The following is a 144,179-nucleotide window of genomic DNA, read 5'->3' as shown; positions in this document are numbered from 1 at the left end:
AGTTGTGTTTTTTCACAGGCATGGTCACACGAATATCTGTGTTTTTTAAGGAGCAAGTCTGATGAAGGACAAAAAAGTCTCCTTTTAATTTTATCGCAGTCTAGAATATTAAAATATTAGTGAGGTATTATAGAGATTTTTGTATTTTTTTCTACGAGAAGAGTAAGTTGAAGCCTCTCGGTGTTAAGGCCAAAGTATAGTCCTATTTTTACGCATACGCGAGGGTCCGCATACAGTGCAAGTGACACAATTTTCATCAGCTTTTTCAATCCCTGCGTAAATTGTACGCGTAGGTCGCGCCTGCAGGAGAATCCATTATGTAGCCCACGAGATGCATTGCATTTTGTCGCAATGTGCATACATCTAACATCTGTCTACACGTACAAGTCAAATAAACTATACTTTGCAAGGCTGTGTGTTCAATTGGGCGCGAACACATAGAAAACAGACTATAGTCCTGGCTTTAGTGTGCACAAAAAATGCTAAATTGAGTATGCTCCACCCACAGCCTGCAGGATGCTCCACTGCCATAAAGCAAGTTTTTGTAGTTTTCACCCGAACTACAGGACCGCGACCCGACGGTTGGAAACTTCTTTAGTGCGCTTTTGGCCGATAGAGGGCTGCAAAGCGAACGTGAAAGTGCCGTTCACCCTGTTTCGAGTGGATGAACGACTGAAACTTTTTTGGAAACGTTATTTTAAGGTAAAAAAAAAACTCTTTGGTGTTGCTTTAACTTAAGAAATTATGACGCAGTTTTCATCATCAGAAGAGTGTGCGCATACTGTGCCTCCAAGACAATGTATTATTTTGGCTACGAGATGCATTGCTTTTGTCCCAATGCTTATGCGTCAAACGTCCGTGTACATGTACAAGTCAAATAGACTATACTTTGCAAGACTATACATTGTGCGTTCGACCATGCACGTACGTTCATGTACACATAAAAAACAGGCTGGCCCTAGGGTACACAAAAATATTAGGTTGTTGGCGATTTTACCAAGGGGCAACCTTCCGATCTCTCTGATGAAGCCAATATGTAAGTGACTTAAACTGCAATTCATCGACTGTCCACTAGACCCTGCCTCCAAAAGTAAGTCAATTCCCATAGACCGCCATGTTAAAAGGCACAACTTTACAGCAGAAAATGATGTGTTTACAGCCTGGTACAAAAAGTGTTTTTGCTCTATTTAGCTAATTTTCCCCTTTATGACAACTGTGTGCGGAGTGATTTTTTTGTAACTTATCTGTTTAAATTATATTAAGCCTTAAAGTTCTGCATTATTAGGGGCGTGGCCACTTGAGTGACAGGTAAACTGCCACTGCTGTCACTAGAGTTGAGTTAGGTGGGCGTGGTTTCACGTCCCGCCTCTTTACGCATTTTTGGTTATCGGCGAGTGATGTGTGGTGACGCGCGGCCAAGATGGCGACGGCAGGCAAGGCCTACTATTGGCTTCTAAAAAGCTCATCACAAACCTATTGGTGATGTCACGAACACTACGTCCAATTTTTTTTTTTTTTACGTGTTTGTATAACTTTAACTTAACAAATTAAGTTAAATACTTTCAATGTGTTTATAAGTTATGTCAACTCTATGCTAGTAAAAAACTTCAAATAGTAGATTATTCCTATTGATTTTGTATTTTATTTATTTTATTATTGTTATTTACCTACCGCTACCTCTCTACAATTAACTGCAAGTTGTATCCTGTGTATAACTGTGTATGTGACGGATACATTGAATTAAACATATGAAAGCTGATTCATAATGTTTGTTTTGTTTGTTCATATTTATTTTCTTTATAATGTTTATTCATTATCCATCGCTGTTGACTAATTTTATTTGCTAAGGATCAAACCCAGACCCATCAAACAAACATGTCATGAGCTGTGACATTTCATTTAATTACCCATAATTCCCTCTGACAGCCCTGACCTGACAGACACAATCATTTTCATGACCAGCTCTCCTATACTTCCAAAGGACCCCACAAATTGAGACAAGTGAGGCTCATTTCCTAAAGGAGGGCTGTGGAATGCTGAACAGGTATGTCGTGACCTCTGACCCCGTGTTTATACTCCCATTAAGATTGACCCCGTGTACACCCCTGCTCTTCAGCAGCCTTTCCCACATCACCCCAGGCTTTGATGTCCACTCATGTTTTTTCCCATAGTTTTCCCTCCCTCCGATCGGGATCTGGGAGGCAGAGAGAGGGGGTCGTGCACACTTAAAGACAACTCTGGAATGCGGTCTGAAGTTTCAAACTAACGCCCAAGTCGTCTTTATCATCCGGGGCTAATAAAAGAGTGAGCACAGTTCGTGTCAGATGAGCCTGGGCACCGGTCGGCTGTCACTCTCTCCTCTGCTGAGCAGGCAGCCACAGACGTCAGTGCTGTCGTACTCTCGTACAGCTTTATATTACATAGACCCCTGCTGCGTCTCTATTTCAGGGCTACTCTCGCTCTTACCAAAGGCCGGTCCATAATCAGCACTAAAGTGCATATAGAGAAGGTGACTCATTATAGTGGGTACCAGCGGTTTAACAACCTCCATTAAATCAGCCCGAGCGAGTCCCTATGGGGGCTACCGGTGAATTGTAAGAAGATAATGTGTGCAGCTTAATGCACATATGGAAAAATGTACAGTTTTCGTACGTGCATAAAAGTCTTTGTGGCTTGTTGATGTTTTTTATGATGTCAAAAAGCTTTTTGGTTCTCTGTCATTTGTGTTTTGTGTGTTTTCTACACAGTCGTCTTACATCAAATAAAGAACATTCTGTGAAATATAACCTTGATATCTTTAAAGGTGTCAACGAATGCATTGAAATAATATTTTTTATTTTTATCTAATATCTAAATGGAAAGTATGTGGCTTTATTAAGTGCAAAAATGATCCAGAGACAGTTTTACATGTCCATTTACAACCCTACGATTTGTCTTTAGACTGAGTGGTCTATTATTACCTTATTTGAAAGGGTCATGAATAATAATGTTGAGCTCTGCTCTGATTGGCTGTTTCTCCTTCAGTAGCTCTGTGTGTGTGTATACAGATTTAATGTTTAAGTCTGTATCAGATGAAGATACAGATTTTGAAGGGGGTCGCACACCGGCCGCGCAGCCCAGCGTCGCGCCGGGTCGCGTCTAGGACAACTAGGAGGTATCGTAAACCGGAAGTCCATATTAAATAGCGCGAGCTTCGTCAGATAGCATCTACTTCAAAATGCAAAATATACGTTAGCAGCCAATGTTAACCGTTAATGATTTGGGACAAATATAATGTTATTTAATGTTTAACTATGTGAGTGGCGCTCTGTTGCGCGACAAGGATTTAAGGCAACTTCGTAGCAAAGTCGTAGCTGTGCTGCGTGGTCAGGCACCACCTGTTGGTGCCGGTGTGCATATACTTATATAAAACAATGTTTTAAATTTTTTTTAGAGCGGCGCTGCGCGTTCGGTGTGCGATCCCCTTGAGGAATAATCAATTGTTTGGAGATTGTTAATGGACGTTTCTGAGTGGTAAGTTTGTGGGGTTTTTTTCAGTATGGACCTGCAAAACGTAACTTTAACGTCAATAGTAGAACTTCAGCCTAAACGCTAGGATATAGCATTAACTAGCATATAGCGCTAACTCAGAGGTCAAAACTTTGTTTTAGCATTGTAACCATAGATATGTATAATGAAGGCTAGATGTCTCGCCTGCGCTGCTGGCCAATTGAGTGGAACGTCTGCATTTGGCGTAGCCTGGCTCCGCCCTCCTACGTGCTTCCGCTTAATTTTCATTTCGCTTCAGCAGTACGTCTGGGACTGCTCTGTAGAGTTTCGTTTTCTCCTGCAAAAATCTGCAGGACCAATCAGCGAACAGATGGGGGTGGCTAAGAACGATGACGTTGAGGTCGTGTGTCAGTTTGAGTTGTAGTTCAGTAATGGCAGTGGAGAAAGACGTGAGAAAAGCTATTCGGTCCGTTGTTGCAAAACTGCCGAATATACAGAAGTTAAAGCCGGAGCAAGAACCAGGTTTGCTAAGTTTTGTTTGTCTGATTATTCTGACTTGTTGTTTCCGGACGGTTTCGGTGCATGATATACGTCACGACCACACGTTAGCGATTGGCTTTGGCAGATCCTGAGTGACTTTGGGCAGATCCAATAGTTTTAAACTTCAACAATGGACCCTCCTTAATGGAAGTAATGCTTTGCAATGGAGCGTGGCCAGACTCTCTGTACAAATGAAATTAATGTACGAGAGTCTGGTTGGACCAGGCTACATTTGGCGGCCATCTTACCACAGAATGCTCGCTCACTCGTAGCATTGTGTTTTAATGGTGCATGTACTTTTAAATGACCATAACCTGCTTATTTTTCTACCAATTTTCAAACGGTTTGCTTTGTTATAAACGTCAAAAATTTACCTATGACACTGCATACTTATACTAAAACAAATAATTATTTTTTATCAGGGATGTATCGGGTATCGGCCTCGATACCACATTTTCTAAAGTACTCGTACTCGTTAAAAGTCCCCCGATACCAGGGATCGATACCACGGTCTGAGAAATGTCTATGTTTGAGCGGCGTGTAAGGGGTTAATGCCTCTTGTGTTGTCCAAAGACGCAGAGTTTACAACAAACTGGAAAACAAGTCCCTTGTTTTTTTGTTAAATTATATGACTAAAGCTGTTACCTGTAAATTTAAATCACGTTTTTTATTAAGTACTCGGTATCGGCAAGTACTGAAATGCAAGTACTCATACTCGTATTCCAAAAAAGTGGTATCGGTGCATCCCTAATTTTCATAAAACATGTTAATGCATCCAGAATTATAGCCACGTTAATAAAATTTGTAAGAAACCAAACCATTTGAAAATCGGTAGAAACTTGAGCAAGTTATGGTCATTTAAATGTAAATGCATCATTAAAACTCAATGCTAGGAGTGAGCGAGCTGCCTGTGGTAAGATGGCCGCCAGGTGATGATGTTAGAGACTCAGCCATAACACATCTAGCCTTTATACATATCTATGATTGTAACAAAATTGTACTTAAAGGAGTAGTCCACTTTAAAGATTGGGCGCCCATTGACTTGCCATAGTATTTTTTTCCTACTGTGAAAAGTCAATGGGCCCCATCTTTAATGGGTGTTCATCTGGACTGTAACGTCACAGTTGGTGTTACGTTAAGATTGTTCTGTTTTCCAGCCGTCTTTTGCATGAACAAGGTTTACATAAGGAGGAGGAAACAATTGTGTTTAGAGCTCACGATATGTTGTTACTATGTACACAACTCTTATTATTAATCTATGACTATGTAAATACATTTTTATATTCTACAGCACCTTTAATATTGACTGACTAAAATCATGTCAAAGATTAAAAATCCATGTAACATCAGTTATTAAAATCAAACTCGTTAAAACTTCAACCAAGACTTTGCATTTAAACCTCCACATATTTCAGTATGGTTAAAAACTTTGTCTAAAAACTAGATTTTTCATGATTTGGTTGACATTTGGATGGAATTGCTCACATGTGATTTAAGTTAGCCTACTTTCTGAATTGTTTCTGAACATGTTTTCTTCTCTCCAACTTGAATAGAGTTCTGAGTCATCAAAATGGAAAGCAAACGTTAACCCAAACAAAAACAGGATTCTGGTTAAAAAAAGAACCACACAGGCACAAAAGCCAAAAACTGCCGCTTACTGTATGAATCACTCATATTAATGACTCACTGGATAACTTCAGAATAGAAATCAAGCATGCTGCTTAATGCACATTACAAACTGTATACTTCAAGTATGCAAAACAAAGCACATTATGTATATATATAAATATTTCAAATAATAGTGCTGTCATGTGACCTCATAAATTGCTTTAGCTATCATCAGAACTGTGATGTTACTTGTGGTTCTTTTATTTTACTGAGCATGAAGGACATTTCGATCACATTGCATTGTGGGATAAAATACCCAGCATATTTTTGCAGGTTTATCTGAGTACATAAAGAACACAAAGTAATGGTTATGTTCTATTCTTAGAAATGGCTTTGATAACAGTGAACTCATTATTTTGGGAACAATGAAACGAGCAATGCAATGCATTACAATATCAGAATGATATAGATGATGTATATGTTTACACGAGACTTTACGTTGTTTTTGTTTATGTTTCGATCTACAACTAAAGGGCGTGGAAAACGCGCAGGACAGGGAGAGCAAGTGCCATGAGACAATAATCTGCGCGGGAAAAATAGGAGAAGAGAGGTGGAGGGGGGTGGATCTGAAACTCTTTTATCTCCAGTTTCCCACATCCTGCTGCCGAGTTTCAAACCGGCCACCCAATTTGAAAGAATGCCCGGAATGCTCCTCATTTCCATAGCGACCCGCATTGTTCTCTATCTAAATAAAAGCTGCTGCCCGCCAATAGGGTAGAAAAACTTTGCGCGCTAATTTAAGATTAATGAGGTAATGCGGTGCACGCGGTTCATACTTTTGTATAGACCTACTTCACATGACTGAAACAAAGAATAGAGTTGCCCGGTGGTTGGATGACGCATGCGCAGTGCATCGTGAGGGAATAGTTGCTTTAACTCTGCAGAAGAACTATTTGAGTTTATCACCTCTCTATTTTTAACGGTATAAAGTTATTTTTGTGCATTAATAAAGTTATTAATGTAAACATTTTAGTTGAGGAAACAAGACAGAAAAGTACACATTTTATGCATAAACCATCATTTGAAATGCACATGTAGTCTCAAGTTTATGAGAATAAATAAATCAGCTACGTGTTATAAAGCATTTGTTTGAAAAGATTGCATTCATCAATTAAAATCTATTTCGTACCCATCGTCTTATTTCTAATAACTATGCTTGAAATGTGCGGTTGCTTTTGTGAAAACCGATCAAAGATGTGAATCGTGCTGTCTCTCTACGCTCTCAAAAAACTTGACTATTTGGCGCGTTTTGATTCCCGCCACGTCGTCTGGCTCTGCTACGTTTTCTTTATTTTCATATTTGATTGACCTTTTTCTGCAGAGGCAGGCGCATTAGTCATTGGTTGGTTTTTGTTTATGGGCGGGACCGTTACTGACGTACACCGCGCGGCCCCTCCTTTTTACTACTGGTATATAATCGTTCTCGCCCCTCCTTCATGATTTAGAAAGCCGGGTGTTTGCCTCCGTCGCGTTTCACTCGAGTAAATATTTAATTTAAATCGACCTAAACCGTTTGTTATTATATTCCAAACTGGAATAGTCTTCGCGCGGTCGTTTGAGGTCCGTCTCGGAATTCAAAGCTCATCGGGTTTCGATGAGAAAGGATTTCTACTGCCGACCTCTCAACGTGGATCCCTGACACAGACCTTCCCTGTATCTATTTACACACGACGGATTTCGACCCCCAACCATTGGAATAATCTTCACGAACTCACATTTGGGATTATAGCAAGATGCTTCTGTCTAAACTGAACACGTTTGCCCACATTTCCACCGTGGATATGCCGGCGAAAATCCAGCTTCAAGGTTAGAGGACGTTTTACTCGTGTGTGTCTGTGTGTGTGCCCGCGCGCGCGCGTGTGTGTGTGTGTTATGGTCTCGCGCTCGCTCGCGTCAGCAGGACTGCTGGGAATTTGTGCGTCAGATCTTCAAAATTGTATACAATTCAACGTGCTGTATTTATTCTAATGCATTTTTCGTCTCTTTTTAACTACAGTTAAGGAGAAAGAGCCTTTTGAGAAGGTTTATCAGGTCGGCTCTGTCCTGGGAAGCGGGGGTTTCGGGACAGTGTACACGGGTTTGAGGGTCGCCGATGGCGCGCCGGTAGGTTTTTTTTTCTTCATCTAATTTGCATGAATTCTTCCGAAATGACCTTATGGTTTATCTCTTTCACAATCAGGCATTTGCATGTTACCTATATTTTACACGAATAACAATAACGCATCCGTTCAGTGTTTAATAATGCTTTATTTACCATTTCTAGGTTGCCATTAAACACGTTGCAAAAGATCGCGTGACCGAATGGGGAGAACTGGTGAGTAATCGAATCGATTTTCTATTTCACAAATCGTGTTTTAAAATGCAATACGTTGTTTTCTAACCGAGCACATTCACCGTTTCAGCCCAATGGCGCACGCGTCCCTATGGAGATCGTCCTGTTGAAGAAAGTCGGTACCGGAGTCCGTGGTGTTATCAAGATGCTGGACTGGTACGAGCGACCGGACAGTTTCATTATCGTTATGGAAAGACCGGAGGCCGTCAAGGACCTGTTTGATTTCATCACGGAGAAGGGCGCGTTACCGGAGGAGCTGGCCAGGAATTTTTTCCGCCAGGTTCTGGAAGCGGTGCGTCACTGCCACGCCAACGGCGTCGTGCACCGCGACATCAAAGACGAGAACATTTTGATCGATCTGCGGACCGGTGATCTGAAGCTGATCGACTTTGGATCGGGGGCATTGCTCAAAGACACCGTTTACACCGATTTTGACGGTAAGGGACGTTTGTGTGACCTTGACGTTTGGGTTTGCACGGTTGGGGAAACCTTTAAAAAAAAATAACAACAGTGCGTTAAACGCGTCTGTTTGGGAGTCATTGGGGCAGAATATATTTTTTCTATCCATTTCTTGTATGTTTAATGTGACACTTTATTAAAAATGTCTGATTAATAATCACGTTTTTAAACAAACCTATCAAAGATATCCAAGATTGATTGGCTTCTAAATGTAATAAAATCTTTTATTTGATCGTTTTATGCTCACTCGTAAATAAAATAAACCCCTCAAACGCCTGCATGTTGTAGCATTAATTCAATGAGATGTGGTTTTGTCGCCCCCGCCGGTGGGAAATTGAAGTGCTACAACTCAAAGTTTGTAAACACAAGTCACATGGCAACCGGTTTCCACACATGCGCGCGCCCTCTGTCACGCTCCTGAGCGCATGACCGCGCCCTGGTGCTGTAGTAATGATGTTCAAACACAACACACCTTTTCTGCCGCTCCCTTTTTACAACTCTGTTTATTTTTAAAGTCATTTCAGGCTAAAAGGTTAAATGCAGGATTTACTTCACTGCTTTAGTTTTGAGTTGAGCAGTTATTTATATTCCTTTTTTTTATGTTTTCAGGTACTCGTGTTTACAGCCCACCAGAGTGGATTAAATTTCATCGCTACCACGGTAGATCTGCCACTGTGTGGTCTCTGGGCATTCTTCTGTACGACATGGTCTGTGGGGACATCCCATTTGAGCAAGATGAGGAGATTGTACGCGGTCAGGTGCTGTTCAGGCGGAGAGTCTCCACAGGTAAGGCGGCATCCGCAAATCACGTGACATCCGCTTTCAAGGATTTTTATACGTTTATTGCCGTGCTATAACCTCATATCCTGTCGTGCCTACAGAGTGCCAGCAGCTTATCAAGTGGTGTTTGGCCCTCCGCCCTGCAGATCGTCCCTCTTTCGAGGACATCATCAACCACTCGTGGATGCAGAACACGGCGCCGTCTACAGACGGCACAGAGATCAGACTACACAGCATCAGCCACGAACATCAACCTGCTGCTTTCACCGCCGTCACCGTGTGCAAATGACTGAATCTAAATGCGCACACAAGAGACTTTACATTACAATAGTAAGCCACCAGAAGAGCTCTGGATCGTGCAGTGCAAAAACAACACGTTTTACTTTTGTTTTGAGCATTGCTGCTGGTTGGGTGGTGACCGTTCTAGGCTAGGCCATGAATGGATGAGGCCCACCTGGGTCTTGTCTCCTGCTAACCTGTGGCTCGGGGTCCCAAATATCTAGCTTGTTGGAACCAAATGACACCGCTGCAGTCAGACTCGGGTAGATTGAGATGCCCGTCTTGACCGGTGTAGAGAGAAGCTCCGAACACCTGAAGCAGGGCGGACCAAGATGGGTCGCTCTTGCGGGCTAAGTGCGGGGCGGCTACAGGAGCAGATCAGCCGAGCGTAATAATTTTAGTGCCTTCTGTGCAAGATCAAGGGTTTATTTATTTTTTTGTGGAAATACTTGAATTGAGTAATAGCCACTGTAACACTCTACTCCTTAACCAGATGTCTTTTTATTACCTACTTGCTTCCACTTTACTTGCTTCGTGCGGGTAACTGTTGGTCTTACTCTCTGAGTAACCAAAGCGACCTCACGAAACCTCTGCAGAATGAAAAGTCTTACCTCACTTTATCAATTAACCCTCTCGGTTTCATTTCTTGTTCCGGGTAATCCTCAACAACTACCACTTATTGTCACAGATGCACAAAGCAATGCAACTCTTAACTTCATTTTTTTCTGGTTATATTGTAAATATGTAATAACTTGGTCAGTTGACTATTCCTAAACGAGGCTTGTATGTAAATGATATTTATTTGAGTGTCTTAAAATAAGAGATGGAAGTGGAATTATTTATTTATTTATGAAAACTTTGTTTTTTGCTGAATTTTTCTCATTCCACCACCGAAGGGCCCACGGATTATTTAAATGTATTTTTATCATATTTAAAGCCTTTTTTTGTTATTTTGAGAAAGATCTGTGTATATATTGTAAATAATCCTCGAAAGCACTTCTGTTTCTCAATGCACGGAGTACTGAACGTCTACTGATGGTAAACGACGCCGGTGTACTGCTGGTGTCGTCGTGTTTGTCACCTCATGTAAACTGTCTGCTGTGTTTATGTTGGAGGAAATTACCTCATGAATGTTTGAGGAACCGAGTGGATTAGTTTTCCTTCACTATTAGCAGGCATGACTGCAACCTGGATTTTGTCTGTTTGGTTTAGCAATGTAAATTCTTTAGAAAGATATTTTTTTACACAATTGTCAATAAATATTTTTTTAACATTCACTGTGGTGTTCTTGTTATGATTCAATGGTTGGTTGAAGGGTTAAACAGACAATAAACAGATGTCATTAGAGAATTAGACGGATTGTATCCGTATTAGTAAGTGGATGTAATTACGTTTAATAATCACCTTATCGTTTTATCTTGATAGTGTATCTTTAATCTGGGGTTATTTAGATCTCTTGGTGCTGGACTTCTGAACCAGGCATGTCTGATAACTACTCATAACAGCATTACTTTATCGGCATTATTGTCGACAACATCAAATAGCTGTAATAGCTTCGTAAAACTGCAAGCAAAAGTTTCAGAGTGTTGGATATCTGATTATTTCTCTGTGGATAATAATACTACTCTTTCCAATATGTTCCCTTATGGTAATATGCACTCTTTGGGTGCAAAGCTGTACTTTTTGAAAGGATACCACCCCAGGGATTTTAATGTAGTTCTTAACCGGGAATTTGATTATTAAAAATAAATAGAATTGTATAAATTAAGTAAAAGGCGTATAAATATTAATCTGAATGTGTATGCTTAACTGAAGAATAGGTCTCTGTGGAACAAAAAGGGGCGTTTCCCAATTTTGGGGCTTTTTCAAACTGGGATTAGGCGTTTTTAACCATCCAATCAAAAAAGTATGGAAGCCCTGAAAAGCCGTGCATCATTTTTTTTAACACCTATTTCATAAATAATGTTTTAAGTAAGGCATGTTTGTTAGAACTAGTTATATTTCCTAGGTAAACTAGAGCCAGAGTCCTGGTTTAAGATAATCTCTGTCCAGGAAACCACCCCTTTAAAGTTTTTCACTGAAGTGTCTGGAGGTGAAAATATAACAAAATATGGCAGTTTACATTTATTGTAATAACAAAATAATGCAATAAAGTATATATGTTATACATATGAAGTTTATTGGACTAAGATCGGGAGGAGCATGGTCATGTAATCCAACCAACTCTCATCTGGGATGTGTCTCAATCAGCTCCCTTGTTCAGTAGTCAGGGCACTGATCGGGGAGTTGGCCATTTAAAGGGCTGTGTCAATTGCAAAATCCTTCCAGTGCACTGGAACGTTCGTTCCCTAAAAATTCCCACAATGCAACGCAAAAACCAGTGTGCATCGATGGTCCCCATGTTTCCTGACCGGAAATCACGTGACCTTTTCTGAAGCTCGCCAACCGAAAATCATGTGATCCAACTCAATAAACTTAATAAAATGTGACAGAACTTTTATAAAGACATCACCCATATAAACACACACCTCTACACAGTAAGGGACCACAAAGTACTCAATATTTAAAATAATAATATTTCTTTAAAATGTAATTATATTCCTCAAATTTTATGCACGGATATGTAAGAGAATAATGACAGTGTTTTTCACAATGTACTGTTTAAAATTAAGTCAGAGAGATGTTGGTTTTGCCGTTGTTGATGAGTAACAACTGTGAGTGATCACAACGCGCGTAAGCAGCCACGTGACAGAAAAATAAGTGAACAGTGTCCCAATGTCAAGTGAGCTAGGGTCCTTACCAGTGCCTGAACCTGTGTACACGATATACTGATTCACGACCTCGGGAATCAGGAAACGAATTGAGACACATGGCTAGTTTCATTTATTTCAATTAAAGAGGGGCAGTACTCTGGGTTCGGGATAAAATTTTGAGCTCTCCCTATCGATTAAATGTTAATGCGGACAAGTAAAAAAATTATCAAAAAAATAAAATGTTTTTTACCAACAACGGCCACTAGGTGTCAACGGTTTTCTGCTTACTCTTATCACAAATTAATAAATTACTGTCACTGCATTATTAATACTGTTAAAATGTTTTGAAAAATAGAAACTACATTCTTAAGGGCTCGTTGTAGTTGTGCGGAGGTCCTACGGCGTAGCCTCGACAGCGTAGGTTCCGAGTTGGTTTTCATTTATACTTTTGTGTCGTCATCTGCGTCGACGTGCAAACACACGCGCAAGTCCACTGGTAGGCAGTATCTACGCGTGTAACCACAGTAGCAGTGCGACCGTCAAAGAAGAAGAAGCTTGGCAATTTAACCCACAAACGAAGAAGAAACAGCAACTTGTTGTGTATGTTTTGAGAAGACCAGCAATGATGAAAGTAAATAAACAGCGAGTTTTGTTGCAGTTTGAGTTAAATCACTCCTCAACTTGGCTCATCTTTGTGTTCACCGTTGCATACGGAAATACCTATGACGCAGTTTTTTTACCTGACGGGAGGGGTTCTGGTGGACCAATCACAGAGCTTGCAGTCCGCGTAGAACTGACGCGCTGTTAAAAATTTTTGTGAGGTGCACGTCAGGCTACGCAGAGCTTAGCTACGGCGTAGAACCTACGCACAACTATAAATCAGGCTTAACCTATGGCGTAGCTACGGTGTAAAGGTTACGCACGACTATAAATCAGGCTTTATGCTACCTACACACCAAAAGTGAACCATTGCATTCCTTGCTCTATATTACTGGCGAGATTTATCTTTGCGCAATGTCAATTTTTTTTGCTTAAGTTTAATATTCTAGCGCGAAGATGCGTTTGAGGCAAATAGTGCGTGTTTTCACGGCAATCTTGCTACCCAATTCATGTCATTCACGTCTATTTGCATCTTTGCATTGACTTTGTTTGTATCTACTCACGCAAATTGTTGAATTCACGTTTGGTGTGTTTGCGCCATTAGACCTTTCCAACGATATATAGTTTGTCGTGATAGATTAAAATCGACATGCAAAATATTAAAGTAAACTCTGGTGTTCCGCTCATGGGACAGCGCCAGTTACTGTTGTAGGCAAAAATATACTGCCCATACATATTAGTTTCTTTCATTACAAAGTACAAACTAAAAAAGTAGATGAGGTCAAAAAGACTGAATAGAAGTTAAAGAGGCCGATAAAAGCTCAGAATAGATCTACAATAATCTTGAAAGTCGTCTCAGGGTGAAACCTCAAGAAGCTGCTTGATAAAATGCCATGAATAATATTTAGCAAATTATGGTTTTGACTACACTTCAGATGCTAATATACAGTTTTGATTTATTTTGGATACTTACATCATAATTCCCATTTGGTAAGGTTATTATTATATCCCAAATTGAGGAAAAATATAAATAAATAATGAGTCCCAGACGTTTGATCGATGGTGCACATCTCATAGGTCAGTTTTAAAAGGTTTATACTTTATTGTTACGTCTCTGTGGAGAAAAAAATCAGTTTTTATGCTTTACAAAACTGATTTGTTATAATTGTTAGTCCTCTGATGTACCGATTGACCCAGGACATGGCATCAGCATGGGGCGTCCTGACCTGATCCTCTACCGGGCCCAAAATGCTTGCCCTCTCTATAAGGACAAACACAATGCAGGCGGCAGGGAACGTTCCTGTTAAGCCATCCATTAATCCTCTCACAAAACCTTCCCAGCGTTTATTTTCTAAATGAATTACAGTGCTCATATGACCCGAGGTGCTCCGTATCAGAGGGTGATTATTCCTTTGGATCCGACTGACATTCACAGTGGTTTGTAACTAAGCCTGAGTTGTTGTTTTTTTTAGTTCGAAACAGAAAGTGATTCATTTACACATCCGCAAAACCTTTGAATTAATTACCAAGCGTGTGTGGTTAAGGATTTTCAATTGTTCTCAGTAATACCTAAGCAAACGTTTGATGCTATTATTGTTCACAATAAGATCAGGAACGTGTTTTTAGAAAGTAAATAGGATCAATTTCGTTTTTTTTAATGTCAAAAATAGTCAAAAACAGGCAGTACCCTTTCAAAAGTTCCTAATATATAAGTTCAGGTATACATATTGGAGTGTATTGCTTGCGAAAAGCTTTGGCCTTGTTGTTAAACTCCTGACAACCTTCTGACGGTGGCAAAGGAAAACTCTTTATTTGGAAGTTTGATGAATGGAAAAGCCATCAATGGACTTATATGTAAGCTTAAGCCATGCAAATGGTTTTAAAATGAGAGTCAAATAAATGGTGAATATTTGCATGTGTGGAATATCTGTGCGATTCTCTCCGGCAATAGAGAACATTTGACTGCTGAATCACACTCGTCCTGTTGCGTAAGCACCACAAAACAGTACAAGCACGCGCAAGTTTCCAAACGTCTGTTTACAAACGCAAGCAAAATGTTGAAACTGTAAACAGATACACACAGAAAGCATCTTGTGCTACTGTTAGTTTATGTACATGATGGGATATGGGTGATGTCGACATGGCCACTGCACGAGTTTATGGTTGACCTCTGGTTTACTATTTATAGCATTGCTTGAACTGTACTATACAACCTTTGTCCTATTATTGAATGATACAACATTTTTTTGCAGTAAACATAATAATTATTTTTTTTTTACATTTTTTTAATTAAGTTTTTATTATAAAAAGTATAAATTTTTCCATTCATAGATGGCATTGAATAGACATACAACTAAAAGTAGCCTACATCCTCGTTATTTTAGTTTTAAAAAGGACAAACGCAGATGTTAAATTAATCCAGAAAATGTCAACAATCAATCAAACCAGCCCATCAAATTGGGATGAAACAACCAAGCATAGACTAAATCACAACCAAAATTAACCCAGCATTATTTTGTGTGTAATTTTAGCAGTCAATATTTTGTTTGTTTGCACATTTATGCATTTGGTAGACACTTCGAGCTTTATCTTTTATCAGTGTGTGTTTTTCCTGGAACTCAAACCCATGACCTTTGAGCTGTTAATGCACTGCTCCTGATTTTCATATCATTAAACATCAACCACTCTCTAAAAATGGCCGTGTTATTTTTAAGCCATGTTGGGTAAATATTGGAAAGAACACACAGGTGTAAATTGACCCAATGCTGCGTTGTTTTAACCCAACTTCTGGGTTATTATACCCCATGGTTGCATAACAACAACCCAACATTGGGTCATTTTTAACCCAGCACGTGTTCTGTCCAATATTTACCCATTATGGGTTAAAAACAACCCAAAATTTTTTTTAACTAGCATTCGTATTCAGTCTATACTTTGTCATGCTGAAATCCCATATTGGGACAGTGCGTACGTACTCATCAACCATTAAAAACAAGGGTGACCATATATGCTATTTTCCCGGATGCGTCCTGGCCAGGATTTTGGGTGCGTCTTCCGAAAGTCGTATTTGTCGGCCGCATACGTCATAGATGATTATTATTATTATTAAAGAAAAGCAACCGTTACATTTTAAGGTAAGAATGAAACTACGATTGTATGTCTTATGTTTTTAACTAAATGGCGTATGCGGTCAACAAATACGACTTCCGGAAGACGCACCAAAATCCTGGCCAGGCCGCGTCCGGGAAGAATGGCACGTATGGTCACCCTAGTTAAAACAGTTTACAGTATAGTATGAATATGGATAGTATGAATGAATTTGGACGTACTACATCACATGACATATATCATCATAACAAGTTAGTTGTTAACTTGAATGACTTTAAACTAGCAAAATTAAACCACAAGGGACAGCTGTTTAATGTATTTGCATTTTAATAGAGCCGCGTTACCGCTTTTTGACATTTTTGAATAAAACAACGCATCTACTGCTTCTTTTTGTTGGAGAACTCCTCTCATGGGGATCACGGGATAGCAAAGTGTGCATCGAATGGATACTTTGGGATCTTTGCCAGAAGTAGTAGGTCATCCGGGTACTTGGAATACTTGGAATTCGGATATATACCAGCCTCGCCTACTGCTTTTTGCCCCCTATATAGTATGGAAGTAGGCGTGTTCGGATGCAGCTTTGGACTCAACACTGCTTTTATCAGACGTGTGTGTGATCAGACATGATTTCATGTACATAAATATGCGGTAAAGTAAAGCAGTAAATTGGAGTCCAAAGTACCCTCACAATTGACTGCTTTAATTCAACTGACCCTGAATTTCCCTCTGCTTGGGTTAAGAGTGCTAGTTGCTATTCTGTTCACTCGCTGTCTTTTTCTAGCCTTTGTTTCACACTGCTGGGAAATAGTAAAGCTGGCTCAATGTGTTCTCACCTCCCTCTTAAAGAACCGGATCTGTTGAGTAATCTTCCCACACGCACACACATGCGCGCGCGCGCACACACACACACACACACACACACACACGTGCACACACACACTGGCAGCCTGAACATAATTGAGACACTCTTGCAAAGCAAACCGAGAGTGAGAATCTTAATGAAAGTGCAGTTATATATTGAAACAGGTTCTCAGTCTCGGTGGCAACTGCAGGTGTGTCTGTTTGCTACACCTGTATCATTTAAGTCCCATTGATTCAGAGTCTCTGGCACACACGGGCACAACAATTTGGCAAGGTCACTATGGCCTAACTTTGATGAAACCTTTATTTTTGTTTTAGGTGCACATGTTTCTGCATGTGATCGTGTCCTATGTCACATGTTTAGCTGTCACACATTATAAAATAACTTATATTTTAACCTTTAGTCCTATCTCAATCTATGTTCTCCTCATTTGCATTTCCTTTAACATCTTAATTTCAATTTCCAAACATTCAGTCTCTAATTTTATTTCCAAATCTCTTGATGTTGCCTTAACATTAGTGTGTATATGTTATATTGCAAAAGCCGCTAAAAGCCACCTCCGTCATAAATTATAATTATATTACCTGAATGCTCTCGGCACTTGTTTATCAAATACTTTCGCTTAAAATCCACTTAATCCCGGCCTCAGGTCATTTAGAAATACTGCTTTAATCCATTAAACACTATGTAGATTTTTCTGCAAAGTCCTAGAAGTGCACAGAAGACAAATGTGAAATGACAAACTTGAGTAAATACTTGGACCTTAATTCAACCCTAATGTGGCAATCACATTCATTCATTCAATTCAGTTTTATTTATATAGCGCTTTTCACAATTGTTTCATTGTTCGAAAGCAGCTTCACATTAATAAAAAGAAGAGAATAAAGTAATAATCTAATGTGAGTGGAGTAATAATGTAATGTGTATGTAACGTATATGTAACATATGTGTAACGTATATGTAGCATATGTGATGTAACGTAATTGTAAGTTAAGCTAATGGAAAAGTCCCTAGGAGAAAAAACCCTCGAGATTCTATAAAATATGTACTATATATTAAGTATATTATAAAAATGTTTGTGAACCAAAATATTTAATAATATATAAAAAAGTATTTGAAAAAATATTTATTAAGAAATAAAAATGTAGAAATAAAGTGAAGCACTCAGTGATCGCTCTTCAGACATTCACGCGGAAATTTTGCGTCATGGAAGGGGCTTCTGCGACTCCCTTAGCTTTCTGTAATCACGTCACTACTAGAGCAAGCTCCTGATTGGTTAAAGCGGCACATTTTTCTGCCAAAGTTCCAATTTTTTCACGTCTACGCCACGCTAAACGCCTCATTCGTGCCACGAGACCTCCAGCCGTGCGTCAACGCGTCTTTACATTGAATTAGCATTGAAACCACTCGCGCTTGACGCTATTACCGTGGCTGTTCTGAAAGCAGCATTATGCTATGTGCACACCAAACGTGGGGCATCGCTTTACTCTCTCTTAATTACTCTCGGGATTTAACTTCATGTCATGCGAATTTTTCACTCGAGTTGAATATTTTCAACTTGGTGACGCATTTGAGGTGAATGGCGCGTGTTTTCGCAGCAAACGCGCCGCCAATATCACTTCATTCGCATTGCCCCACACGAGGCGTCTGATCGCGTCTTTGCATTGACTTTGTATGTAATCTACTTGAACAAATCGTTGAACTCGCGTCTGGTGTGAACCCACAGTTAGACTTAAGGGCTCATTATAGTTGTGCGTAGGTCCTAAGGCGTAGCCAAAACAGCGTCGGTTTTCATTTATACTTTTGCGTCATTGTCCGCGTCGACGTGCAAACACACATGCAGACCGCTGGTAGGCAGTATCCACGCGTGTAACCACAGTAGCAGTGCGACCGTCAATGAAGAAGCAGCTTTGCAAGTTTAACCCACAAATTAAGAAGAAACAGCAACTTGTTGTGTATGTTTTATGAAAACCAGCAATGATGGAAATAAATAAACAGAGACTAATGTTGCAGTTTGAGTTAAATCACTCCTTAACTTGGTTCATCTTTGTTTTCACCATTGCAAATGGAAATTCCTATGACACAGTTTTTTTACCTGACGGAGGTGTTCTGGTGGACCAATCACAGCGCTTGCGGTCCGCGTAGAACTGCCGCGCTGTTAAAAATTTTGCGAGGTGCACGTCGGGCTACGCAGAGGCTATGGATAACCTACCTCCACTATAAGACCTTACGCACGACTATAAATTGGACTTTAGTGTCCTAGGGTTCGAGGACGAGACAGGGATCAAGAAGCAAAATCCTATTAGTGGCCGCTCACATGTAATGCAAGTGTCATACAGTATAGTGGATGAATGTCTGCTTGGTTCCAGACAAGCTATTGCGGGATAAGTATATTTATATGCAAATGTCTTTAGTTTAGACTTAAAGTGATCGACTGTGTCTGATTCTAAAACGTGTTTTGGCAAATCGTTCCAGAGCTTAGGGGCTAAGTAGGAAAATGATCGGCCAGATTTAGACACTTTTGATATTCTAGGAATAATTAAGTGACCAGAGGTTTGCGATTCAAGATTGCCTTTCAAGTTAAATTACTGAACCTAAATGTAAGAGTCTAATAAAAAAATGCATTTACAATTTTGCATCTCATATGTATATTTGAACCCACTGGAATCATTATGATTACTTGCATGATGCATGTATGTGTTTTGGGGAGATTTGTCATGTTGTTTTGAAAACTTGAAGGCAATTTAATATAAAATGATTTGTGTTCAGCTGAAGAAAGGAAGTCATGTCTGGGATGGTAAATTATGAGAGACTTTTGGGTGAACTATACCTTTAAACACATTAGCATGCATGTGTGCGTTTGAATGAAGTGTGAGTTCAGCGTTTGCTTCCAGATCTTTCTTCCTGTGTTTCCAAGCGTCTTCGGAGCTGCTCGGCCTGGAATGTGTTGCTATAGGAGTCTGTCCTTACCTGTTAAATCTTTTCTCCCAGGCCCATGCGAACGGGTTCTCCAGCTCCCCGGCATTCTTTTCTCTGTGACTCACTTAACTTTTAGCACATGAAGGGCAGAGCTCTGATCACAGATCAGTTATTGAGGCTAAAGGTCATAGTTAGAAAGCAAACAGAGTTTTGTGAGGGCAGAGGGCGTGCCAGCCTCTGCAACATTCCCGTCTATCTGCGCCAACGTAATCAAAGGAATCGATATGCCGACCTGCCACGGCAAACACATAGCTGTTGACGAAGCCCTTGTGATTCATGCTTCAGTAAATAGCTATGTGGCGGCAGTCAAGTTTGGACAAATATGAGGGATGGGACGAGCTTGAGTGTTTTTCAGGCGGTTCCGTGTGTCCTCTTCCCAAACCGAATTACTCATTAGAGATTGAGTGACTTGAGAACTCAACTGGAGTCAGTTCCCATGGTGGTGGAGAGATGGGCTTGTGGTGGGTGGGATCGGTGTAAACTGAAGATATGCTCATGAATGCAGTTGGTGGTGCACTGTGTTAGGTAGTGGGTTTGATTCCCGGGGAATGCGCATACTGATAAATAAACTGTAAGTTAAAGCATCTGTCAAATGCATAAATGCAAATGCGTTATTAGTAGGTTTGTGAGACATAATGGCGGTGTTGGTCACACATAGTGTTAAATGTGACCCAATGTGTGTAAACCTAGCTAAAATCAATGCATATTTCAACATTAATTTGACGTTGATGCAAAGAGTGAGACGTTGAAACAACGTCACGATATCAACATTGCATGATTCAATTTGCAAAATCATAAGGTAATTCAACGTTGATTCAACCTTGTCCTTGACATTGATTCAATGGTGAATGCCGACTGGGATCTTATCATTAGATTATGAGACTTTAACCTGGATTTCAGAGACAGGATCACACATTTCAACAGCTCATCCAGTGTTTGTACTTTACTACAGAAGAGGTAACTAGGAGGTGTGCTTTAACATTTATAAACTATTGGGATCGGTTTGGTGAATGTGGTTTTAAAAATGGCCCAACAGTGAAAGTTTGAAGATTTCAAAAGGTTCAGCAGAGTTTTCATAACAATGAGAGTTTACAAACAAGAACGGTTGTCTTCACACATCTGTTGTAAGACCTGGAACATACCATGCCTTCCAATCAGCCCCTCCTATAGCAGCCTTCCCGTAAACCCAAGCATTACTTCCTCATTCTCCAGCCCATTCACATACAGACAAGTGAATACTTGCACTTTCTTCCTCTTTTCTCAGCTCGTGTATGATAGGTGGCCTTTTCTACACAAATTATACCTTAAATTAACAGGACAAACAAAATACACTATGCACGACTTTTCATAGAAGACGGGTTTCAATTCGGCTTTATGATGCATGAACGCTTTTTCACTGTTGTGGGTACAAACATGACACAAATATTTCATGGAAAGACTTTTCATGGTTTTTTTTGTGGTGAAAACTGGTGCATGGATTTTATTGACAGGTAATTGAGTTCACATGACCGACAGTTTGGACACAACAAAAATACAGGTTTCATATCGGAGTTAAAAGAGCGTTGGGTTAGCAGTGCAAAGGTCATGAGTTTAATCTACATGGAGCACACATAAGGAAATATGAATAATATACCTCCAATGCACCATAAGTCATTTTGGTGCGGTAAATGCATGCAGTCATTGCATTAAATCGTTAATTTTTTCGTTAATGTTGCAAGGTTTTAAAACATGCTCATAATTAACATGATAATCTTATTTAATTAGAAACTGTATCTATTTGACGTATAAATTTGTACGATGTGAATCATACAACCGTGTATGAATATCCATAAAAGCATGAAACTGCACATCTAACCCCATAGTCACCCAAAGCAGGCCGTAGATACTCATACAATGACATAATCTGAATTCGTATGAATTTGCAAAATTGTCACGAGTTTGTGTCGAAACTACCGCTGTGTTTATTCTACAGGACACCTGCTTGAACTTCCTACGTGCACTAAAATCACAGGTGGGTTTAAAGTAATGGCACGAAACGGCTCAGAAAATTGAAACCAGTTCTGAGAAAGGGTCTAAGATTATTTGTTTGCAGTTACCACAATGTCAGTCACATGCATGTGGCAACCGAGCGTACTTTCTAGGTTCATCGTACATGTAGGCCGTGTGGGTTTTCCGGATGACAAAATGCTTGTATAAACACTTGGTTCTGAGCGGCACGTGATGAACTGTCATGAACTTTAACATACCACTGATTTTGTAAGTGATAAAAAGGCCACATTTCCCTTACTGGCATTATGTAGCAGAGGACACGCTGGTGAGGAGGATTTCCTGTTCATCTTTATTGGCAGAATTTCAGCCTCTGGTGTTTCAACATCAGAGGAAACATGAGGAAAGTGATACGTAATATCATCTAAAAACATGAAACACGTGGACAATCGTAATCTTATTAAAGAGCACAATAAAATATAATTGGCCATTAAAGGAAACCGTGAGGACCTTTGGTCACGATGATAGTCCTTTCACATGAGATCTGAACTTTAGCCTTCTTAAAACTTAATCGTGAACACTAAGTCATCAGATCTCCTTGTACTGTTCATGTGATGACAGGGTGTGTTTTTATGATGCCTGACAGATTGTACATCTGCCCCGTGTTTCACCATAACCCACAACAATGCCATACAAGTTTAGTCGACATTATTTGCAGATTGCAGCAGTCTGAAACCACAAAAGTCTGAGGTAACAATGTACCTTTGATCTGTCTCTGTGGAAAGAACAAAAACAAAAACAACACAATATAGCTCTGAAGACATCTTTCAAACATGGTAAGGAGCGTCACATTTCCGGCTAACGTCAGAGGTATTCAGGCCAATCACAACGTGCAGATTAGCTGGACAATAAATGACACAGAACTTTTCAGATCAATGAGCTTTGTACAAAATCAATACGTTTCAGGAAGATATCTGGAGCTACAAAAAATTTGTTTTTTAACCATAAATCACGCAAACACATTGTATTATACTAAATACACACAAAATAAAGGTTTTTTTACAATAAAATAGGTGCACTTAAAAAGAAAACATCCCATTAACATACAGACTGATAAAAATATCAGTCAGGTGTCAATTCTGTCTGAAATGTTTATATCATGTACATTATTATTATACAATAAATTTATATTAAATTAACTTTTTGAACTTTCAAAGCTAGCATATGACAGGAAGTGCAAGATATACATTTAATAAAAACAAATTTTATAGGTGATCTCAACTGCAAAATCCTTCTTAAACATTTGCTTGCAAAAAATACTGGCTGTATAGACGGTTTCAGCAGTAACAACATAAACAAGCGGCTGTCGTGGTACCCACGTAACTTCCGGTAAACTCTGCTAAGAATAAATAACAACAAACTTCTTTAAACATAGTTTATTTATATAACAGGCAAAAAACAACACATAGATTACAAAACATTTGTTATTTTCGAGGAGTCATTTGTTCAAGAGATCAGTTTAGCAACTAGTCAGACCATGAAAAAAAAACGAAACTGGAAGTAGCGTGCGTCCGATGAAACTGTCTATATTCATTTACCAAATGTCAGATTTTGTAAAACCACTCAGGTAAAAATATATTATAAAGTAATTTATTACACATCATCACATGCAATATTTAGTTTTTTATTTACTGTTTATTTTAATGTACGCATATTTACCTCAATAAGCAACTATTTTCAAAAATGTATAAAAATAAAACGATCATGCATGTTGATTAATACAAAGTAGTGACATCATCAGTGACCCAATGTGACCCAAATTAGGCCAGGGTTCTTCATAGTGCCTCGAAATACTAATTCACAAACTATAGGGACCTCAAATAAGTGGCTCACTGCCAACATCTACTCTGAATTATATTCTCCTCATTAAACATTTGCACAACATTTCCTGTTTTGTTAGACAACATGTCTGTTTTGAATAGCCATGAATGGAGAAAGATGCTTTTTGTCGCTGTATTTATCTCCAGCAGGAGCTTTACCAGCGTGAAGATCACCTTTATTACTGGAGTCTTTGTCTCAAGAGAAAAATCTGATGCTTTGCATTATGGTCTGCATTTAATCTCTTTACTGTCTATAGAGAGGTAACAACTTTTGTTTTTTGGTCATGTGAAACTTTACTTTCATTGGACTGTTCAAAATACAGAAGAGGTCAAGGAAGATGCCTCAGTTATTTCCTCAGTTCCTCCTCTCTTCCAGTCAATGTACTGCGGCTGTGACCTACTTCCTTCCTTCTGTGACCCACATTCTTCACTTTCATACTGACCTACCGCTTACATCCGCCGGCGGTGCCAGGATCAACTCGGCTTCTTGTATAACTCTCAGCCTGTGAAGAGTATAAGTCCTAAGTCTCTCTCTCTCTCTCTCTCTCTCTCTCTCTCTCTCTCTCTCTCTCTCTCTCTCTCTCTCTCTCTCATACACACTGTGGGTGGTTTAGAGAGAGAGACATATAGAGCTATTGAGTTCATGCTCCTTATGTATGTCTATATGACTGCATCAGATACTGAGAACAAGACATCAGTCAATAAGAGAAAAAAGATAGTTCAGATATTTTCATTAAGGTTGTACAATATCTTACAGTTCTTGATGTGTTGAGATGGGATGTTGTATTCTTCATATGCCAGTTCTTCTCACTGAGACACAGGAATTGTGTTAAAATACATTAAGAATTTGATTTACTGTAGTCTGCATTGATTTTCTACTGTTATTAGTATGAGTTTGGAAAGTAAAGTTAAAGTCCTGTTTTATTTTTTTAAACATCACTGAGATATTACAAGCTTTGATCTAAAGAGACTGCAGACTGTGTATTTTTAAGGTATATACACTCACCTAAAGGATTATTAGGAACACCATACTAATGCTGTGATTGCCCCTTTTCACCTTCAGAACTGCCTTAATTCTACGTGGCATTGATTCAACAAGGTGCTGAAAGCATTCTTTAAAAATGTTGGCCCATATTGATAGGATAGCATCTTGCAGTTGATGGAGATTTGTGGGATGCACATCCAGGGCACGAAGCTCCCGGTCCACCACATCCCAAAGATGCTCTATTGGGTTGAGATCTGGTGACTGTGGGGGCCATTTTACTACAGTGAACTTATTGTCATGTTCAAGAAACCAATTTGAAATGATTCGAGCTTTGTGACACGATGCATTATCCTGCTGGAAGTAGCCATCAGAGGATGGGTACATGGTGGTCATAAAGGGATGGACATGGTCAGAAACAATGCTCAGGTAGGCCGTGGCATTTAAAAGATGCCCAATTGGCACTAAGGGGACTAAATTGTGCCAAGAAAACATCCCCCACACCATTACACCACCACCAGCAGCCTGCACAGTGGTAACAAGGCATAATGGATCCATGTTCTTATTCTGTTTACGCCAAATTCTGACTCTACCATCTGAATGTCTCAACAGAAATCGAGACTCATCAGACCAGGCAACATTTTTCCAGTCTTCAACTGTCCAATTTTGGTGAGCTCGTGCAAATTGTAGCCTCTTTTTCCTATTTGTAGTGGAGAGGAGTGGTACCCGGTGGGGTCTTCTGCTGTTGTAGCCCATCCGGCTGAAGGTTGTGCGTGTTGTGGCTTCACAAATGCTTTGCTGCATACCTCAGTTGTAACGAGTGGTTATTTTAGTTAAAGTTGCTCTTCTATCAGTTTGAATCAGTCGGCTCATTCTCCTCTGACCTCTAGCATCAACAAGGCATTTTCACCCACAGGACTGCCGCATACTGGATGTTTTTCCCTTTTCACACCATTCTTTGTAAACCCTAGAAATGGTTGTGCGTGAAAATCCCAGTAACTGAGCAGATTGTGAAATACTCAGATCGGCCCGTCTGGCAACAACAACCATGCCACGCTCAAAATGGCTTAAATCACATTTCTTTCCCATTCTGACATTCAGTTTGGAGTTCAGGAGATTGTCTTGACCAGGACCACACTCCTAAATGCATTGAAGCAACTGCCATGTGATTGGTTGAACCGTTGTTCCTAATAATATTTTAGGTGAGTGTGTGTATCTATTAATTGATCTGTATTTCTAATATGTTAACATTTGTCTCATTTGCGTCTATTTTAATTATATCACACGTTTGATTATTCATTTAAACACAACCGAGAACTCAATGAAGTCTCACAATCTCTAAGCATTATCTCTGAATGGGCTTTAATGAGTGTAGTTTTTCCCTTTGGAGTAACATGACATTCAGTGTTGTTGTAGCCAGCTATTATCTTTCCAGCAGGTTGCTGACCAGATACAGAAACCTGACCGGTGCATGTACTCGATAACCCCTATACACAAAAACACACACACACACACACTTAACAAAAGCCCACAAACAAAAGGAATTACTAGGAAAAAAAGCAGCATTCCAGAGATGCCAGGCCTTCCTGAAGGACGCAGGCACTGTGACCTTTCATCTGTTTCTTTCATCTCTCTTGTGTGTGTGTGTGTGTGTGTGTGTGTGTGTGTGTGTGTGTGTGTGTGTGTGTGTGTGTGTGTGTGTGTGTGTGTGTGTGTGTGTGTGTGTGTGTGTGTGTGTGTGTGTGTAAGGGGGGAGTTTGGTAATGAAAGGCGACTCTTCAAGCGGGAGGGTCTCTAACACAAACACAGGAGCGTGAACTCATTCACACCCGAAACACCCATTCCCATCAACACTATTGACACAAACATGATAAAAACCTCAAAAGTTTCCATATCAGCTCTCAAGTATGTCGTAAATGGAAAAATTTGCTGATTATTGAAGGTCAACATCACATTAGTGCCAATATGCAATAAACTTTGATAAACTCATTGTGAGAAGTGTAGTGTTACAATATGAATGTCAAGGTATCTCTTCTCTATTGAAGGCATTTGTAGAAAAGAATAGCGAAGCTTTGAGTCAACAAGTTCCTAGAATCACAGGTGCTTTATTTCCAGAGTCTTTTCACGGGAATCATTATTTCCAATTTTCCACTTAGAATGTTTAGCTTACATAACTACTGACCTGGGCAATTTCATACATGTCCAGTTATTGTTATTTTTATGCTGTTTAAAGCTTTTTGTTTGCATTCTTATCATATAAACTTTGGTTAACATTGCATGCATCACTTATCTATTTTCAATATGTTGTTAAATAAATGTAACATTACTTTTGTTGTGTATAAAACATATAAATGCAATTATAAAGATAAGGCTCTGTCACAAATATAAAGAATAATCCATTTTGTTCAGCAGGACATTAGGGTTAAAAATAATGAATATTTAAGCTGTAGTGGTTAGTTTTACATACCAACAGTTGCAGGGTTTATCGGAAGAGTTTTTTATTTTTTGTAAATGTCCCTCCATCTCACGAAGAGGTCCCTGCATTTATTGGTGGATACTGCCATCTAGTGTTTAGATTGAGAAATAACATGCAGTAAAAAATGGCTCTCATCAACTGTATAACAATGTGTTGATAAAATATAAAAGTAAAAAAAATAATTTAAGCTTCTTTAAGGCATTTATTTTTTATTTATTTTTATTAAAGATGATCTAGCAATGTCTGCAATAAACTGACTTTCTGATAGCGAAGACACTGATATATAAATAAACTGATAAATAACACAATTCATTACAAAATCCTTCAGAAATGCACACCACAAGTTATAAACTAATATAAACAATCTGACATAAAATTTGATATTCATGTTTATATTTACTTCATGTTTATATTTAATATGAACCGTATAATTTTGAGTTTTTATACATTTTTACACTTCTACAGTACTGCAACACATTTTATAAATAATTTTCACTTTGCTCTGCTATATCTAGTGATACATTTAATGTGCATTATGAAAAAAAACAATCATAATCTTTATAATCTTTAATCGTTATAATTTTCTTTTAAAAAATTATCTGGCCAAAAAAAATGTTTTAAATATTTGTAGAGAGTGAAGCTTAAATAAAAATATATTTTTGAATTTGAAAATGCATTTAGTTTTAACCTTTATATATTAACATATATTTCACAGTATATAATTTTACAAGCCATACAGCAAAAAATATATTTTTCCTGGCCAAAATATGAAAGTTTTCATAAAATGTATAAAGTATAAGTATAAAATATGTAAGTATGTATAAAATATAAAATTATAAGTATATTTTTGCAGATGAAAATATTTTTATTTGAACCTTTTTAAACCTGTTATGTTTACAGATTTTTAACACACAACGTTTTTCTTCTAATGCAATGTAAATATAAATGCTTTAAAATTTATGTATTTTTAAAATATATTTAAAAATATGCAAATATTGCCAAAAATATATTGGTGAAAAATAAAAAAAATTGTAAACATATTTCAAAATATATTTCAGCACCTGTATTTTTTGTCACTTCATGTATATTTTTAAAATATATATTTGAAACTAATTTTATTTCCGTATAGATTCTTTCTTTCTTTCTTTTTTCTTTCTTTCTTTCTTGACTAACACCGAGTTATCACAATCTAATCGTATTAACCGCTGTGGTTAACTGTTTAACCCGTCAGTTTAACTGAAAACTGCTCATGAATAAACTCAGGAAATACTCACGCAACCTGTCTGTACTAAATTACGCGACCCGTTCAATAAAGCTCAAATCCCATTGGTCCGCTTCTGTACACCTGTTCATCTCAGCCAATCACAGCGCGACCTCGAGCACCTCCAAGATGGCGGCGTCCATCCAGAACAGCTGTCAGCTCATTTTATGTTGACAAAACGCGAGCAATAACTCATCGAAACAAAGTAAAACACTCGACGAAACGAATAACAGAGTTTTGGCCACTGGACATGTCGGCTACAGGCGGGTTGCCAGGTTTCATAGCGGTTTAAGAGAGACGGTAATCGTCGGTTCTTCTGCTATGGCCACCGACAACAGGATTCATTTCTGGAGAAGAAACGCAAAGGTTCCCGGAAGGTGACTTTAATCATCTTAATCCTCTTTAAAGTAGCTTAACGACATTGTTTTATACTTCAGATGATAATTATAGATTTTATTTTCAGCTCCGACAGCTTGCTTTGTTTACTGAACCTTAAAAAATCTTGTGAGCTGCCTGCCTAGACAGCATTTTTTGATTCTCCAAAGTGAGATTATTTAGGACATAACAGTTATTGTGTCATTAATCTGTAGCTATATGATCACAGAGTTATGGCTTGCTGATGTCAGCCTTTACTACGTTTACCATGGTAACCATAACACTCATCCAAACGAGTTGTTTTTGTTAAAGTGAAACTAACCAAGTTTTGACAGTGTTTACTATAATAAATGTGAATAAGAGAAACACTGTTGCATGTCTTTGCATTTGTAGTTTACAGATATGATTGTAACTCTCAGAGCTGACCTGTAGGTTTGGCTTTATCTGGGTGTCAGTGAAGGAATTTTTGTTTTGACTGGACAGAGTTTGTTGACTTTTATGAGAATCACTTCATTTGATTCTCTTTATGAATGAGATGAGGTCTTGCATCAAAGCACAAGTGATGACTACACAGTTTGACTTTGACTTGTGGCCGTTGCATAATCTTCCAAAAGAGGAACTTGCATGCAAAAATGATATTCATGATGGTATTCATGGTGCATTATCTTTACTTTTGAAGTTCAACTTTTGATTTTAAACATTTATTGGTAAATTATGAAATAAACTAAGATTAATAAATACTGTAGAAGTAGGGTTCATTGTTAGTTCGTGTTAACTAATGCATTAACTAATCTTTAATTGCCGAAAAAAGCCCAAATGGAAAGAAACAAGTGGGGAATTTTGGAAATTATTCATAGAAATTACACAGGAATTAGGGATGCATAATGATTAATCGTGATTGATCTATAGCAAAATAAAAGTTTTTGTTTATATCATATATGTGTGTGTGAACTGTGTATAATAACTTTGTATAGATAATTGCACACACATGCATGTATATATTTAAGAAATGTTAACATGTGTATATACATTTGTATATTTATGTATATTTATATTATATATACATTTCTTAAAATTATACATGCATGTGTGCACATTTATATATACATAATTATTACACACAGTTCATACACATATATGATGTAAACAAAAACTTTTATTCTGCTATAGATTAATCGTGATTAATCGTTATGCATTCCTAACAGGAATATTTGGGAATTGTGGCACACACACGGATGAGACAGATGTCAAGAACCTAATGTATGTGTGTGATACTGTTTGTATAAATTACCCAAAATGTACAAATAATTTCCTTTAATTTCCTAAGTTTCCAACTTGGAATATTTCCTGAGCTTTACAATCCTATATAAGAAACCCTGACCGTCTTTAGGCAAAACAGTAAAACATGAGATAAAAATCAGATGAAAGCATTAAGAGAATATGACATGTTAAGAATAATAAACTATTAAGTGCCCTTACATTTCACAAAATACATGATCTGCATTATCACCAAGATTCCTACATTAAGATATATTATAGGAGCATTGCTCAACCAATGAGTTACCATAAAGTTACCGAAATGTCATTGACAATAGCTTCTGCTAAGTTTATTAACTTGACCTTGACTAGATCATCTTCTTGTGTCATCTGTGGGTACAAGATATGATGAAGGATTGATTTATGCACTCAAGGTTGTGTAGATGTGTGCAACTACAAGATGAAGATTTTTAGAAAAGAAACTGTAGTATTGTCAGTTTTATATTGGATGTACCAGTTTTCTTGAGGCGTGTGGTTCTTAAGATATGCAAAATAAATAATGACACAAGTGTTTGTTTGTTTAATGTAGGAAGAAGAGATTAAGTCCCACACACTGCAGAAGCTTCCAAAATCCTATAAATCTATTTAAACTGTAAATATTTGGTCTCATGATAAATACATTAAACTTAGAAAAATAAATAATTTGGTTTGGTGATTGTTACTTCACAATCAGCTTTACTGTAATGTAGATCCCATGATGATGTCTTTGGCCGTATTCTAAACCGAGCACAATGATAGTGCTTATGGGAGAAAACAGATGGAAATCCCCTTAGAGATGAAGAGAAAGATTAGCAGGCCGAGCAGAAGCGTCTCTTATTGTTTGGGCGTGGTTGATGATTTGAATAGCTTATTTAGGGTGGATCCGTTTCAGTGGCATGAGTTGATAAGGGGTGTGGCCACCTTTCCTCTACTTATCTTAGTCAACAGAATAGGACGAAATTGAGACCTAATGCATGTTTTCAGTGTGACTTTCTTAAGGGAAGTTTTTGATTTCATTGTGATTTTACATTGTGAAAAGCCATGGTTGTACTCGTGTAGAGGATATGCCATACTGCGACAACACCTTTCTTTTATCTTTTTTGGGCGACTCATGTCCCGGGAGGCTCACAGGATAGTGTGAAGTCTCCCATCGAATGCACACTTCAGCCGGAAGGTCATCCGGATACTTTTTCAACTACTATAAATTCAGACATGCTATTCGCCTTGCCCACTATATAGTACAGAAGTAGGTGATTTTGGACGCAGCGTGCTCCTCTGTTATTCAGATCTGCTCTTTGCTCACCCAATATTTCATCAGGCTGCTGCTTGCATGCATATCTGGAAGTAATTTCCCTTTTTAATTCAACCTAGCTCTGTTAAATTCAGCAAGCTGTGTTTTAAATGCATCATGCTTTCTTTTTGCCAATTATCTCGGCGCTCCATTTGCACACAATGCATTTACTAGTGTAATAGTTTCAGCTGTTATCAACAGAAGAAACGGCCAAACTGTTAATTTTCCCTTCAATGACACGACCGTACGCATTGCCCTGTGTTACCTTGAGGATTCTGCTTAGCACTGCAATGTTTAAACTTATCCCACCATTGTGCAGGAAATTGTACGATAACTCACAGTAGCCTCTTATGTTGTAGGTTTATTAATCTGTTTGTCTTGTAGTAATACGGGGAACCAACAGTTCCTTGGGATTTAATTCGAGATGTATTTTATGCTGTCACTGCTCAAGAATTGCTGTAAACTCTGTTGGACCTCTTTGCTTTCCCTGTGTTTCTGATAAGAGCTGGGTGACATTGAATAACCACAATATACTTTATCTTAAAATGTTTTAGTGGGATAAAATTAAGCAGCGGTATGCGTGTCGCACATGTCAATGAATTTAATGAGCTTTTTTATTTGTCATTAGATCAATTTCACGACCCATGTTTGTCTCGTGATTTGCAATTATGAAACATTTTATGAGACGTGCAGGTAACCCTTTGCAATAAGTTTACATCCATATAGACTAGTAAAGGCATTAGCTAACATTAACTATAAGCAGTATTTATAAAATGTATTAATCATTAGTTAATACCCCGGCAATAGTTCATTGTTAATGTAAATGCATTGTGCATGTAGATTAACTAACTTTTGTAAAAAAAAAGTTTTAAAATTAACTTATGTTTAAAAAGCAACCCTATTAAAGTGTGTATGTAACTATGATACAAGTAATTTTTGTAATCCAAGAATAAAAAAGATCTGCACTAGAGCTGCAATTATCGACTATTTTTTCAACCGATTAATCTATCGATTATTTTTTCGATTAATCGAATAGTCTAATGATTTTTTTATACATATAATTCCCCAACAAATAATAAATGTAACATCTGCCATTAACGCTAACATTTTATTTAAGCATTTTCTTAATTAAACAAACACACAAACCAAAATTTTCAACATGAAAAATAAAGTGGCAGTGCCACTTTAAAAGAGGCATTATTCACCTTAAACAATAAAATAGGCATATATTAATATTTTAAACATTAGTTTATGATTAGTACATGCATTAACTCAGCATTAGTTCAGACTGAAGTAAAAATAAGTTCATTGTGATTCATGAACCCTTATATAAGATGTAATGGTTATATTATTACTGTTAATATTATTACTATTAGTAGTACTGCATTCTCATTTAACTTTAACATTTAACTTTTCTTAAGTTCCAGGTAAAAAACAAGTTCAGTTAGTATGATCTTCTAATATTTTATAAACAGCGTTTACGCCGCTGTTACTTTAAATAAACGCATGTCAGGAATACCTTACAAGACGAGCTTCTGTAATATCTGCGCACATATTCGCAAAAAAGACGTTCATTGGGAACTCCGCACTGCCAGCTGGCTTTCAGTGCACGCGGGCACATGCCTATCAGTTCTCAATGTGACAGTAACTTATTATTTCATAACTTCTTAATATAAAAACATGTCCTGCTCTTTATTTACTGTTTCAACATACTGCCCAGAAGCGATGCAATGTCACGTCTGTCAGGCGTCTCGCAGCTCGTATTAAACGAAGATGTAAACGCAGCTGTATTAAGCACAATATGTATTGATTCTATTGTTTATAGAGTAAGTATAAAAACTTACTGTAATAGTTCAAATTCTTACGCTGACGTCTCGTCATTTTGAGGTCGGAGAGCTCCAGGTTTTCTTCTTTTAAGATGATCATACACAGGTGTTGCGCTGCTGTGGTATGCCATTTCAGTTTTACACAGTATGTGTTTTAACGTTATTTGGTCTCTGCTTAAAGTATTCCCACACTTTTGATCGCGTTCTGTCTGTTTGGTATAACACTTGTATCACCCGGTCGGAGCTGAAGCCGCCTTCATTTCAAAATGTAAACAGTGCGACGCATCGACGCATTTCCGGCAAATCGACGTAATTACGTAATCGACGTAATCGACTACGTCGACGCGTCGTTCCAGCCCTAATCTGCACACATTGAAGACCTCCCACAAAGCTCAATGTGAACTTCACTGCTGCACCTTTTTGCATTTTTATGCACTTTTATGTATATTTGGCCTTTGTATAATAAATGAATACAGGCTTTGTGACCGGTCTTGAATGTGTATGGTCTGCATTTGTGCACAAGATGTTACGGTAGATGTTTGGTATATGCAAACTTCTTTATTTTATTTATTCTTTTATAGTTTTTTTACCAAATGACATTTGCAATATATAATTATTTTTTAAAACAAATTAAATTAATACATTTTTAAAAAGGATGTGATAAATGTCAGGTAGTGGCCAAGAAACTCCTTCAATACAATTCAAAGAATAAATTGCTGATTTACTTTTTTCCAGTGTTGGGTAAGTTACTCAGAAACAAAGTATTTTATTACTTATTACTAATAATTTTAAATAACTTTTTAGTAAATGATACAAGGATAGGCATGAAACTGTTCTTTTAATTCATTCAAATAAATAATATAAAACTACTTTATTTTTGTGGTTACACTTTTTAAATACCAATTCTTACTATTAACTAACTATTAACTACTTTTGCTCAAAATACTTCTTATTATTGCTTATCAATACTAGTTGTAAACTTTAAGTATTAGTAGCAATTTGCTAGGATTATGGCTGTAGAATAAAGTCTTTGCAGAATAGAGCATTAAAGGCGGGGTGCATGAGTTTAGAAAAACACTTTGGAAAAGAGAGTTGGGCCGAGTACACACTTGTAGCCAATCAGCAGTAAGGGGCGTGTTTACTAACCAACATCATTGCCTAGGTTGCACTGTAAAAAAATTCCGTAGAAATTTCAATGTTATTGCAGCTGGGTTGCCGGTAATTTACCGTAGATTTACATTTATGTTATTTACTGGCAAGAGTTTGTTCAAAGTTAAATAAATTTTAAATATTAACAAGTCTTTATCTTTACAGAATAAAACTATACAATAACAGCCTCATGCAAAGCATTCTGGGAATCAGAAATCATCATCAACGTTTTTCTGTTTTTTGCTTCAGATTTTGTTTCCCAGAATGTTTTGCTTGATGCTGTTTTTTTAGTTTTACTCTGTAAAGACAAATACTTGTAAATGTTTAATGTTCATTTAACTTTGAACAAACTCTTGCCAGTAAATAACATAAATGTAAATCTACGGTAAATTACCGGCAACCCAGCTGCAATTTCTACGGAATTTTTTTACAGTGTGCATATGTGTGGGGCGGGTCTGTCAAAAGAAGGTCCAGATTCTATTGGGGTAGGGGTGAGTTTGTTTACGTGATTTCAAATATCAACATTGGCTTTCAGAGATCATGCACCCCGCCTTTAATATTATATTACTACTAATAAACAGCCAATATCCCAGTAATATCAATTCTACTAACCAGTTAATAGTATTTAAGTGTGTAGAATAGATAAAAAACAAGCATTGGAATGTTAGACTTTAAATGTTGATGTTAAATTTACTATTGTATTAGGTAAAAGGATCTAAATTACTTAGTAACTAGTTACACCCAACACTGTTTTCACCTAATTTATATAATAGTCATAATTAGGATACAGTATTTGACTGGTACACATTTATGTTGCCCAGCTCTGTGTTATTTGATCTCTTTATACCCCGTAAGCTTTTCTTCCTCTCAGTTTACAGCCGGTATATGGAGCACAGCACCCTCCTCTGGATCCACGAAGACACCGTCAGTAAGTCCTGTAACTGTAATGTCAAGAATTCCTGCGGTTCCTTCCAACAAACGTGTTTTGTGTGCAACATTTGCATCTTTTTCAACTTTTAAATTCTATTTTGGTTCAATGTTTATCTATTTTGACTTTTTTTAACAGTCATGAGCTATTTGTCATTTGGTTTATTATGTGAAATATATCTGCTTTCAAATGTTTTTGTGTTTGCACTTTTCAGATTTAGGGGCAGTGTTCCAGATAGGGTTTATTCTAGTCCCAGACTAAAATGCATGTTAGAGCTGCCTTAGTTTAATCTTGCCCTGATGTATCCTAACATATATATTAGTGCCATTGTTTTGTCTCAATATACTTACCAGTGTTGTTGTTTTTTGTAAGGTATGTTTGTAAAAAGTACTTTTCTAACATAGGCTTAGTCCTGGATTAATCTAAACCCTGTCTGGGAAGGTGCCCCATAAAGTTGATCTGTATTGGATTTTTTTTTTTTTTGTTATATTCATGCACTGTATGTCATTCTGTTTATTCTGTGTAATATATCTGCTTTCAAATGTGTTTATTTGTGTTTGCACTTTTTCAGATTTACCCCGGGTTTCACAGTCAAGGCTTAACCCATAATGCACAGTTGATGCACAATTGAAAAACACAATTGAAACATCCAGAATAGGAAGTTGTGAACCAAATAATTATACAACCCCCTTGACTAATTCTAAATAATTTACATCAAAAGGTAGCCTACAAGATATCAGCAAAACATAGATGTCTTTTAAATTAGTCATAGAGATTCCCTATGCTGATCTTAGGTCAGCAGCTACAGTATACAATCACTATATTTGGGTTGTAATTGATTTGTTAAAGGTAACATGTATGATTTTATTAAACTATATATATACAAAAAAGTTATATCCAGTGTTATCAGGTTAGCATAATGAGGCGAGTGTCATGGCTATGCATACTTTAATCCTTTATACGATTTTCGTCTTCTATCAGTTTTTCTTGGCCAGGTCACCTGATGTCTTTGACCTTTATTCCCATCTATAATGTTTTTGGTATTATTAAGTTCTCCCGCTCTCTCTATGATCATCTCTCTGAGATGTGTTAAGATGTGTTCAACTTTATGCGGGTCTGCGTAGACCCATCGGTAGATTAACTGAGCGCATGGTGACATTAAACAATTGACGGGTCGTGCAAATGAGCTGTAAAACCCCGGTCGTGCATTCCGTTCTTGGCACAGGTGCCCTGTGCTGCGCAAAATGCCTCCCTTGGCAGCTGCCCATGTCGCCCATGCCTAAATTCACCACTGCACAGTTGTGGGCTCGCAATCTAGTCATCTTGTAACATGAAATAACAACTAGAAGAAATTCCAGATTTGTCTCAAAAACTTGGCCGCAGTCTGGAGCCCTTGGTGCCCGCCATTGACTGGTGCCCCAGGGCACTTGCCCAATCTTGTCTATGGATAATCCGGCCCTGGGTTTAAGGCTAGTCCTAGACTAACACATGTTTAAGCTGTCTCAAGTGAATACTGTAACTTGCACGGACAGATCTTAAAATATTCCAGTGCCATTGATTTGTCTCTTAATTAAACTAAGGCCCAGTCCTGGCTTAAGCTAAGCCTTGTCTGTGAAACCAGGATATAAAGGTTACTGTTTTGTCTTTTATTTATTTATTTTATTTTTGTTATAGTCATGAACTGTATGTCAATCTGTTTATTCTGTGCAATGCATCTGCTTTCAAAAGTTGTTTATTTGTGTTTGCACTTTTTCAGATTTAAAGACCCTCCTAAAGCCAGCAGTATAAACACCAAATCCAAAAAGGCGTCGACATTCCATGAATTTGCACGGAGTACCAATGATGCGTGGGACATTGATGATGAAGAGGATGATGGTGTATTCAGTCTCAAACAGACCTCATCCTCACCCGTCCAATCACGGTCCATGCCTCAAACTCCCAGCCTCAAATTCTCCAAAGCCCTGGAGGACACAGAGCCACAGCTCCACCTACCAGAGAGGCAGGAGCCAATCAGCACAGAGCCTGATCTAGATCAACTAGACGTTGAGAGCGGTTCAACCAATGGCAGGGTGGTGAAGTCCTGTAGTGAAGTCCAGCTAAACGTTAATGCAGGTGTGCCAGTTTAAGCTATCATTTTATAAGTTTAACATGTATGCAAATTCATAAAGTTTGTTTTTAAATGTGTTTAAATGAGAGTTGGCTGTAATTTAAAATACAAAATGTTCAATATTTGTATCTTTTTGTGTTGTTTTTTATGCCAATACAGCACGCAATACCCTGCATAAACAGCAGTCACTTCCTGTACGGCCCATCATACCGTTGGTTGCCCGCATTTCGGACCAAAACGCCTCAGGAGCTCCACCCATGACAGTGAGAGAGAAAACTCGATTGGATAAATTTAAACAGCTGCTTGCAAGTCCTAACACAGACCTGGGTAAGTGAAATAATGCTAGTGAATTTGTTCTAGTATTAAAAGTAGGGCTGCAATTAACAATTATTTTCATAAGCGATTAATCGGGCGATTATTTTTCGAATAGTCGACTAATCGGATAAAACATAAATATTACTCAATTATTCATTTTTTGCTTATTATAGCTAAATAAGGCACTAAATTTGTGTATTTTATGTGTAGAAGTATAGTTTTAAAAGTGAAACAGTTTTCTGGGCAACGCTGGCTTGCACAGTGAGAAGAAGCAGCGCTTAATAAAAGTGCAGCTTGCATTGTATGAATAATCAGCGGCTGACTTTAATTACAAGCGCACAGTTTGCACTGTATAAAGCAGACGTGTGTCCGCGCTGTCTGACGGTGGTGCGTGAACATGTGACGTCACAACTAACCGATAATGAAATGAGTTTTTATCGATTTTATCAAGTATGGTTGCAGCCTTAAATAAAAGATAATTAAACAATGAGTGAGACAAACTGGAAACTAATTTGTTTTGACTGGTGATTTTAACTGAGAGGTACGCGGTAATACAAATGTAGAAACCCAAAATTCAGCTGGGGACATAAATCAGCAAATTTAATATGACGCAGAAGCTTCTGCAAACTGGTGTGTATACAAACAAGTAAGTAGTTAAACTTGGGTAATTTCACCCACTTTCTGCCTTACGGGAAAACTACTAAATGAACATTACATCACCTTATTAGTATTCATGAGCCAAGCTATAGAGGACTAGCATTTGTCTCTTCCAATTTTCAGGTTGTTTCTAATCCCCTGATTGATTTTAAGATATTAAAGTCCTTCATTTGTTGTACCATTTCAAAAGCACCCCCTCCTGTTTCCTCGCCTCTAGCCGAATCGCTTTGCCAGGTAGGATGGTGTTTGATGGCAGGACGGATGAGTCTCGTCCGTGGTGTTAACCCAGTCTTCCTGAATTCACGCTGAGAAGCCCTTCTGTTCGCTCTGCGCTCCAACCGATCGTGTCTTCGAGCGCACACCTGCGATAACAAGTTCTGCGTGTGTTTTTGCTCATTTGTGCAACGGATACCATGAGGATCGTATCAAAGAAACTCACTCATCCTCCATTCATAACAAAGTTTCAACCTCCGCACGCTCCGAGCATCCTGACTGACAGGCCCAAATCACCAGGGAATGAAGCTCATCCGTCATTGGAGAAAAATAATGCTTATGCACCGCTTTCACTGCATCTTATGAAAAATGTGCTTGTGATATAGTTGGAGGGGGTTCCTCGTGCAGAATCCGGGGTTCATAATGGCTTCTCAGATCTTTCATCATTTCGCTATCGTATTACGCCTGGCAGGTGTCCAATACCATTAGTATTTCAGGAGAGGTTTGATATCACAATGTTGTCAGATGTTTCTAAGCGAGACTTTGCATTTTCGTAGATGCTGTTTTTACGCCATTGACCTACAGAGCTGGGTGGGAGATCAAAATGACAAAATCCTCAAAGTCATGTAGACTTCACCACCTGTACAGGTTCTTAAATAATCCACCTGCAGTGTGATGTTGTCCTTATAACAACCACACAGTCAAAACAAATGTTAGAGAGACAGAAAATGTGTCTCCAATTTATTTTCTCATCTGTCTTTCCCTGCTATGTATTGCAAGATTTTTTTGTCTTCACTGACAACATCCCAAACCACTGCTCGATCTTGTGTACTCTATAGCTATCATTTTAATAATCAATGTACCAGGCATAATTGTCTTATTGGAGTTACCGTAGATCAAAGCTGTGAAAGTTTGATTGTGTTTGTTTATTATTAAAAAAATAATTGTTTATTGACTACAGGGGTGGAATTGTAAATGAGAGTTTGGCCTGTCCTCCGATGTTTATTTGAAGTATATCTTCCATCTTCTATCACGGCCGTCGGATGAATTGTTGATGCTTTTATCTGTTAATCTAATTTACACCCTGATTGATTGAATAAATGTGTTATGTCTGTACTGTCGATGCTTCAGTAATTCATGTTTGGCTGTTTTTTATTTATTCGCACAGAGGAGTTACGAAAGCATAGTTGGTCGGGAATCCCACGTGAAGTTCGGCCAATCACCTGGAGACTGTTGTCGGTAAGTAGCGACCGGTACTTACATTTTTATATTTATCATTTAAATTCAAGCAGATCAAGGCATGAAAACAGATCATAGCTGTGAGATAAAGGGAGAACAAATATCAAATATTAAACTCACGTTGCAGTTTTCAGGCTCTGGTTATAATAAAGGGCTGCACAATATATCATGTCAGCATCAACATAGCCACATCACTGAACATGCAAGTATTAAAAAAAAAAAAAAAAAAAAAAAAAACTATTTTGGACCCTTTGCCAGTGGAACGCTATCTTAAAAAAAAAAAAAGGTTTCAGACTGCAGATGGAATCACAGATGTCTCAGTGAACTATACAAATAAAGTGTTTTTTATAGTCATTTAGTGAAGTCATGCAGTAATCCTCACAGAAAAACAAAACATTGCCATGTTAGTTCCCCCCAATATTGTGCAGTTCTTATAATTCTTGCTAGTACATTTTGTGTCATGATTGTCAAATGTTGGCATAATTTGTGTATTAATGTGTAAATAGGACATCTCATCATGATACAATACGATATGGATTCTACGGTGTTTACCGATACAAAAAACAAAGGTGTAATATGGTTTAGATTAGATTAATATTTAGACAGTATCTGACAGCAGACAGAGATCTTTTTGCTGCTACCATCGCTTTGTTGTTGCATCTTAAATGATGCACAGGCAGACAGTATTGTCAATTTAAAGAAAATCACATTTTGGCAGAAACGTGTAGATTGTACCGAGCCTCTAAGGTGACATTGGATTAAAAAAATCTATAGTTTAGTTTCATGTGCTCAAGTGAAACTTTCATGTGCTTACGTGAAACTTTCATGTGCAGAATATTTTTCAAGTTTAGTTGAAAAACTTTTGTGTGAAACTATCGCGTTCTCGCGTGAAACTATCGCGCACGCACGTGAAACTTTCGCGTGAAACTATCACGCGCGCACGTGATAGTTTCAGGTGAGCACGTGATAGTTTCACGTGCTCGTGCGATAGCTTCACGTGAGCACGCGAAACTAAACTTAAAAAAAATTTTGCACATGAAGGTTTTTGTGTGAGCACATGAAAGTTTCACGCGAGCACATGAAAGTTTCACGCGAGCACATGAAAGTTTCACGCGAGCACATGAAAGTTTCACGCGAGCACATGAAAGTTTCACGCGAGCACATGAAAGTTTCACGCGAGCACATGAAAGTTTCACGCGAGCACATGAAACTAAACTTTATTTAATTTTTGCTCCATGTCCCCTAAGGGGCTCCGTAAGTATGCCATAAGGAGAGTTATTTTTGTTCCAAAATGCGATAAACGCCATTAAAAATATTGATACCACCAAAATCAGTATTGTATCTGGTCAGAATTAACATGTAAATTCTTAATTTTACGCAAATCCGATATCCGCTATGTTATGTCATCTTTTCTCCCTTTTTTCCAAAACGCGATAAGCGCTACTCCTCCTTCTCCTATGACAAAGTAAGTGTTTTGATTAATGCCATTCATGTTTTTTTTTATCAGTGTATACCACTAGTCATGAATATAACATGGCAAAGTTGAATGCACATTTATATATTGATTCAATAGATTTATAGCATTTTGAAATAAAAAAAACTTGCATTGTGCTGAAAAAATAATCAGTTTTTATAATAAATCTTTGAAAATAAAATTATGTTATTATACCCTAAAGATGCTATGTGAAAGTTTGTAAAAGAAAGTAGTGGTTTTCATCTTGTCACTTTCTTGGTATAGAAAACATGTTTTTACCCAAATTAGTCAAAATGGATTTACTGCGTTTGGGAACCAAACTCTTTATATGATATTTTACTTTTGGCATTGATGCATTGTATTGTTAGAAACTGAACGATGCATCGATCCATATCGATGTTTTGTTACACCCCTATTCGATAATCCGTTAGAACTGGTGCTGTCCCATGAGCGGGACACCTGAGTTTACGTCAATATCTTACATGTCAATTTTACTCCATCACATCAAACTATATATCATTAGAAAGGTCTAAGAAGATTTTTGAAATGTAGTTTTCATATTTCAAAACCTTTTAGCAGTGATAATAATGCAGTGACAGTAATTTATTAATTTGTGACAAGAGTATGCAGAAAACCATTGACACCTATGGGCCGTTGTTGGTAAAACCACTAAAAGTGTAACACAAACCTCATTTTATAATATAAACTTTATTGTATAATTATTAAAAAAAATGTAAAGTGCTATAACAACATTTTTAATATTTTTGTGTCTTCTTTAAAACTAAACCAAGATTATGCTTCTAGACCAACAAAATATTGATTATTAAAAAGTTAATGTTAAGGTGTACATTGCTTTTCCACCTCCCCCCTAATCAAAAAGGGCACACCAGTTACTTTTGCTGGCTGTTTACTGTAAGCATACATCACAAGACATCTGCTATAACTTTGTTTTCATTCTGCATTGAATATCAGAGGTTATAAAACTTGTGTAGCGTTCTCATTTTAATGTGCATTATTGATTTGTATTGCATTATTTCCCTTGGTGAGCAATTTATGTCAGCAGCATCACAGGAGGACTCGAGCGAGTCGCCGTGTTATGACTTCTTGTGCGAGGATGCTCGGCAAACCCTTTACAAGCCTCATTTGACTTTCTGGCACATGCTTACACAGTCAATAACACGCACCTCTAGGCTAAGCTGTATAAGCAGATCCCCACCTCAGCCCGGCTCTTTCAAGCTTCTCCTGCTTTATGTGATGTTTGTTAAGGATTAGACAGAGTAATTACAATTGTTGTAAGGTTACCGGGGTAAATCCACAGTGCTACAAACAATGCTAAAGTGCCGAACAGAAGATTTTCACATGCAGACTGGTGTTACAAAGTGCATAATTTTTGGGGGAATAACATGGTCTTCATAGACCTGCATTATTTTCATGTTATGTCACTGCAGTGATGTGCAAAACCGCATGTTTGCGTTTGCATATGACGCATTCTTGTATTCAGTATCCTGATATAAACTGGACAAAGATGCAAATGCAATGCAAAAATGTATTTAACATATAATGTGGTACAGAATGGAAACTCGTTTTAAGATCATTTCCGGTCACAGTGGAAAATTTAATAGCATTATATTAGTTTGAAGGGCCGCCGATGGGGGATCCAAATGAGCGTATGGACGTATGCGTTTATTACTCGCCTGAAGCACAGACATGTGCCGAATAGAGATTCAGATTCTGAATGTACATTATTATTTATGTATTTCAAGTGGTTGGCAACTGTGTGTGCTCATTAAAATGAGTTAAAAAACAATAGGGGGGAAGATGCTTTAAAAACCGTTTTTAAGAAACATGAGGGAGAGTCCTGACAACCATCTAACTGACAGCTTCAACGCCCCCATGTCTGCTCTACAAATATTTTCTTGTCTTCAGAGACGCGTCGGTAGCTGCTAACTATGCGCTTGCACAATTGCATCCTGACTGTGTGTTAGTTTACAAGCAACATGATTAGAAGTTGTTTCTGCCAGACTTGTGGATTTATTCTTGGCATATGAAGTGTAGTTTACTCTATATTCGGTCTTCTCCACTTTATTTCTTGGTGCTCCTTGCTGCTTTTCAAATTAAGAGTTAGGGATTTGAACAAACCGCTAAACAAAAGTGTTAAAATGTGTTTGTGCTACAAAGAGCTCAGATGCAAAACCCCCTAAGTGTATACCTTGTAATGCACTGCAAGGCGCTTTGGATAAAAACATCTGCCAAATGCATACGTGTAATGTAAATGTAAAAGCTACACTGAAAAAACGAACTTTTTGGTGTAGTAATATTTATTAGATTAACTCTCATAATTTCTACATAATAATATTAACATTTATTGAGAACTAGATTTTCCTAAGTAAAATGATGATAAATACACAATTAATTCATGTAAAAAATGAACTGTGTAGGAATAGTAAGTCTTATTAGATATTTTCTTATATTATTTAACTGTTTTATAGTCACTGCACATAGTCCTAAAATAATTAAGTACATTTTAATCAAAAACTTTAGCAGATTCAAGTAAAAAATCTTTACTTACATTTATTTGCACATGTTGTAAGGAATACCCACAATTCTTTGCGCCTGAATATTTTTATTTTTTAAGCTTTATCACAGAATAAGAACTGATAAGAACTTTAACTACTTAAATATTTGTTAGCAAAATGTCATAAAGGTTTAAGCCCTTATATTATTGATGTTGTTTTGTTGTTCAGTGTTTCTTTACATGAAGCCTGTTCAGAACATTGTATTGTAATTCTCTCCACAGTGCTGATAATGCATGTCAGAAACACAGTTTGTGTGCGTTTCTGTTCAGAATCCTGTTTATTCAATGACTGACTTGTTGTCAGTCATGAATTTTGTGTTATAATGCCATTTATAACACTAAAAATAACTAGGTCCATAGAAATATGTAAATAAAAAAACAAACAGAAAATACGATTTATTTAATATTATTAGGACAGCAATGCTTCAATTTAAAAAAAAAAAAAACCTAATAGACTTTACCTAAACAATTAAAATAAATCTAACTTCTAAATAAAATAATTAAGTAACATTTAATTAATTATTTAACATATGTTTTATCATGCAATTTTAAGTACATTTTGTTTGATTTTAGTAGGTAAGTTTTACTTATAAAAAAGCAGTAAATTTTACTTAAAAAAAGTTCGTGCAAATTGTTACGAGGATTTTTTTAAGTAAATTTTACAAGTTGTTTTTTTCAGTGTAGGTCAATTTCCTAATATATTCAGTAAACCTCCTTTAACCAGAGAAAGAACAATTGTACCATGACATGAGCATTAAAGGGGACATATCATGAAAATCTGACTTTTTTCATGTTTAAGTGTTATAATTGGGTCCCCAGTGGTTCTGTCAATCTAGAAAATGTGAAAAATGTCAACCCAGTAACTTAGTTTTAGTAAACCATTCTCTGCAAGCATGTGAAAAAAAAATAGGTAATTGAATTTTGGCTCCCCTTGTAATGTCAGAAGAGGATCTTATTATAATAATACCGCCCCTTAATCTACACTATCCAACCACGTCACTGAAATTTAGTGCAGCGATCAGATCATTTGCATTTTAAAGGACACACCCCAAAACTGCACATTTAAGCTAACACCTACACAGAGGCAATTTTAATGTTATAATAAATTATCTATGTGGTATTTTGAGCTAAAACTTTACATATGTACTCTGGAGACACCAAAGATTTATTTGACATCTTAAAAAGTCCTGTGAAATGTCCCCTGTAAATAAGCATTATTTATGAGGCTCTTATATTTAGCTTCAGGAATGTAACTTGTTATTTCATTAATAAAAAGTTAGTAGTGTGTAATTGAAAATACTTATTTTCACAAATGTCTCTTTAGTCGTTTCATTAACACATTTGACTGTATTTTGCTGCAAAAGCCTCTAAGTACAAAAATCTTGCCTTTTTGAAAAAGTCTCCAGTCACTCTTAATGTCCTTACTGAAAGAAGATATAAGACTTTAAATGTAGTGATCCTGTGTAGCTCAGTGGTACACTCAAAAAAATATTTAGGCCTAATTCATAAGATTTATGTATTTTGATTACATGTAACATTTCCATCCATTTGGATTACATACTTCTAATCTAAAAAAAACAAATAAACTTTATATGATAGATATTTTTTAGATATATGTAAATGAAACCAGTAAAATTTATGTAATAGTTTTACTTAATCCAATGTGTTTTAAATGCATTTAAAAAATGGATTATGTATTATTTATTAATAAACCCAATTCACTTAAAATGCATTACATTTAAGTATCTTACTAATAAACCATTTATACATTTATATGTTCCTCCTCCATTCACACTAAATCACAATATGCTATAACAAAAAAACACAAAAAAGAAGAAGAGCCAGACCACTTGGTTTTGCATTCAATCAATTTATTTAATACTTCAAGGCATTACTCATAAGGCAGCAAAAAAGAGCAGCTAACAACTAGCATGACAGCCATGGCTTATACACCTCGTATTGTGTGCAAAAATAAATAAATAAGTGTGTTTCAGACATTTCAGCCACAATCAACCTCATTCCACAAATAAGTGCAAACATTTTGAGCAAACAGGCTGCAGAAATACAAAAAACCCTGTAAAACTTGAGGTAGACATAAATCAGTGACAACAACATTACTTTAACATTTTCAGAAATCTGTGACATGATGTAATAATAATAATTTAGAATGATTGGGTGGTAAGAAAAAAAAATGGCACATGGCTTAGTGTTTTGAGTGGCTGTGTGCCATTAACAATTTTCATGCATCTTTAATTACATGTTAGATATACATCAATTACATTTTTCAAAAAATTTTAAACTTTTAAAATTGTTAAAGCAATATTCCAATTTAATAAAACAAAAATCCCAATAATTTTCTAACCCCATATGTTTATGTTTTTCTTTGTTCAGTCAAGAAGAAATAAAGTTTGAGTTAAAGATTCCAGGATTTTTCTCAATTTAAGACTTTATTCGACCTCAAGTTTACAGTTTCAATGCAGATTTAAAAGAGCTCTAAATTATCCCAAATAAGGGTCTTATCTAGCTAAACGATTGTCATTTTCAAAAATAAAAATAAAAGAGGACTTTTAAATCACAACGTTTTGCACTAGCTGTGTGACACACTAGCATGACATAACTGAAACTACCGTTCCAGTGTTTACAAGCGAGGAGAAAGAAGAGCGTTCAGATGTTGTTGTTGTATGCGAAATGATACTAATTAATGTCTTTGGGTCCGTTTATTATTTAAAATGGTCCACAAATGTGCGTTTCACATTTGTGATGTGTAAACATTTATTACGTAGTACACAATGTCGCACTGTGTGTCACATGGATAATGCAAGACAAGTTGTTGTTTTAAAAGTTTTCTTGCCAAAAATGATAATCTTTTGGATAGATAAAACCCTTATGCCTCGGTTGGGATTGTTTAGAGCCCTTTAAAGCTGCTTTGAAACTTAACTGTTGAGGTCCAATAAGGTCTATTAAATTAAGAAAAATCCTGGAATGTTTTTCTCAAAAAACATAATTTCTTCTCGACTGAACAAAAAAAGACAAACATCTTGGATGACAGACAGTAAATTATCAGTATTTTTGTTTAATGAAAGTGCAATATACCTTTAATGTTAAAAAGTTCACTTGTAAATGTACAAAAATGTACCCACTTTGAGGGGGATGCATCAGCGTGTCTGTCAGGTATTCACTGAAGCATCTTTCAGTGATTGCTCGGTTGTATCAAGTCCAGTTCCATTAGGATTTTTTGAAAGGTCAAAGGTGCACCTGAGGTTCTTCTGGTAGTTCAGTTTAAGTGCATAAATGAGTCCAAAAAGTAATTGCACACCCATGTGTGACACCAAGTAGGTTTTGCAAAACTTCCACTGTCTGTGCAATCCCCAACTCACCAATTTCACAATTCTGGAGAAGAACAACAAAAAAATCAGTCCCAATAGCAGGCAAAGTGAAATTTTCAAAAATGTGCAGGCAAATTGTTTTACAAACTCTGATATTTAAAATATGTAGACTGATTCAAATGTTTAAAATAATAGAACATTAGTCACAAAACCATCAAGAGACCTGAAAACAGATAATCACCTTGTTTAAACATCTAGTTATCCAGAAGATATTTATATACACACACATACCCATACACATACATATAAACAGATAGATATAAAAATAGAGTAGGTTGACATACACTTACCACATATTCTTTAATGTGTCTCTCCATGCCTTCTTTGAGGTAGATACAGATGTCTTCAACTAGAACAAGACAAAAAAACACAATATTTAATGATTTTCTTTAACAATATTTTATGTAGATAATAGTTTTTATAGAGACAGATAAAGATTTTGTGAGACGAAGAGTATGTATTTTTCTGTTTCAGAAATATTGTGTCCCAGCATGTGTGTACACTACCGGTGAAATGTTTGGAATGAAGTCTCTTATGATTATCATGACTGCATTTATTGGAAAAAAAAACACCTGTTTCCAATATTGACAATAAATCATCATATTAAAATGATTTCTAAATGATCATGTGACACTGCAATGATGAAAATCCAGCTTTGCATCAGAAATCAATATCTTTGTAGCATAACTTACATACCCTCTCTAGCAGGTTGTCCCACCATATAGACGATGAAATGATGCTGTATCTGTAAAATAAAGTTTTAGTTAGACACACACAATGCACTCAACAACATAGTATAATTGTAACATTCTTTTGTTCATAAAGTCACAGAGATTATAAGATTATTTTATTCTGATAAGTCTCCAGTAGCCTATGACTTTATTTATTTCTTAGGTTTCAAACATTAAACCACAAAAAATAACCAATAAAAGCAACAGACACTGCAGGGTAACTTACATCCAACAGACCATCTGTGTAGTGAGGTGTATTTTACTCTGAAACATGCAACGCGTCACACATGTAATTAAACAACAGACAATTATATTTTAGATAATCACATCAAACTTGTTAACTTTACTCACCTACAATTTGGCGATCGTAAACTAGTGAGATGACGATCCAGTCCAATGCAAAATGGCGAGTGTGTGTGAATAGACGTCATTTCCGCTTCTGCTAAAGTCAGTTTCCTGACACTTGTATGTAAATCAATCTCATAGAATTTATCCGGTTTGTTTCACGGCTAGATTTATTTAATTCATATTCATACATTTTAACTGATTAAATCTAATAGTTTTTAAATTGAACAGATTTATATATATTCTAATAAATCGGATTTCATATATTTTTTAAAAATCGAGTATTTAAATAAAATCTAAATGATCCAAATACTTAAAAGTAAATATTGCCAGGAATCGTTTTTTTGAGTGTGGATAATTTTATTAGTTGTGCAAAAGGTCATGGGTTCGAACTCCGGGAACACACGTCACATACTGATAAAAAATGTATACCTTGTAATGCACTTTAAGTCACTTTGGATAAAAGCGTCTGCCAAATGCATAAATGTAAAAATTCGGTCAATTTCCTAATATATTCAGGAAATCTCCTTTAACCAGAAAAAAAATCTTCTAATTCTTCTTTCATGGATTTCGTGCTGAAAAATCGTTTAAAGGTGCTGTGCGAGATTTTAGCGGCCTCTAGCAGTGAAATTGCCGATTACCACCATTGGCTCAGTTAACGGCTCAGAAGCTACAGTAGCCGCCACAGGACACAACATGTAGTTTCTGGGTACAAAGCGAAAGTTGAATGGCCTGAGCATCGTATTAAGCAGTGTTAGGGAAAGTTACTTTTAAAAGTAATGCATTACAATATTAAGTTACTCCCAAAAAAAGTAAGTAATTGCGTTAGTTAGTTACTTTTCATGGAAAGTAATGCTGATGTTACTTTTTAGTTACTTTCGCGTTACTTTTTCTTTGCTGAGGCTTGATCTCTTTCAGGGCTTGCAGGTGTTTTGAAAAGTTCTGCATTCAGAAATTGCATATTTCATCACAAAAATGTCGAGCTCTGGCCTGCCATCTCAGTTTTTGACTCAACTGTTCCCACACAGGCGTGCATAATGTGACTATGTTTAGTTTAATTCAGTACATAATTTTTTTTAAATCGAATTAATTAAACAAAAAAAGTAACTTTCATTACTTTTTTGAAAAAGTAACTCAAATATTAAAGGGACACTTCACCCATTTGCGTTAAGCTTTGTATAGTTAGAAACCCAGTCATGTTTTTGAATGGCCGTGCATCATTCCCTCTGTTTACCCCTGAGACAGGAGAAATACGGATTTCAGTGTTGCACTTCCTTCTTTCAATGATGTAAAAATCATCATTTTGCATCATTGAAAGAAGGAAGTCCAATATCTTTGTAGAGGGGGTGAGACTACAAACACTCCTTTTCTCTGTCAAATAGGCACTAAATTCTACATTTATGTTACATTTCGACTACAAATATGATCCACTTTTAATAAGGATTAATGTTTTCACGGGTGAAATGCTCCTTTAAGGTGTACATTTAAAAAGTAATTTGTTACTTTACTCATTACTTCAGAAAAGTAATATTATGCACTTTACTTGTAATGCGTTACCCCAACACTAGTATTAAGCAGGTTTGAAGCGAAAGCATTTGCTCATTATCATTATCTCATTTTTGACGGAGGAGGTGTTTAGCTGCTTTTGCATCTGAGCTCTTCATAAATCTCTATGTATGTATTTAGTTGCGAGTAATGTGAAATGTGGACTTTATTATGAGAGAGCATCTATAAATGTAATTGTAGATTTATGGTGTCTTGTTAGAAGCTTTTTAATTAAATGAGTACCACAACAAAAGGCAAAGAAAACATTATCCTCATGTTTATCTTGAAACATTATGCAATGTGAACATTACTTTGACACAATCACCACAGATTATTGTTAATTGTAATGTAGAAGGCATTTGTGTAGTTAATTTAAATTAATAAGCATTGTGAGAAGCACTATACAACTAAAAGTGAACAGAATCCTATGTGGTCATGTTTTGATTCATGCACTAAAGCAACGGATAAAAAGCATATAATGCAATACAGAAAGTCATTGTATTGAAATTACCCACTTTATATATTACAAAGAGCCTTTCTTTTATCCACCAGTTCCTGCGTGCTATTGAAGAGAATTTACATACGACTTTAATATCTTTGGCTTGCATTATTTATACGTTTCGGTTACAGGGCAAGATCTCCATTTGAAAGATGTGGAGACAGTGGGAATACAAAATTTCTCTTTTAAAGACTTGGGATTCCCATCTTATTTCTTCTCTCTCTCTGTTATTTTTTTCAGGGCTACCTTCCAGCCAATAAGGAACGAAGGGATCTTGTTCTTCAAAGGAAGAGAGAGGAGTATTTTGGCTTTATTGAGCAGTATTACCACTCCAGAACAGATGAAAACCACAGAGACACATATCGACAGGTAATGCTTAACACAGCCTTTTACTGATTGACAACATGCCTATGTTTTAATGAACATCTGATTTGTGTGGTGTAACAAAATGGCAGTTTTCAAGGTTGTCAGGGAAAATCAAGGTTAAGCGATTACTGTGCTTCATTTCAATTCTGTCTTGTGTTATAAATCTTGCGCATCATCATATGCAGGATTCCCCACTGAAAATTTGTTAGTTAAGGTGGTAGGGTTTGGCGGGTGGGCGGAGCTGGGGGCGTGGCAATCAAAGGCTTTTGTGCAGCGAAATTTGTTATTATTTTTTTTGGACGACCTAGTTAAAGTGGTAGGGTTTCACAGCTTAGGCGAACTGCAAAGTGTTGTGAGAAACCCTGATATGTGCAGATTAATAAATCGATGAAGTGTGTGATGCTGATGCGATGTCAATGTGACAAGCTTAACGTGGTTTTGTTTAACTCTTTCCCCGCCATTAACGAGTTAACTTGTCAATTCAGAGAAAACGCTTTCCTGCCAATGCCGAGTTTTTTTGGCAATCCGTATTTCCGCTGTTATCCACCAGATGGCGCTCTTACCCAACGTATACAACCTAGAAGCAACCGTCACGTAAAAGATTTCAATTCAATTTTATTTATATAGCGCTTTTCACAATTGTTAATTGTTGCAAAGCAGCTTTACATGAGTAGATGTAGAGTAGAACACTGAGAATCAATACATAGTATAAGAAGTAGAATATAGCAGCTAAGGATAAACCGTGTAAGCGAGCGTATTAATAATGTAACGTATACAGTAAAGTGCTAAGTTAAGCCAAAGTTGGCTGACTCTCCCTGGGACTAAAAAACCCCCTAGGAGAAAACCCAATGGGAAAAAATCCTAGAAGGACAAAAAACCCTAGGGAGAAATTAATATATATATATATATATATATATATATATATATATATATATATATATATATATATATATATATATATATATATATATATAGACACGGTAGGGATAGGAAGCGGGTAAGCGGATTAAACTGGTTCAGCCGGTGGTCGTTGGTCGCGCATCGGCTGGGCATCACTTTGAAGGACAGCCAGTAGATCAGTGGTGCGATGACCTCCACAGCAACATGAACTGGGTTTGTTGGTCTCATTGTCTTTGGGGTCGAGGACGAGACAGGGAGACAAAAACAGAATTCTATTAGCGTAGTGGCCGTTCGCATGTAATGCAAGTGTCATACATTATAGTGGTTTAATTCAGCTCGGTTCCAGACAGGCTAACTATTGCGGCAAGAGTAAATTACCCATATGAGGTATGTGTGCTTTGTTCTAGACAAACTACTGCGGGAAACTCTGTGTATGTTTTGATCATTGCTCTAAATCAGTTTTTTTATCAGAAGTCTTTCACAAAAACGCAATTATTTCAGCTTTTTGCTCAAAATTTTTTATTTTTAAAGAAACCTACCCATGTTTAAGAGGTGATAAAAAGAGAACAAATGAAGCTAGGATAAAAATGTTTTGATATATAGGGGCCTATTTTAACGATCTAAGCGCATTGTCTAAAGCGCACAGCGCAACGTCTAAATGGGCGTGTCCGAATCCACTTTTGCTAATTTAACGACGGGAAAAATGGTTTTTGCGCCAAGCGCATGGTCGAAAAGGGTTGGTCCCTTTTTTTTAATGAGTAATGGGAGTATTTTGGGCATAACGTGCAATTAACCAATGAGAGTCTCAGCTCTCATCCCCTTTAAAAGCCAGTTGTGCTTGCGCTATGTCTAATCCCTATTTAGATGACGGACTTTGTAAACTAAAAAGATAAGCGGAGGAAGAAGATCCCCAGTTTAAGATTAATGTTAAATGATTGTGTTGTTTTTCACTTGTATTGAAATTAATTTTTTTTATCAAAACATTTAAAACCCGTTTTCTTTTAGTCATGGAAGTAGAAAAGCAGGCTTTTAATTGCTTTAAATGTATGGCTATCCAATATCATCCAAAAATTATTTACAAGTATGTAAGAAAAGGTTTGTACTCTAAAAATACTTTATTTGTAACAAACAGGAGATAAAGAATTTACAAACGGCTCTCCGCACGTTTCAGCACTTGGAAAGCGTCCTGAGTTTTTTTAAGCATTACTTAAAAATGTTTCTCATCTCATCATATACAATAAATCCGTGAGGTCGCAAAAAAAACATTTAAAAGTAGTTGCATTTGTTTAAAGCAAAGCATTTATTTACTTACCAGGCTGCAGGTGAAGCAGCTCTTTGTGCCTTCTTACATCTCATAATTAGTCCTCATTTATGTCCAAGAGACTCAATAATAATCTTTTACATTTAATCCTTTAATCTTTCATATTTAAAAGCGTTTTTGTGCTGCTTGCGCATTCATATTTGTGATAAGCAAACCTGCGTATTCGTCCCGTTTATAGGTGCATATTACTAATGCGCTCTTTAAATAACATAAAACACTATTGCGCCATTGACTTTAGACTTTAGAGCAGGTTTTAGTTGATCAATGGCGTAGTCTATTTTAGTTGCCTCAAAATAGCAATGCGCCAACAATGCGCCTGAACACACCTCGTTTTCAGACCAGAACGCCCATGGGCGCAAAAGGGGGCGCAAATGCATTTGCTATTTAAGCAACGTGCCGCTAAACGTGAAAATTATCATGGCGGAGGGTGGAAACGAGCAAAAGACACTTGCGCCGCGCATTGCGCTGCATTGCTCTGCATTGCGCCGGGTGTAAAATAGAGCCCATTGTATGTTTATATATTTAAAGAAGAACATTTTCTAAAAGGCATTAAACTTTTTTGAAAATAAAAAAATGTTAATGCTTGCAACTTTTTTTAAACGCGTTTTTTTTTTAAAAAAAGGGTTAAATTCATGCATGTTGTCTTTAAAGTAGATAAGTATTTATGGTAAAAAAATGTGTTGAATAATTGTGATCTCAGTATTTGCCATAACAATCATAATTATGATTTTCCTACTTTTTGAGCAGCCCTACTTTTAAGGATTATGTTTATTTATGTATGCTTAACTAGTAAACTGGTAAATCGTGGTTAGCTGAAAACTTAATTTGGATTGCTTATTTTACATGTTAGTGGTCTTGTTTTGTGTAGTTAATGGTTATTTGTCCAGAATAAGTTTAATTGGTAATAGCTAAAACTCACACACCCCAGGCAAATATGAGTCACCACATAAACAATTGCTGCCGAACCGAAGCAAGTCTATAGATTTGTGTTCAATGATTCCTGGTTAGCTGTAGTTACAAGTAATATTTATCACCTGCTTTCAATTAATTAGATGTAATTTCTAAAGGCTAAAGGCAAATAGTGGATATCCTGCTGTCTTGCAGAAATATAGCTGGATACACACTATTGATCCTAGAAGAGAGGTTTAGTGGAAAAACAAGCTGTTAATATGCAGCTAGATTTAAACCCAGTACATTTGAACTGGTGAAATATTACCTCAATGGATTATTGATAATGATTGCTTCGACTGGCAATGCAAGTTTGTATTTAAATTTAAGACTTTATGATTTAAGAGTTTGCTTTATAGCCCTTGCTGGTGTCTTTTAGGGAACTTAACCATGCACCCCTCACCAAAACTCTATGAAAGACGCGTCAGCAAATCTGTTTGTGGATGAAAGAGATAAGTGGGGTTTTCACAGAGATTATTGGATTGGGACACTTTGGGGCGGTTTCCCAGACAGTGCTTTAGGGCCATTCACACTTTAATGATAACCATAAAATTAACTATAATGATAACTATATTGGCATTCACACCACCGGATGATAACAATAACTTTTTTTATTCGCTTGCGTAGCAGAGTACTTGTGCAAATAATTTACCTTCAATGGCATTATAATATTGCCTGTTTCATTTAATAATAAAAAACATTTGTGATCATTTTCATGTCATTTAAATGAATAAATATGCTGTTCTTTTATAGCCGCATTTACAGCGGCTATAACCAGCAGATGTCCTCAATATTCTGCATTTTACATATATCTCTAAACAGCTTAATCTGGTTTGTGTAATCTAATTTGTTGCCTTTTGGTGTAGTAGAATAAAACCATTACGTAGTGAATTTCACTGAAACTGCAACAGCGCTGGACACCTGAAGTAATTTTATGTTATGGACCTCAGCAATGAGCTTTTCCACAATCGTAATAGATTAATCTTTAAACTGTGTAGTTATAGTTATTGGTATCATCCAAAATTGTGAATGGCACTTTATCCTAGTCTTAAACTAAAATGCATGTTTGAGCTGCCTTAATTTACAAGCATCTTGCACTGACAAATCTTAATGTATATCAGTGCCATTGTTAGGAATGTTTGTAAAAACTACTTGCATATCCTAAAATATAACTTAGGTCCTGGATTCATCTAAATGAGCAACTGCAAATGTAGGACCCAAAATTATTCAGACACTTTGACCTCACCAGGTTTTGCTTAAGTGTTTTTTCTTAAAAGCATTGCTTGGTAATTGGTTGAACTAAATTGGTATTATTTATTTGTCTTTTAGGGGTGTAACGGTACGCAAAAATCACAGTTCGGTGCGTACCTCGGTTTTGAAGCCACGGTTCGGTTCATTTTCGGTACAGTACGGGGAAGAATGCATACATTAAACTGCAGGTTGTTTATTACTATAAACTTTTTTTTAACAATTTCTTTACACTTTTTAAAACACTTTTTATTAAAATATAATAAATAAAATATATATAAAATAAAAAGATTAAAATACTGCTGCAAAGTTCTTCACTAAATAACATACTTTTTTACATTATTTTATAACAGTAGGTAACTCTTTTCTTAACCTTCTCTTAAACTTTTTCTACTAAAACCTTGCACTAAACTAACAAATTAAATTCCTGAATACATTTATGAACTATTAGCCTACATTTTTGCACCAAATGCTTTGATTTATTTTGGATTATGTTATATGTTTGAGAGAAGACTTGCGCTGAACGCGGAGACTTCTGCCACTTAATACGTTCGTGTGGAAACATGAAAAATTGACCGCACACAAAACATTGCATTCGGCCATTCAATGCACATGTGCACCGTGCCGAAAGCCCTGTAGCGAAAACAGTCCGGTATGAATACACGTACCGTTACACCCCTAGTGTCTTTACATTTAAAAGCTGACAGGTATTGAACCTGCGGTAATTTATTTGTGAGACAGATAGCCAAAACCAGTGAAAATAGTTAAACTCTGAGTTCTTTTCATATTTTATTACCATTATCTAAATTATTGTGAATTAACGGCGATAATGAAAGAAATGTTGAAGGTGCTTGAATAAATTATATTAGTACTTCACCTTGAATGTGTTTAAGACATATTATAGTATCCTTTTCAGGGCTGGGTTGTTTAATGTATAGAGTGGTTTTATGATTATATAAAAAAATATATAATTGATGTATTTTTATATGAAAACATTTATGAGCCTGTCTGTCAAATCCATGCTAAAGCTTCATAATCTGAATATTAGATGAGGAGCATCAAAGTTGATTTCAATCTTTATCATGATCTTACTCCGTCAGTATTAAAGATATCATCATTATATTTTCCCAGAATGCTCTTTACATTATGTAGGATGATTTAGAAATAAATGACTTTAATCGGGGTTTCACAGGCAGGGTCACATGCATTATTAAAATAACATTATTTTCATAATTCAGGGATGCTTTGTGTTTTTAAAACACCATTCGCAGGTTTTGTTAGACTGTCAGCACACTAAATCCCTATTTAAAGATGTTAGAAAACAAGTGGATGTTCATTGAATTGGAGATGCAAAGTGGAGATGAACCTCGTAAAGTGCGACATTTGCAAGATTACAAAGATTATGTCTCGAAATGCATCCCCTTTAAAGCACTATAATCATCAAAGCACTGCCTTCACAACATTCCCCACCTTCAACTGCACGTAAGACAATTACTGTCGGATTTCAATAGGCCGACTCTGAGAAATATTCTCATTTTTATGCATTTCTGTCAGGTTTTCGTGGTTTCGCACAATAAACAGTTTAACCTGTTGTTGAATGTCAGTGGCGCTGTTGAAAGACTGCACTTACCATTCCTGTATCTTTAAGAAACACTATAATCAGTTTCTGCTAAACATTACCCCCGAATCAGCCCAATTATATAAAGACCTGAAGGTTTTGCTTTTAGCAGATAATAATAATAATGTATAATTTTGCATACTTTTTTCTTCATCACTAGGATATTCAATGTGTAGCAGCTCGAGGTAAGATGTCTTACCCTTAAAGGCACAACGATGATAATTCATAAGTAAACAGTTCTGGGATTAGAAGTACTAGAGAGACTATGTGATAAAACGGATTGTAAATGTCGCTTGTGCCGATAAGATAGATATTACACTTCTAAAAATCCTTATTCAATCACTACCTTTATGTTTTACTATAAAAATCTCTATCTCAACATCCTTAAACAAGATGCCTTCACCTGAGAGGCACAGATATTAAGCCTTCTTTAAAAGCACTTTTCAGAGAACGTATATTGAATTTATGTGTTTTATTCTCATCTCTTTGGCACATAGTTTTGTTTTACACGTTTTAATCAGCAAAACTCGCCTGTGCACTTGTGCTTGTCAGGTATATGTATTATTTTAAAGCAGAGTTAGATGAACAATAATAAAGATACTGATTAAGAAAATCTTTTAAATGTGAACTGTGCACAGCTTCTTGTTTTTGTTTACATTCTGCATATACATACACACACACCACCCAGTGTAATTCATGCGCGTGGTACTGTACAGTACTTTATCATCAGACCTATTCTGACAGTTGACAGGATTTCTATAGGCCAATGGCCCGTTATACAACCAAACATGACCAGCAGGGCCTGTCAGTATCCCATTTATCTTGCCAGGCCAACATATGTTAGTCAGAATCAGAAATCTCACAGAGTCAAAGTGTGTGTTTGTATATACATACACTCACCTAAAGGATTATTAGGAACACCATACTAATACTGTGTTTGAGCCCCATACGCCTTCAGAACTGCATTAATTCTACGTGGCATTGATTCAACAAGGTGCTGAAAGCATTCTTTAGGAATGTTGGCCCATATTGATAGGATAACATCTTGCAGTGGATGGAGATTTGTAGGGGTGACCCTGAATAGTCGAAGATTCGATGCATCGATAGGAGAAGCCTGATTCGACTACCAATCTCACAGTCAAATCGTCGCAAAATGTGTTATAAAATGAGGATCATTCAATTTTGGCCGTATATGGGTGCACACATTTTCTGATTTCACATATAACAGCTTTTTCCTAATATATTAATATACAGCATGTTATGATAATGCTATGCAAATAAAATCTGAAGTAGCTTTCAATAAATATTTTTAAAATGCGTTAATAAACCCAACAACCCCTGTGACAGGGCTACACGTCCATAAGATGTTCCTACGTTAATAAACCATGGCCTCTTTGTTTCTACATTTAAAAGACAAAGCTGGCAATTCTGTCTATACTTTCATTCTTTAATAATTTCTTTATTTTATTTATAAATCACTCTGGGTTATCTGATTTAACTATTTGGCTTGTGTTTTGTTACGGTGCACTTGGGGCATTTTGCACATTTGTTCTGCACTTTGTTACTTCTTATTTTATTAAAAATTGTATTTATTAAAAAACGTAAATTCGGTAACACTTTAGTATAAGGACCAATTCTCACTTTTAACTAGTGTCTTATTAGCTTACATATTAGCGGTTTATTAGTGCTTATAAAGGACATATTAATGCCTTGTTCTGCATGACCATATTTTACATCCCTTAACCCAATCCAATACCTAAACCTAACGTCTACAACAACTACCTTATTAGCTATTAATTAGCACTAAATTGGGAGTTTACTAAGGCAAGTGTCATAATTAATAATCAATAAGTGTTCCCCATACTAAAGTGTTACCGTAAATTCTGATCTAATTTAAATCTGTACATTTTGGATTGCTTTTCATTGTATAGATGTTGCGCTATTTCCTGCTGGCCATGCTTGCGCATGCAATTTAGCCGAACGGGCTAGGTGCTCTGCGTCTCATATTAAAACAGGGTGCTAATCAAAAGTTAAACTACAAAACAGGTAAGCTGTTTCTTTAAATTTTGATGATGAAACAGAAAATGTCCACTGTAAAAAAATATGCTGGAAATCCTCGTCATTGGCAGGGGAGCGTTTCTCTTAATTGACGAGATATCTTGTCAATGGCGGGGAAAGAGTTAACAGCATCATTAAGCTAGGGCCGTTGTTGTTATTGTTTAGCGACCCTAGTGTTAAAAATTACATATTGTTCCTTTAAATAAAATTCATATTTTAAAATTACATGATTCACAAAAGAGTTTTAGCGTAGTGAGCGTTGGTAGCCATAGGTACGCAGTGACTTTTGTGAATTGCTTGAGACTAAGATGCCGTCGGTTTCGGAAGCCAATTATTATTATTATTCATAAAGTTTAAAATACGGAGATTTTTCTTACAAAATTGCATTGCTTACTCGCTAAAGACCTTTATTAACCCCTTAGAGATGGGTGGATGTTGCTGTGCAGGATGGATGCACTTTTTTGGGCTTTAATGTCATTATACGCTTGGACAAAAGCAAGGACATTTACTAAATAACTCCAAATGTATTCATCTGAAAGATGGACATATGTTTCTCGGATTGCTTGAGGGTAAATAAATCATTTTAAGATTTGGCTGCAGTCTCACTTTAAGGATGAAAATTCTACTTTAATGCCAATTGCATTGTCTTTTCACTTTATTTTTTAAACAAAAAGCTTTTGATTTCCACTTCTGAATAGTTTTTGATTCCCCAAGGACAGATGTCACTGAAGGACACCGCACCCCACTAAACAGAAAAATCCCTACGTCATCCCGAGACAGTGAAGGTTATAGCTGGCAGAAAGCTACAGATAGCTGTTGTAACACAACCAGAATTGTGAGTTGAGATCAATATGCTTATGGGCTGTAAAACTCAGGTTAATGGTGCAGGACTGGTAGTCGATTGCTATTCCCTGCTTCCTCTCCTCTCAGGGCCCGTCGGCTCCCAGCCTTTCATTTCATCTACTGCGGTACAAATCGGACACAGACCTTTAAAAGGATTTATATGGTGGTACGTAGCTGTTGGACTGGCCCCTGGCTGTCTGGAGAGAAACATTAAGTGACCTTTTAGTGTGGTCACAGTCAGGAGAGGGCAGAGAACGGCGGTGAATACAAGTGTACTGCACTTCATTGGCCGTCCAGTGACCCGCATTACTGCAGAGCCATTTTTAAATAATATGTCACAAGAGGAAATAGTGACGGTAGGGAGAATACGAAGAACAAGGACACGGCGTTGCACGTTTTCATCATTCAGGTTTTACGAATTACTCGTTACGTACCGGATCGATACGGCGTGCAGTTTGGGCCCTCGTGCTTTCTTCCATTTACTGGAAGGAAAAAGGCACGTGTAACTCAATTTAGTGCTTTGGGGGTTATTGATTTACTTTCTTATTTTCACCCGGGTCACCCGTGTTTCTGGCACACCGAGTCGGTAAGCAGTTTGTGTGGATGTGTGTTGGAGCTTACGCGTGTGTCCCTGTGTGTGTTTCCACAGATTCACACCGATATCCCGAGGACAAACCCTTTGATTCCTTTGTTCCAGCAATCTCTTGTGCAGGAGGTGAGTGATAATCTTCTTCTGCATCAACACCTGAATCTCACGACCGCCTGTATCAGACGCCCACAAGCGGCACACAAAAGGCCTGATCTCAGGCAACAAGCAGCACACATCTAATGCCTTCACAAAGCTGAGAGGAGAGTTTGCTGTTGTTGATAGATTTTTCATTTGTGTCAGTCAACACCTATCGCTCTAATTCAGCTTTGTGTCACCGCATGCTTACCAGCAGGGGGTGCTGTGGGGGTTTTAACATGCAGAGAAGTGAAAAATGCTTGTAACCAAGTAGGGTTGGGCAAAATTTTAAGTGTTTAAACTGAGCTGGAGTTTGTCTTATTGAAATTCAAATCAGAAGGACAGAAATAGGAATTTAATTAATCTAGAAGATAAACACAGTCGGAAAATAGATTAGTTATGCTTTTTTTGACAAAAAGTATATAGTAAAAGAATTTTGACTCAAAAAAAAGAAAAAAAAAAATGAAGAATACACACATCAAATTATATTTCTCTAAAGTCGGGGATATGCTGTACTACTTTCAGATTGCTTATAAAGGTTGTTTATTCATGACCTATATGATTATTTCCTGTCAGTTTAAGTTTGGTTTAGTAGTGGTGTTTAAAAATCCTAGTTTGAAAATATATGAGCCAACCATTGTCAGTCCTTAATGGGAATATTTTACAAGAGGACTTTTTTAAGATGTAAAATAACTCTTTGGTGTCCCCAGACTACATATGTGAAGTTTTAGCTCAACATACCCCACAGATAATTTATAATAATATGTTTAAATTTCCACTTTGTACTGTATGTGTGTGCCGTTTTTGTGTGTCCTTTAAAATGCAAATGGCTTATTCTCACAAAATCCAGGTGTCCAGCATCAGATCTTTTTTAAAAGCCCTTGAAGCCATTATTTTTTTTTTGCACATATAAGATTAAGGTCTGAATTTACTATAATCATTATTTTTAGAGTATTTAAAAAATATTTCTTATAGAATTATTTAAATTATTTTAGATTATCATTATAAAACATTATCATTACCGCAACATGATATTACATTAAATATATGCATTTACAAACTCTTGTTTCGGTAATGAGAACTAAAAAGTTGCCTAGGTACTATGACAAACAAAATTTTAACTTTTATCTGCAGAGAAAAAATAAGAACTGCTTACCTGGTAGCCATCTTGAGTGTCACAGTCAATTATGTCATTTTTTTGTTGTTGAATATGTTAGTTCCTTGAGGGCTTAAACAATGATTTAAAATTGTTGTGGAGGATGAGAAAATTTTTCTTGGACACATTTATATTCCTTATTATTGTCTCCACATTTATCAAATGATCACCAAATACCACATGTTTCTTTACTGGAAATGTTTATAGTATTACATGCACTGAAGCTTTTTATTTTTTTAATTATAAATATTTCCATGTCAAAGAACCCAAATTCAGTCATGGACACATTACGGTAATGAATATTTTCCCCTTAAATGTGAAAAAACAACAAAATTGGTTTGCATGATGTCATGTGCAAAATTGTACATGAAAAGATGTTTGTATCTGTATGCATTTACTTTTATTATCAAAATGTTTCATGACACCTCATAAGTCTAATTTCGCGAGAATCACCCAAATGAGCTGTTGAAATGCAAACACTGATCGCTATAATTGTGGTTTGTTGAGATTGAAACTCAATTGTGCTGTGAATTATTTTTTCTCTCTCTTTCTCTCTGAACTAAATGGCAGTGCCATGGTTGGATAATGCAGATTAAGGGGCGATATTATTATAATAAGATCCCGTTATGACATCACAAGGGGAGCCAAATTTCAATGACTTATTTTTTACATGCTTACAGAGAATGGTTTACCAAAACTAAGTTACTGGGTTGATCTTTTTCACATTTTCTAGGTTGATAGAAGCACTGGGGACCCAATCATAGCACTTAAACATGGAAAAAGTCAGATTTTTATTATATGTCCCCTTTAAAAGTTTTTTTAAATACTTAACATTTAGCTCTAGTTATTTTTTTTTTTGGAAAAAATTGAGTGAGTGGGGGGCCTTCAAATATTGTTGTGGGCAACTAGGGGGCCTTGAAGTGAAAGAGGTTGGGAACCACTGCTTTAATCCAAAATGAATCACATCGTTCAATCTATACATTTTTTATCAGTACATTTGCTCCCTGGGGATCGAAGCCGTGACCTTTGCAATGCTAACGCAATGCTCTTCACCAGAAAGGTTTCAGCTCATTGTTAAGTGCGTCCCCGGCGATGTACAATATTTAATTTGAATTTTACTTGAATAAATTAAATTTACATTTAGGATTTAGGAGATGCTTTTATCCAAAGCAAAGGAAACAATAAAGCATTTTGTCATGGGGATTAATTCACATTCAACTTAAATTTAGAAATTGAGTTTGAATTAATAGACATTCTCAGTTCTGTTTCGAATGACACACAACCCTGGAAAGTGACTGGATTTAAAGATACAGATATACCATGTGATTGAATGGGCCTGTGGCTGTAAATTAAGCAAAAATGAGCTATAAAAGCCTTAATGATAATCACAGTCCATTTGAGAAATGAATCATTTTGTGTCATTGAAGGGGATTGCTTGTTTTTCAGGTGTTTGAAAGGATTCTGTTCATCTGGGCCATCCGTCACCCGGCGAGCGGATACGTGCAAGGCATTAATGACCTGGTTACACCTTTTTTTGTGGTTTTCCTTTCTGAATTTGTAGGTGAGTATGTGCCTTGTAGTTTATTGCTTTAAACACGACTCGGTAGGCCCACTTGATACTGATTGTTTGCTTGGCTAATAGATGCATTGGTGTCTGTCATCTGTCAATGTCTGAGATGTTTTGACAGACAGGCACTTGACTGACAGACAGGAGTGGAAAACGGTTATATGGATGTAAACAAACTGACAATATTCTGTCAGGTGAAATTAACCTTTAGGAAAATATGCCAGATGCACAAATACAGAATATTAATTATATTTTAAAAAGAAGCTGTAAAGACCTGACGGAGAGGTGTGGAGAAAAAGACAAAGAAGAAGTGAGGAGGTCAGCAAATGAAAGAGAGAAAGAGAAGGAAAGACAGACACGGAAAGAAAACCGAGATGGTTGACAAACACACAATGAAAGATAGACAGAAAAGAAGGCAGCTGGGAGATTAAACAGAGACGGAGGAAAAATAGACAGCTATGAGAGACAGACAGATGAGCAGAGAGAAGGAAAGATAGACAAGAAGAAAGTGATGAAACTATATACAGGGAGAGAAGGAGAGCTGGATAAGACACATAGAGATAGACTGAAGAGATAGATGCAAAAAGACAGATAGACAGATGGATGAAAGACCGACAGAGGCAATCAGAAGGAAAGATTGACAGAGAGAAAGACAGAGAGGAATGATAGGCAAACCAATAAAACGATATACACAAAGAAAGAGACAGTTGAAAGAAACGGATGTGAAGGCAGACAGACAGAAGGAAAGATAGACAGACAGACAGACAGACGAAAAGAGGAGAAGATAGGCAAAGAGAAATGTAAATATATACAGTACAGGGAGGAAAAGTCAGATGTGTAGAATGGGATTACAAACGGAAAGATAGACACAAAAAGAGAGACAGACAAAGGGATGAAAGAGAGACGGTGATGGACCGAAGGAAAGATCGACAGGGATGGAAAGAAAAGACAGCTGGAAGAGACAGACATACAGGCAGACAGACAGAAGGAATGATGGACAGATAGGGAGGAAGACAAAAAGAGAGGAAAGATAGGAAGACAAATAAAAAGATATACAAGGAGGAAAAGTCAGATAGTAGAAAGGGATGACAGACAGGGCAGATAGAAGAAAAGATAGACACGGAGAGAAAGACAGTTGAGTAGAAAGGGATGACAAATGGTGGCAGAAAAGAGAGACGAAAGTCAAACATACGGAGACAGAAGGAAAGATTGACCGTGAGAAAGACAGTTGGAAGAGAGACAAATAGAGAGGGATGACAGAGGCATAGAGGGAAAGATATACATGTAAAGAAAGACAGATGGGTAGAAAGGGCAGACAGATGGAAAGATAGACAGGGAGAGAAAGACAGATGAGTGGCAGACAGAAGTAAGATAGACACAAAAGAGAGAGACAGAGACAGGGACGAAAGACAGACAGAAGGAAAGATTGAAAGAGAGAGAAAGACAGATGACAGAGAAACAGAGAGGGATGGCAGACAAGACACAAAGAGAACGACAGTTGGGAGAGATAAGACGGACAGAAAGAAGGAAAGATAGACAGTGAGAGAATAAGGAAAGAGAAGAATGACAGGCAGATAGATGAAACGATATGAGTTAAAAGAGACGATAAATGAGGGATGATAAATGCATAGAGGAAAATATATACAAGGATGGAAAACTGTTGGAGGGAGAGAGACCGAAAGAGTGATATAGGGTAGTGAGAGAGAGAGAGAGACAGAAAATAGTCTTTCTTCATCTCCTCATTGTTATTCTCTCTCTTCACCAGCGCTCTGCCCCTCCCTTCTGTATTTATTTCCTGTCGTCTCATCTGAAGGTTAATTACTTATGGATAGTTAAGGATTACAGAAGAACAACAGCAGGCTCATTGATCTCACCGCCGTGCTGCTACTGCAATGACACCAGGACATACCCACAGATTACCTGGATCACCAATCGATTTCTCTTTTTCTCCCTCCTTCGCTCGCACGCCCGCACTTCTTTCTCTCTTTTCATCATCCCTCTTTTCTTCACAAAGCTCATTTACTGAAAAGCTGATTTTTCATACCAAAGCCTTTCTGTTTCTAATTTATTTGTGAATGCGTGCGTGTTTGGGATTCGCCGTGCGGCTCATTCAATGCCGCAGGATGAATGAGCCGCATTGATCCTCTGGATTTGAGTGTTTACAGAAGCATGGAAGGGTGCCGAGCTCACGGCGGGGGGCTCGACCCGTCAATCGATGCGTCTGAACGAACCTCATGATCCCAACACGCTGTTGACGGGAGATAAAAGAGAGAGGTTGACACCCGCGAGGCGCCCTCCCCGCTCCGTCGTGCGACGAGCACCTAAGGGCCAAGAAGCGGCTAGTGGCAGGCGTTAACGGCTTCAAAGTCACAGGTTTTCACTCCGCCCACTGCCGTTTCTTTCGGACGGCACGCCTCGGTGGTTTTCTAGGGCTCCTCTGCTCGCTTTTTGGTTTTCAGCAGAGGCCGTCCTCAGAGAGAGAAGGTGCAGATATGTTTTGGCTCTTCACACTTAGCTCGATATCAGCGAGTAGTGCTTTAAAGACAGTGTTGGGAACGTTACTTTAAAAAAGTAATTAGTTATAGTTACTAATTACTTCTCAAAAATAGTAACTGAGTTAGTAACTGCGTTACATTATTATAAAAGTAATTAATTACCAGGAAAAGTAATTACTGCGTTACTTAAAAAAATCTAATATTTCAAATAACTTGAATACCCCTTACAAATTAAATATGTTAAATGACTAAAATGAATACTAAAGAGAAATCACAAATTTTTTGGCAGCATGTGACGATTTGAGGTGCTTTATTAGATCAGAATTACTTGCCACAGACGTGGAGAGAGTTTTTCTTCATGGGCATAAGTTGCACATTACACAAACATTATTGCCTTTCACCTCAACAATGGAAAAGTAGTGCTTTATACTTCGTGTTTGCGATCGCTACCTTTGCGCTTGTTGTACTTGCCATCACCCTGTCGCCGGTGTTTTCGGAGTGATTGATGCGCGATGACCGGGCTGTCTGTCAGTGCTTTGAGATGGGGCACAATCAGCAGCAGCACCGCTGCTCGTTGAGAAGAGAAAACGACGCGTATTTTCATGTCAGTCTACAAATGTCTCCAACCACGTCAGAAAAGATAGCTAGATTTGTCCTATAAAGTCGCTAAAGTGATAGAAAGTTGCTAAATCTAGCGACAAAGTGACAAAGTTGCTCAGACTTTTTTACACTGCTCGCTCGCTCAGACTCAGTCGGACTGTGCGAGTGGGCGTGCCTGTTTGTGAACTCTGCCTTTGGTTGGCTAACGTTGGAGACTAAGCCAATCACCATCAGCTATGTGGTTCTCCCACCCCCTCTAACACACAGACACACCAATCAGCATCAGTTATGTTTCTCCCAACACACACACACGAGAAAATCAGTGTTTGGCTGAGAGAGTGAGCATACGCGGGTGAAAATCACTACAGTTAGATCAATTTTAGTAACGCGCAGCATTTTAATGTCAGTAACGATAACGGCGTTATAACGGGGGAAACAGTAATTTATTTGATTACTCGTTACTGAAAAAAATAACGCAGTTACTAACGCCAATTACTTATAACGCCGTTATTCCCATCACTGTTTAAAGAGTAGCCAGCAGGTAGGAGAGTCACAGCGCCCTTCGGTTTAAAGTGTTGGTATTGATGCACCAAAGGATTTGAAGTGGAGAGAGAGACCGGGCGAGAGAGTGAGAGGAGATTCTCAAAGGGTAAATCATCACATTTACCCTGACAGCAAAAAGGACAGCGGGGAAATCTGCTCTGTAAAGCATCAATGCCCTCTCTCTCTATATATATTTCTTGCTTTCTCACGTACATTGATTTTTATTATGGTAGGGGATGTGTGATATTCTCACCTTTTTATTACCTTTCTTGTTTATGGGCCGTTATTTGCGCAGTTAGGTTGGAGTTTTAGTGTTAGATTAATAGTTTTTCTGAGACAAGTTTGTTGTAAGTTTGATGGTGTTTTTGATTGCGAGCATTGAGCCACAAGTCAAATCTTACTGTTTGTGTCACGGTTAGGGGGTAAAATCAGTAACGCATAGCTTCTTATTTCTTTCTTTACAGCAGCAGAATAAAAGACATCAATGTTCAGTAGATGACTGAATTTATTTATAATCACAACGGATTCATTTTTAACCCAGTAACTTTAGGCTAGGGCTAGTCAACTGGTGGGCTACTGGCCAAATGCGTCTCTCCAATCATCTTTATTCAGCCCGCCGGTCACTTTGTCTGATTTTAAATCAGCATGGTTTAGAGCTGTGACGATGCATTGCATTTCCCATTAAAAAGACCCCTCTGAAATCGATTCTGAATCGCAAGACTTTGATTCTGCGTTTCATGCACAGCTTGTGCGTGTACTACAGGTCTTTGATCAGTAGGAAGTCCTTATCAATCTAAAATCGTTTACAACGTGCATTTAAAAAAGCAACACTCGTCAAACACAATCATTCAAAATATTCTTTATATCATGAAAATACCTGAAACTATTTAAAGAACAGCAATATAAATATATTTTTATAAACATTCCCTGGAATAGTGTTTGTAATGGTTCTTCTTCTGTGGCACAAAGGAAGTTTCTGCATGAGAGCGCCCTCTGGTTTTTGGATGTGGCGGCATTTCACCGTAATTCATTTAAATTTATTCATTCAGAAAACGCGCAGTTGCACGACTTATCGTTCCACCCTTCTAGTAGTTCCTTTTAAAGTCGCTTTCTACTGTACACAACTAATGACGGCTGATAAACCAGAAGCAGAGTCAGAAAGAGGGCTGCGTGGGCTGCCAAACATCTTTGTGTGTAACTTTTGGATCCAGTTTGAGCTTTGGAATGCCATAAAAATATAAACTTGTGCGACTACACCACATGTCACATGCCGGCCGTATTTCACTGTTTCAATTGAAACACAGTGTGCATGGTGAAATGTATCAAATCTTTTTTGTTTAACACTTCAATCCTTTAAAAATGATTGATTACACTGTTCATCATGTCTATTGTAGTAAAACGTATTTATTTTTTAGGGGCATCTTGTGTTGATCAATCATATAATTTTCCTTGGCTACTCAGTAGGTGTAGGTCGTAGGATAATTTGATCGCAGGCTATTTTTGATCACAGGACCTTGGCAACGGCCACCTTTGAATCTTTCTCACTTTACGACGAAGAACCACCGTTTAGGAGCTACGATCATAGTAATCAACACGAATTCAAAAGTTTAATCATAGGGATTCATATTGTGTACTTTATTCAAAGTCTTTAAAAGTCAAACTATAACTTTGTGTGAGAAAATGTCTGAAACATTTAAATGCTTGAGTGAATCCCCTAAATGATCGTTCCATGTCTGTGCGGATCAAGACTCGCTCCTGAAAATGTGACGATTGACACAAAGCAATGGTCTGCCATCTCGCGTGTTTATCACTCAAAGCTTTGACCAAAATAATATTACAGCGTTATGTTTTTCAATAAGTCTCTTCGTCTTGGCGTTGTGTATTGTACGCTCCACAGAGCGCCGTCTTGCAGTGTTGCCAGGTCCTCGTCTTTTTGTACTTGCATACCCGTTATGGCACTTAACCGTTTATGGCTTTTGGCTCATGAAGCGATCAGGTTTTTGGTGTTATTAAAGAGAGAAGCTGCCAGTCCCAATATTTTGATCTTTGAGGTAAAGCATTTGGATTTAATTTAATTTATTATTGGATTTTTCTTGGTCGCTGTATTTCGCCACTTTTTTTCAGAAGAGAGACCTGTCATGTCCATGATGCACGTTTAAATACTTCATCAACAACTAGTCGTTCAGTTGGGTTATGTACACAGAGTTTCTGTAAATGCGGTTGGAACTAGTTAATTTGTTTGGAGAATGCGGTTGTCAGTCCTGTAAATGACTGAAGTGTGTGTGTGTGTGTGTGTGTGTGTGTGTGTGTGTGTGTGTGTGTGTGTACAGAACAGGATTAAGCATTAAAAGGTGAAGTGACAACTAAATTTATATGTAGTGTGTACGAGGCCTTAGAAATCATGCCAAGTGCGAAGTTCTGGTAGGTAGCCACACCAAAATGACTCCTTTACCTAACCGGTGAGAAAACAAAGCGACAAAGCTTCTTTTTATGGCACAAACAGGATTTCCCTGCATACTATAAAGCCGCTTTACACAGCAGCCCAGTGAATGATGTGGAAATGTGGAAGACTAAATGGATCAGGAATGTCTCGGGCGCTGTGGCCAGTGACATATGGCACAACCCGTGACCGGCAGGGCACCGCACGCTTCATTTGTGGTCAAAGAGGGCTATTTACTTCGCTTTACCAGTTTTTCTTTCTGCCAATCCTTCCTGTCTTTCTCAATCTGTTTTTTTTACTTGAATCCTACCCTGGCTCTTACCCGGCACACTTCAGCTGTTCATCTTGCTGCAATGCAGAGGTTTCCTGACAGTTTCCTTTCGGAGAGTTTGAACGGAGAGGTGCTCGACCGATCCAAGTTCACCAAACACCAGTGAAGCATAAGAACCATTCATTTTTTATTTGTTAATTGCGCCATGTTTATTTTTATTATTCTCTTTTAATGTGTCTAAATTTGTGTCAACAATATAAAGCCTCTATTTCACAATTGTGATTATCATTCTGCAAATATATTTCACATTATTATTGTATTTGCATACTATACATATTAATGTAGTATGCAAAATGATTAGTGCTTTCCAAATTGTAGTACATAAAAAATAAGATGACATGGGCGTAGGGTTCGCAAACGCCTGGTGGTTCTTGCCGGGGGTTCATGAGCTAATGAAAAATAAATATATTACCATGTAAAATACTACTAATGTAAACTTTAAATCATATGACAAATGTTTTAACCTGCAAATGTGCTATTCAGTGTTAAAGGAACAGTATGTAAGAAATGTATATCAATTCATCATAAAATGGCCCTGATATGTCACTAGACATTAAGAAATCATTTTCATTTCAAATACTTATATCACCGACAACAGTGGTCCGGCCAGGATATTGTCATTTAAAAAGTTACAGCCCTCAACTGATGTTTATGTTGTCATTTTGTGTATTGGCCACCAGTTGTGTGATTGCAGTACCAGTTTTAGCCACAAGTTTTGTGATTGCAATACCAGTTTTGGCCACAATCCTACATACTGTTCCTTTAAATAAGTTACTTAAAGGACAAGTTCGGTATTTTAGACTTAAAGCCCTGTTTTCAGATTGTTTATGGTGAAATAGAACGGTTTTGACTGAAATTTCGACATTTGCGGGTGCCCTGAGAATTTTTGCGTGTTTGTGTTTCAGCTCAGACCTCTACAATGGGTTTAATGGTGCACTGGAACAATCCTTCCTAAAATGCATTAAACTTTTGTTTACAAAGACGTGAAACTCACCGAGTGGTCAGGGGTGTTCACTGATATGCTCACACAAAAATCGCTGCAAAAGATCCTTTCCAACAGCTGTTTTAGCATTCGTTGTTAACTTGTGGACCTATTTCCCCAAACGCCTCACACCCGTACATTCTTCCGCTTAGAGCTTGAATAATAAACACTCCAGCCCAGGTGGTGGCGCTAATCCGCCTTTGCCAATTGCAAGAATAGAAACAAAGTTCCTGGCGCGGAGTAATACCGTACCTCACAGGACATCTAATACAAGTCCATGGAGTTGGCAAAAACTTCGATAAAACCTGTTGGAATGCGTCTTTTGCAGCGATTTTTGTGTGAGCATACCAGTGAACACCCCTGACCACTCGGTGAGTTTCACGTCTTTGTAAACAAAAGTTTAATGCATTTTAGGAAGGATTGTTCCAGTGCACCATTAAACCCATTGTAGAGGTCTGAGCTGAAACACAAACAAGCGAAAATTCTCAGGGCAGCCGAAAATGTCGAAATTAGAGGACTTCACGGAGCAGCCGCGGCCCATATGGTTCCGGGTTTGTATTTGAAATGGTCAGTCGGGTCCGGGTCAGTTATATTTAATTACTCCGGGTCCCGAGTCTGATTAATATTGTGTGTAAAACCTGAGTCGAACGGAGAGTGGCCGTGAGCGCTACCGCGCTAAAGCTGGCTCTTTTCTATTATTATTAATAAACCATATATTTTCTAAAACCTATTGCAATGAACGAGCAAACGCTCAAGCTGACTCAAGATTTACAAAAAGCAAAGATGTAATGTAAAGTCCCCTGTCACTGGGACAGCAAGTAGACTTTTGAGTCTGAAATAATGAGTGGATTTAGCTTTTTTTTATCGGCAAGAGAGAAATAGAAAGAGAGGCACTTTTCCTGCTAACTGCTCTATCTAATAGAAATAATAACCATTATAACACCAGTCACATTTATAATCTATAGACCTGCACTGTCTATCATTATTATACTATATTATTGTATTTAATAGAGTTTGATAAAAGGGGTCATCTAATTGCTTCATAACAGTTTTTATTTTTGCATAAAGACATAAAGTAATATCAAACTACATTTCATTTGTTGTGTTTATTTTCTTTAAAATTGTATATCTACTACAATCAGTCACATAGGAAAAAGTAAACTACATTTACATACTGTGAATCGTTTTTGAATCGAAAATCGATTCTGAATCGAATCTTGAGCCTAAAAATCGGAATCGAATCGAAACGTGAAATTTTCTGAATCGTGCACCCCTACTATTTAGTATATGATGCAAAGAAACGTCTTGAATAAATCATATTAAGTACATAAATTATTCTGGTCATACTTTTTAAGGATCAATTCTCACTATTAATTAACTATTAACTTCTCTTCGTCAATAGTCCTAATTACTGCATATTAATACTTAGTAAAGTAGTTGTTAAGTTTAAGTATTGGTAGGGATTAAGGATGTAGAATAAGGTTTTGCAGAATTAGACATTAATGTGTGCATTTTAATTATTCATCAGCCAATTTTTAACTCTTATGCTACCTACACACCAAACTCGAGGCATCGCGTTACTTGCTCTAGATTATTTGCGGGATTTAACTTCGTGTCATGCAAATTTTTGCTTAAGTTGAATATTTTCAACTTGGGCAAAGACGCGTTTGAGACGAATAGCGCATGTTTTTGAGGTAAACGCACCGTCCATATCGCGTCAATCGCATTGCCCCACGCGAGGACACGTCTGATTGCATCTTTGCATCTATTGACCTTATAATCGAATCGCGTAAATCGTTGAACTGGCATCTGGTGTAAACCCACAGTAACCCTTGCAAAAAAATAATTAAATTATGTTAACTAATAACTAAGTAACTAGTTAAACCTCACACTAGTGCTGTTAAATTATTGAAATATTTACTTAAAAACCCAGGGAGTACTTCGAGGAAATAATTTTGTTCAAGAGGATTCGGCTGACGAAAAAGTTGGAAAACCCTTGACATTTTTATGCTTTTTAAAAAACGTTATCAAGCGTAAACCCTCTGTGTGTTTTTAAATGCACAAACCTAAACATTTACATTTTAACACTTGCATGCCCGTTGTTACTACCAGCATCACATGCATGACTTTCATTTTAAAGTATTGAATTTAGGATGCACCCTAAATCTGACTTTAAATGACATCTCAGATTGGGAGCTTTAGTTGAATATCTGCAGTTGATCTCGTACATGTTTTCTTTATTGTAGCTTCAACCTTGCATCTGACCTTCTGCTTATCTTCAGTTCAAGCTCTCATGTTCTGCAATAACAGTCGCGTGATTGACTGAATTGCTTTGGCCGTGTGCAGGCTGAATGCAAACCGCCCCGAGCTCTCTCTCTTTTTCGCTTTACTCAATGCTTCTTCAATATAGCTCCTTGTCTCCCCCCAAACCTCCATCCTTATTACGAAAAGAGGGAGAGAGAGATTGAGAGAGTGAGCTGTACATTAGTCGCGCTGTGTCTTTTTCTGCCAGGTCTGGCTCTCTGGGGCATAATATGTGTATCAGCGTCATTTAGCACATAGTCTTTAAAGAGTGGAGAAAGGTCATAGCCGCGAGGGGAAAGCCTGCGGAGGGAGACGGGACCGGGGGACGGAGCTGATGAATGTGTTGAATAAAGAATGCAGTTTGCTGGCTAATGATCTAATGGCTTCGTGTTGCCTGTGCATTAGATGTGCGTCCATATAGCATTGCCTGCAAGAAAATACAACTGCTGAGTGCACAAGCACCATGTGATACCGTAACGGGTCTCAGTTCATTTCGAATTGGATATGACAAATGTAATAAGTTGCGCTTTGGTGAGCGAGTCGGATTCAGTTCTCAGTTTTAATCCTGTATGTGTTGGTTTTGATATGATGGTGAGTAACCGTGTATTGTTTTCTGTACATGCTCTTTTCACAGAGGAGGATGTCGAAAATTTTGAAATGGCGAGCTTACCCCTGGATACGCAGAGAAACATCGAGGCCGACAGCTTTTGGTGCATGAGTAAATTGCTGGATGGGATTCAGGTGTGTGTCCGTCTTTAACCACAGTGTCCGAAAACATCCTGTACACAAAGAAGCCAAAGATTTTCTTTTTATTAATAATAGACGTATACTTTATTCACTACTGCATCCCACAATCCTGTGTTTGGTGAAAAGAATAAAAATCAATTCAATAGCTGTCCAAGCTGTGGTTTTCTAGCTACTGTAAAATAACCTCAGTATTTGTGTGGTTATCTTGAATTTGTCCCAGATCATTTAATATGACACTATAAGCATTGTGGCCCTGAAACCAGTTACATTTATACCAGTGGGCTCTAATATAATGCCCGCGGGCACCGGTGGGCTCCAACAGGTTGCCCGCACGGAGTCTGTGAGTTGCCAAAGCACATTCTATTAATAGCCTCAATTTTAATATTTATTTATTGCATTTTTTATATTAGCTTGGCTTCTTTTATGTGTTTTTTTATTAACAAGTAAAATAAAATAAAATCAAGTAGAACAAAAACATTCTGAAAAATGTATCGGTCCAGATTGTTTCATTCATTGTGGGAGCCCTTGTTCACAAAAAGGTTGCAGAGCGCTGCTTTATACAATAATGATGCCACAATAAGAAAAGCCATTATCTCGCTTTATATCATTTTAGTCAACGTAAAAACCTGGCCGTGGTTATTATGTCATTTTACACAAAACGAAGTGCCTTTATTCTGTTAAAACCCTGGAGAATAAGACGCTTGCCTACTGTGGGAAAAAAATAAAGCTGAAGTTTAAACTAGGGGGATGCATATGTTTAGTCGGCGTTCCCTTGAGAAAGACCCCCTGTTAGATTGAGACGAGCGTGTCGAGGCATTCATCTGCAGGCAAGGGAAAGGTCAGGTGCCGGCCTGCATCAGGTCGTCCCGTGGGCCGTGCTGTGTCGCTCTCATTGGCTGAGCAGAAGGGCAGAACGCATGTATGGATCAGAACACAGAATTTGTCTTCCCGTGCGGTCGTCCCCCTGGGCAAAAACACAAATTGCAGCGCACAACCAGTGGCCCTTAAAGACTCACAATGGAAAAGAGACAAAATTAAACATTATTATGAAATTGCCATGAATGTGCCTCCGGTAATACAGCTGGTATTAGTTTACCAAATCTCAAGTGGCCAAAAGGTTGTGCATTACACGTGTGTGTGCCTTTCATCTATCTACATAACATACATACACAAATATATCAACTATGGATGCATCAATGTATCGGCCTATTATCGGTATCGGCAGATACAAGCAAAAAAATTCCACTGTAGGGCTTATAATAGATTACATATGGTGTGCAATGGCGGATGATCATGTATTTTTTGTTTCAAGGGCTCCTTTTTACCCATTTTTTACTCATTCATTTTTAAAAGGAGTTTATTTTTTGTTAGTTTGTTGTTGTAAATATTCCAATTGGGACAGTGATTATGCCATTTTCAAAGAGTTCAATTAAAACGTTTATGTTATATATTTTGGTTGCATTTCTAAGTTATTAAAAATGTAACTGCAACTAGGCACGTACTGTAATATAAAAATATCGAGAAATTAACCGAATTGAATCGTAATTGCATCGAAGAAGTTATGATGTATCGGCAAATATTGCATCGCTGGCGGAGAAAACCAATATTGTTTGATTTACTCCCTTATTTTGTATTGTGCATCCCTAATATAGACACACATAAATGTTTCAACGACGTTTTGTCTTCTTGCACTCTGTATGCTTCTCGCAACCCAGCAACTTCATAAAATCACTCTTGCGTAACTCTATCTGCAACACTTTACACGTGGAGGTCAAAGCAGCATGTTAAAGTGCTTGTTGAGCAGAACATTAAAGTCCTGATGCCAGTCACGTATCAGGGAATTAAAGACTGACTGAAGAATTGTTTTGTGTGCTGCTGAATATCACCTTTGTTTTTCTCAATCAGGACAACTACACCTTCGCCCAGCCTGGGATTCAGATTAAAGTGAAGGCGCTGGAGGAGCTCGTCAGCAGAATAGATGGTGAGAAAGATCACGTGTCCTTCATTACTGTCTATAATAGCGTTTTTCCATTGCATAGTACCCCACGGTTTGGTTTAGGTCGGGTCGGTTCAGCTTACTTTTGAGGGCTTTCCACTGGGTGCAGTATGTAGTACCTGATACTTTTTTTAGGTCGGGGTTCCAAGAGACTCAAGCTGATACCAAAACGTAATGCGAAAACACTGTAGATCACTGATTGGTTTGAGAGAATCGTCACTACCGGCGTCATCGCTATAATGTACAAAATTTGCTTTACCTTCATGGCAGCTTGCGCTGTCTCAAATAAACCTGTTGTCATCTGTGCTCTGCTATAAGTTCCCAAACTCCCGTTAGCGATGATAAACATCCACAAGTTGAGAATCAGGAACACCATAAAAGTTTTTCCAGACTTTGTTGACTTTGTGGCAGTTTGTGGTGGCACATTCGCGACCCGCACGTTTACAATGGCCCTGTCCCAAATGGCACATGGACTTGTGGTCCACACTTTGATGACATCATGTAGTGCAGACTTTAGGGACCCTTCATGCGAGTCCACGTGGGTGCATCGAAGTTGTATTGTGGGACAGACTCGAGCGTCACGCCAGAAATAGGAAGAGAAGTTGCCCGTCAATGTGAACTCCTCCTTTCTGTCATCTGATTGGTCCGATTGCTCTTTCGCAAGGACTTCTGGGTTGGTAAAGTGCGTGAAGCCTGCTGCAGTGTGGGCTTCGCTGAAGGCCGCATCAAGGGGGCAAAAGTGAGGAGCTCACTTCAAAACATCAAAATGACAGATGGGACACCCTACAGACTCGTAGACTAAGTGAGCACGCGCATTTTAAGGCCACGAGACCAAAAGTCCACATAAAGTGCACCATTTTGGACAGGGCCAACTTTAATGCAACTTAAATGCAGGGCTCTGAACCGATTCAAGGAACGAAAACGAAAACCGGAAACGAACGAAATTTTAACAGGAACAAAAACGAAAACTAAAACGAAATCAATTTTAATCGTTCTGAACAGAAACGTTTATTTAAAATGACCATTAACCGGTTAATAACGTTATTTTATCGTTTTCTTTAATATTGTACTTATCAGTGACCAATCATGATTTGAACAGTACAACATGTGACTTTGACGCATCAAGCGAGAGTGACTTTGACAGACACATAGCGTGAGTGAAATGCCCGCGCAGCAGTCATCGAGTCTCCGGCCCGATAGCATTTGTCTTAAACAACCACAAAGCTACCCATCAAAAGTTCAGAGGTATGTTTAAGTTAAAACTTGCTTGGAAATATGAAGATGCAAACTGTAACTCAAAAAACCCAGGGGACTTATACCACTGTCAATAACTTTTTAGATGGGTCGCCACCAAGAAATTCCTTTTCGTTATTATTCGTTAGTCTTAACAAGTCTGTCTGCAATATTGAAGGATGTGGGGGAGAAGTACAGTAGCCGGGAATCACTGAGGTAACTTACAGAGGCACATTTAACACAAACATCCAGCAGAGTATGCTGCGGTTTCAACCAGTAAAAGACATGGTTGAAAACGGGTCGTTTTTTTCAGCTGTTTATACTTAAAATGAATGCAGGTATTTCTTTTGTGGTTTTAACAATTAATGAAATGTTGAAGTTTAGTTATATCATGTGTTATGTTATTATTTTTGTGTGAAAATTAGTCTGTATGCATGTATTTGTTAAAGTATAGCCTGAATTAAAATAACGTTATTAACCGGTATTTTTTCTAAGTAAACCGTTTTCGGAAAGTAAATGTTCAATGAGGAACGTAAAAACGGAAACGTTAAAATATCGATTCTGCTCGGAGTGAAACGATTGATAATTTTTTTCGTTTTTAAGCCCTGCTTAAATGAGCCTCAGCGGAGCGCAGTCGACTGACGCCACGGGTGTTTGTACAAAAACTGTCATGTGAGACAGAGGTAAAGATAAACGCGATGTGCAAACATTTATTTGTGGTGGGCAATTTTAATTTTGTGGCGGACTGAGAAATAAATGAATGTATGGGAATGTACATCGACGCTCTCACTTGTATGATGTCACAGCAGTAGACAGCGCAAATATAACGACACGCCTGTAATCCCTCCCACTGCAAAGTGACACTAAACTAGATGGAAAAGCAAACCAAGCCAAAGTGAGGTGAGCTGACCCGACCTGACCCAAACCAAACCGTGGGGTACTATGCAATGGAAAAGCACCATAAATCACACTTGTACCCAAAATAAATGTTACTGCATGCATGAACATTCTTCAAAAATGTATTTATTTATATATATTATTTGATATAATAAATGATTTAGTAACATGTGTGGAAGAAAAGTTGACGATTTTAAATGTGGGGTGAAATGTTTTGATTTGAAATGCTTGGTGCTGGCATGGTAGGTTTAAAACACGTCAAAACTGATAAAGCCCATAGCAAAGTTTGGGGTCCCTTAAATGATCCTGTTTAATTTTAACTTTGCACTGAAAAAAAGCTTGTCAGAACTATAAATAGAAAGATGTAACATACATACTGTATGAGGAAGATTTTTTATCGCAATTTTTTTATCGCCATTTTTGGCCGTTTCTGTTTCCTGGAATCACACGTTTCCGTCCTCCTGTTTTTTCGTGAGAGTGTTAATGCCATCTGTACGTCTCTTCCCTTGTTCTGAGTGTTTGGTGTGATAAGCTGAACAGCCCACACTGAGCCTCTCGGTAAAAGCCGCCGAGCGCCTCTTTTCCATCCATCAGCATCCGCAAACAACATGATCCCACAGTCTCAACAGGGAGTGCAGGAGAGAAATCAATTCCCCATAAGCCCCTGCGATTAGGGTGTGAAGGCGAATGGAAGAGAGTGGACAGGGAAGAAGAATGTGGCTGGAGCCCTGGGGAAACAAATTTGTTTCAGAGGGCAAGATAGTGATAGATATATACTAGTGAGGGCCATCACAAAAACAAGTTCCCTCCTGATGTCATTTTTCATTTTAGTTTGCTTTTAAAAACAGATAATTAACTTACGGCTTGATAAAACGAGGGTACTACTAGTCATGTATGCTTAACATGATGGTTTTGATGTTAACCATTTGCCTTACCTGTCATTAGCCTCTTTCACACAGTCATTTTGGTAAATTTGGTACTTTACCAGTAAATACAAAAATGTGCTGTTCACATACACAGTGACTTTTTATCTTTTTACCAGTAAGATATCATTCACACATCAGTATCAAAATACCAATGAGTAGTGATGGGGACGAGACCGCCTATGCCGAGTCCGAGTCAAGACAGAGTCTTTGAAGGGTTAAGACCAAGTCAAGACCGAGTCTGTTGATTTAAATACAGTCGAGTCCGAGTCAAGACCGAGTCTTTGAGGAAGCAAGTCTGAGTCGAGACCAAGTCCTGTAGGAGTTGAGACCAAGTCAAGACCAAGACCATAAAAACATGTCAGTTATCATATTAATGATTTAATATCACCCCAGTTAATAATCAACAGTTAGGCCTACAGACTAAGCTAGATTGGGAATTGTTTAGAGAGCAGTCTTAACGTCTTAATATGGACTATGCTTTTACTATCATTAAAAAAATCCCTACCACATGCATCATCTTCTGCCTATTTTTCTAGAGCTAAATAAACATTTCATTGCATTGCACCATGGGATGTCATTTTCAAATAATGCCTGTCAACATTGTATTTATTATTATTGTTTTTTTATATCAGGGGTGGGGAACCCTGGTCCTGGAGGGCCACTGAACCAGGGTTCCCCACTCCTGTTTTATATGAACATAAAAAAATGCGCTGGTCTCGAGGACTCGGTCTGAAATAACGAGTCCTTCTCCTCCACTGTGGTCCGAGACTGAGTCAAGTCTTTAAAGGAACAAATCCGAGACGAGTCAGAGAAAGCAGAAATCGTTTTGAGTACAAGACCGGACTCGAGTACTACATCACTACCGATGAGAAAGCAGAAGTTTTTCCCATGCCGCGAACATTGAGTTGCATTTGAAAACAATGGTGGGTTATGACTTCATATCCACGGTCCGTATTTTGTTGTTTGCATTTCGTTGACAAATGCTGACAGTCGCGCAGTTGCTTGTCACCAAACAACATAGCATAAAGTGACTTCAAGCGTAACTGAACTGGGAAAGAGACACAACCTGAGTCTTTAACAGCAGTAATGTTTACACATAGCCTTCACAACGGCTGTGCGAAGGACGTGGCAATTCGGCAAATAGATAGCAAATTGTTTTAAACGGGTGGGCTCGACTTCAAGCAGCGTGCGTGTGGAAACCTCTGTAAACAGTTCGCAGGTAAACGCTTCATCTGTATTAAAACATTATGATTGCCCCGAAGCTGTCAGCGTGTTCTCACATCGTGCGTTCTAATGCCGGTAATCCTTATTCTCCATTCACACATAGCGCTTATCAGGAAATACTAGTAACCTTTACAACCTCTGTTATGTTGCGTTTAAACCAGCCACGGTAGTGGGCGACAAAAACGCGCCATTTGCGCGTAGTTGGGCGCTTGAACATTTGAGTTCACCCGCTTCATTTGCACATGAAAGACGCGCGTCAAATTCTAGTCATTCGAGAAATTCACGCGGAAACATCAGTCATGACAGGGCCTTCTGCGACTTTGCGGAGACTCCGCCACTCCACTCGCTTCCTGTAATCACGTTACTACTACAGCAAGGTCCTAATTGGTTAACGCGGCTCGGAAATCTGCCGAAATTCAGATTTTTCAACTCCATCCACGCTGCAGGATAATAATCCGCATGTAATTGCGTCTTTGCATTGACTTTACATGTAAATCCACCGCGCTTGCCACCTCTACCGCGGCTGTTGTAAACATAGCATAACTGATAAATTGGCAGCACTGAAAGGTTCTGTTAACACATGACCTGTTAACTGCAATTTACCATTAATTAACCAGTAAAGCCTGTATGTGTGAAAGGGACTATTGTCATTTATCACACATAAGTATATTTAGCTCTTAATGTGCTTGCCTTGTATGTGCATATTTTGAAGAGATATACTTTTGTGCAAAGTTTTCAAAATCTAGTGCCAATTTTATTTGTGCCAGTTTGATGCTTTATTAATAATAATGCATCATTTGACCCGTACACACCACAGAATTACAGAACTGACAACCGCAATTAAATGTGGGAAACAAGATTCACTCCCGAAAATGCTTGACAGAGGTAACCACAGCAACGTTCTCCATTTACTGCTTTGACCAAAATAATATTACAGCCCGTTGTCAGGTATTCAAGTCTCAATTTATTTATAAAGCACGATTAAAAACAACTCCATTTGACCAATGTGCTGAACAATGATATAATGAAAAACACACACATATACAAACAACAGACAACAAACATCATCACAAGTCATAGGCCTTTGTAAAAAAGTTTTTTTTAAGATTTAAAAATATGTAATGTTGGTGATGTTCTTATATGAAGCGGTAACGTGTTCCAAAGTTTAGGTGCGGCTATGGCAAAAGCTCGATCACCCCTAGATTTTAATTTGGACTTTGGAACAGTTAACAGATTCTGGTTGGCAGACCGAAGAGTTCTTTCTGGACGATATTCACACAACAGATCCGAGAGGTAGAGAGGAGCGAGTCCATTTAACGATTTAAAAACGAACAAAAGCACTTTAAATTCAATTCTACACTGTACCGGAATCCAATGTAAGGACATTAGCACAGGAGAAATATATTCGTATTTACGAACACCGTATTTACCTAGAATGCAGTTGTCAATCTTGTAAATTACTGAAGTGTGTGTGTGTACCAATGTTGGGAATGTTACTTTAAAAAAGTAATTATAGTTAATAGTTACTTTTCACAAATGCTAACCGAGTTAGTTACTGAGTTACATTATTATAAAAGTAACTAATTACCAGTGAAAGTAACTATTGTGTTACTTATTTTTTTTTTATATGTCAAATAACTTGGATGCCCCCAATACTAAATCTGTTAAATAAATGAAAAGGACACTAAAGAGAAACCACACATTTTGTGGCAGCATCTGACGATGTGAGGTGCTTCATTAGATCAGAATTACAGACATGGAGAGACACTTTCTTCATGGGCATAAATTGCACGTTACAGAAACATTCTTGCCTTTCACCTCAACGAGGGAAAAGTAATGCTGCTTATACTTCCAGTTTGCAAAATGCTACCTTTGAGCTCGTTGTACTTGCCATCGCTCTATCATTGCGGGTGTGTGTGACTCGGAGGGACACGATTACCGGACTGCCTGTGAGTGCCTTAAAACGGGGATAGGGCCAAAAGCACCAGCACCCACAGCTCGATGAGAAGAGAGAACGATACATGATTTCACATCAGTCTCCAAAAGTCTCCAACCATGCCAGAAAAGGTCGCTAGATTTGTCCTTGTTACTTAAAAAAAAAGTCGCTAAAGGGGTCTGGAAAGTTGCTAAATCAAGTTGGCATCACTGCTTGGACTGGCATGTGCATTGTGTGTACAAACACCACTCTGCCTCTGGTGGACTAACAATGGAAATTAAGCCAATCATCATAAGTTATGTAAAGCACACTATAGAATTTTTATTTATTTATAACGCCGTTATTCCCATCACTGGTGTATACAGAACAGGATTAAGCATTAAAATGTAAAGTGACACTTGAATTGAAGCCAATATGCATAAAGGAAATGGTAGTAAATTTGCATACATTTAATTTGAGTTTTCAACATCTTAATCCCAAGTCTCTCGGCTTTAATGACTCATTATTTTTCTTTAAAAAATTCTGGATGGTATGTTTGTATTCAGGGATTTAAATGTTCTAAGAAAAGGACACTATGTACATTAGTCTTGATGTAAATTATTTAAGTGCAGAATTATTTTGTATTTTAATGTTATTTATTGGCATGGGATTTGGTACGACCTGACTTTTATTTATTGTAATTATTTTTTTAGAGAGACTTTGAATTTCCAATAACATTAAATGTGCACATCGTCAGAATAATCTATAATGATGCAAACTTTATGTAATATTGCAAAGATAATTCATTATTAAAATGTTTTTAAATGGAGGTCCAAATGTACTTTTAGATAGCTGTCACTTTTTTCCAATAATATACATCAAGAGCCAAAGGCACCGGCATTCTTATTCTGTTCAAAGGCAGAACAAGAGCTTATCAGAAATCCCTCTATCAATGAACTCCCAACTTTCTCTCTCTCTCTCTCTCTCTCTCTCTCTCTCTCTCTCTCTCTCGATTCAGGAATGTAATTACACACATGTTGGGGTCTATAATGTTAATTCAGTGAAACAGGTGTGGAGAGAATTCAACAATAGCTTAAGGGGTTTTAGTTCTGGGCCAGAGTGCTTTTTTGAACAATGTGGGTCATGCATGGGTTACAGTAGTCTATTCCCAGTACTGCACTTTGTAGTAAGGACCACCGGTGGCGATAATCCTCCCTGCTTTCTTATCTGTGCCCACAGAGGATGTCCACACGCATTTTCAGAAGTGTGAAGTGGAGTATCTGCAGTTTGCTTTCCGCTGGATGAATAATCTACTGATGAGGGAACTGCCCTTACGATGTACCATCAGACTGTGGGACACCTACCAGGTACTTCTGCGTCATACAGTCACAGTTGTTTAAGAAATGCCTTGCTTGTCATTAACCAGAATTATTCAAAGCAACTTGAAGTATCCTGGGGTTAGTTAAGTGTCAAGGACACAAATGTGATGCAGCCCAGCTGTTAAAGGGTATAAACACATGTATGGTTTAATAGATTAACACTAGGATTGACTATATAAATGTGAAATGTGAAAAATCTTAAAGGATTAGTCCATTTAAAAAAAAAAAAATCAGATAATTTACTCACCACCATGTCATCCAAAATGTTGATGTGTTTCTTTGTTCAGTCGAGAGGAAATTATGTTTTTTGAGGAAAACATTCCAGGAGTTTTCTCATTTTAATGGACTTTAATGGAACCCAACACTTAACACTTAACTCAACCCTTAACAGTTTTTTTGAATGCAGTTTCAAAGGACTATAAACGATCCCAAACGAGGCATAAAGGTCTTATCTAGCGAAAGATTTTTTGACAAGAAAAATAAAAAATATTCACTTTTAAACCACAACTTCTCGTCTATATCCGGTCTTGTGATGCGCCAGCGCGACCTCACGCAAAACGTCATCACGTCAAGAGGTCACGGATGATGTATGCTAAACTACGCCCCAGTGTTTCAAGTGTGGAGAAAGAAGACCGTTCAGACGTTGTTGTATGTCGAATAGGGATGGGTATCGTTAAGGTTTTAACGGTATTACTACTCTTACCGATACTGCTTAACGGTCCGGTACTTTAACGGTATAATTATCGGTATTTTGGCCAATGTTAACATTTGATCATGAACCTATGTTCACATGATTAAGTTAATTATGTGTCTGCATTTCATCATTACAAATTAATTTCTGGATATCATTTCTAAATAATATAAATATATTTATTAATGCACCAGCGTGAAAGCTGCAGAAAAAATACTCTAAATAGGATATTTATCTGTAGGCTATTTTGTAAACTAACTTGAAGTGCTGAGCATTTAGCCAAATAAATGTTTACATACTGATTTTTCTTTATTTAGGATTTTAAAACAAGTAGAAAATATGTTGAATGCATAACGTCATTTCTCCCAAAAGAAATCAACAGAATTTTAACGTAAGGTAAGCAAACCAATTAGGGAGATGGTACATTTATATTAAATGAGGTGAACAACGTTGATTCAACATGATGTTAGCATACAGTACATGCCTGACAGGCGCGGTGGGCGCGTGCAGCAGGTGACGCAAATTATAGTTCTTCCGAGGTTTAGACCGTCTCATTTCAGTTCTCTTCGCCGACTTCTGAGGCTGCCACCTTGAAAGACCAAGTGCTCGGTAAGGTCGCATGCTTAGAAGGTCGCAGCCCTTGAATTGGGACACAGCTTCTTTCTGCACGTAATGCACTTCTGAAAGATGCTTTGACAGATTGCTTGTGTTTCCGCCCTTACATGCAAACATCTTGTTGAACTTACCTGTATGACAATGAGCGTTGTCTGCATCAACTCTTGTGAAGTATAACCACACTTTTGAACGTTTTCCTCTATCCGCCATCGTCTCTTTGAATTAAGCGGGAGTTGTGTGCTGTTATGCATGTGCATGCGGCCGTGCGCCACGCTCGTTGATGTGTATGTGTGTGTGACAGACAGCTTCCGCGGCGCGCATGAGAGATCTCTCTCATCTCACAGACAAACATCTTGATTTTATCGCAAATTAGAAATGTTTGGTGAGATAAAATGTGCACGAAAACATTATTAAGCAAGAATACATAGTACATTTATTTTAAATTTTTCTCCAGGACCGAAAGCAGAACCGATAGCGTCAGAGCTTACTGATACTACGGTCTTTCATAATTTAGCCCTGGGGCCAGTTTAATACCGGGTAAAGACCTTTATGCCTCATTTGGGATCGTTTAGAGTCCTTTTAAACTGTCAAGTGTTGAGTTCTATTAAAGTCCATTAAAATGAGAAAAATCTTGGAATATTTTCGTCAAAAAACATAATTTCTTCACGACTGAACAAAGAAAGACATCAACATTGGTGGTGAGTAAATTATCTGGATTTTTTAAATGAATATGGACTAATCCTTTAAGAGTAATCGTAGTGCATAAACAAGCGTGTAGCCCAACAGACGCTATACACCAACGTCCGCATTTGTCCACAACACTGTTGTCATGTGTGGTTTTACGTCAGTAAAGGCGGTAACAAAGGTTCACATGGATATTAATGTCATTGACAGGCGACTGCACTGCCCCGTGTCGCTGTTTAGAATGGCAATTTTCTCATAATTTACAAGTAAATTTGAAAACATTACACTGTAAAAAAATAAATTGTTGGCTCAATGAATTATTTTTTAGTAACTAGTTCCACAGAAATTTTACGTTCACTCAATTTCTGTCTCCAAAGTGTTACCTGAATTGATGTTTTTTAGTTGGCCCAAATTTGACTCAAATATAAAAAAGTATGTTGGCTCAATTAGCTTTATAGTTCATTCAACTAAAATGTTTTAATCAGTTGAATCTTTAAAAACTTACAGCAAAGACTCTGTCAATTAAAATTTAAGTATTCACTCAATGTTTTATGTGTTACTTCAATTAATATTTATTATTTGGGATTTTTTTAATAACATTTTTAAATTATTTATCAAATAATTTATGCTGGTGTTGTAAACAAAATAATTAACTTCAGTCACATAAAAACAAAAGCTTTTTATTCACTTATCATACAGACTGAACATACAGAATTAAGTCTTCTTTAAATAGAGGGCATAAAACAGTCCAAAAAGCCTCCAAAGTCAGTCAGAACATCTCCAGGGCCATTTAGGAGACTTTCCTCAGCCAGTCCAAGCGGAGACTGTCTCGCTATGTATCCTTCTGGTCTGCCCCTCACATCATCTCCGCTCTGGTTTGATAAACAGAGGAATATAAACACACACACATACATAAATAACATGTTTAATAAAATAAAGTTTGACTGTGAAAGACTTTATTCCCTAAATAACGTTAATGTTAGGCCAAATTTCCCTCAGACATCACACATAATTAAACACTATTGGGCGGTTTTCTCGGACAGGGCTTTTCACTGACTAAAATAACTTACTGACATCTCTTAACATATGAGTGCTATTGTTTTGTCTCAAAATGCACGCCAGTATTGTATTATAAGGTTTGTTTGTAAAAATGTCCCAATTATAATAAAGACCGAGTTCTAAACTTTGTCCGGTAAACCAACCCTATATCACGGCTTTTTATCTTAACTAAAATAGCTATACTTTACTTCGGTCACGTAACATAACACACTTCTAATGTATCTTTACAAAAATATAATTACAAAAACGTCGAGTATTTGCGTCTTTGCCAATTAATATATTCTAAAATTATCATTTAATTACAAACACTTACCTGACGTGAACTTCAGGAAACGGCTGACTTGTGTCCTCCCTTGTGTGAATCAGTAAGTGATTCCAGCTGTTGCGTGCGGATTGATCTCAGATGAAATGACCTGTGATCCAGATCCTTCCGAGTTAAAACATTTTAAATTCAAAATACACAGACGCACGCGCATACATACATGCACACGCGCGAGCACGCGCGCGCGCGCACACACGCACGCACACGGGTACACACACGGGTATATTTAGAAGTTTTAAGATTGTTATGATATTGGGACTATTTCTCCACTCGCACCTTCAGCTCTGAAGTTCAAAATCGCAGGCAGTACGCAGCCCAGTTATAACAAATGTGGAAGATATGAAATATCATTCAACAGCGATATCATTTAAGTGCAATCCTAAAATATGATTTAAAACATACCGGTAAACCTTTTATTATTAAGTATAAGAAATTAAAATGAATTAAATCGCATGTTTAAACGCCACAGAGATATCAGAGCCAGCAGTCGGTTTCTGATGGGCTTGCCGAGGCGAGGCTGCGCTGGGCGGGGTGTGAGCGCTTAAGTGTCTGTGATTTTCTGGAGCTCATCTGGAGCTCTTCTCCGTCCGAAAGTGTCCGAGCACATTTTTAAATAGACGCTATCTATATTAACCGACCGCATATTTAAACTTAAAGCACATACATTCACGCCTGAACAACTCTTAAAATTACATTTTGTTACCAAATAACAGTAATATTGTGAGCATTTTGTTGTCAGGAAACATAGGTGTCATAAGTCCACATATTAACCTGATTTGTCTTAATTAGTTCAGTCAACACTAGCCATTCTGAATGTTGACTGAATTTGGAAATAACCATTCATTTAATGTTTTAAACACAGATTTATCTAGACTTAAAATAATATGTCTACTCAACTAAGCCCAAACAAGAAAATTGGTTTAACTTATATATTTTTGCCCTTCCAACATTTCATTAATTGGATTTTTTACAGTGTACAGATATTGTAAGTAATCAGTGTATTACTGAAAATATATAACACTGGCCTAGCGGTTTTTGGATATTTTACTGCAAATATCTTACAAATTGCACCTTTAAGCCCTCTATAAATTCATGAGCTAACATGACATCCAAATGAATTCTGAATTCGAGTGATTTTGCAGATTAAATTCAGTAAATCATCTGAATGATGGTCTGCAGAGTCTCCACAATACATCCAGCTCGCCAAGAAAACTCAATATGTCCCCTTTAAGGTCGCTTAAGGGAAAACAGCCGTCGTCAGCGGCCAAGACGAACGGCATGCTGACTCATAACAAACACAGGAAAATTTTGCCCATGTTAATGTTCCCCGACCATTACCATTTCTTCTCTTGTCACCTGACAACCAAACCCCTTTATCCAACAAAGCCTAACTTGTGGGAAGAGATACGCGTCAAAACGTTGAGTGAGACAGATGTAGCGACAGATATAAAGGACAAAGAAAGACCAAGGAGAGTTATCAAAGCAAGCGTAAGACATTGAAAGGACACGCACACAATACAGATGAAATCAGATCAGCGGAAGATCCACAGGAAAGAAACGCTTCAAAAGAATATACAACCAGTTCAGATCACACCGTGCCATTTTATCACAGAAAAAGTATGATTAGCATGTAGTCTTAAAGGATGTGTTACCCACACGCTTAAACAAACATTATCTCCTGTAAATAAAAGTGACATGGAGGTGACTAAGGGTTAAAGGAGTAGGATCAATAATCAATGAGGAATTGATTTTTGTATTCAATAATCAATAACACTTACTAGAACATTGTATATCGTACACTATTGTGTATCTGAACACATTGTTAAATATTTTATTAACCTCTTATGCATTAACCCTACTTTTGAAACCCCCCCAAAAATGTCATAGCCAAACTAAAATAGATACAGTTAATGAAGCATTTGTTCAAAAAAAGTTGGTCTCATTTGAAAGCAGACACTTGGTTGTTTATTGTAAAGACTTTCAGAATTATTGAATTATTGTTTTGTGATACTAAAATAGTTATGAAATGCTTAAAAATACATTTCTAATAACTATAATTGAAACTGACCTTAAATGAATCTAGAAATTCACATCAGATAAAGTCACAGGTCTGACCATAATCTTTTCAAATCTGAAGATGAAACCTCTAAAACTATGAATTTCATGAAAATGTACCATTTGAAAATGACCTATGTTAGCAGATGCATCAAAACACGACAAATAGTGGGATTATAACCATCTTTTTGCTCAAAACTCACTTTATAACAAAAGTCGAGTGTTTTAAAATTACCATATGTGAGCTGATGTGGATTTGGATTGCTATAGGATACTATTATTTTTATGGTATTTTTAACAGTGCAATAGGCTATGCTGATAAGCATTGCATTATATAAGGAATAATTGATGACGGGCCGCTGAATTAAATCAGAATTTATAAAATATAAAATAAATATCTAAAATAAATATACTGTATTGGTTATTAAAATACCCGACATGACTGGAAGAACACAGATACACTATATATAATCCCAATCATGTTTATTGTCTACATGTTTTATCCGTCAAAACATCTTTATTTGCATGTTTTTGGTAGCAGGGTTGCTATGCACTTATAAGGTTGTTCCTGATGAAACAGATTCAATCTTTTCTTCGTGTGTCAATGCTGAACCGTCTCTGCACGAGTGTGCCCTCACGCTTCATGTATGAATGAACAGACTAGTGAAAATGTCAGTTTAGCATCCTCAGTGGTTCATATCAACACGTTTGAAATAAAATAGTCTGGATTGTATTAATTTTGATAATCTTTTATTTGTTTATTTTTTGTATTGTTCATCGTTTATGTTACTATCTGAATCATATTGAAAGGTCTGAACAAAAGACGTTTACCACATACAGCCAACTGGGTGCATTTATAACTTTAATCTATTGTTTCAAATCATTTTATGATCTTATAATTGAAGACTTGTTTATTATGTTTATCTAGCTGTAGCGTTAATAGAACGGGTTTTAAATGTAACCTGCTCACTGAAAAAAGTGAGTTGTTTTGATTCGTATCCTTTCAAAAATCTTATGCTATTATATCGATCACAAGATAAGTGTGTAGACTGTAATCAGTGCGTCTTCCCGTGGACGATATAATGCACATCAAGAGCTATTGTACTGTAATATAACATAGCACAACATTCAATGGTGTCATGTCAAAATTGTCATTTTCAGACATTTACTAATCCAGTACTGGAGTTTGGTACTGTACAGTGTAGCTATCATCATTTTACATCATAACCTCACAATAAGATTTGTGCTGTCAATACTTATGTGAAAAATCATTTTAGATTGTAAGTTTGAACACTTAATTCTGCGCTGTTTTAACACACCATCATATTGGACTAATCCTGTAACATCTGTGACTAACAATTTAGTTTTGAACATTACAAGAAACCTTACATAATGAAATAAAACAATGTCGTCTAATGCCACATTTATAAGACTTGATTACTTTTCCTTATTCGTAAACATGATTTCTCGTTCTTGTGTGATTGATGGCCATCAGCGGTTGAGTTAAAGACAACAAATCCCATAATTCCATGCTTCTTCAGAGCGTCATTAATCTACGTCAATGTTATTGTTTTGATCGTGCGCCCTCTATCGCTGTGGATTATACAAACTGCACCTTTAAAACTGAAGCCACTACTGAATTATGATTTTTTTTTTTTATTGTATTAATATACATTAGCAGCTTTACAACTTTACTGTAAAGTTGAGTTGCAAAACAAATGTAATTTGTAGTGTTCTCAGTATTTACTTGCATTGTCTAAAATTGCCTACTTCCATATTATATAGCAGACGAAAATCAGTATGTGGGGTGAGTAGCATGTCTGAATTTAACAAACAATAGGTGAACAGTACCCGAATGACCTAATACTTTCAGCAAGATTGACACTGTACTATCCCGTGAGCCACTGGCAGTGTTTCCGCAGGGTCTTACAAAGTCTTACATTTAAAAATCTAATTTTTACACTAATTTTATTTAAGCCAGGTAAAAATAAAGCCTTTAAATTATAATATGTTTTTAAAAATTATATAATATTATATTAAATGTAAACATCAAATCAATCACATGACTTAATGATTTAATGAATTTTGTATAAATCACAGAACACAGAACATTTTAGTGGTTTTAAAACCTTGACTCTTTAAAACCTCAATATACCTTGAAACCCGTAACCGGCATCGTACTATGGCTTTAAATGTATGTTTACTGCCGCCAGCTAATATAATTAGTTTTGTGATTTAGAAAATTTTGTGATTTCAGTTAAATAAAAGGCTTTTTTTCTATTCATATTTCTTCATTGTGTATTTCTTAAACCTTTGTCCTTAACTTTCTGCCTTTTAATAACAGCAAAGTGTAAAAATCTGGTCTAGTCTTATTCTCGTAAACCCAATCTCGTGTCTCATTTCATCTTGCGGTGTAAGTGCCTCTTCACACCATTGCAAAATACATTTTGTTTTTTGTCATGAAAGATAAAAGGTCTTAAAAACACATGGACGTATGCACACTGGACTATAAAATTGGACTTTGTTGTTGTGATATTGGTCTTAAATTTGACTTAATGAAACCTGTAGAAACCCTGCCCTGGGAGAGGGGTCACCCAAATAAGAAGGGCGGGCGTTGTCATATTCAAACATTTCAAATAGCGGTAACGTGGCTCTATTCAAATCTAAATACATAACCTTTGGGTCAAAGTTGGTCTTCCAAGTTAACGTCTTACTAATTGTTATGATTATTTGTTATATGTTTGGCATATGTAGTATAAATTACATTTATACAATCCATATTCATACTACTGTATATTAAACTGTTTTACGGGTTACTTCATCTAATTCAGTACGTACTGTCACAATATGTGATTTCAGATGCATTGTTAGTATTCTCAGTATGTCTTCATTTCTTCAAATGAAATAATTTGGTTGTGACAAGATGATGATCGGTGTTATCCAGCGTGATTGTTTCCGAGCATCTCTTGTGCATCAGTCGTGTTTTATTGGAGTGTGTTTTTGTATTAATTTCTTAAATGAAATCTTTATTTCCAGGTTTAAATTGGGTTTTGCAATGTGGACTTTTGAGCAGCACTGTACGTGTCATGACCTTTTCAGTTTGCATCATCTCGGCTCGCCCTGACAGCTACGCCTGTATTGAGAGAGGTTAACAGACATCTTCCCAGTGCTGGTACAACTTCACAACCACAGAGCTTCTCAGGCTGTTCCTTAATCTCGGTTCCTAGTTTTTAAGGTTTTTATTTCCCGAGGTGTTTCACAGCAGGTTCAGGTCGAGCAGAAACTGCTGCGTTTGTCCACCTCGCTGAGGTGGAGGAGAACAGGGTGTGAATGAGGCCAGCTTAGCACTGAGGGAGAAACTATGCCGTGTGACGTGTTCGTTTGAAGGTTAAACTGCACGGTTTGGCTCGTAACCTGACCTTCTTTCTAACCTGCTCATTTCTGGATGTGAAAGTCGTTTCCAAGAGCTATTACGTTTTGATGACAAGTTGTGAAAATAGCATGCACAAGGGCCTTAATTTTCGTATTAAACTTCTATTGTTAAGCTGACGCTTTGGGTTTTTCAATACCTCGGACTATTATTGTTCTGATTAATTGTTAATGAAGGCAGTCATTAGAGAAATCCGGCGGCCACACGAGTTGCAGGTCCTTGTGAGAGGCGGGGTGAAGAGACCAGAGGAACACAATGAGATGATGGTTTTGTCCACTCATATGAGGCTAAAGGCAAAGAAAAGAATCTTGATTTCTGATGAAGCGCTTTTATCTGGTCCCCGCTGTAATTGCACGTTTGGCACAAAGACTCGACCCTCAAGATCAATTAGAGCCGAACAAAGAGCTCCGGCCAGAGAGAGAGAGAGAGAGAGTGAATGAAATGAAGAAAGAGAGCGAGGGAGAGCAGTGAAAACAAAAAGGAAAGTCATGTTAATGTCTGGCCGATGTTCATAAGCATCTGCATTTCACGTCCTCTCCATTAGTGAGATGGGCTTCAGTGAGAGGTGAGGGGGGAAACGCTCGGCTCTGAATAACTTCATCGCCTCAAGGACTTCATCACAAACACATCATCTGCTTTTCTTGTTTGCTCTTTTCTTAATCCAGTGCTTTTTTCTCTTGCTTGGTCTCTTATTTTTACTGTTGCAAAAATGGTATCAGATGTAAATGAGATTGTACTGTATAGTAAACATTTGCTAATGGGATTTATACGGTTTTGTGCTTAAAATAATAGCTTAGTTTTGTTGTTATAATAAGATTTATTATGGTAATGATCATTTTGATTTGCTCGTGTTCCTGTTTAGATCAGTGGTAGAGCATTGCGTTAACAGCACAAAAGGTCATGGGTTCGATCCCAGGAGCACACATACTGATAAAATGTATAATTTGTAATGCACCGCAAGTCCTTTGGATATAAGCGTCTGCCAAATGCATAAATGTAAATGTTGATTTGGGTAAATATTAAAGTACAATAATATCATTGAAAGTAAACCTTTTCAGCGTTACTAAAAATATAACAAATATTTAAAATACAATTAAGCCCATTTCTTGCTTTGCATTATAGTAATAAAACATATTTGACCGTGGACCACAAAACCAGTCATAAGTCGCACGGGTATATTTTTAGCAATAGCTAACAATACATTGCATGGGTCAAAATTATCTTTTATTTCCTAAGAAATTATTTCCTACTGTAAATAAATATATAAAACATCTATTTATCATTAGTAATATGTGTTGATAAGGACTTCATTTGGACAACTTCAAAGCTGATTTTATCAATATTTAGAAATTCCAGATTTTCAAATAGTTGTATCTTGGCCAAATATTATCCTATCCTAACCAACCATATATCAAAGGAAAGCTTATTTATTTAGCTTCTGGATGATGTATAGAAATTGATTGTTGTCCAGGGTCACACATGTCAGTCCCTCCAGAAAACGCGATTATGCGATTGCATGATTTATTTTAACACATTATCAGCCAAAGTCCGCATATTTATGCGGGGGACTCATTTTTTCAAATACGCCGCACTTTGGCAGCATAAATTGCATATTTACACACGCAAAATATGCAGGGCATGCATGATTTCATAATCCCCGCATTTTCATAGCAAAAATCACATATATCTAGCAGAAAGTTGAAAAAGTTGAATTTACTTCACACAAGCACAGCCATATCCCCTGTTGCCATGGGAACGTTATGAAGTGACGTGATTATGTGATGTGAACATCATTGAAAAGCTGCAAACAGTTTATGCAAGTTCCTGCAGATTTTGCAATATGGCTGTGACGATTAATCGTGCAAATGTGCGTTTTCTCAATTTACACAATTTGAATGAATTACGGTGAAGTCTTGTGTAAAAACGCCATTTGTGCCACTGAAGAAGTAGCATTACAAACTCTATTCCAGGAAATGTTTATTAGAATATTTACATCGCTGTTCTTCAAATAGTTTTAGGTATTTTCATGAAAATAAAAATATTTTGAATGATTGTGTTTTGACATTGCTTTTTAAAATTCACATTATAAATGACTCAAACTCATAGTGATTTTAGATTGATAAGGACTTACTGACCAAATGCCGTAGTACACACACAAGCTGTGCATGAAACACAGAATCGGAGCCTTGTGATTCAGAATCGATTTCAGGCAGGTTTTTAGGGAACGTGTTGTATCGTCACAGCCCTATTTTGCAAGTTCCCGCAATTTCATTGCATAAAACTGCATAAATATCCTGCATATTCCATCACATTTTTTTTTAGAAAACGTGCCGCAAGATCAAGGATTTTTGCCCACAACAATCACAAAAAAACTCAGCGTTTTTCTGGAGGGACTGGCATATGTATCATGTTTGATTGTCTTTTAGTCAATTTACATCTGCTTAATTGTTCTGAAATATCACAAAGAAACGTTAAGCTACTGTAGTATTAAAAGGCTGTACAATATATGTCTGATGGTGTCTATTAGAGATGTAATGATTACCGGTTTAATGGTTAAACGGGATAAAAATGTCCAACGGTTAGTATTAAAGCGTCATTTTTTTAATTACGCTCGAAAACCCCTGTCCAGCATCAACCAATATAACACGAATCAAACACATTCATTCACGTCTGCTCTCATGTGTTTGTGATGACAGTGCTTCACTGACTCAATTTAAATCCTAAAAATCTTTACATTTAGGGAAATCTAGTTGTATTGACACATGTTTACTTAATATTTCTTTAGACAGATTCATCTTTTCTATTCGTTTTCCATTAAATGATGTGATCTGATAAGTTCATGAACTAGGTGAACGTTTATCTCACGACTTTAAATGTGCACTGTGTTCTAGAAATTGTTTACAAAACCATGATAATATTGATAACCGTGGTGATTTTGGCCATTATAACCGTGATGTACAATTTTCATGCGGTTTTATCTCTAGTGTCTATAATGAACCCAACACATGGCTTGCTCAAGGTCATTCTGACATCCCAGTCTGTTGTTCTACACATCCATAGTGTTATCACAGTATGTTGTCTAAAAACCCATCTCTCTTTTTATGTTCACACTTTTCACCTCTTTAGCTGTAGGCGATTCAAGACCCCTATTTCATCTCAGCCCACCTGAAACCTGTCGACAGCACTCAAAAAAATCTGTGATTATTGCTAAAAATGGGTCATGTTAAAATCTGAGGCTTCTTCACTGTGAATCCATTCCTTTATTTTAAGTTATTTACATTAAGAGTTCTTCTTCCCTCCAGTCAATGGTGTGATGGCCATTTACATCACAATTACCCAGAGCTGCAGTGTTTGCTTTGGTCTGCACATACAGAAGCTCACTTCTCAAAATTCCCAAAATTTGAGAAGCGTCTGAGCCCCAAAGACTAAAATTGCCAACCAGTTCTTACTCTGTGGCAAAATTTAACATCTGTTCCCTCTCTCTCTTTTTTTCATCTGCTCTTTTCCATTGTTTCCATTTCTTTGCTCACTGTGTTCCTTTTATTTCCCCGTCTCTTCCTTCATTTTCCTCTCTTTTTCCCTATCTCCCTATTTCCCTTCTTTTTTTTCCTGTCATTTTCTTAACTTTTCCTCCACCTTTGTTTTCCCTTTCATTTTTATTTCCCTCTTCTTCATACCTTTTCTGTTGTGTCCTCTTTACACACTTCCTTGTTTTCCTTTTTCCCATCTTTTCTTTTATCATGTACATCTCTTTTCCCTTTTGTGTTTTCCTTACTTTTCCTCCTCTCTTTCTACGTGTTTCCTTTTCTTTCCCCCACTGCTGCTGTTCCCCCATTTTTCTCTTCTTTCTATCTTCTCCCTTGTTTCCCTCTCTTTGCCCACTCTTAAACTTTCACTTATCCCTCTTTTCCTTCATTTCCCATTCTCTTTCTTTGTTTTCTTCTTCTCTTGTCCCTCATTTGCCTCTCTTTTCCCACTCTCCCACCCTTGTTATTTCTCCCCTTTTTTCTTCCTCTCTTCCCCCTGGTTTCCATTTATTTTCCCCTTGTTGTTTTCATTTCTATTCTCCCTTGTTTCCCTCTCTTTTTCTTTATCTTGTACCTCTCTTTTCTCCATTTTTTGTCTCTCTCTTCCTTTTCCTCCTCTCTTTCTCCTTCTTTCCTTATCTTTTCCCCACTTTTGTTTCCCCATCCTCTTCCTACTGTCTCGCTCATTTCGCTCTCTTTTCCTTTCATTTCCCCCACTCTTCCTTCATTTCTCCTTCTCTTTCTTTCCCCCCTCTTTTTCCTCTCTCATTACCCTGCTTGTTTTACTCTCTTCTGCCCCTCTTTCTATTTCCTCTATCCTTTTTCAACTCTTCTTTCTTTCCTGACAGTTCTTTACTTTTCCTCCACTGTTACCTTTTGTTTTCCCTTTCATTTACACATCTTTCTTTTACTTCTGTTCTCCCATTGTTTCTCTCTCATGTCCCTTTTCTTTTTCCACTGTTCCTCTTGACATTTCCCCCCTTTTTTCCTCCACTCATCTTCATTTCCCCTCTCTTCTTTCATCATGTAAATCTCTTTTCTCCCTATCTTCTCGTTTTTGCTTCCCTCCCTTTTCCTCCTCTCTTCCTGCTTGTTTCCTTCTTGTTTCCCTATTTCCCCCCACTGTTTCCCATTTCCCTCTCTCTTTCCCCCTATTCTCTTCCTGGTTTCCATCTCTTATCTCCCTATCTTTTTTCTTCCTGCTTGTTTCCTTCTTGTTTCCTTTTTCCCCCCACTGTTTCCCCATTTCCCTCTCCTTCCTACATTTTCCCTCGTTTTCCTCTCTTTCCCCCTATCTTCTTCCTCGTTTCCATCTCTTTTCTCCCTCTCTTCTTTCATCATGTAAATCTCTTTTCTCCCTATCTTCTAGTTTTTGCTTCCCTCCCTTTTCCTGCTCTTATCCTGCTTGTTTCCTTATTTTCCTCCACTGTTTTCCCATTTCCCTCTCCTTTCTACCTTTCCCTCATTTTCATCTCTTCCCCCTCTCTTCTTCCTCATTTCCCTCTCTTTTCCGCTTTTCTCCCCTTAATTTTCCTCTCTTTTCCATTCTATTTCTATTTCTGCTTCTCTTCCTTTCATTTTCCTCTATTTTCCTCCGCTTCCCTTGTTTCACTCTGTGTTTCCCCATCTTACCCCGTTTTCATCTCTTTCCCCCTCTCTTCTTCCTCGTTTCCTTTTTTTTTCCGGTTCTCTTCCCCCTCATTTTCCTCTTTTCTCTTCTCTTTCTGCTTCAGTAGGAGCGGCAGAAACCAAGTAAACAAAGCTATTTATAACCACTCACTGCCTCTCAAGTGACTAAATGTACCACACTGTACACAACACAAGTAAGAGAGAGTTTCAAGAGAAGTGAAGAGGACGCATACAGAGCGGAGAGACAGAATGGGTGGTGTCTTATTTAGACACAATGGGAATTACTAACCTGACCTAATTCCCAATCCTATAAATTACAGAGATGGTAAAACTACATTAGGAGCTCCCAGTGTAGGCATTCGGCTCTGAGCTAGCTGAATAATTTAACGAATAATACGTGTCGCTTTAAAACCCTTATTACTCATGATGGAAGTAAACAATTTTGTTTATTTCTGGCTATTAGCATTGGCAATTGTCGGAGCCGTGCAGAGGTAGCAAATTACATTTACCGTAGTTTCATTGCTTCCTAAACTACTAAACTTCAGGTACTTTAAATTCATAAAAGTTCAAGTTGGAGCAGCATAAGGGCTAAATAATGATGAACGTTTGGGAGATGAACTTTTTAAGCTCAGGGTTATTTATTACATGCTTGCTGGTTTAAACGCTGCGGGGGGAAGTGATCAGCAGTTTTGCTCCTTAGCAAGGCACTTTACCCCAGGTTACTCCAAGGGTTTTTGCTTCACGGCAAACTTAAGTTTTGGTTAAAAGCATCTGCTACATGTCTGCCTACTTTCCTAAATATTCGACTCTGTTCTGTCTAATTTTGATTTGTAGGCGGAGTCAGAGGGCTTCTCTCATTTCCACCTCTACGTCTGCGCAGCTTTCCTCATCAAATGGCGGAAGGAGATCCTCTCCATGATGGACTTTCAGGTATAGACACATCCCCATGCGCTTTGCTCATTTATCATACGATAAATAAATGCGTGTTTGTGTTACATGTGACCGCCTGTGTGCTGGACGCTTCCCACACATGCACGCATCACTGAAAAGTGGCCCGGCCGTCACTTTCCCCCACGACCATCGGAATAATTGGTCCTCCAGTGGACGCGGCTCTGCTGTAACTAAATTTCACAGGCCAGCGCATTCACCACACCTCAGCGGCCATGAAATGAGAACGTACTGTTGTACAGCCCCTTCCCTCTCTCTCCCCCACGCTTTCTCCGGCTCGACACTCATTTATAATTTGCTTAGGTGTCAGGTTGTGCAGGGAAGGGTTTGATGGACAGTTGTTTGAGCACAAGCGTTTATACAGGGCCTGTCGATGTACATAATTAATTGTGATTTATCTCATGGGTTCCCATTGCTTAACCGGTAAAGCATAGTGAGATCTTTACTTAGGTCATGAAAAAAACACATATTGGAAAATGTACAGTCCATGCAAAAGTCTTAGGCCACCATTAGATTAGCTGTTTTAGCAATTGTATAGTAGTGTATTTATTAAAATACAACCAAAAAATACAGCAAATTAGTATGCAGTTTAATAAAAACAGAATAAAATTAAAAGCTAGTGATAAGTATTTAGTGTGATTTTCTCCTCTTACACTTGAGCAATAGCAAGAACACACAGGATCTCTTAAACCTAAATGAAATGATGTCTAAATCTAATTAAATGACTTCAGTCTCCTCAAAAGAGTTTTTAAGATGTGTTTAATGCTAAAAGAGGTCAACACTTAATACTGACTTTTACCAGAGGAACCCATTCTTAATTTTTTACATTTTATAATAGAGACAGGACACTACACTACAAACAATTATACCAATGAAATAGACAGCATTTGCACAAACACTATTGTTTTTTCTTCTTTCATTTTACTTCTTCCAAGAACAGAAACTGTAGAGCATTTTCATCACCATAATGTTTGATTCCTTTTCTTTTTTTTTCTTGTTGTTTGTTCTAAACTGTGTTTGCAATGGTAGACCGGCTACTTTTCTTCACCTATCCTAATGTTTTAATGTACTGTAAATGTCACCAAATCAGTGCTGCCCTGACGGCCTGGTAGAGTAAAAATTTGTATAAGAAATCATTTGTATTGCGTATAGTGTCAAATGTAGTCGCGATGATTATACTTTAAAGCTGCGCTGATTCATGGGCATGTGAGTCGGACACAGAAAAAAGTATACCATGGCCTTTAGATACTAAATTTTTAAATAGTTGTATCTCGGCCGAATTTGTCCTATCCTAACAAACCATACATCAATTAAAAACTTATTTGTTTAGCTTGCAGGTAATGTATAAACATCAATTTAAAAAAATTAGCCTTATGACTGGTTTTGTGGTCCACGGACGCAAATAACATTTAAAGCGTTGCTAAAAGAACGTGCACTTGTTGACCACTTTAAATAGGGCTGTGCAAAAATATCGATACAGCTAACTATTGTGATAATTTTTCCATGATAGTGTATCGACTTTCAATCTCAACTATCGATATTTTAAAACCCATCAAATAACCCTGTGTAAGTCAAACAACCTGTCCAGTTGTCTGTTATAAACACCCATTCGGCCAGTGTAATATGACATCCTTTATATCTCAAGAGTCTTTAGTTTAATCAGATTTATAAAAGAAAGATTAGCTTTACCGAATCTTTCCAATAACGTACGAATAAATGAAGAAGGAGGAGTTATACCGCAGGAGGAGCAAATACGAGTCATGCAACACTATACAACACTGTTTAAACTTATGATTCACTACATGTTCGTGTCATTTATATAATATGCACGCGACTATTTGCAACATAAGACAGAAGTCTTACTGCATGCAACTCATGACCCGGTTGGGAAAATCCACCGCATCAAACACACACGCAAAACTCCACTGCTACCCCAGATAATAAACTATATCCATTGTTTTCATAAGGCTGGATTTCTTCTCCTTACTTCCAAAAACACACTTCATCTTTCGTGCCATTGTTGACTTTTGAAATTAAACAAAGCTGAGTGGCGTGATAAGAAGTTTGCAAGCTCTAGCGTCTCCTGCTGATTGACGGGTGGGCGAGGTTTTCCGGAAGTGCCCATATAAAGAAGTGATACGTATAGAAAACCCCTGAAACGTCAGTTGGACCTGTAATCGAAAAAAACTTTCCCGAACTTGTACGAACCCTGGCGAAGTGCATTCGGCACAGAAATGTTCTGTAACACGCCCAACTGCTTTTTTGACACTTTGCCTACGTTTAGCATTAGGAAACAACTCTATAACTGTGTTAATAAGTCAGAATGCTTGAAATACCATTGAACCCCACCTTTAAAAAAAAAAGTAAAAAAAAAAAATCAGCTCATTTTTTTTATTTTTAATAAAAAAAAGAAAAAGAAATGCAATGCATCACAACATGCAATGTATTGCTTTGTATCGTGATACATTGTATCACGCCCCATGTATTGTGATATATATCTTATCATGAGGCCCTTGCTAATACCCAGCTTGTATTTTAAACAATAAACTGACAGAAAGACATTTATTAGTATAATTCCACACACAACAAAGTGGGAACACTCCTCTTTCTCCACACTTATAAACACTGGAGCGGTAGTTTGGCATATGTCACGTGTGACCTTTTGATGCGATTACGTAATACATAAGGTCATGCTGGCACATCACATGGCTAGTGCAAGACCAGAAGTTGTGGTTTAAAAGTAAATACTTTGGTGATGAATGACAATCATTTCGCTAGATAAGACCCTTATGCCTCGGTTAGGATATTTTTAGAGCCCTTTGAAGCTGCACTTTTAATCTCTATGGAGAAAATCCTGGTTTTCCTCAAAAAACATAATTTCTTCTCGACTGAAAAAACCCACATTTTGGATGACATGGGGAGGTGAGTAAATTATCTGTATTTTTATATGAAAGTATAATATTCTTTTAAAAATGTATTTCTTTTTGAAAGGCATTTGACTTAAATTCCCTCACCAGAGAACTGTGATTGGGAGTAAAGCTGGTTAGGATAGATTTGGTATTTTAGATTTATCACAGCTGTAGGTGGCAACCACACAGTAGTGCCAATCACGAATCGCATTATCCTAACACTGTAATCATGGCATGATTACAAGAACAGAAGCGAAAAATGAAATGTGTTTCAAAGAAAAGATAATAACCAGGAAAAACTATACTTCAGAGGCGGTCGACGGCAACCTGCAGCTTCACAGAAATGGTTAGGCTAAAAGCCACTAAATGAACGTCCAGTTTTTTCTTCGTTTTGAGAAATGTGTTTTTTTTTTGTCTTTTCAGAGCTTGCTAATGCTCCTGCAGAACCTTCCCACAATACACTGGGGCAATGAGGAGGTGGGGTTGCTTCTGGCTGAGGCCTACAGACTCAAATACATGTTTGCTGACGCACCAAGCCACTACAAGAGATGAGAATCCAACGCCGGACAGCACAAAAACCCAGACAATGATCTGTCCTAACAATGGCATCTGTCCAGTCGCCACTTTAATCTGACACATGGAGCGGAGATAGAGCTCAACAATTTTGTCCCATGACGTCAAATGTGTGTCGTCTGTTACGATTGACGATCAAGGATAAAATCGAGTAAATAACCACAATCATTGGATATTTTGGAAAAACTACAATTTCTGTGGCTGACAGATTCATTTGCCTGCGGATTATTTATTAAGATTACTGACAAAAAGATACCAAGCGTCAGACTAAAGTGGAAAGATGTGGCGTTTTTTAAAAGCAGCTGGACTTTGCTTTTTCCCACATCTTCCTTCATTTATTATTTCTCCTGATGTGGAGAAACAAGATCACCTTCCAGTGCCCTCATGTTTTGTGTTATTACACCATAATGTGATCCTCTTGGCCTCTTTTGCTCATTGCGACATTGATTGTACCACAGGCAGGTACATGGGTCGATTCCCGTCTGTAATCACTCGCAGACGCTATTATTGAAGATCGGCAATACACGAAACTATGGCAGCCTCCAAGAGCCATTTTTCAAGAGACGCAGTCGAGCATTACATTTGGACCAATTTGACGAATCGATTGGCAACTGACTGAGCGATGTGTTTCGTTTTTATGTTTATTAGACTTTAAAGGCTGTGAATTTTAACAATGTAAAATTGACAGCCCAGTTCGTTCTTAAGTGGCATTGTATGCATATGATCCTCTTGCACAAAGATCGTGGTACTTTTTTTAGGTGGATGACTACTGAGGTAATGTTTTAACACAAACAGCTGAATCAAACTGATCTGGTTTGTGGGTGATTATATAATTGAAGGTTCATTTGGTCTCCAAAGTCATTTTATTAAGCTTTTTCAAATGGTTACATTTCTAATTATGTTAATAATTTGGTACTCTTTAGCTGCGTTTCCATAAGTTTTGCAAATTAAAAATGCACCCAATTGAAAATTATTTGCAATTTTGCATAAACTCCCATATATCGCTAAAAGTTTTTAAGCTTGGGTGAAGTGCTTTGCAGGCAATTCAAAAAAGAAATACATTGCAAAACTGCATTTTTTTCCATATTTACAGGGGACTTGTGATGTCCGTAAAAGTCACATGATCATTCTGTAAATATGGCGTGTGTATTTGATTGGAGGACGAGGCAGAAAAGTTCTTTTCGACTGCAATTATTTTTGGTTGACATTTTGGGAATAGCACTTAAGTCTTTCTTTTTTCTCTCTCTTACCCATAATGGGTAAATATTTGATAGACCACACCACTGGGTTAAAATTGACCCAGTGCTGGGTTGTTTTATGAGTGCTGGGCAAAGATTAATCGCGATTTATCGCATACAAAATTAAAGTGATTTTTTACATAATATATGTGTGTACTGTGTGTAATTATTATGTTTATTTAACCACACAGACTAACATATATTCATTTCAGAATTTTTTTTTTTTTTTTACATTTATATATCATATAGAATATATAAAAATATAAATAAATATACAAATGTAAATGTTTCTTAAATACATACATGAATGTGTGTGTATTTATATATACATAATAATTACACACAGCACACACTCATATATTATGCAAAAAAAAAATACTTTTTTTGTATGCGATTAATCGCGATTAATCTTTTCCCAGCACTAGTTTTAACCCAACTGCTGGGTTATTATACCCCATGGTTGCATAACAACAACCCAACATTGGAAATATGATATTGTTACGGCCTTTTTTAATCCATGACGATGCGTACCAAATTTTTAAAATAATTAAAAGAATAAATAATGACTTTGACACCAAATGTACCTGTGATTATATAATCCCCCTTATATGAATGATTGAGTATAATATGAAGTGATATTAGACCAACAGAACAATATTATCTAGTGAAAACCGAAGGGTTTTTGTTGTTTTTACTCTAGGCACTGAGCGGTGTGGTACTTTACCGTGTTTTTCAGGTATCTTTTAACCAAACTCTGAGCAGCTGGTCTTGGCCCAATCCCAAATCATAATCTTAAGTACTGTTAGTGAAAGAGTAAATCTAGCCTCGGATCGTCACGAACCATTGGCACATTCATTCAGTCTCCCAGGGCAACAGATTTATGCAGATGTTTATGCTAATAAGATGCAGATGATTTGATTATCTTTGAACCCACATCTCACCTCTTGCTACATTTATTAACTCCAGCGATTAATTGTTAAAGTCGAATCTTCAATTACGCCATTCTTCCTTTTCACAGTTAAAGTGTAATCTTTATAAATCAGTGCATATTTTCTTTTTAAAAAATGATCGTCTCGAATAACGTTGCAATCACCGTGGACCAAAACCTTGCATGGATAATCTAAGTAATAAATGAATGATGCGTCTTCTGCTCTAATTATTAAAGCGAATGAATTGTATTGATTAGAAAGAGGTTTCGGACCGGTTGAAGTGATGCTGAACGCTCGGCGCCGTGAAGGATTTAGCGAGTTTGCTGATGTGAAACACTTGAATAATGTAGATTTGTCAGCTCGCTGTACCCTTTTCATCTGTCAGTGATATTTGAAACCACCCGCACTATACGGTCTCGCTGTTACAATCTGTTTTCCATGAAGCATTTACGCTGTATTTGACGTGAACTAGAATGTATTTTTGTGTCTTAAGCTTGATGTTGCCTACTGAGAGGATAATTAGTTTTCTCCTCACTCCTTTAAAGTGCGCTAATGAAAAAGCGACTTATTTTAGAAGGTCGAAACACTGACCCTGGCCAAGAGATGGGGTAGTAATTATTCATGAAAGGGTCGTATTTTACCACCCCGTCACGTGTGGAGTGAAGCGAGGTGCAGGTTAAGTTACGGCTTTAATTTAGAGTCAATATATATTAACCATTCTGGACATTTTTTATTTGTTGAATGTTATGTAATGGCTGGATCAAAGCACATCTGGATGTGTTATATCTGTTGCCCATGTCTGCGTGTCAACATGCATTCAAGATGTTGTTTTAAAATGGCTTTCCTTTTAAGCTGATGAAGTTTAATCATGCTCAGTAATAATGCACCCAACTACTAATACGGTAAATAATCCAATTTAATGTTCAACTAAGATTTCCTCTTTAAATAGTCCTATAAAGAAGTGTTATCACTGTGATGTGTCGGGATGTTCTCATGGGTGTATTTAATCTTTACCCTTCATGTTCTGGAGTGCTGTCGCTTTAGTTTTCTCGTTCAGGTCCGACTCCATTCTGGTATATAAAACCCACTTTTAACGATCTTTTTAATTGCCAATACAGAAAATCAAGTCCCGCTTATACATTTTCTTTCCTATCAATGTGAAGTTTCACGCAAGCTTTCCTAAAATTGAGTTTTATGTTGACTTATTTATTAATATTAAAGGGATAGTTGTAGGGTTGCAAAATCCTGGGAATTTTTAAGGCTGGACACTTTCCATGGGAATTAACGGGAATATATGGGAATTAATGGAAAGAAACATATAACAGGTACTTAAATATAGTTTTAGTCCCATGCACACAACACACTGCTTACTGAAGGGACATTGAGGCCACACCCCCTGCGTGTACTTAAGGCCACACCCCCTGCATGCACTTACATTCATCCATAACATCCACAGATCATTTATTCAATCCTTCAAACAAAATAATGTCAAAATGTCCATCTTTGCATGTATTCGCGTAAATGTTTTTAAAACTTCCTTGTGCTGTTTGTAAGCTAGTGTGTAACAACATTATATCATTGTAAAGACAAATACACTGAGTGAAAAAACATTTAGGTGAGATCATTAAAGATGTACCCAGAAGCTACCCATAAAACCACATTCCTCTCATAATGTTTTTGAAAGAAGTCTCTTATGCTCAAGCCTCCATTTATTTGATCAAAATGAAAAAATTCAGGCTTGATGGGCATAAGTATCAGGAAATTTGTATTACCTTGCATGCATGTCTGCTTATGACCAAACTAAATCTTCATTTATGTTTGTATATCATATAGTTTATATAAATGTCCTTTAAGTTTCCAATTTGGAATATTTCCTAAATTCCCCAGATTAACTCTTTCCCCGCCAGCGTTTTTTTTTTTTTTCACGTAACAAACGCTGTTTCTGCATTTCTGATGTTAATCTGGAGTACCTATAGAGTACTATGACATCCTTTATATCTCCAAGGAGTCTTTAGTTTAATCAGATTTATAAAAGAAAGATTAGCTTTACCGAATCTTTCCGATAACGTACGAAAAAATGAAGAAGGAGGAGTGATGAGCGAGTACGAGTTATGCAACACTATACAACAGTGTTTTAACTTATGATTCACTACATGTTCGTGTCATTTATATAATATGCACGCGACTATTTCCAACATAAGACAGAAGTCTTACTTACCACGTGCAACTCGTGACCCGGTTGGGAAAATCCACCGCATCAAACACACACGCAAAACTCCGCCGCTACCCCAGATAATAAACTATATCCATCGTTTTCATAAGGCTGGATTTCTTCTCCTTACTTCCAAAAACACACTTCATCTTTCGTGCCATTGTTGACTTTTGAAATTAAACAAAGCTGAGTGGCGTGATAAGATGTTTGCAAGGTCTAGCTTCTCCTGCTGATTGACGGGTGGGCGGGGTTTTCCGGGGGAAGTGCCCATATAAAGAAGTGATACGTATAGAAAACCCCTAAACCGTCAGTTGGACCTGTAATCGAAAAACACTTTCCGAAACTCGTACGAACCCTGGCGAAGTGCATTCGGCACAGAAATACTCTGTAACACGTCCAACTGCTTTTTTGACACTTTGCCTTCGTTTGGCATGAGGAAACAACTCTATAACTGTGTTAATAAGTCAGAATGCATAAAAATACCATTGAACCCCACCTTAAATGCCTTCCAGAAAATGTTCTTCTTTAAATATATAAACATATGCAATATATCAAATGAAATAACAGACCCTCTGCTTTCAAAAAAAAAAAGTTCTCTATTTATCACCTCTTAAATATGGGTAGGTTTCTTCAAAAACACAAAATTTTGATTAAAAAGCTTGCGATAATTCCGACTTTTGATAGCGATCAGATTCAGAGCGATCTTTAAAACATACACAGAGTTCTTTCTCTTTCACGTGAGGTGTTACTTCCGCGTTGTATAAGTTGCCACCTGGTGGATAATAGCGGTATTGGAGAAAGTCGTAAATTCTCGTCATTGGCAGGGAAGCGTTTTCTCTTAATTGAGGAGATAACTCGTCAATGGCGGGGAAAGAGTTAAGTTCCCATAGAAAGTTTCTGGAAACGTTCTGCTCGTTTGCAACCCTTGATATTTGTAATGACCAATTTTTAATTTGGGGGTGAACTATCCCTTTAATAGTAAAGATAGAGTCTGTATTATATTTTTTGCCTTTTCCTGCGTGTGCATTTATACAGTGCATTGTTTTCATGAGCACATTCATTTACATTTTTATTGGTTATATACAGTTTGTGCTTATGGTATAGAAAATGTAATATTTTCATCCTCTGCGAGAAGCCAAATCTTATTCATATTATTCATAAATACACATCATTTGTTTTTGCTTATTTGGTTTACAGACAGACACGTCTGTGGTTTGTGAACTTGATACTGTATTTTATGTGTGTTTTTTTTTGCGTTTTTTTTTTTTAAGAATCAAAAAAACAACGTGCCCTGTCGTTACGACAGCATGTCTATTTATAGACGTGTCCTCTGTGTCTTAAGTTATTTGTCTTCCTACTGTGATTTGTCCTGGGATTTCCTGTTTTTCCTCTCTCCATTTTTGCCTTCCAGCTTGACATTATTACTTCTTTCATTTATCCATTTCATCCATAAGGTTTGTGTGTGGATGATACGCTTCCTTTCTTTTTCTTTTTGAATTTTGAAAATGTACTCCCATAATTCTAGGATCAAATATTTGCCTTTGGTCTGCAAATAGAAAGAGTGCATCTCCCTGTATTACTCATTCTCTTGTGCCGTGTTTCATCAGAATAATATTTTCGGGCAGGGGTGCTGTTTTATGATAATGCAGACGTGTAGCGTGAATGAACAGTGCTGTGCTTTATTCAGCTCATAGCGTTTTGATTGTGTTCACAGTTTGCAATGCAAATAAGTCTCTGTAACAGCTTCACGGTGCGTCCCGACACCACATCCCTGCTTTTTTCTGTTGTTTTTCTTTCTGCGAAAAATGCCAAAATCCTCTAGTCATTACGGTGGATTCTGCTTAATGAGTGATTTTGTAGTCCACACTGCTTGTAGCCTTAACTGAGAAAGGAAATATTAGTTTTCTGCTGTATATTTGATTTTTAAATTCTATTAAACAGTTGGTACTCTGTTTAACTTTTTTCTTGTGTGTATGTATTAAGACTTGGGCATTTGGGGAAAACAAATCAAAATCTTACCACCTCAAATATGATATAATGATTAACCGAATGCTCTTGGCACATATTATACGTTCATCAAACACTTTAAATCTGCTTAATCCCGGCCTCAGGCCTTTCAGAAAAGCTTTATTGGCAGAATCTGCTAAACGCTCGGTTGATTTTTCAGCAAACTCCTCAAAGTGCACTGAAGATCGAATGTGAAACGACCGTGGATCACATTAAAACTTGGGTACCTTGTGAGTACTTGGACCTGAATACAACCCGTATAATGTGGCAGTCCAGCCTGGTCTCACTGGTAAAACATAGTTTAAAAGAGCACCTATTATCCCATTCATGATTTTACATTTTCTTAGATGTGTAAGTGTTTATTCGTACATGTTGATGATATGCAAAAGGTACAAACCCCAAAGTAAACAAGTTATCTTTTCCAGGATTATAGACAACAGTTTACTTACTCTGCATGTTGACGTGGTACAATGCTCATTATCTGGCCAATCAGAAGACACTGCGCTTTTCAGAACGATGAGCTTTGTACAAAATCAATGCGTTTCAGATAGGCAGGGAATAGAGGAGCAACAATAATGTACAGTATTTGGAAAATAATGTATTTTTTTTGGAACCATAAACCATGTGAACACATTGTATTAAACCAAATACACAAAATAACATTGTTTTTTAGCAATGAAATATGTGCTCATTAATACGTAACTTTCAAAAACACAAAACATACTTTTATGAACGTTTAAATAGATACTGAAGCGTACAATGTAGACGTATTTGCAACATTTAATCATAGCATTATTACGTTTTTACAGCTACAAAACGTAAAACATTTACAAATCATTCATATCATAAAGATTGCTGTATAATTTACCTTTAATCAATATAAACAATAATGTTACCACCCAAACCCTTTTTATACAAACATTTACAAAATACTTAATGTATTATTTTATCTTATGCAACCTAATGGACAGAAAACTTTTGTAACAATAAACCTAAACCTACCCAAAACTGTTTATTAAAATCATGTACTGTTAGAAATGAAAAGCTTAACAGACAGACAGAAGTGTAATCACAATAATTTATTTAGTGCAAAATTTCAAAAGCAGTTCAAAAGTATTTAAAAGGATGATGTGCTGCAGTCGCTGTCCTCTCTGGAGGTTATGAAGTACAGAGAAATATTAAAGTTGATAATCCACCAGAATGTTAATCCAGCTTCTCTCACATTTCAAATTTCAAAAGTATATCGACTTAAAGACGGCAATGTTGCAAATCTGTGACATTCAATGGAAGAGCCAATGAGTGTTTGATATCACTGCCATAAAGCAACGTGTCGTGAAGCTTTTTGAGGTGCAATATTTGAATTCAAAATCATAGCGAAACGAACTCGAGATATTTGACGTTTACGGTTGCTGGGATCAAGATCGCTGGTTAGATCAGTTTTTTTCGCAAATGTATAATTTTTTAAGATGTGGATTACAGCGAATGAATAAAATTAACATATTTTACATAATAAGCTTGCATGCACTTAGAGGGTTTTGCAGTGAAGGACAGTCAAATTAGTTAAATACCAATGAAATAACTAAAGTGATATTTGTGAAAATAAGGCATTTCATTTACAGACTAATAACCTTTTCATTGCCATTAAAGTGAAATAATTAATTAACCTAAACATAAGGGTCTGATTTACAAGAAATCATGTCAGACGCAATTCAGAAAGTTTTGCATCTAAACTCCTCCTATGTTTCATAAGGTCAATCAAACCTGAATTCAGATACTTCGTAGAAGCCATCCAATGACCCTGATGAGAAAAACAAATGAATAAAGTAGGAGTGAATAAGGGTTAGATGTAAATTTAGGAGGCAGATCATTAGCGCAGTGTAAAGAAACTAGAAAGTCTTCACTATTATAGAAAAACAAATGTTTGTGTGTGAAGAATGAGCGTGTCCTCTGGATGATTCCAGGCGGCTGACGTTCAGAAGCGCCCTGTGGAAATGTCAGCTGTAATTAGCGCTTGTTAAGCAAATGGCAGGGTTAATAACCTCATCGGCTCGCTGCCCACAGCCACAGTCTGTTGACTGTTGAGTGACTGCGACCAAACCAGCATTAAACATTTAGCATTCAGTTTGACCCATCCGGCCTAGGTGTTGTTGACGGACACTCCTGGAATAACGGCATGTCATATCAGCTAACTGTAAAGTTACGCTTTGGCGTTATTTTTATCCATCCGGTCATCCGTTGGGTGAAAAAACCAAAAGGGCGATTTCAGTGATGCCCTAATACTGGGTGACAAGTAGTCTGCGTAGAGACAACTATGCAGGTCCAGTCAACTGAAAGAGAGAGTACGTGCAGTACAGTAGAGGTTAGGACACTGACAACTGACAGGAAAAGTGTTTTGGGCCTCCAGGACGCTGGGAGATGACGCAGAAAGGTTTTAAATGAGTCATTCTGAATTAGGAGAAATGGTTGGCCTTTGGATGTCAAAGCTGAAGGCTTGTGTGTGTGTGCGCTCTGAACATAACATAAAGGTAACTGCACGCAGGAAATCGACAACAATGACAGAATAACACAAATAGATACGGTTATGGTGGCGTGAGAGTGAGCACTTAACCCTCTTAACCGTGGGAAAATCACTGCCATGTGTGGCTTAATGCGTTTATGAAACGGCCGTATGTAAGTGTTTAATGTATTATTGCATGTGACTCTGTCTGTGAAATTCAGGCTAAAGTCTTGTAATCTAATGATGAGATCTCAACCTTACTAAGATATCAAGATTATATTTTCATATAATGTTCTTTACATGATACGTAAATCAGAATAAAATGACTTTAGCTTGGTTTTCACATATTATTAATAACCACAATAAACAACTCTTTCAACAGGTATCATTTTTATATCAACAGGTGTTTAAGGTTGCCAAGCAACAAAACAATAAAGGATCAGCTGCTCACAGGTGCACACATCCAGACAGCATCCCACTTGCTTACTTTTGGGACTGCAGGTGCCAGCCAAGTCCCTGCTAACCCCTGTTAATATGAGTGCTAAAGCTAATGGAGAACTCCCTCCAGGTATATTTAAACCCTGTGCTTACAACTATAATGCAAAACTCCTGAGCCCATATTCATGAAAAATCTTAGTGCAAAGAGTTGCTTCTAATGACAAAATTCTAAGAAAATTCTTGGAAATGTGGGTGTTTATATCTTAGTAAAGAAATTGTAATTCAGAAAGCATCTTAACCCTTAAAAGAGTTCTTAAGGTCCAAAATTGTAAGGAGTATCGACGAGGACTTTTAAGAGGCGTACTGTAAGAGTTTCTTTAACAGCGGGGAAAGTGAATAAAATGCAAAGGAGGAGACAAATATGTTGCACACAATGCCTGACAGTGAGTTAATAAGATGCCATTCATTCAATCATGCAGGAATCATGTAACCGATATTATTAGAGAAAAGCTATGCTATCTCAGACACTGCACAGAAATGCAATAGCGGCAGAAAGAGAAGTCATCACTACAGTAACATATTCAGAAACTGGAAAAATGCAACAGAGATGATTTGGGTCTTTAACAGCCTTCCAGAAATTGTTGTTCTTTAAATATGTAAACATACAATTTATCAAATAACAAAACAGACCTTAAAAAAAGTGTCTTCCTACCTTCATTTGATCTCTTTTATCACCTCTTAAATATGGGTAGGTTTCTTCAAAAAAAACGTTCTTGGCAGTTGCTTCAATGCATTTAGGGGTGTGGTCCTGGTCAAGACAATCTCGTGAACTCCAAACTGAATGTCAGAATGGGAAAGAAAGGTGATTTAAGCAATTTTGAGGTTGCGTTGTTGGTGCTGGATGGGCCGGTCTGAGTATTTCACAATCTGCTCAGTTACTGGGATTTTCACAAACAACCATTTCTAGGGTTTACAAAGAATGGTGTGAAAATGCCTTGTTGATGCTAGAGGTCAGAGGAGAATGGGCCGACTGATTCAAGCTGATAGAAGAGCAACTTTGACTGAAATAACCACTCGTTACAACCGAGGTATGCAGCAAAGCATTTGTGAAGCCACAACACGCACAACCTTGAGGCGGATTGGCTACAACAGCAGAAGACCCCCCGGGTACCACTCATCTCCACTACAAATAGGAAAAAGAGGCTACAATTTGCACCTGCTCACCAAAATTGGACAGTTGAAGACTGGAAAAATGTTACCTGGTCTGATGAGTCTTGATTTCTGTTGAGACATTCAGATGGTAGAGTCAGATTTTGGCGTAAACAGAATGAGAACATGGATCCATCATGCCTTGTTACCACTGTGCAGGCTGCTGGTGGTGGTGTAATGGTGTGGGGGATGTTTTCTTGGGCATCGTTTAAATGCCACAGCCTACCTGAGCATTGTTTCTGACCATGTCCATCCCTTTATGACCACCGTGTACCCATCCTCTGATGTCTACCTCCAGCAGGATAATGCAGCATGTCACAAAGCTCGAATCATTTCAAATTGGTTTATTGAACATGACAGTGAGTTCACTGTACTAAAATGGCCCCCAGAGTCACCAGATCTCAACCCAATAGAGCATCTTTGGGATGTTCATCCTACAAATCACCATCAACTGCAAGATGCTATCCTATCAATAATGGGCCAACATATACATTTATATATATATATATATATATATATATATATATACTTTAACTATGCTGTTACTAAATGATGGTTTATAATTGCCCCTTTACTTAAAAGTGCTCTTTTTTTCTTTCTTGGACAACCAACCTACATAGCAACGTTGTCAGCCCCGCCTCTTCACTGAGCTCAAAGTTTGTTTTTTTTTTGCTCAAAATGGCTCTCAGATTAGTCCTGAATTGCTCTTAAGCTAAGACTATAAAGTTTAAAATCTAAATTAGGAGTTCATTGAGACGATTCTCAGAAACTTTAAGAATATGGACCCTGGTCATTTGGGTACTGTTTATATCAATGCCATCCCATAGAGACTAACTTTTAACCTTATTTTGTCAGGAACCATATCATGTTTGTACAGTACATTTATGTGTTTGGCAGATACTTTTATCCAAAGCAACCTTTGTGCTCCTAATGCAATGCTTGACCAATTTAGCAATTTGTATCTTTTAATATTTTTGCATTTTGTTTTTATACAAAAGCTAATAAGGCACTGAATGAAGACAACATTGTGAACATTATTATGATTGCAGGCACTCCATGTCCAACATTGCCCTTTAGCTCTGACTGCACAAACAATACAACATGACAGCTGATATCTGTTTACCAGAATCTGCAGACTTCTGCACTGATTTGGGACAAAATGTTTTATTGGTAGTTCATATAGGCCTATAGTTAAAAGAAAATGAAATGTACTAAATGAAATCTAAATAAGTTGTAGTTAAATCAAATCTTTAAATCTTTCCAAATACTGCAGAAATCTGCAAGCACAGCTTCTATGTACATGGCCCTGTCTATTGCTCTGTTTTACATTGTTTTTTGTGTACCAGTAATGCATTCTGCATCTCTTATGCTTGCTTTGCTAATTCTAGCCCCAAGCCTCCTATTGCTGTCATTCTCCATCTCTGTCTTTCCAGCTGGTTTGCTCCGCAATCCTGTTTGCAGGTGGAGCGTTGTGATCTGTCTAAATATTACCTCTCCAGCAAGCACAAGCTCCACGCTTCCTCGACCAACACTGGAGCTCTCATCCATCAGACGCGATGGAGGAACTGGAGACATGGAACGACTCTTCTATGCACATATTTATCAGCAGGAGGCCTCTTCATGGACCCATCTACAGCTGAAATATTGATCATGGGGGGGTGTGGTAAGTACTCAAGAACAGGAACCCAAAAGCCCATGACAGCATCCAGGTCATTGCCGTAATGAAGGAGGTGACTGATATTGTGTGATTAGGTGTAGCCAGAGGCTTTTTTACAGTCTCACGTGTGCTAAAACGTTGGGAAAAGGAGTGTGCCGGGGGCGAGAAAGAAAAAGAGAAGGTGCACCTACTTCCAGATCCTTTACTTTGAACGAGAGTGCCATTATTCTGGGAAGCTGATTCAGGAATTCAATAATAGATGGAGTGCTCACTCACCTCCTTTCTCTCTCTCTCTGTGGAAGAGTAAAAGCTAAAAGTAAAAGGTCATTGATGGTTCTCTACACTCTCTCTATATCCTCATTTCCTTGCTGTTCCCATCTTGTTGCTAATCAGTGAGTGACAGTTCAACCCACGCTTTCTCTCTTTCGCTGTCTCTCTCCACCTGTGTGTCTCTCTTTCTCTCCACCTGTGTTTCTCTCTTATCAGCAGATGGATTGATAATGGTGTGGTTGTTGCCTTTGAGTAGTCGTTGAACATGGCTGAAAGAACAGGGACATTAAGACACATTAGAGAATAAATGTCCTGTGTTCTTTACGTAACCTGTTCATAAGGTCTAAAAGTCAAAGTCTGGCGTTTCACATGGATGGAAGCTAATGTGCAGGAGAAAAGGTAATGTTGCATGCTGGGAAATGAGCAATATTAAGTGTATTATCAAGCGACAAATGAATTTACGCATTCGCCTGTATATTTGTCTTTGTTTTTCAGAGTTATGTTCAGTTTTAGTTGTACATAACAAGCCCACAAAAGGCACTATATGGATATAATTACATGGTTTTGATTCCCAAAGAACAAAAACTGAACTTTAATGCATTTTAAATGTGCATACATTTCATTATTCCATTATTATTCTGCAAGCATTGTATGGATTTATCTGTTTTTTTTTTACAGGATCTTTCCATTGTTTTCTCGCAGATGGACTGTGATTTTTCACACTTATCTCCTCCTACACAGCTCTCATATTTTAGCATCAGCATATGTTGCACACACCTCCAAAGATGTGAGAGTTTGCACATAATAGCCAAGCAACTTCTTAAAGAAACAACAACAACAAAGTTTGGCAGATATTTCGTTGAAGTGTAAAAATGAGCATGTTGTTCTCATTTGCGTCGCCGTTTGCATGGCACATTCAGGTCTGACGACAATGGCATGACATGTGTCTTGATGTCTCCTGTTTCAATGTGCACAAGTGTTAGCAAAAGTTTTTAGTAAATAACTAGATGTAACTAACTGTTTGTTTTTCACACAGATGTTTTATATTTTTTCTTTACTATTCTTCAAGGCTTTGAACCGGTTCACGTAACGAAAACAGAAACTTTTGATATTTTGCAAGGAACAGAAACAAAACCAGAAACTTAAAAAAAAAAATGTTCCGGAACAGAATCGTTTATTTCAAATAATGGTAACCGGTTAATACCGTTATTTTTTTTTCATTCTTTGACAAGATTTCTGTCTTATATGACTTGTGAAGTTCACTTCCGGTCATCATTGACTCATCGAAGAAATGAGAAGCTTGCCACCAGCAAGTAGTCTACTCAAGCCCAAATCTCTAATGCTCAATCATAAGAGGGAAATATTGTAGGCTACCATGTATCTCAAGATGTTTGTTTTTTACTAATTAGTTGTGTAACGGATCGCAGTTGATCCGTGATCCGTTCAGATCATGACCCAATGGTTCGGCTCGCATGCGATTAGCGGCTTAATATGCAAATTGAAACAGAGTTAAAGTTGATAATTTGCACATGTTTCAAAGGCTTTCAAATGTTAACACTTTATTGATTTTAAATAATCGAACCATAAAAATGCGCTAAAGTGAGCAATTTTCTGTATGCACAGACGCACATGCCATTGAATGTGTCCGGACCAACTCCAATCAAACGTGATTATCCCTATGCCCTTCAAAGATCAGAAGTCTTGATGTATAAACTTCAGAGAGAGTTGCGCTACTGTGTCTCATACTGTAGTCCATTAAAATACATTTGGTGAATAAAGCACTGAAAAACAACGTAATTTACACTTTATGTGGAGCGACTGTTTATGCTGCATCTTCTTCCCAAAGCGCCGTTGGGAATTCGTCCTCGTCTGTGTGTGTGCGCGTGTTTAAGTGCACTCAAAAGTGCACACACGGAGAGACACGTTTCAAAAAGCAAGCAAACAATCTTTCTGTTCTTGACAGGACAAATACAAACTAAATGATCTCGAAATACCACAGTAATAATCAAATAATAAAAACATTTGTTTAAGTTGTTTGCCCATGAACGACATGGCAAAAATTGTCCTTGTCTTAATTCATGAATAATGCTGAAACAAATGTAGGCATGTCAGAATTACAGTTATGCCGCTTACATACTGTTGCCTTTTTTAATGTTCGATTTCAAGATAGAGATATGAGGAAAATTATGTAGACTAATAATTTAAGTTTAATGTCCTAATGATCAGCCTATTTATTTGTATGTCCCACAGCTGACATGGAACGTTATTAACTGGTTCGGGAACTTAATTTTTTTGTTCTAACCGGTTCAGGAACGCCAATTTTAGGGTTGAACTGGAAACGTTAAAATACTGTTTCTGTTCGGAACGAACCAATTGGGAAAAAATCTGGTTCAAAGCCCTGCTATTCGTTAACAGCCATAGTGTAACAACAAAAACTAACTTTATAATAATTGCATTGCTTACATGTTAATAAAGATGCTACAGAAGATTCAAAAAAGTTTTGGACCTTTCAGTCAAAGGTTCACCATTTTTATAGTCTGTAAAACCTTTTCCCGCTACATTTGTGAAACCGTAAGTTTCACTGTACTGTTAAAGGTCTTTTTGCAATCGCACAGTTTAATATGGTTCTTCCACTGCTTATCTATAAGCTACCCATAAATAACATAAAGACAGAGTTTTCATTTTTGTATAAACTTTATTAACATTTTAACATCATCTATTTGCATTCATACATATTTCAAATGAATAAGATTGCAGATTAATCAGCTGTTAGCATGTTTACATCTGTTTAGATTAGGGCCGGGACTCGATTAAAAAATTAATCTAATTAATTAGAGGCTTTGCAATTAATTAATCGAAATTAATAATATATAAATATTTGACCTGAGAACATTGAGAAGTTGTTTTTTCACATGGATTTTTAGTATACCATGAATAATGACTGAATACATAAGCTTAAACAACAAAATATTGTTTATTTTTGTTCAACCAAGTCGTACCCGGAGTCGGGCTAACGTCCACGCTAGCTGCTATATGTTTTGCATTGAGATGATACTTGAGGCTCGATGTGCTGCGGGTGATATGTGAATTCCTTGTTGCATAGCTTACACACAACCACGCTCTTATCGACGCTTCCATCCGTTCTTTTTTTTTTTTTTTATTCCCATCCACGGGGTCAACAAAAGCGATCTCATCAGCTTCTTCGTTCATGTTCACTGTGGTTTGTTGTTGTCTGAAGTCATGAACGCTAGTTGGTGCTCCAGTATAATCGGTCCGCCGAAACTCATCCAATGAGAAATGTTCCGCGGTGCAAAAATAAGTGTGATTAAAATGCGTTAAAAATGTTTAACAATGCGTTATTTTTTTGTGTAATTAATTAATCTTAATTAACGCATTAAAGTCCCGGCCCTAGTTTAGATATCATAGTTTATGACGGGTGCTAAACATGCTTTATGATGTAAGTAATGCGTTTTAAACAGGCTGTTGGGTATGGGAAGAAAATGTCTTTGATTTTGCATTTGGAAAGCTGCGTGTGTATGCAGTCTTGTGCATTTCTTATAATTTCTTTCTTCTCTCTTTATTTATAAGCCGAGACTAGACTGACTCACTTGAGTTTCAAAGTGGTGTGTTTCAAATATTCTCCATTTCTCCTTCAGAAACCCTTAAACTGTTGATAAATGGTTTGAAGACAGAAGTATTGAAAGGATGAAACTGGAGCGCTGTGTGTGCGTGCGTGTGTTGATCTGTCAGGTGTGTTGGTATACTATAAATGATGTGACAGGTAAGAGAGGTGTTGGAGTGTTTGTGAGGTGGATGAGTCTGTCACGCTGATTGATTTTCTTTCTTTGAACAGCGCAGGCGTCAACGGGGAGCCCAAACAAGTGGCCATCTCATTCTCAGCCATCTGCGCTCTGAAGATGCCATTCAGCAGCCACAAGCGTTCTTCAAACCCTCTTTGAAGAACCATTAGGAAAGGTTGTGGAGGTGATATCTCTGTTTTTAAAGGGACAGCTTACACAAAAGTTAACCCATGAATTCTGTCATTTTCTCAACATTGTGTTATTCCAAACCTATATTACTATTATTCCCATATTTGTGACCCTGCCTTTGAAAACCCACCTAAAGCCTTTTTTTTGTGATTTGTGTTTAAAAAAAGCCTTAATATCTTTTTACATTGACTGAGTAAGGTCAAATCAATGATTGATATCAAAGTTATGAGACTTACAGAGATTTACAGACAGGGTCACATTTGTTCTGTGGAGCACAAAAGGTGAATTGTTTGAAGCTGCTTTTTATATGTATTGAAAGCGAATGGGGACTGGGCTGTCAAGCTCCAAAAATTCACAAAAGTTAAAAAGGTCAATATTTTTACTGCACTACATTACAAGTTTTCTGAAGCCATGCAACTTTTTACACCGTTTCATCCAATCTGAAATAGACTACAAAAGTCAAATGAATCTCTTTTATGAAGTGTTTTGTTATTTTGGAGATTGACCAGACCACATTCTCTACCTTTATAAGGATGCTTTTCAAATATATTACACAAAACAAATAAGTCCTACAAGTTTGATAAAGTCAGTTCAAGTTCATACCGGGGTCCTATAGTGGAATAAACACAAGTGTAGTTCTTAAGCATAACCATACAAACAATTATTAGCCGTTTCTCAATGTCAAGGAAGGATCCTCGGAAGCCAGAATTTCGAGGATACCAAGTCATCGACGTCCATCGAAGGACTGTTCCAATGTCGAGGATCCTCGGAATTTCAGCCAAGGACTGAGTCCCATATACAGGGAAGGATGCATATGTGTATCCTTTGCGCTCTTCGCACGCTGAAATCACCCACAATCCCATGCGCGCAGCACCGAAAGCACACCTTTCATTGACGCAATGACGTGCACTTACTAGCCTGTACCATTTAACGTGTTCTCCGAATGCTTAAGAGCAGCCTCGCTTAGCATCTGAAGGAAGTGACTTGTAAGGACTAGTCCTGCCAAGAAAGTATCCTTGACATTGAGAAACGGCTACATTGCCAGCGTGACCTCATGAGAATACATTTACTTCTGTTTTCATGCACACTAAGGTATAAAATCGGCATAATGTCAGGACTAATACATTAATTATTTACGCATTAACAGCTTTACAGACATACAGATTTGTATGTATTCCTCGCAGTAATCGCAGGCATTGGTGTTTCTTACTCATATATTTTGTAATATTTAGTTTGTTTGCCATGACAGACAAAAAGCGTTTTCTCCTATGTAACAACAATTACACCAAGACTCACAAAAGATGTTAAATTATGTTAATTCGCTGTAATCCACATCTTAAAAATTCATATGATTGTGAGGAACAGATCCGAATTAAGCCCTTTATCTAGCAATCCTCATCCCAGTTCTCTTCAGCGACAATAAACGTCAAATTTCACGCCCATTATGAATTTAAATTTAAATATTGCGCTTCAAGAAGCTTTACGGCACATTGCTTTACGGCAGTGACATCAAACGCTCATTGGCTCTTGTGTGTTACAGTGCAAAAAATAATTTTCAAGCAAAAATATTATTAGTATTTTTGTCTTGTTTTCAGTAAAAATATCTAAAAATCCTTAAATTAAGATGCTTTTTCTTGAAGAGCAAAACGACCCAAGAAAATAAGTCTAGTTTATAGACAAAAAATATTACATTTAAGTGATATTGTGCATAAAACAAGCAAAAAATCTGCCAATGGGGTAAGCAAAAAATCTTGAACATTTGTCTTAAACACTAAATTCAAGGAAAAATTGCGTACCCCATTTGCAGATTTTTTGCTTGTTTTATGCAAATTTGATATTTTTGGAGTGTACATATATTTAATAAATTTTTTGCACTGTACATCACAGATTTGTGACATTTCCATCTTTTAGCCAATGTACTGTTTAAATTTAAAATGCACGCCTTTGACAGAGAAAACCTGGATTAACGTTCAAGTGGATTAATAACATCATCATTTTAACTACTTTTGGTACTGCTTTTTTATATTTCACAATAAAAAATTATTGTGATTACACTTTTGACTGTTACACTTTTTCTAACACCACATGATTTTAATAAACTCTTTTGATTAGGAGTGTATTAGCAGCTTAAAATATATTTTGAATGCCATATTGTTACCAAAAATGTCCTACACCTTTCTGTACATTATGTTACATAATATAAAATGAATACATTATATATACAATTTTTTGGAATAAAAAGGGTAAGTGTTTAGGGTAGGGTGGTAACATTATTGGTTAAATAGTTAGGGTTAAGGTTAGGGTTGAAATATTTTAAATTTTTTGCATTTTGTAGCTGTAAAAACTTAATAATGCTACGATTAAATGTTGCAAATACGTCTACATTGTACGCTTTAAAACTATTTAAACGTACAAAAAAGTAAGTTTTGTGTTTTTGAAAGTTGCATACAGTATTAAAGGAACAGTATGTAAGAAATGTATATAAATTAATCATAAAATAGCCCTGATTTGTCACTAGACATTTAGAAATAATATTCATTTCAAATACTTATATCACTGAAAACAGTGGTCTGGCCAGGATATTGTCATTTAAAAAGTGGAGTTGCAGCCCTCAACTGATGTTAATGTTGTCATTTTGTGTATTGGCCATTAGTTGGGTGATTGCAGTACCAGTTTTGGCCACAATCCTACATACTGTCCTTTAATACTACGTATTAACAGTGAGACCAGGCTGTATAATATGTGAAACTTTCTTTGGCTTAAAAAGTTTGGCTTAAGACCACACTTGTGCTATCTTCCTGTTAAAGGCCACTTTTATATTTTGCAATCTAATTCAATGGCATAAACATTTTTAAGTGTTGCTCAAGTGTCCAAATACTGTTTGGGGGCTTTGAAATATAAACACAACATATAAAGTTGTTGTAACTAAAAGCAATTTCTCCATATTGTTCCTAGGAGAGTTCGGATACACGAGTACTGTAGCAAACCACCTAGAAATGTTCCTCGCTGCCGTTCGTGAGATGATAACCTCGGCACGGTGTCCAAAGGCATCTTTCCTGCCCCCCGGACCACGCGTCTCTCTCTCCAGCTGGAGGTGATACCCGCAAACATGTCTTTCTCTGACAGGCCTCTCACCAAGATGAATTCATCGCCAGCACGGGTTGAAATACTCTGGCCAAAACAAGTAATTTGATTGCCCCGACCGCAAATTAAGTTAGTGTGATTCAATTTTCGATTTGGAGCTCTCCAGCAACCATACATCACAGTAGACATATTTCATTACCCAGCTAAAGCAGGTGGGAGGCGGGGCTAGGGGTGCATGTCTCCACAAAAAGACATCATAGCATTGTTATGGCATGCATTCGGTTTCGACGCCGTCTCCTTCCCAGCTACAACAGGGCTATTTATAACACGCAAACGTATAGGGCTGTCACGGCACGCGCTCGCGAGGGCATCCGATGTATCCAGATAATTGTGATTGTCTCGTCCGTTCGGTGAGAGATGATGTAAACAGCATTATCGCCACTGTTACGGAAGAGCGCGCGGGTGCTTTGTGTTCGTGCTTGTCTGTTAAACAAACAGGGCAGTGTCGTTGCACGCCTTCATCCAACTGCAAACAACAGGGGGATGCAAAACACTTCTCAGTTAATTCCTCTGAGAATTGTTGTCTGTTAATATCCAGGGTACTGTTTCTGGCCTTGTTAGGGTTTCATGTGAAATCCTTTTCTATTCCGCTCTGCCTATAATCTGGAAAATTTGGGTTTGGAGTTCCCATGCACTGCTAAAATTTTTTCATACTTACTTCATGAATTTGGCTTGTTCTTAAGTAAACAAATATCTAAAAAATCATCAAGGGGACATTTCATGAAAATCTGAACCATTCTCTGCAAGCATGTAAAAACAGCTAATTGAAATTTGACTCCCTTTGTGATGTCAGAAGGGGATCTTATTATAATAATACCACACCTTAATCTGCGCTATCCAAACACGGCACAGCCATTTAGTACAGAGAGAGAGAGAGAGATTGAAAATAATTGACAGCACAATTGAGATTACATTTCAACAAACCAGCATTATGGTGATCAGTGTTTGCATTATCATCAGCTCATTTGCATTTAAATGCACATGTTTGCTCACACCAAGTGACAATTTCAACATGTTGTAATAAATTATCTGTGGGGTATTTTGAGCTAAAACTTTACATATGTACTTTACGGACACCAAAGATTTATTTTACATCTTAAAAAAGGCTTATGAAATGTCCCCTTTAAATTAAGAAATTCAAGTGCGTATAGCACGCAGTGTGAAAAGTTGTGCAATAAATACGCCAAATTCCAATTCACTTAATACGCCACATCTTTTCATTTATTTATTTTTTATTTTTTTACCATTGTCGTCTGGATTTGGTGTTAGATTTGGGATTTGCTTTGGGATGTCATTTTTATATATAGGTTTCTCCATGTTTTTGTCTATTTTTAAACTATGGTCACTTGAAGTTGGGGTAAGAATTGGGGTTTGGGTTAGGATGTTATTTTACAAAGAGTTGTTCCAACCCCAAACCCAAACGAAAATGGTAAAAAAACGCAGAAAAGAGAAACCAATACATAAAACGACACGTAAAGATGCACCGTATTTGTTAAACAAAAAGGACTGGCGTATCATATGCACACAAAATTGGATTTTTACGTATTTGGATTTGGATCACACAACTGTTCACACTGCACGCTATTTATACGCATTTCATAAGAATGGGCTGCAAATTTTGTTACATTTGTGATCATGTCTGTAAAATCCAGGTTAAAGTCTCATCATCTAATTCTGAGAAGTTCAATCTTTGCCATGATCTTAGTCATTATTAAAGATATCAAGATTATTTTCACAGAAGGTTCTTTACATTGTGTATGAAGATAACAATAAATCACAAACAAAATGGGTTTTCACAGATTACAAATACCACCTACATCATTTGGCCCTCAATCTGAACCTAGCAATATCCGTGTTGATGGAGCGTTGAAGTGAATCTAATCAGTCTTGCCTTATATTTCATTATCCTAATCATTTCCCATAGACATATCTCTGAAAACATTGATTAAAATGTGTAAAAAGAATTTTATAGCTCCGGGGTTGCAGCTGAGCTTGTATTGAATCCACGGTCAATTAAGAAGATGAAAACACATTTTGCAAGCCCATATTAAAAAAAGAGGGACCCAGTAAGGGGCGCGAGCTGTTTCCACATGTGTAGTTTATTTGGCTTCAGGGGGAGTCTTGTGTCGAAGTCTCGCAGCAGTCGCTACTAACTGCTTTAAATACAGCACGAATTTCCTGCGGATCTCGAGCTGTGTAATTGGAAAGGCGTGTTATTGATTGCATTGGAGACTATGGCTAATGAATAGTTTTTGCTTCAGTTCCCGCTCCCGTTTCTGCTCTCGGTCAATGACAGCAGCACCGCAGAGCAACAGGCCTAGATTAGTGTTACAATCCTGTTATTCTGTCCACTAATTAGGACGGGTCACTCTATTTACCCGTATGATGTAATTCACGCTACGACTGGAACTCGGTCCATTTGTGCTCAGTCATTATTTTCTTGCACGGTTTAATGGGGGTGTCGAGCCGAGTCTGTGGTTCTACGAGCTCTTTAAAGACAATTGGACTGGTAATAAACAGGGAAATGCTTGGCTGATTCGTGGCACCTGGTGTTCCTATGTTTATGTCAATTATATCGAACGCAGTAAACGCAACTTTACTGGAGCTCCAATGGTAAAACATGAAGCTAGCAATGCAGAGGACATACACTGAAAACCCTAATAAGTTGACTGAACTCATTCAACTGAGTAAAATAGTAAAGTTTATTAAACTTGAAGTTTGTACAGATTTGCAATTTGCAATCTCACCACTAGATGCCACTAAAATTCATACACCATATTTAAAGGTATAGCGGAAGATTTTCCAAAATTTTTTTAAAGAAGCGCCCCTCCACTTTAAAAAAAAATGCGCATGCGCAACACGCCTTTTAACGCGTGCACGAGAGAGAGAGAGAGTGAGCAAGCACGAGCCTAGTTCTTATCTTTGCTCTGTTTACAAGTTGCTGCCGGCATGGCTCATACATTGAGATGTTTACTGTGTCTGCGCGGTGCATGACTTGTGCCAGGGCTAGCAACGATAATCATTGCTCACCGTAGCCCACCACACATTGAAAGTGGGCATGCGCAGAAAGCGAACCTAGGGACGAGCACGTACGACGGCCTTACGTAAACATATCACCAGAATGATTGACAACTGGGGTAGTCTTGATGATCCACCCGGAAAAAGAAAAAATCTTCCGCTATACCTTTAAGTTCATTGCACTTAAATGTTTAAGTTAAAGGTTTTTATATGATAATAAGTTAAATGAACTAAGATTGTTAAGCTATGGATCCAAATGACATTTTTTAAGTAATGTTTATTTATTATTACTCGACTTTTAAAGTACAAACAACAGGGCTTTCAGTATGGCTTTGAAAACCAAAGTGAAGTAATTTGTGTAAAACATGATATAATGCTGTATTTATCTCTTATATTTTTGTTAATCTGTACTCATATATTGTCTCGTATATATTTTCTGATTTGCATTAATTTATAGTTGTACTTGGATGTGTGTAATGAAGCTTTCACCGTTAAAGAAAAATCCTTGTGTGTGCAAGAGCACTTGACCATAAAACTCCTTCTGATTTATTAGTATTTATTAGTATAAAACTGTAGTAAAATTGCTTAATGCATTTTAGTAAATTATTGTAGAAAAAGTACACTACAGTATTTACCACAGTTTTCCAATTTATTATAGTTAATACTACAGAATACTATAGTATGCATTAATCAAGTGTGTTACTTATTGTATTATACGTGTATTACAACATACAATTATATATAGTTTACTATAGTGAATACTAAAGTATACCACAGTTTATCAATTCAATATAGTTAATACAACAGAATAGCCTACTATAGTAGCCTATACATTCATCAAGACTAGTAATTACTATAATTACTCCTGTTTACTGTAGTAAATACTAAAGTATATGCTTGCAGAGAATGGTTTACCAAAACTAAGTTAGTGGGTTGATCTTTTTCACATTTTCTAGGTTAATAATATATAGCACTTAAAAAGTCAGATTTTAAAGATATGTCCCCTTTAAACCATAAACGTATTATTTACATATGAAAAAAAATGATGTTCCCTCAGCACTTTAAAGTGCTCTGAGTGCATGAACACAAACACTTTTAACTATATGCATGATATGATACAGCTTGCACGCAGATTAAAAAAATCACAGTACGAAAGTTTTTGTGCTGTTCAGACTACAAGCAGCTAAACAGATCCGAGTCAGACACGCCAAGAAAAATCTGATTTTTGCCGCTTGTCTGAGCAAAGTCACTGATCCGGGGTTCGTCTGAGATGGTGATTGATGTATTCGCGTTCACACTCGCAGTCGTGATCTCAATGAACACTTTCAACGTTCTGCTGCAAATGATGATTGCTTTGCCTTGACTGCCCAGGCACTGGAATACCAGATTATATCTCTACGTTCTGTAGACCGTCGTCTTCACGCTTGATTATCTGCGCCTTCTCTCTCTCTCTCTCTCTGCATCATCTAACCTCTCGCTTCCTCTGCACTCTTTAAAACTGTTAGATTAGTTCTACTGTTTTTGTCTCGTCTCATTATTTAGTGAGCGTCTAAATCTCTGTCGTAACCTCGAGAGAGACGTCAGGCACGCTTATTTGAATCGACCCATGTCGTGCATCTCTTTGGCATTCAGCTCTTCTGTCCATTTGGGTGGTTTGGCCCTAGCAGAAGATTAAGACGTGTTTCTTGGAGGCCTCGTAGCAGTATGCATGAGGATGTCATCTTTCTGAAAAAATGCATTTGAGCAAATGGTGCTACAATGCAAATAGTTTCCCCGCTGTGCAATGACTTCTGTGTCTTGCCAGGTGCTCTGTTCAAACAAATGTAAGCAAAGGTTTCATTATGATTCGGAGCGGGGCGACGCGCGTTCAGGGTTTCGGGTACGGTGAGATGCGTGGGACGTTCGGTGCGGCGGAATTCCGTCGTACATTTACATTCCATCCTTCACTGTCACGAATATTTGAAATGGAAGGCTGATGGGAAAATTATTTAAATGCTAAAGAAAAAACTGTCACCCAGGGCATTAGATGCATTTATAAACAGACAGAGAGAGAAAACAATATGTCGTATTTACTTTCTCTTCCTCACTCTAGCTCTCAATTTTTCTCTCGCTCTGTCTCTGCGGCCCCTGCACCGAATTTTGGGATTCACGCTAAATAAACAGGGAATCGTAGGGGGAATTGAATATGAATAAATAAGAATAAACAGTGCGTAAAAATAAATGGTGCATGCTGATAGAGTTAATTTTCACGTGCAGTCAGTCATGTAAGAGGTTCATCCAAGGGATTTTCAATATCAGCATGCAGTATTCCTTAAGCTCACGTGGTAGAGCATAGTGCTGGCAACACCAAGGTCATGGGCTCAATTCCCAGGAAATGCACATAGTGGTGTAATGTATAGCTTAAATGCACTTTAAGTTGTTTAGTTAAAGCATCTGCCAAATAAAAGTCATCATACCTACTGGGATCCAGATATATTTTTATAATGCCAAAAGAGATTTATTTCATAAACTATAGCACGACCCAGAGAAAATGTACACAAACATACCTTTTACACAAAATTTAAATTTGCAATGTTAATAACTAGGTTAATAACGTATTTATTTTAGGACATTAAAATAGTTTTAAAAAACATACCTTACAAAAAACTACTGGTGTGCATCTTGAGATAAAACTGTGGGACTGATGTTAAGATATGTCAGTGCAAGATGTTTTAAATGAAGGTAGACCAAACATGCATTTATTCTGGGACTAGGATAAGTCCAGGAAAACCATCCCAGTGCCATTTTACTGCATTTTGGATCTGATAAGCAGTTTGGATTTTGAATTGGATTGGTGTAGTTAGTGTCAAAGGTTTTGCGCCACATGCAATACTGGCCCAGTTGTTTAGTGAATTTGTTCTTGTATTTTTTCCTCTTTCAGTACTCTCGGGTCTCTCTAGGACTGATATGTTTCAATCCAGTGCAGCCCTGATCTGATAAATGTCTGATTATGTCATGCACAGCGGTGGCAGGTGTTGAATATTAGTTGGTGTTTACTGGGCCAATGCTGCAGTGTTTTGCGTTCCCTCATGCAAACTCCAGTACCTGTGGTGCCCAGCTGTAGCATGCTATCATTTTACCGTGTATTCATTTTGCTTATTGTAACAAAAATACAAACCACATAAGCCTGGCAGCAAAGTCTGGCAAGACTGATGCAAAACAAAACTTGATTGCTCCCAAAGCATTGGAAACGCCCAGTGTGATGCAGTTTACCTTCAGTTGATTGACACATCGCTCCTGAATGCCGCATTGCAGCCAATTTATTTTCTAATAATGATGACTAGAATAAAAGAACTTTATTTGCAAATATGACTGGATGTGGAATGGCACCATTATAGTTGATAAAGGGTAATGTATGATCAACCAGCTCTTAAATCTTCCTGTCCATGTTTATATTTGGATATGCACTTATTCCTGATATTTCGCATAATCTAATGATGAAATTAGGAGCATCACATATTGATTTCCGTCTTTGACGTGATCTTTCTTGGTCAATATTAAACATATCAAGGTTGTATTTTACTGAATGATTTTATGTGAAAAAAAGACATTTTGTTGTCTGACAACTCATTTTAGGTTTTGGTTTACCAGCCTTACATAACTACAAATCATACTTGAATGTGGATGCTGTTTGGAGACCACATGTCTGGTTTAGATCAGTAAATATATGTAGGTTATATGGGTTATAGTAAACAGCTTTTGACATTTATATATTTGGCCCATATATTTATCTAAAGCGACTTACAGTGCAAGGTTTTATCAGTATGTGTGTTTTCTGGGTTTGAATCAACAAATGCCAGAAGGTCTGCACATCCAAAGTAACCAGATTGGGATCAGGTGCCAGACAACAAAATGTACATAAAACAAAACGTCTGCAAAAAATGTTACAAATCTTTTAATAATAGCCCTGACCCATGACCTTTTAGGCTGCTAATGCAAGTGAATCCAATTTATTTCTCATGAAAACTTTTCCCCTAATTCACAACATGTGAATGATGAATTTGTTCTTATAGTTGTTCTTACGTTAGTGAATTTGGGCCTTGTGCAAGAGGTTGGTAATTTGCATAAAACACGCCCAAACCAGCTCCATATAAGGGCTTTCCGCAGCGCAGCGCTGGTCCACAGAAAATTTCAGAGCAGTTTGTCACCGAAGCAAAAGAGCTTGAAAAGAAATCCATGATGATATTTATTACCGGTAATATCCTGTTCTGCTTTGCATTTTTTATTTGAGAGGTTTTTCTGTCGCTGGAAGCCAGTGCTTTGTGTCCACTGGAGTAACATTAAAGTATTGAATGCGATAATAAAGACATTTATTAATATGACATTTAATTAATATGACAGGGAAGCACATCTGTATCTGAAATAAAACTGACAGGAGATTAAGTGATTGACGTTTGGACTTCTCATTACATTTACATGACGTTTACAGTAGACATTAAGCAGACGCTTTCATGTACTGTAGAGATTTAAAAAGTGAGGAAGGAAAGCATGAAGATTTGTCATTATGTGCATCTTCTTTATGTTTATGTGTAGAAAAAAAATAAGTAAGCTATAATAATGTATAATATCCTGTATACAATAACAATATAGATAATGTATATAATAATACAGTATATAATATAGAAAATATTATAATATACAATATACAATGTAGATGTTATATATCAACATTATTATATACATTATAATTATAGCCTTGTATTTTATTATAGCAGACATGATTAATATGTATGGGTGGTATTTGTTGTAATTTTGATACAAATGTTTTTGTTGAATCATGATTTGTTCGTAAAAATGTCCATATGCACATCTCACACACAAATTTGTGCGTATGCATGCTTAGTGAAAGAGACTCAATGCCCTTAATTAATTTTCAATAGGCCTTTACACATACATACAGTATGTATGCATCTATACTGCACAGTCTCATTTATTACTACAGTATGTGGATAACGCAGTACTGTGTAAGATGAGAAACAAAATAGAAAATTATTTAATATTTGACACCAGATGCTGAACATCAAGGTTTTGTGGTTTGAGTTGTGCTGAAGCTGCTGTTAGATAAATACTGTATGATGAGAGTGATGCATTTCATAAGAGCCAAAACCCATGAATGAAAACATGAAACTTCAAGGCATAGTTCACCTAAGAATGACCCCATGTTTTACTCACCCACATGCCATCCTCGATTTATATGATTATCTTTTCTCAGACGAGCACAATCAGAGTTATATTAGAAAATGTCTTGGCTGTTCCAAGCTTTAATGATATTTAATGACGCTTCTGATTTAAAGGTCAGAAAAGTGCATTCATGCTTCACAGAAGTAATCCACATGGCTCCAGAGGTTCATAAAGACCTTCTGAGGGCAATTAATGTGATTTTGTGTCAAAAATAGGGCTGGGTATCGATTCAGATGTTCCAGATCGATCGATTCGATTCACAAGCAATCAAATCGATTCGATTTCAATTCTCTGTTTTATTTTTGATTCCGATTCTTGGGTCGAACAGTGAACATAAGTTTACAAGTGGGTAATTAATAAAAAGAAATTAAGAGCCACAAACCATTAAACTCTTATTTTAGGTACACTTGGGTACATTAAAACAGAACCCATCTCTAATTTTCAAATGCATACAATAATGTTAAATACAGTACAATTTTGTTGCAAGATGAAAAAAGTATGCTGAAAAAAGTCAAAACAGTCGCATTCCTTTATCAAACAGGTTCAGGTTATTTCATTTTTTAAAAAATTGATTTGTAGCCTTTGAGAATTGGTTTTGAATCGACCACGTAAAAAAAAGATTAATCGAAAAATTTATTTTTTGCCTAGCCCTAGTAAAAAATATCAATATTTTATCGTTTTCAAACTAAAATAACTAGCTTCTCGTAACGTAGCATATGACCAGTGGTGCACATAAAATTTTTATCCTGGTTCTCAAAAGAGCACCTGGAGATGTTGCCTGGTACTTTGCACTATTTGTGGCACAGCCATCCTACATGCTGTCATCATCACTAATCTCCTGACTACTCTCTTCACCATATCTCTGTGGTTTAAGCATGATAGATGATGATGTACATAAAATAAAATATGCCTGGTTCTTGTTTTTCAACGCATGTTACCTTCATAAATAACTAAGAGCCTCATATAAATTTCAAATATTGTTAAAGACAAGTAGCCTAAATGGTCGGTTATAAAAAATGATTTCCACATTCAGCATTACGCCAGCAATCGCATCAATTGCCTTCTGTGAAGCATGGGTGGACTTTTTGGGCTTCAAATCAGAAGCACCATTTACTCTACCCAGTCTCACGAGGTTTCGTGGTAGTCACATAATTTTTAAATTCTTTTTCATGATATTATCACGAATTTCCGCATATTTTTCGTGATCGTATAATGAATTCCTGTTTCTGTGTGATTATCACGTATTGGTTACTCAACTGCTTTTTCTATTTTTAAACCATTGTCGCTTCGGTTTAGGGTTAGGTTTGGTGCTTGCATTAGAATGTCACTTTATATATTGGTTTATAGTATTTTTCGGATTTATTTTTTTTATATGTGGCCTGGCGTTAGGGTTAGAGTTGGGTTCGGGTAGGGATGTCATTTTTTGTAAATCGAACCCTAAACCAAAGCGACAATGGTAAGAAAATAGGACAAAACAGTTGATTAACCAATACGTGATAATCACACAAAACAGGAATTCGTTATACGATCACGAAAAAAAATGCAAATATTCATGATAATATCACAAAAAAAGAATCAAAAAATTATGTGACTATCTAATGAAATTTCGTGAGACTGCATTTACTACCATTATAAAGCTTGGAACAGCCAGGACATTTTCTAATATAACTCAGATTGTGTTCGTCTTAGAAAATATAATCATATACATCAAAGATGGCATGAGAGTGAATGAATTATGGGCTAACTTTCATCTCTTTTGTCACAAAGTGTTTGATATTAAAGTGTTCCCACTAAAGTTTCTTGTGATTTACAGTTTTCAACATAGACTCTTCCTGCATAATGTTAAGAACATTGTGTACAAATATAACCATGAAATCTTTAATATTGACTGAGTAAGGTCAAACTTTAATGCTCCTACAGTAATCTCAAATCACATTTTGTTTTGAGGGTTAGTTAACAAGGTATGAGGTCAAGTTAGTGGGATTCAAGATTTCTTGTGTGTAGTTTTGTTTGTTTGACAAGAATGCTATTGCAAGACCAACAAGAACCCAAATGTTGTGCTTGGCAAAATGATAGCTGTTGTGTTGTCATGGCTAACATCCAGCTCCCATTCTCCCTCTTACATTTCATCAATTATAGTGACAAACAGGTGAAAAAAGAAACACATTTACTCAGTTACACATTTAAAACCCATCAGATAACTCTCATAACAGACTACGGATTGAATTCTCCCACGCAATGTTCCTTTGTGGTTTTTGCTCCACCTATAATTTCCAGTTGCTTTAAGTGGTCGATCAGTGGGCTACAGCGAACAAAACCTCAAAGTAAACAGATTCACAGGATTCTTCAAATCCCAGAATTCATCTCCACATAATTTAGTGGTCAATAACGATACTTTGTGTGTTTGTGCCGGGTCACGTGAACATACCCAGGTTCTCTTTTCATCTTACAGTACGTGGTTACTGTCAGAATCTGCACGTTGCTAAGCAACCCCACACTATTCATTTTGCATGCTGCTATCCGCTCTGTCAGTAGAGGATAATAGTGAGATTTGATCATCGACTCCATCTACACACTGAACTTTCATTTTTCTTAACTTATGCGCTCCGATAGCAGTCAAGAGCTTTGTGCATGCATGGAGAAATAAAAATAACACTTCATTTCCATTCAACAGCCTACCGTTACTGAAGGAACAAAAGCTTGTACAAGCTACTAATCACTACGCCAACGTGCTGGGGATACGCTGGAGTCTGTTACAACCCAAACCGCTCAAGTTTCCCGAACAAAGGAAGCACAAGCCCAGCGAAATGACAAAACTGGGTTTCTCCAGCACCTGTGAAGGCAAGAGAGTTTCAAACATTATAAAACCAAAGTCAGAATTGCACGAGACACGTCTGCCTGATAAACCTGCGTTCCTCAGGGACCCACAAATGAACAAAATGGAAACTAAAGAAACCTCTGAAACACTTCCACTGGGTTTTATACTGGGCTGGGATGTATTATATTTGATATTATGTGTGTTTTAGGCTTAAGGTTGTGTGCACAGAGCTTGGATTGTGAGTTTGGAGATGATACATGCGTGTGGAGGATTCATCGTTCATGAAGAGTTGCATGATAGCCATCTCTTATCAGGAGCTAAAGCTTTACCTAAAACAGTATCTGGAGGCAGGTGTTGAAAGGCGGTAATGTATCACACCGCGGGAAGCGTTGTTCAGGCTCTAACGTTTGCCATAAGTTATCTCTGTTTGGAGGTCCCAGGTTAACAGCGTGCAGTAACTTTAACCCATGATTTAAATATGAGACATGCCAGATTTGAATGTTTGAGAGCTTTGTGTCCCTGCTCTTATCACACTTTTATCTTTTCTCAGAACTGCTGTCAATCTGAGGAAGTAAAGTCGATTTGTATTTAAATATCTTTCTGTTCGCCGGAGCCACTTGGAGAATGCACAATTTCCCGAAGGCGTCATCGGTCGGACGTTTTTTAAAGAAGGCATTTTGCTAGCTGGGAAAATGGCCAGATGAAAAATAAATGTGTTGCTCCATGCTGCCTGTGCTTTGGGTTGGCGGCGGGCCGGGAGAAGATTCCTACCGCTGTCAGGGTGAAGCTGCATTAGTGAGAACGACACAGACAGCCGAGCATTCGCCCGACCGACCGCCTGACAATCTGACAATTCGACACAAGCTATTCACTGCATCTGTTTCACACCATAGACTCCAGGCCAGCTGAAAGGTTTTTTTTAAGATGGTTGGGATGCACCATGAAGAGAGGGAAGATGGTTCAGTTCAGGTGCTTTACATTCCAGAAGGAATGATTGTAAATTGAGTGTAGATCAAATTGTGTTACAACATAACAGTAAAGTTCACTGTAAACAAAAACATCAAGAATCCATAAGATCATTTGATGGCTTTATGCTAAAAGTCTGTTTCATTTATTATTTCAAACATTATAACAAACTTTAAATGACAGTCTCTTTAGTAGATTAAAAACGGAGATCTATTGAACCCACGTTAGCAACAATGATGTTAACTCACTATCATGGTTAATTAGGGTGAGCGTGTCACAAACTAACGCAGGGTTAATTGTAACACGGCTACTTTACATATTTCTACAGGGCCGAGCAATCTGTGCCTTTTTGGTCTTTTTTTGGTCAGAAGATCTCCTGTAAATTTGTGAAAAGTTTTGATATGTTTTGGTTAAGATATTGAATAAAAAGTGTTTTGGAGGCATGAAAGTAAATGTATTAATCTTATATATATATATTTTTCAATTTCTGAGTTGTGTGTGTAAGTCACCAAATCCAACCTTATAATATTAACTAGATAGTAAAGTTTGAAGACAAACTTTATGTTGGCTTGAGAAAGCGTAGCCTGAACGTTTAAAACGGTTTGACATAAGTTTAGTTTAGTAGGCTATCTGGCTGTTAGTATGTTTAAGTATGAAGGTAGCATGATTTACCATGAAGCTAGCATGATGTTAGCATGATTAGCATGATGCTAGCATGATTAGCATGAAGCTAGCTTGATGCTAGCATGATTCGCATGAAGCTAGCATGATTAGCATGAAGCTAGCATGATGTTAGCATGATTAGCATGAAGCTAGCATGATGCTAGCATGATTAGCATGAAGTTAGCATGATTAGCATAAAGCTAGCATGATGCTAGCATGATTAGCATGAAGCTAGCATGATGCTAGCATGATTTGCATGAAGTTAGCATGATGCTAACATGATTAGCATGAAGCTAACATGATGTTAGCATGATTAACATGAAGCTAGCATGATGCTAACATGATTAGCATGAAGCTAGCAAGATGCTAGCATGATTAGCATGAAGCTAGCATGATGCTAACATGATTAGCATGAAGCTAGCATGATGCTAGCATGATTAGCATGAAGCTAGCATGATGTTAGCATGATTAGCATGAAGCTAGCATGATGTTAGCATGATTAGCATGAAGCTAGCATGATGTTAGCATGATTAGCATGAAGCTAGCATGATGCTAGCATGATTAGCATTAAGCTAGCATGATGCTAGCATGATTAGCATGAAGCTAGCATGAAGCTAGCATGATTAGCATGAAGTTAGCATGAAGCTAGCATGATGCTAGCATGATTAGCATGAAGCTAACATGATGCTAGCATGATTAGCATGAAGCTAGCATGATGCTAGCATGATTAGCATGAAGCTAGCATGATGTTCGCATGATTAGCATGAAGCTAGCATGATGCTAACATGATTAGCATGAAGCTAGCAAGATGCTAGCATGATTAGCATGAAGCTAGCATGATGGTAGCATGATTAGCATGAAGCTAGCATGATGGTAGCATGATTAGCATGAAGCTAGCATGATGCTAGCATGATTAGCATGAAGCTAGCATGATGCTAGCATGATTAACATGAAGCTAGCATGATGCTAGCATGATTAGCATGAAGCTAGCATGATTTTAGCATGATTAGCATAAAGCTAGCATGATGCTAGCATGATTAGCATGAAGCTAGCATGATGCTAGCATGATTAGCATGAAGCTAGCATGATGCTAGCATGATTAGCATGATGCTAGCATGATGCTAGCATGATTAGCATGAAGCTAGCATGATGCTAACATGATTAGCATGAAGCTAGCATGAAGCTAGCATGATTAGCATGAAGTTAGCATGATTAGCATGAAGCTAGCATGAAGTTAGCATGATTAGCATGAAGCTAGCATGAAGTTAGCATGATTAGCATGAAGCTAGCATGAAGTTAGCATGATTAGCATGAAGCTAGCATGAAGTTAGCATGATTATATAAGGCTTTGTTTATTCCGTTGCTAGGGTACTAAGTTTGGTTGCTAGGAAGAACATTGGCATCCCATAATGATTACACTTCAAGCCACAAGTAAAACGGTCCAACCCCTGTGTCTCTACGATGTTCAGATCCAGAGATATAAGGCTTTGTTTATTATGTTGCTAGGGTCTTCATATTTTGTTGCTAGGGGCGTGGCTTAATACCTCAATAAGAATCCTAAGAGACTGATTGGATGCCTGAGTAAAATGAGCCCACCCCTATGTCTCTATGACACTCTGGTGCAAAGATATCCATCTGGGCTTTTTATAATGGTAGTCTATGGGAGATGTTGCTAGGGTACCCAAAATTGTTGCTAGGGGCGTGGCTTAATAGCTCTGGGGTGATCCTAAGAGACTGATTGGATGCTTGAGTAAAATGAGCCCACCCCCATGTCTCTAAGACACTCTAAAGTGAAGATATTCCATCTGGGACGCTTTTATTCCCTTTTATGGGCATGTTTCCTGCCCCATTATAAGTCAATGGGAAATTTTGGGGGCCTCTTACACCCCAGGGGTACAGCTTACACCCCATTGTGAAGTATGTTCTTACACAGCCTGTCAGCCTCCTTAAATGTGGTAAGCCACAAGTTTCTACAAGTTTCTCACTCGCAGCTATGACCCGTCAAAGTTTGTCTCAATGTTAAGTCAATGGAAATTTTGGGGTGTTTCAGCGCCCCGTTTAGGAATTCGGAAGGTCCCATCAGTTAGAAAAGATATAGCAACTCGAGTCAGATCAGACCGAAGGTCTGTCCAAAGTTTGATGGCTGTAGCTTGAAAGCTCTAGGACGAGTTAGAGTTAGAAATTTTAGTCTCAGAAGAAAAAGAATAATAATAATAATAATAATAACTAGATATTAAAGTTTGAGGACAAACTTTATGTTGGCTTGAAAAAGCGTAGCCGGAACATTTAAAACGGTTTGACAGAAGTTTATTTTAGTAGGCTATCTGGCTGTTAGTATGTTTAAGTTTGAAGCTAGCATGATTTAGCATGATGCTAGCATGAAGCTAACATTTATTCCGTTGCTAGGGTACTAAGTTTGGTTGCTAGGGAGAAAATTGGCATCCCATAATGATTACACTTCAAGCCACAAGTCAAACGGTCCAACCCCCGTGTCTCTATGATGTTCTGAAGCGGAGATATAAGGCTTTGTTTATTCCGTTGCTAGGTTACTAAGTTTGGTTGCTAGGCAGAAAATTGGCATCCCATAATGATCAACCTTCAAGCCACAAGTAAAACGGTCCAACCCCCGTGTCTCTATGATGTTCTGAAGCGAAGATATAAGGCTTTGTTTATTCCGTTGCTAGGGTACTAAGTTTGGTTGCTAGGGAGAAAATTGGCATCCCATAATGATCAACCTTCAAGCCACAAGTAAAACGGTCCAACCCCCGTGTCTCTATGATGTTCTGAAGCGGAGATATAAGGCTTTGTTTATTCCGTTGCTAGGGTACTAAGTTTGGTTGCTAGGGAGAAAATTGGCATCCCATAATGATCAACCTTCATGCCACAAGTAAAACGGTCCAACCCCCGTGTCTCTATGATGTTCTGAAGCGGAGATATAAGGCTTTGTTTATTCCGTTGCTAGGGTACTAAGTTTGGTTGCTAGGGAGAAAAATGGCATCCCATAATGATCACACTTAAAGCCACAAGTAAAACGGTCCAACCCCCGTGTCTCTACAATGTTCTGATGCTGAGATATAAGGCTTTGTTTATTCCGTTGCTAGGGTACTAAGTTTGGTTGCTAGGGAGGAAATTGGCATCCCATAATAACCAACCTTCAAGCCACAAGTAAAACGGTCCAACCCCCGTGTCTCTATGATGTTCTGAAGCGGAGATATAAGGCTTTGTTTATTCCGTTGCTAGGGTACTAAGTTTGGTTGCTAGGGTGAAAAATGGCATCCCATAATGATCACACTTAAAGCCACAAGTAAAACGGTCCAACCCCCGTGTCTCTACAATGTTCTGATGCTGAGATATAAGGCTTTGTTTATTCCGTTGCTAGGGTACTAAGTTTGGTTGCTAGGGAGAAAAATGGCATCCCATAATGATCACACTTAAAGCCACAAGTAAAACGGTCCAACCCCCGTGTCTCTACAATGTTCTGATGCTGAGAAATAAGGCTTTGTTTACTCTGTTGCTAGGGTACTAAGTTTGGTTGCTAGGGAGAAAATTGGCATCCCATAATGATCAACCTTCAAGCCACAAGTAAAACGGTTCAACCCCCGTGTCTCTAAGATGTTCTGAAGCGGAGAAATAAGGCTTTGTTTATTCCGTTGCTAGGGTACTAAGTTTGGTTGCTAGGGAGAAAAATGGCATCCCATAATGATCAACCTTCAAGCCACAAGTAAAACGGTCCAACCCCCATGTCTTTACGACACTCTAAAGTGAAGATATTCCATCTGGGACGCTTTTATTCCCTTATATGGGCATGTTTCCTGCCCCATTATAAGTCAATGGGAAATTTTGGGGGCCTCTTACACCCCAGGGGTACAGCTTACACCCCATTGTGATGTAGGTTCTTACAGAGCCTGTCAGCCTCCTTAAATGTGGTAAGCCACAAGTTTCTACAAGTTTCTCACTCGTAGCTATGACTCGTCAAAGTTTGTCTCAATGTTAAGTCAATGGAAATTTTGGGGTGTTTGAGCGCCCCGTTTAGGAATTCGGTAGGTCCCATCAGTTAGAAAAGATATAGCATAAATCTACGTACCAGTCTTAAAAGTTTTGTAAAGTTTTGTGGGTGTAGCTTGAAAGCTCTAGGAGGAGTTACAGTTAGAAAAAGTGTGGACCAGAAGAATAATAATAATAATAATAACTAGATAGAAAAGTTTGTTGACAAACTTTATGTTGGCTTGACAAAGCGTAGCCTGAACGTTTAAAACGGTTGGATAGAAGTTTAGTTTAGTAGGCTATCTGGCTGTTAGTATGTTTAAGTATGAAGCTAGGCTGATTTAGCATGATGCTAACATAATTAGCATGAAGCTAGAATGATGCTAGCATGATTAGCATGAAGCTAGCATGATTCTAGCATGAGTAACATGAAGCTAGCATGATGTTAGCAGGATTAGCATGAAGCTAGCATGATGTTAGCATGATTAGCATGAAGCTAGCATGATGCTAGCATGATTAGCATGAAGTTAACATGAAGCTAGCATGATGCTAACATGAATTAGCATGAAGCTAGCATGATGCTAACATGAATTAGCATGAAGCTAGCATGATGCTAACATGAATTAGCATGAAGCTAGCATGATGCTAACATGAATTAGCATGAAGCTAGCATGATGCTAACATGAATTAGCATGAAGCTAGCATGATGCTAACATGAATTAGCATGAAGCTAGCATGATGCTAACATGAATTAGCATGAAGCTAGCATGATGCTAACATGAATTAGCATGAAGCTAGCATGATGCTAACATGAATTAGCATGAAGCTAGCATGATGCTAACATGAATTAGCATGAAGCTAGCATGATGCTAACATGAATTAGCATGAAGCTAGCATGATGCTAAAATGAATTAGCATGAAGCTAGCATGATGCTAACATGAATTAGCATGAAGCTAGCATGATGCTAACATGAATTAGCATGAAGCTAGCATGATGCTAACATGAATTAGCATGAAGCTAGCATGATGCTAACATGAATTAGCATGAAGCTAGCATGATGCTAACATGATATAGCATGAAGCTAGCATGATGCTAACATGAATTAGCATGAAGCTAGCATGATGCTAACATGAATTAGCATGAAGCTAGCATGATGTTAACATGAATAAGCATGAAGCTAGCATGATGCTAACATGAATTAGCATGAAGCTAGCATGATGCTAATATGAATTAGCATGAAGCTAGCATGATGCTAACATGAATTAGCATGAAGCTAGCATGATGCTAACATGAATTAGCATGAAGCTAGCATGATGCTAACATGAATTAGCATGATGCTAGCATGATTAGCATGAAGCTAGCACGATGCTAGCATGATTAGCATGAAGCTAGCACGATGCTAGCATGATTAGCATGAAGCTAACATGAATTAGCATGAAGCTAGCACGACGCTAACATGAATTAGCATGAAGCTAGCACGACGCTAACATGAATTAGCATGAAGCTAGCACGACGCTAACATGAATTAGCATGAAGCTAGCACGACGCTAACATGAATTAGCATGAAGCTAGCACGACGTTAACATGAATTAGCATGAAGCTAGCACGACGCTTACATGAATTAGCATGAAGCTAGCACGATGCTAACATGAATTAGCATGAAGCTAGCACGATGCCAACATGAATTAGCATGAAGCTAGCACGATGCTAACATGAATTAGCATGAAGCTAGCACGATGCTAACATGAATTAGCATGAAGCTACCACGATGCTAACATGAATTAGCATGAAGCTAGCACGATGCTAACATGAATTAGCATGAAGCTAGCACGATGCTAACATGAATTAGCATGAAGCTAGCACGATGCTAACATGAATTAGCATGAAGCTAGCACGATGCTAACATGAATTAGCATGAAGCTAGCACGATGCTAACATGAATTAGCATGAAGCTAGCACGATGGTAACATGAAATAGCATGAAGCTAGCATGAAGCTAACATGAATTAGCATGAAGCTAGCATGATTTATTATGAAATTAGCATAAAGCTAGCACTAAACTAGCATGAAGCTAGTATGACTTAGCATGGAGCTAGCATAAGGCTAACATGACCAAAAGACCCAACCCCCATGTCTCTATGATTTTCGGATCCAGAGATATAAGGCTTTGTTTATTATGTTGCTAGGGTGCTCATATTTGGTTGCTAGGGGCGTGGCTTAATACCTCATAAGAATCCTCCGAGACTGATTGGATGCCTGAGTAAAATGAGCCCACCCACATGTCTCTGTGACACTGTAAAGCGAAGATATTCCATCTGGGACACTTTTATTCCCTTATATGGGCATGTTTCCTGCCCCGTTATAAGTCAATGGGGAATTTTGGGGTCCTCTTACACCCAAGGGGTACAGCTTACACCCCAATGTGAGGTATGTTCTCACAGTGCCTGCCAGCCTCTTGAAAAGTGGTAACCCACAAGTTTCTACAAATTTCTCGCTTGCAGCTATGACCCGTCAAAGTTTGTCGCAATGTTAAGTAAATGGGACTTTTCCGAAGTTTAATGTCCCGTTTTAGGAATTCTGTAAGTCGGATCCCGTCAAAAAGATATAGCACACTTCTTTAGACCAGTCAGAATGTCCGTGGAAAATTTCGTGGATGTAGCTTGAAAGCTGTCGGACGAGTTAGCCGCAGAAATTTTAGTCTCAGAAGAAGAAGAAGAAGAAGAAGAATAATAATAATAAGTTTAAATACAATATCAGTATGTTGGCTTTGTCAAGCCAACATAATAAGTTTAAGTGCAACAACAGTATGTTGGCTTTCTCAAGCCAACATAATAACTGTCTTGTTACCTAAAACATAACAGCATTTTAAAACATGTCAGCAACTCCTAGTAACTGATAGCTGGGACTGAAAACATTTTTACACAGCGGGGTTAGTTGTCACACAGTCTCAGGTATACAATGATAATGAAATAAAAACAATGCAAATATTAATCATCAAAATGATAACTGTTAATACAATATCAGAGGAAATAACTCACTAGGATTTTTGTATTTTTGGTAAATTGTGTAGCCTTTCAAAAAATCTATTTGTATTCATTGCTGTATAATTCAAGGATGGTTAGATGGATGGATGGATATCTATCGATTATAGGTAGATATATAAACAATATCCACCTTTAGTGTATAGACAGAACTTGATTGAATTATTTGTGTTTAAACTAAATTTTCTAGCAGGTGTTACAACAAACCCTCTGTTTATTACAATGAACCCCACCTATGGGGTAACGTTTGCACTCCTGTCATTTTCGGTGTAATTGTATGATAACGGTAGATCACACAAACAAACTTTAAGTGTTCATTTGTAGCAGAGATGTGTGTGTTGATTGTGCAAAAAAGAGATTAATCAAACTTAAATATGTTTTAAATAATAATGCCAAAGCCAAAAAGCGTTGTGCCCTGCTCTCCCCTATATCAATTAATAAATGTTTAACTAGTTGCTCAATTTTTAAAAAATACATTGCAGAGGGCCTTATCATGTCAAATCTCATAACTGTCTTACAATCTCATAAAAAGAGATGTTGCAAAATGTTAGAGAAATCTAAACCTTACAGAAAAACATGTTTTTAATGTGTCATCACATTATAATGTTTATATGCAAAAACACATGATCACGTTTTAAATGCGGAGACTGTCCTCCACAAAATAACAACCTCATAAGTAGTGTGTGCAAGCACCTTATTATGACATAAAGTGACGTATTAAGGCATAAGTGTCCTCTATCGGCAGTAGCTTATAAATACAACCTGTCGTTACATTTTAAGGTTTTTGATCAGATTAGACACATTTCATTTAATGAATTTGTAAATGTAGAAACTGTTTCATAAACATTTATGGTTTTAAAGATATTTTGGAGCATCTAACCCCACCCTCACCCTTACCCTAAACCCAACCACTTCTCAATCATTTAAAACACAACACGCAAGTAAAACTACAGTCAGGTATTTATTGCATAACAGTATAAAAGTATTACAAACCATTCGCGTTGCAAACCTTGCGAACTGAAGCCATACGATTACTTTATATGAAGAACACACAGTCAGATCTCATTCAAACATAAACCAGCATGACGTAGTCGCCAGTCACAAGAGCCAATAGCGTTTCACATTCTTAGCTGACGCAATGATCCGATTGGTCACGAGACACACAAAAGCCAATGCCTTTTCACAATCAGTTTTTGAATCAGTGTATACCGGGTCTGATATTTACAGCGGATTGTCATCACTTTTGCATCTTTTCTTCAAATAAATTGATTGTTTGACCTCGGTACACTTGGAATATTTTAAGTACATTTTACAAAATTGGGACTGTTTTGTATGCTGTGTTTATATCACATAATAAATAAATGGAGATGTTATTTGCCCTAAATGCCTGAATAGTGTAATGTGTAATAAAATATAATTAATCCTGGCAGATTTTATCCCTGTACATGTCATCATAGCAAAATTATTCCCCAAAATATCATTTTATACCCTAATATATAAACTTTCACCTGCTGCCGTTAGAGGCGCTAATTTAGTAAAAGCATCTATTGGTCGTATTTGGTGAAATGGACAAACGACCAAGGCAGTCGTATGGGTTGGAGGATATGTTGTGTTTTGCACATGTAAAATGCGTGTGGCTCTTCTGTAAGGAAATGGATCCTACAATATACTGCATGTTTTGCATTCAAAATATAATGTTTTTGTTATTATTATTTTTAAAAAAGGTTATAACTATTTTAGGCCATGTTCCTAACGGTTGAGCTTCAAATCAATAGATTTTTACGATACAAACCCCTTAAAATCTCAGCAGTAAATGTGTTGAGTTAATGATTCGGTAATTCTTCTGTCAGCATCGTTCATGTTGATCTGTAGGTGAACTGAGGATGGTATGCACGCTCTTCTCTGCACATCAGCGCACGCTCCAGCAACCTCCATGAGCAGCGCTAAACAATTTTAAGGCTGTCTGTGCATGTTAGAGACTGAGACCAAACCGTTTACTGTGGAGGCGTCCACTGAGACCAGACTGCACCGATGCTTATATGTGTCAATGTTAAGAGAAAAATAGAGGGTCTGTGTCTTGTGGGAACAAACCACACTTGAGATGTTATAATGCTCATATCGCTTCTATTATAACATCTCGTGTGGTCTGTTCCCACATGACTTAAGATATATAGTGTATGCTACAGAGACATCTACTCCCTTTTTAGAATAAATAGGAGGTGTTTTTACAGTTGTTACATTATTTTTCTTTAAAATGAATTTTAACTAATGGTCTGAAAAGGATTATAAATTATTAAGACTGTCAAAAGATCATGATTAATCGCATACAAAATAAAAGTTGGTTTTGCATAATATATTTGTGTGTAATAGTTATGTATATATAAATACACACATACATGTAGAAAAGTAAGAAAAAAAATGTATGTATAATTTTATACTATATAGTATAAATATATATAGTACAGGCCAAAAGTTTGGACACACTTGACTAAAATGTTAACTATGATCTTAAAAATCATTTAAGCTGAAGGTGTATGGTTAAATGCTTAAAATTACTATTGTATACAAAAATATACCTCTGCCAAACAGATTAATTTTTGTTATTTTAAAATATTAATATTACTCTTTATATAATATTATTATAATAATATTCTTACTCTTTAAAATTCATCCTAAATTGAAAATTTAAGAAGAAGCTTAAAAAATGTCAGGCATACGGTTCAACAATTTCTAGGCAAAGGGTGACTGCACTTCAAATAATAAAATATAAAAGAGTTTTGGTTTATTTTGGATGCTTTTAGTCACCAACATAATTTCCAAAGTTGCATTTGTGTTATGCCATAGTTTGGATGAGTTTATTATTACACACGAGTGAGTGTGTCCAAACTTTTGGCCTGTACTGTATATAATATAAAATATATCAAAATCTAAATAAATATATATACTGTATAGACTTATATGTACATTTTCTTAAATACATACATGCATTTGTGTGTATGTATACAAAATAATTACACACTTAACTATGCAATACAGACTTATTTTGTATGCGATTAATCGCGATTAATCTTTTGACAGCCTTTAAATGATAGTACTTTGCTATTTAATCATGAGTAATAAAAGTAAATCAGGTTTAAATGTCAGGAGTTTTTGTCGGGATGATAGTAACACTGCTAATACTGTTTCATTATGTTTTATTTATATTATTCTAATTTGAGTTAATTTAATTTGATAGTGTTCAAACTGTTGATTTTTTTTATTCTCAACAAATTCAAGTTTGTACTGTTGGGT

At 37.3% G+C, this 144,179-nt stretch overlaps 2 protein-coding genes and 1 long non-coding RNA gene across 4 annotated transcripts; 2 read left to right on the top strand and 1 right to left on the bottom strand.

The window, feature by feature from the left end:
• Window positions 1-7,124: 7,124 nt before the first annotated feature.
• pim1 (Pim-1 proto-oncogene, serine/threonine kinase) lies at window positions 7,125-10,824 on the top strand. The gene is made up of 6 exons (XM_065270246.2): window positions 7,125-7,503; window positions 7,694-7,800; window positions 7,961-8,011; window positions 8,100-8,466; window positions 9,098-9,274; window positions 9,370-10,824. The coding sequence occupies exons 1-6, from the start codon at window positions 7,431-7,433 to the stop codon at window positions 9,555-9,557; spliced, it is 963 nt and encodes a 320-aa protein (XP_065126318.1). The 5' UTR covers window positions 7,125-7,430; the 3' UTR covers window positions 9,558-10,824.
• A 17,725-nt stretch (window positions 10,825-28,549) lies between these two features.
• Window positions 28,550-107,919, top strand: tbc1d22b (TBC1 domain family, member 22B). Of its 2 annotated transcripts, XM_065270266.2 has the most exons (13): window positions 28,550-28,811; window positions 35,243-35,299; window positions 37,056-37,411; window positions 37,566-37,733; window positions 39,760-39,830; window positions 50,626-50,754; window positions 60,337-60,402; window positions 63,014-63,128; window positions 73,464-73,570; window positions 75,482-75,557; window positions 83,007-83,134; window positions 97,993-98,088; window positions 101,439-107,919. In XM_065270266.2, exons 1-13 carry the CDS (start codon window positions 28,756-28,758, stop codon window positions 101,565-101,567), a joined length of 1,554 nt encoding a protein of 517 aa, XP_065126338.1. In that variant the 5' UTR covers window positions 28,550-28,755; the 3' UTR covers window positions 101,568-107,919. The 2 variants fall into 2 exon arrangements, with proteins under 2 accessions (XP_065126338.1, XP_065126339.1); XM_065270267.2 differs by lacking the exon at window positions 35,243-35,299.
• On the bottom strand, window positions 85,796-87,325 carry LOC135729959 (uncharacterized). Its single transcript, XR_010525817.2, has 2 exons — window positions 86,509-87,325; window positions 85,796-86,008 (listed from the first exon to the last, which is right to left on the bottom strand). It is a non-coding gene; the product is annotated as an uncharacterized lncRNA (long non-coding RNA).
• Window positions 107,920-144,179: the final 36,260 nt, after the last annotated feature.

The sequence above is a fragment of the Paramisgurnus dabryanus genome, chromosome 11, assembly GCF_030506205.2.
Source record: "Paramisgurnus dabryanus chromosome 11, PD_genome_1.1, whole genome shotgun sequence".
Lineage (NCBI taxonomy): Eukaryota > Metazoa > Chordata > Actinopteri > Cypriniformes > Cobitidae > Paramisgurnus > Paramisgurnus dabryanus.
This window is presented reverse-complemented; position numbering and strand designations above follow the sequence as displayed.

Excerpts from the sequence above, each read along its gene's own strand:
- pim1 (XM_065270246.2), top strand. The coding sequence starts at position 7,431 with ATGCTTCTGTCTAAACTGAACACGTTTGCCCACATTTCCACCGTGGAT. Across the intron at positions 8,467-9,097 it reads CGTTTACACCGATTTTGACG|GTACTCGTGTTTACAGCCCA; the intron begins GTAAGGGACGTT and ends TTATGTTTTCAG. Across the intron at positions 9,275-9,369 it reads CAGGCGGAGAGTCTCCACAG|AGTGCCAGCAGCTTATCAAG; the intron begins GTAAGGCGGCAT and ends TCGTGCCTACAG.
- tbc1d22b (XM_065270266.2), top strand. The coding sequence starts at position 28,756 with ATGGCCACCGACAACAGGATTCATTTCTGGAGAAGAAACGCAAAGGTT. Across the intron at positions 28,812-35,242 it reads AACGCAAAGGTTCCCGGAAG|TTTACAGCCGGTATATGGAG; the intron begins GTGACTTTAATC and ends TCTTCCTCTCAG. Across the intron at positions 75,558-83,006 it reads GCTCGTCAGCAGAATAGATG|AGGATGTCCACACGCATTTT; the intron begins GTGAGAAAGATC and ends CTGTGCCCACAG.